A 144,179-nucleotide genomic window follows, 5' to 3' on the forward strand; every position below is an offset into this window, starting at 1 on the left:
TCTATATCTCAAAGTGTAGCTTTAGTGAGATAGAGGCTTATTTTGTTTTAGTTAGTTGTATGTAAGTATGCAAGAATGAAGATGAATAATTTGGTCTCACAAATCATAATGACAACTACAAAAGAGATTACATGAGCAATATTGTGGAAAACCAACTCTAAAATCCTTTATAAGTGCATCACATATTATAATGATAAAAGATGTATCATACATGATAATTTTTTTAGGAATTATAGATATTTTATGAGGCCTAAAATTAGGTTTTACATATATTTTTTTTTGTAAGTTAAAGTCCACAGGTGCTTCTTTATTTATTCAATTTTCTCTTTTTTCATTGAAAAAATTACGCAACAAAAGAGGATTTATTAACTAAGTAATGCTATTTGTGATTTTTTAGAATTTTAAATTTAGGGTTAAAAAATGATTTTTAAATTTGAAGTTGCGGCTGGTTGATAATTAATATTTCCAGCATAATGTTTTAAATTGTAATTTATTAAATGCATTCCCTAAGTTTAATATTTGAAATAAATTGAGAAGTAAAATATACTTTTTAAATTAACGATTGAAAATAACATTTATTGAAAAGTTTTTTTTTCATAAAAACAAATCACATTTTGTTTTTCTATGTTTTGATTACTTCACTTGTTTCTTTACTAAATTGCAATTTTTATGTTATATTTTTTTTTATCACTACTTTTGTACTAAACTGCAAACATAGATGAACCAACACTTAAAACAACGTTACTCACATTAACATATAACATCGGACGGTGTGGTACGGTGGTTGGTTTGATTTGGTTTGGTTAGAGTTGGAACTTGGAAGCTCCGTCTCCTTTCGATGAATTCGAGGAAAACCCTTACTACTTAACACTGAACAACTAACACATTCTCCTCATTTCGTTTATCTTCAATCCAATCCAATCCAAAGCCATTCTCATTCTTTCATTCATTCAGCCATGGCTCACCTTCTCCACACTTCCTTCGTCCCCTCCTCCTCCTCACTCCGCCGCGCCGCCGTTACTCACCGCAAAACGACGTCTCCCCTCGTCGTTCGGGCCAAGATCCGAGAGATTTTCATGCCGGCGCTCAGCTCGACTATGACTGAGGGTAAAATCGTCTCCTGGACCAAATCCGAGGGCGACAAGCTCTCCAAGGGCGACAGCGTCGTTGTCGTTGAGTCTGACAAGGCCGACATGGACGTCGAGACCTTCTACGACGGCTACCTCGCCGCCATCGTCGTCGAGGAAGGTGGCGTCGCTGCCGTCGGATCCCCCATCGCATTCCTCGCTGAGACCGAGGATGAGATTCCTCAAGCCAAGTCCAAAGCATCCTCTTCCTCTTCCGCGCCCGCACCTGCACCTGCACCTGCACCAGCGCCGCCAGTGGAGTCTCAACCGGAGAAGGTTGCGGCACCCGTCGCAGCTGCGGTTCCGACTCCGGTCGTAGTGTCCAGTCATCCTGCTTCGGAGGGAGGGAAGAGGATTGTTGCGTCACCTTATGCGAAGAAGCTCGCCAAGGATTTGAAGGTGATTTTATAGTTTGTTAGACCGTTGTGAATGAGTTAGATAGTTACTTAAATTTCTAGATAAGAAGAAAATAATACACAAAAATGAGTGAAACTTGTTCTGTTAGTTAAAATTAACTTATGCTGCTCAACATTTTCCAGTTAGAGACACTAAGAGAAGGTAGACGAGTTTCTATAAAAATTGAAGTGCATGTGTAGGTTTTAAGATATAAGAGATGTTTGTTTATTTTACTATTTTATTTTCTTATGAGTTGAATTTTAACTGGAGAAAGAAGTTATAAGAGATGTTTAATTGATTTTAACTCAGAGAGAACTTTAATTTATTATACCTTTTTTATGTTTTTCTCTTATAAGTATTTAATAAGAAGTTTGATCTAGTAAGGTCTTAGTTGCATTTTGTCCAGTACATTTGCCTAATGGTAAGAGCTTTACTCATCTATCACATTTACATCTTCTTGCACTTTCTTGTTCTTTCCATTCTCTCTGTTCGGTTGGGCTCTTGACATGTTTTCCAACAGGTGGAGTTGGGGAGGATAGTGGGAACTGGACCGATGGGGAGGATTGTTGCTAAAGATGTTGAGGCATTTGCAGCTTCTGGGGATGTTGCAGCAGCAGCGTCACCAGCACCAGGGAAGAGTGCAGCACCTGCCGGGGTGGAGTTGGGGTCTGTGGTGCCTTTCACTACAATGCAGAGTGCTGTGAGTAGAAACATGGTGGAGAGTTTGGCAGTTCCCACTTTCAGGGTTGGTTACACCATCACCACGGATGCACTTGATGCCTTGTACAAGAAGGTGAGCTTTGAATGTGCAATGAAATTTGGATGTGAAATGCATTAAGTGTTGTTGCATTGAATTGCTCTTCTAGTTGTTTAAATCGCATTGACATATCATTTTGGTTTTCTTTTTATTGTTTGTTATGGTTCTTTTGTGAGTTTGATGTTGCCATACTGTGGAGGGAAGAGGTCATACTATTATTACAGATCTTTTGTGCTTGGTTTTCTGACTGTTTGAATTGTTCTAATTGTTTTCAAACTCTGTTGGTTCTGCATTTTGTTGAAAGCTTGGTGCCTTTAGAGATTAACACTCAACCCATTAAAAGAGGGTGAAAAGGGGGAGTTCACATACTTTGTAATTTATATGTGGTACTAAATATGAATGTTCTTCCCTAAGTCATTAGATATGGTTGTTATTGTGATTATCATTATGATTATGATTATGTTGATGCTAGATGAATATCACATGGGTTCCTGTGACCTTTGTGTTTAATATGTAACGGACACTTTATCCAATTTGCATAGTCAATAGTATCTTTAATTAGACAATCTTCTTAGACCTTGTAATGAATGGTGGTTTAGTAATTGACATAGTCAATTGCAAGGACTGTTCCCAATTTTTTCTTTAGGATCTTTGCATAACACAAAAGGGAGTAAAAACAGCTGTAAAGAAAATTATTACCAAAAGTGGTCAAGTGTAAAAATACTAGCCATGTATTAATTTATGTTCTTTGTGAAGTTGTTACTTGTTACTTGAACATGCTAATGGGGTAGTTGATAGTTTGATATCTTCACATTTCTAAATTATTCATACCTAGTCCCTGGAGTTCTGGATTCATACCCAAATTCATTGATTCTATTTTAAAAAATTTCAGATCAAGTCAAAGGGAGTTACTATGACAGCATTGCTTGCCAAGGCTACTGCGCTTGCACTGGTCAAACACCCTGTTATCAACTCTAGTTGTAGAGATGGTAATAGCTTTACATATAATAGCAGCATCAATGTTGCAGTTGCTGTGGCTACAGATGGTGGTTTGATTACACCAGTGCTTCAGAATGCTGACAAGGTTTTTTTATACTCTAATTTGATCAACTTCTAATCCACTCTCCTCTAATATAAGACGGTTCTTAATTGTGAAAAGGTATATTTAATGTATGTTGTAGATTGATGTCTATTCATTGTCGAGAAAGTGGAAGGAGTTGGTTGATAAGGCCAGGTCCAAACAGCTGCAACCTCATGAATACAACACTGGTACTTACATGTATTTTATTGGTTTTGTTCTGCATCTTAGCAAATTTTCAAATTTATTATTGAATCCTTGAAAATTGTAGGTAGTAGAGTCTAGAAATTTTGATAGTTGACTTCATATTAGTTTAATTAGAATTGAGAAGTCTATCACTACATACATAGGAGATATCTTTGAATGAAAAGAAAAGAACTACATACATAGGAGATATCTTTGAATGAAAAGAAAATAATAGCTCATAGTTTCAAAATATGAATGACAATATTGGTGGCCAAGTTCATGATTAGTGTGTGCACTGGGCAGACGTGTCTAAAGTTAATATCAGTATGAAAATTGGATTGGGATGCTTTGATGGATTATCATCTACATAATCTTGTTATTTGACTGGATTGCAACTGTGAAATCGAAGAATATATGACGCAGACATTATACATCTACATAGGCTATATATTTGAACAGTTGGTTTTAGGCATGGAATGTAATCATATAGGCAAAAAGTATAATTTGTGGAACATTTGCAGTTTATAACTATATACCAAAGAAAAGCTTTATTTTATATGGGCAATTCACTGACAAAGCTGGAGATTGCATATGAATGTTTATCTATTTTCTTTTAGTGTAAGTTGAAGGGAAGTGTGAATTATGATACCAGAAAATCTGTACAGATCAGTTTTCTGATGCTCCATTGTTGTATTCTTCTAGGTTTACAATTGCAATGAGTGCTTGAGATTAAAGAATAAGTTGGGCTTGAAAGACTAAGAACAATGAGTCCTTAAGCATGAGGATTTACAAATATGACTTTTAGAATTATTTTTGGGAACAGAGCAGAGGATTTATGTTCTATTAGCTGGCCACAGCGTGGGCTTTAGTTAGCATAAGACTAAGGATGCGAAAAGTTAAACGAAGAGAGAATGTAAAGTTTAGTGATGCTGTGGTCATCACTATTCAACAGCGAGGTCTGATAAATAACAAGTTGGAGGGAATTAAAAAAAGCTTACAATTTTAAAACAAGTAACATCAACCAAAAGGCCTATCTCACTAAGTTTGGCCAACCATTTTTTATGACATATTAGTTGAGGTCTTGATAGTTTTTAAAATCAAAATTTTAGTGATACAATGTAGTTTCCTCACTGATCAAAATTTTATGACATTGGATCAAATTAAGAACTCTGATTTGGATATTTGCGTATCCTCACTGATTGCTTTTATTATTTTCCACAGGTACTTTCACTCTTTCCAATCTTGGAATGTTTGGTGTTGATCGCTTTGATGCTATTCTGCCACCTGGAACTGTGAGTGTTTTACTTGTGGTCAAATATTGCAATTGCAAGAGATTGACTAAATGTTCCAATTCTGTTAGTGATGGGCAACACGAACATTATAATTCTTTGGATTTTTTTGTGTAGGGAGCAATAATGGCTGTTGGAGCATCACAGCCAACTGTCGTGGCTACCAAGGATGGTCGCATTGGCATGAAGAACCAAATGCAGGTACGAGAGAGAGTCCTGACATTTGCATACATAGGACTATGTCTTAGCTATTGTTAGAAAAACATAAATCCAGTTCCACACTTGTTTCCTATAATTGAAGAAGTGTAAATTTGCAGGTCAATGTCACAGCTGATCACCGAGTCATCTATGGCGCTGATTTGGCTTCGTTCTTGCAAACACTCTCACTGATTATTGAGGACCCCAAAGATCTTACATTTTAGTCTCATTTTCCTAACAAAGTGAAACAGCATTCCTTTTCGGGGTGTGATTCCTCTCATCAGGTTTGTGGGGTTCTTAATTCTCGACAAGCAGAAATTGAAGGAGTCAATTACTATTCACTCGGGATTTTGCCAAGAGTTTTGAATAGAAAAGTTGAGCTGTGGTTTCTTATAACATATTTTTAGTCGAAAATGTCATTTACAATTTTTCCTTAGTGCTGCCTTTTACTTTTTTTTTTTTTTTGTTTATTTGGGATGTTCATTAGTCTAATAATGCACATAATTTTATGTAAGCATACAACTTATTTTTCGATTCCAAATCTTGAAAAGTGAAACTCAAATGATTGAGGGTAAAAGTTTGTTTGCATAAAATGTTGCTTCTCAGTTTTTATTCCACCAAGTTTATCCCGTTCACAAGTTCTTGTTTTGTTTTGTTTTTTGATTGGCACAAGTTCTTGTTTTGTGACTAATGAAAAACATTATACTTGTTTTTACTAAAATTAATCGGCTCAAACATCAACCAATGTTTGTTGCATTTGATTTGAATATACTTTTATCGTTTTTGTTCCTTTTTCTTATCATTTTAGCTCTTATAATATAACTTTTTTCTATTTTAATTTATTTCATTACCCTTTTACTATTAAACGAGGACGTGACACAAGAAATACCATGCCATTTGGATACGTAACATCACATGTGTCATAAAAATGAAATACCATGTCATTTAAATATATGACATTACAATACATCACACACCATAGGATCATATATCACAGCATTACTTAAACCAGTGTTATCCCGTTCAAGGATCGACCATCGTTTTAAAAAGGTTTTTAAAAACATTAGAGTGATATCAATGCCTTATGTAGTTTGACTTATGTCTCATTAGTATTGTATCTTTCTAGTAAAACTTTATCCTTATAAACCTAATACATTGTTTCATGATTTCATAAAATAAAGAATTACAATTTCTTAACAACGGAGAATCACAATTTTTAAGAGTAAAATTGTTTTAACAATAAATAATAAAAAAATTAAATAATACGATAAAAAGGTAAAGAATTTCAAATTTTTCATTAGAATCATTTTAAATTTCTAAAGAATTTAAAAGTTTTGTTTTAAATTATGAAAAGAAAAATTGACTGCAATATGATTTGATGTCCAGCTTCATTTTACAACTACAGTCTCTATCCTTTTACGATTTTTTCTTTTTTCACTCTACCTTACTTTCTTTTCTAGTGTGCCAATTGACAATTATTGACTCCACAGTGAAAGAATAAATAGGTACATTGGTTTAGCCTTTCATAGCAAATGAATAATCTCATACTTAATATGTAGTGAACAATAGATGTAGCTTTGTGCAGCAGTTGAACTAAAACCCTCCCATAAAACAATAATCTGCTCCAAACCCACCCTACAAGCCTAACCAAACCCACACTCACATCATTCCCATCTCTCTAACATCTGAAAAATTCTCACTTTAACTACCCAAGCCATGGATACAGAACCCTAATTCAGCTTCTCCAACATGTGTGACACTTGTGTTCATACCATGGATTCACCAAAGACCTCTTCTGACCAAGTCCTCAGAGAAGGAACCAAAGAAGATGAAAAAGAATACTTTGAAGCAAAGTTGGAAAATGGAAAGAACATGAGAAGAATAGATGATGATGATGAAGAGGTTCCAATGGACTTGCTGTGGGAGGTTTTCAATGAAGAGTTATCTTCAGCAACAAAGTTTGCTACTTCTTCAAAGGAAATGGTTGAATTCAAATGTGCCAAGACAAGCACTGCTCTTGTTCAAACCAGGAACAGGTATGGTATGTTGGTGATGGTTAAGGTCTTCAAGAAGTTCTTTTCCATCAACAGTTCTCAAATAAAGTTATTTTGGCAATCAGACTAATAGCTTCTGAGTAATATTTTTCTCTTTTTAATGCATGAGATGCTGTCTCTCACTATGAAATGTGTATAAAAGTATATATAAATCACAGATAATCTTTCTCTGATTTATTCTTATGAGTTTCATTAATAGATTTTAATCAATAAATCAAGGTTTAATTAGTCGGATAGTATTCACTTTTATTTAAATGAGTTAGTTTAATATCCGTTTTTAAAAATGTATCAATTGAGTCATAATTTTTGAAAAGATGTCTCAATTAAGTTATTTTCAGAAAAAAATTATTAATACAGTTAACGGTGTTGATATTTAAAATGACTTACAAAATTAAGTATTGATATTTATATTAAAATTTAGTAGTAAAAGTCATGAATTAAGTTAATGGTTTTAGTAATTTTTGTCTAAAAAGAGATCTGATTAAGACACTTTTTCAAAAGTTGGCACTAGATTGACATATTTTTAAAAGCGGGTACCAAACTGACATATCTGAACGAAAATGGGTATCATCAGACTAATTAAACCATAAATCAATTATATGCTTTGTGTTTTATTCTAGAATCTTTCTCTGATTTCTTCTTATTAGTTTCGTTCAGTATTGTTGGAGTGAACTGTGAAACCAAATTTGTAAGGTTAAACCTCCAAAGTTGGATATATCATCGAGAAATAGCATTCATTGGAGCATTAACAATAAATGCTTAAAAGTAGTTTGCATATAAACAAAATATACTTTCTTATGTGCCTTCCTATAATATAGAAAGAGATGATATTAATCTTGGCATGCACGTCTCTTTTATTTTTAAACAGGCAAATTTTCTTTATTTTTTTAATGGGATGACACTTGAATTTTCTAATTTTTAAATACAAATTCATCTTTATTCTATTTTTAATAATTGATTCTCATTTGTCTTATTTTTTAATAAACAATTACAAACAATATAAAAGAGAAAAAACTCTTTTATAAACAAAAAATTGAATTATATAAATAATTTTTTAATATGATGCATGTCACGTAACTATTGTCAAGACATCGATGCTACTTACAGTAGAAGATATTTGTATCTGAACTGGTGCAAAACACAAACACAAGTTGGATATCACCCGCGTTAATTTCAAATAGATATTTAACTACAATGTGTTATATATAAAAGAATTAAATATGTTTTTGTCATTAACTTATAATAAAAATAAAAATAATTTTTTTTTTAATTTTAAATCAATTTAATCATTTAAATATACGAAAGATCGAATACTCTCTTGCCCCAACCCATCTTCATTATTTTCATAGATCTAAAAGTAGAACATCACAAATTTTTTAACTTGACTTTATATTTCCTTTCGGATTCTTCTATATCGGAAGATATAGTTCCATGTGCATTCCACATTCCATTTGAAAAATATTTTTAAATGTACCAAAATATTTAAAAACTCACTCGTTTATGATCACAAACATTTATCAATAATTGTACGGGTTGTAGTTGGGCTAGTCCATTTCCCTTGCTTTCTTCTCTTCTTATTTTCTGCACCCACTCCTTTTTGGTCACACATGGCAACAGTAAAAGCCACCTAAGGATCACCGCTTATTATCTAAAACCTTAGATTTATGAATCTTATAAATTCAACTCAAATTTGAATTTTCTAAACCCTAAACCCTAAATCTTATATTGTAAAGTAACCAGAAGAGTATAAAGGATTTGAAGGAGTGTCAACTTTGGTTGATGTGGGAGGTTGCAGAGGGCAAACTCTCCACATGATAATCTTCAAGTACTCTACAATTAAGGGTATTAATTTTGACTTGCCCCAAGTTATTGAAAAAGCGCCATCTTACCCAAGTATATATACCATTAGCACAAGGCAATGATGCATGATAGTTTTAATTTTAATTTTTACCATAAGTTGACTTGGACACCATCTAAATTTGCATGAATTAAGGAATACAACATGTTGGAGGAGATATGCATCATTGTGTACCAAAGGGTGATGTCGTGATTCTAAAGGTCAGAAAACACTTTCTATGACACTTAAATTTCATGTTTGAGAATGGTTAATCTCTCCGATAACCCGTAATACAAAAATTTTATAACACGAAACGAGAAAAGGTCTAAGACGACAACGATATAACTAATTTTTTTTCATGCTGGTCGTGTATTAGGGATTCTGTCATCAAGGAGTAACTCATAATATGTTGGTTCAAGTCTTTCAAATAGTAAAGGTCATTCAACTCTCTAGCATGTCCAATCGTCCTCCTCACTTTCTTGTTCTGCAATATACAAGAATTACTATGAAAAATACCATTACAAGAAGGGTCATTTGTGGACAATTTAGAAACATGTAGGACATTTTTCAGGAGTATGGTCAAGTTTACTTGTATATCTCCTTAACCCACTGGATATCATGTTTCCATCCGCTATAGAGATTTTTTTTATTACTAAGACATGAAAAATATGTGAAAAAAATTCAGGAAATTGTGTCATGTGATCAGTGACTCCAGTATGTAAAATCCAATGATTAGTAAAACGGGTATTTGAGACATTAAATCCAACAGAAAATGGTAACTTACCAGAATATGTCAATGAGCACATACGTTGGTTTTTTCATATTACCAAAGAAGGATCTTACTTTTTCTAACTCCTAATGGTTGAGTTATGAAACAGATCCTTTTGATTTTCAAAAACAACAATAATAATACGAGCAACATTTGGGATAATTTTTTCCATTCAAACGATAGGCTAAATGCACATTTTGTAACTCTCCTCTGGCTTGAGGTTTGTTTGAAAAATTTATGCAAAAAAAGGATTAAGGACTAATATTCACTCATTGTCACTGTCATGAGAATCCTTTAATGTGCTTTTTCGTTTGAAACATTCACTCTCTAAAACTTTGATGGTAGAAGAGAACAAATTTGATTATCCAAAGCACCTATGAAACTTATAGAGTTTTTTGTCCATCACATAGTAGTTGCTATAATAAATGGTTGCCAATTAGATGGGATTATAGTATCAAAAAATTTATGCAACAATTATAAATTGATTGACAAATGGACCACAACTATGAAAATTATTTATCATGTGAATATCTCATACTATCTCACATATCACACATTTGAAAAATTTCCAACCTTGTCTCCATTCTTGGTTTCAACCATCACAAAAAATCGATACACATAAGATAAAAATACAACAATAAAAGTTGCAATTGTGTATGATAGGCTGAAACACACAATAAAAATTAGAGGTTGGGCAAGTAACAATGAATGTTGCAATTAGGTTTATACAACCGTTAAGGTTGCTATATTTTACGATTAGGAGCTCTCATACCATCTAAAGAATAAAAGAGAACAAAATGATCTTCACTTACTTTTTCTTATTATAAACATTAAATACATATACATAAATTCTTCTAGACAAATAAATTCTTCTAGACAATTTTGAAATCTTTGTTAGTCAACTTTAGAAATAAAAATAAAATATACAATATTAAAGCTACTAAATGGATAATTATAATAAATAAGAATAATGTCAAAATTCTCTAAAATATTTTAACAGAAGGTAGTGTGACATATGTAAATTTTATTTTTAATTCTAGTTCAAGATGTGCCATGAGATATAAATGGATTGTATAAATTTTGAATATGTGTGTGCCACTTAACACAATCTAAATTTGTAAATTCGAAAATGAGATGAGAATGTATATTTACATATTTGTATATATCATGTTCTCGTCTCTATTCTCATCTACCCCTCATTCTCATCTCCATTTTAAATTATTAAAATATCTTTAATTTTTTCGATAATCTTAAAATGTTGTAGTAACTTTTCTTTGTTCATTAGTATTGTAATTAATTTTTAGGATACACATTCGATAAAGTTTTAATTTCTTTTATATAGTTATTTGGCCATTGTCCAGTTATTATTTAATACTCTTATTTGTTATTTATACAATTGTGTAACCTTTGTCTAAAATATGTATCCTTTTAACAATAATATTTGAAATTAATATTAAAAAATGAAATGAGTGTGTAAATGTTGATATGGGTATATCATTTTCTCAATATGATTGGGATAAATTTTTACTTTTTAAAGATGAAATGAGATAGTTTAACTTACTTCGTCCGTTGTCATTTTACATATTAATATATTACAAAAAAAAGTCTCAACAAAAATAAGATAAAAAGATGAAAAATAAAGTTATTTTGTATTTTATTTAATTTTATATATATATATATATATATATATATATATATAAAACCCTTAGTGCTAATATAATTATTACCGATATATTATTATTTATTTAAATATAGGAAAGATATGAATATCATTCTGTAAGAAGATAGAGACAACTTTCCCTAATAAATAAATAAATAGAATATTTAATAATAATATGTGAATTGAAATGTATCAACCATAACATCACTTGAACTTATGTTAAATAATAATCACAACTTCCTCTGATCTTAAAATATATAGTGTATGTTTTTATAAAATTAGACTTAAATTCTCCTTTGATTTAAAAAAAAAAAATCACATTACTTATATTTTTAATAAATCATGTTAGTTTTTCTCATATTTTTAATAAATTGACACTTACCTTCTTTATTTCATTTAAAAATATATTCAATAACATTTAAATTAAAAAACTAAATTTTTCATAATTTTTAAAATTAAGTTTAATGAATACGATATATTTAAATAAATCAAAGGCGAGTATTAATTATAAGTAAAGTGGATGTTATTTATTAAAACTATAAAAAAATATATATTTAAAAATTATGTGAAACACAAGTATCTTTTTATTAAAAATGTAAAAGAAACTGTGAGTATATTTTAAAATTAAATGGGATGTGAGTTTCATTTACCTCAGGAATCGCAATTTTCTCTAAAAGCAAATAATAATAAAAATTAATATTATTAGTGTTAATTAAAAATAATAATAAATTGATATTTATTTATTTTACTTTAAGTTAACATTTCCACTCTATTTTCTTTGAATTTGTTTTCAAATTAAGAACTTCTATTTTCATAATTTTTTTAATTTCTTTTCTTTTCACAAAGCGTTCTCTAAATTATTGGAGATGAAAAAATCATTATCTAAATTAGTTTGCATAAATTTTCAAAGGTTCTCGTTCACTTAGGGTTTCTGTTGATTTTGATGTTGATGTTGATATTTGTTGCATGAAAGTGAGGCATGACATGTGTCCATTTTTTTTTTTATGATATTCGGAAGGCATTTTAGAGGGGTTTTTCTTTCAGCACTTAATTTAAATTTTCTAAACTATAAAATATTTTGTCACTGGATATGCAGAAGGTAGATGTGTATTCATAGTTTACCATAAGAACTATAATAAATGCGATAATATTTACTTTCACAATTTTTATTATGATTTATTTCTCTTAAATTTTTAAAAGAAAAAATCGAGAGATTTAATTCCATAAAAGGTTCAATCGTTCAGTAATAATATAAACTGGATTTTGATAATATCAAATCGGATCAATGTCGTCAATTATAAAATCTGAGCTATCAAATCACATATAACGTAAAAACATCTTTTATTCATACTAAATAAAACAAAAAAAACATTTATTGTATGAAATTCCAAAATTCCTGGTTTCACATCATATTACATTACTTTTATTCCATCAAAGGGTAAAATATATTTTTTATTTTCAATACAAATAATGATATAGATGTTAGTATTCAAAAGAAAGATTATTTAACTATTCTAAAATAAAAAGAATATTCAGTTATTTATATTATGAAATAAATGAATATATTAATTTTTATTTATTATAAGATAAAATTTATTTAATTAAAAGATGACACAAGTTAATAAATAGTCTATTGTATAGTAAATAATATAAAATTAATTTATTTCCATAATAGCTATAATTCCGTCTAAGTTTTAGTTATTTTAGCTAACTTACTGTGCCGTTTCTATTCGAAAATGTTGATAACGTATTAAGTTATTACACGTTTATGCTTTTTCTATAAAAAAAACATATAATAGCTATATTCCTTTATAATATACGTATAAAAGTCTTCTACACTTAAACTAAGAAAAAAATATTTAACTTTTATTCATTTTTAATGTCATTTTAAGTGAGTTACGTGTGATATCACTGTTACTTTTTCTTATTTCAATACAAACTTAGGTGTCATTATCTTTTATAAATTATATTTTTTAATATTAATTAAATTATTAAGACGTTATTAATATTTCTCATGACAACTTCTACTTGACATAATGAAATGATATAACTAAAGTTGAACATAATTATAGTTGTTATACAAGAACATAGAATATTATGTTGTTGTAATTGTTTTACTGAAATTGAAAATTGCATGAGAAACTTATTTGATTCCAACTTGATAATCCAATCATCAAATTGAAATAATCCTTCAAATTATTTTAATCCCAAAATTCTCTTACGACATGTGAGAATACTTAATATCCCTTTTTTATTCTTTTATAATTATTAGTACAACAATTCACTCTTAGACTAATGTTAAATTAATATTTTTTTTATCATTATAACTATAACTTTTATTGTATTTTTATAATTATTTATAATTTATTTTAATATTTATTAGTACTGATACAAATAAAGTTATTTTATATGCACATATATCATTTTGATTTACATTGATTTGCTTTATTTTTGTATATTTTTCTTTTATTTTAACATAATAATTAATATCAACAACCAAACAGAAATAGAATGTAAAAAAATTGTCTTTCACGTTTTCCATAACGAATACCAAACGAAAAACAACAAAAAGATATAAGATGCAGATTAATTAGAACCAGAAGAAAGTGAAAAATCCAAAAATAATAAAAGGAAAAATGATAACCCACAATAAGCCAAAGATAATACAAGGAAGCTATGTGCACACGTGACGTTTAGTTTCAAAAAATAGTGCTAAAAATGAGAAATGATTCATGTAAATGTAATCCAAAAGAATTGACGAACATTTAGTATACAGATAGAATAAACAAAATACATTTATAGTACATATGATCTGATATGGAAACATGAAAAGAGAAATAGAAAGAGGGAAATAAATATATAATAAATACATATAAAATAAATGTGTATGTATATTATTGTTTACTAAAAATATCTTTAGAATCACAAAGCAAAAACATTATTTCTGTGCACAATCCTCATCTTTGCTCAAAAACAGAACAAAAACATACTAAAATGGAAGCATAAGCATTTGTACATTATCTCTTAGCATTGCACAGTTCCTGGAGTTTTTTAGAACAAACACATAAACTTTAACCCAACCCATATATTCTTTTACTCCTAGTATTGTCTTGATGAAAATAACATGTTGAAAAGTTTTATATCGGCACAAGGAAGTGAGTGTTAGTGATTATATAATGGGTTCTAAGTTTATCACGTTTCTTTGCTCCAAGTCAGAGACACTTTAAACTAATATTTGACTTTTTTATTCTCTTTAATAGAGTGTTGTGAGGTGTAAATTGGGATCAAATGGTTAATAGTGATTTTTGTGTGTCGTACAAATTTGCACATAGTAATTAATATTTTTGTTATTGGAGAATCATCCTTGGTTGCTGGAGTTGCATTGTCTTGAAAAGTTTCACATCGTCTAAATGACCAAAGAAGAGTGTTAATGACTATATAATGAACTGTAAGTCTATGATATTCTTTGTTCCTAGTCAAAGACACTTTTAAGCTAGTATTTGACTTTTCTTATTCTCTATTAACAGGATGATTTTTAAAGATAAAAAAGATATTTGTGGAGTAACCAGAATGCATACTTGGCTATAAAAACCACATGGTGTGGGAATGGGAATATGCAGAGAAGAAAACAAGTGGAACACATTTAGCAGTGAGAAGAGATAAGCAAATATGGGTTCCTATGGAGGTGATGTAGTTGTCACAACCACTCCCAGAGAAGGAGATGATGAAGCTTTCGTTTCTGCTTTTTTACTTTGCACTAGTCAGGTATTTCCTTCAGTGCTCAATGCTGCTATTGAGCTTAAATTGTTTGAAATCATAGCCAAGGCAACACCACCAAATGCAGCCATGTCAGCCTCAGAAATTGCTTCTAAGTTACCAACGTTACCAACACAACACGTAGATAGGCTCCAACGCATGCTGCGTTTGCTTGCCAACTATTCTCTGCTCACTTGTTCCACTCACATCAATGAAGATGGTAGCACTGACACAACTTATGGAATCTCATGTGTTGGAAAATACTTTGTCAATGATGAAACAAGGGGTAGTTTTGGTCCCTTCACAACACTTTGCCAACATCCTACAGTGTTAGAACTTTGGTAAGTAGTTTTGTTTGCTCCATACAATAATCTAAAAGGTAATGTTTTGGTAGAAATCTCATAAAGTTAAAAAGTGTGCTGATATGTTGTGATGTGACTTTAGGCCAAATTTTAAGGATGTAATAGTTGATTCCGAGGACGACCTATGCAAGAAGGTTCATGGAATGTCTTTCTACCAATGCACTGAAAGAGATCCACAACTGAATTACATTTTCAACAAATCAATGGCTAATATTTGCAACTTAGAAATGAATAAGATTCTTGAAGAGTATAAAGGATTTGAAGGAGTGTCAACTCTGGTTGATGTGGGAGGTTGTACAGGGCAAACTCTGCACATGATAATCTCCAAGTACTCTACAATTAAGGGTATTAATTTTGACTTGTCTCATGTTGTTGAAAAAGCGCCACCTTACCCAGGTATATATATGCCATTAGCAAAAGTAAATGATGCATGATAGTTTTAATTTTAATTTTTACCAAAAGTTGACTTGGACACTGTCTAAAATTGCATGAATTAAGGGATACAGCATGTTGGAGGAGATATGCACCATTATGTACCAAAGGGTGATGCCATGATTCTAAAGGTCAGAAAACACTTTCTATGACACTTAAATTTCATGTTTGAGAATGTTTGATCTCTCCAACGATGATTGAATTCGATTTTTATTTCTTTTGACTCCGTGTAGGCTGTGTTGCACAATTGGTCAGATGAAGACTGCTTAAGCATTTTGAAGAACTGTCACAATGCACTGCCACATAATGGAAAGGTTGTTGTGATAGAATTTATAGCACCAGAAGAAGCATCAGAGTCTAATGTATCAAAGCTTGTATCCACACTCGACAACGCCATGTATATCACAAGTGGTGGGAAGGAAAGAAGTGAAAAGGAGTACGAGAAATTGTGCAAGCTTTCTGGATTCTCAAGATTTCAAGTTGTCTGTCGTGCTTTTTCTGTCTTAGGAACCATGGAATTTCACAAATAAATTAAATTTCCATCAATGACAAGCTAGCCAGTTCAGAAACTCCCTTCTGTGAAGCTAATAGAGCTACCAATAAGATTATCCATCATTTCAGCTTTACTTTCTTAAAAAATATGGTTGAGTTTCAGCTGTTTGGCAACTTTTCTTCACGAGGATATTTATGTTTTTTTGTTGTTGTTTAAGACAGCACCACTTATTTCTTGGTTGTATAACTTATTTCAAATAAATGATCAGAGTAATACTTTGGTAACCTATCTTATTTCAAATAAATTATTACAGTAATACTTTTTGTAACAATCCTTTTATATGTAGTGTGATCTAGTACACACATTTTATTGAGTTAAATATATTTTTATTTTATTAATTTTCATTAAAAAATTAAATTAATCTTTCATTAAATTTTTGACTTAATTTAATTTTTTAATTTAAAAATATGTGAATTTAGTTAATTTAATTAAATTTATTTAATATTTTATGATAATATTTAAATTTTTATCCTTTTAACACATTTGAATAGTTAGTATTATGGGAAACACTGACAACTGTTATATAAATGGATAAATGTTATATTATTTATCAGCACAAATTTGTGAAATCTTGAGTTGATTTGATGAAACAGTTTTCAACTGAGTCATCCATATTAAGAAAAAAATAATAGAAAAATCAAAGTTCAATTTTATTTATTTTTTATATATAAAAAATAGTGTTAATTGAAACAAAACTATGGTTCAAAGTGTACATCTCTGGAAAGTACAAAATTTAAGCAGAAGAAATAGTCATTTTCGTAAAAGAACCTAGTAACCAAAAACATACAGAGATAGAGAGGTGTTTGAATTTTGGAGCAGTAGAGAAAGTGTTACACATTTAGTTTAACAACTCATCCGTGCTTAGTATAATGAAATGTTTAAATAATAATAATAATAAAACAATAAGAATGACGAGTGAGATTTCTAAGGTAAGTGTTAATGGCCTACCAAAAATTTCTACATACAAACAATCCCAATTTAGAAAAAGAAAAATGAGGTAGTGGAAGTGATGGAGAGGGAGTGAGTCATTTGATGCTTTGCGTGTTGTCTCCCAGGGCATAAATGAATCATGTCACAAATGGACAGATACAAGAAATATATAAAACATAACCACAAAATTATGTTGTGACACAGCAGCTGCACCGTAGTAGATCATACTTTGAAAACACCACTTCACCTTCATGGCAATCACCTGTGCTGGAGCACAAATCACTGAATCTTCATATAACACATTCTGCAGCAGATGATCAACTTCAACAGATACAGACAAGACTGGCCAAGTACATCTTGTCATATCATAAAAATGTTGATAAAAACTGGTATTTTTTAATGATGTATCCTCTTCTCATCCAATCTATGACGGAACAACTTGGCTATGTGTCTCCTTTCACAGTCCTGGTCATAGAAGAAGAAAAAACCATTAATGCTACTTTCATCACGACCACAATGTACTGTTACAGCACAAATAAACTATCAACATGTAGCTGAGCTTATATTGCCTCACCTTAAACATATTCAGATGGAATGGTTTATCTGGATTCATCCTTCTCAGCTTCTGATATGTATATGCAAAACTCAGCTGATCACGAGGAGTGAACCGATCAATTTCATTGAACCAAAGACAAGAAAACAAATTCGACATTGGGGTGTGCGCTCTAATAATAAAAGAACCTTCAGGTACATCTGTCAAGATTATGTAAATCACATCAGTTCATTTAATCAACAACTTCGGAGAATTGACAGAAAATAAATGGTTAACAGAACATACTGCTTGGTAGAAGCTTGTTTGGATCCGATGCATCAAATCTTTGCAGTCCGTCTGCCCGGTAAAATGAAAACTGCTGATCTATAACTGTGTGATTATACTTGTTCAATTTCTTGTTTTGTGCTACTTCTTCCCATACACAATGCCGATCATAATGATTGGATATTGCAAATTCATAACCCTTGCGCCACAAAAAGTACTCCAAGATAAGTAAAGGATCAAGCTGAAGCCGTAATTTGCTATCCAGCCAAATTGAATACCTGAAATGAAAATTGAAAGAAAAGAAGAACCATCAAGTTAATGAACATCTAAGAAAAGAAAATTATACGTAAAACAAACAGTAACTAAATTAACTAACAAAGAAAATTAATAAGAAACCTTTCCAAAGATTTCAGATATATATATACAGAACACCACATACAAAATAAATTTGTATTTGTATCAATCCCCATTGCAATAAGGACTTAACTATTCCAATAACCAAAATTCTAAAACTAGGAAATGCACAAAGATTCATTTTCCAAGTTGGTTTAGGCTAGAAAGGTTGGGGAATTGAAGAATCACTAAAATTTAAGCCATTAGTTATATAACATACCAAGGTAGTCTAGAATTTTCGCAGAAACACTTCCAACTTATAAAACACTGGAACACACAATAGTATCCACAAGTATAATGACAGTATGTTCAAGCCAATAAATCAGTCATTAAAACTTATATAATAATCCTCACAAATCTCTTTCAATATTCAACCCCATCAGAGATTCATCAAGCACTAACCTTTGTGCCGTTATAAGGCTCTTTATTGGTAGTAAAAACCGGACACTGACATCTACCCTATGGTCACACTCTTTAGCTTCTCCTTTACAATACTCTTTCCAACACAAGGATATGGTGTACATAATAAAAGAATCAAATGTTAGAATCAGCTAACTAAAATTTTACCATTTTATACAACACATCTTTCTTGTTGTTTAACGCCCCGTAGCAGTCACCATATTTTAAAACATCATCCAAATCATTACTGTTAATTTCAAAAGAACCCCTATTCCTTCTTATATCAGTCTCACCTTGCAAAAGGAAAAAGTCGATGAGGCAATAACTTAGGTATTTTGCCCACTCTTCTCATATCATCATATGGTAGATTCTTCACCACCACCAACTTCCAAAAGCCAATGAAACCCATTCTATCAGGCACATGCCCTTCTGAAGAGAGCGTCCGAACTGTAATTTCGTCCGTAAACATAACAAAGCAGACATTCTTCCTTGACAATCGAGTGACCTGAAACCACAATGATTTGGATCAATACAATAAAACATACTAGGTGGCAATTACATCAAAAAGTTTATATAGAGACTTTTGGGAAATCTTATAATCAAAATGCACAACAGATTTATATAAAAATAGTAATAGATTATAGATGCCACACAAAGAATAGAGCACTGACAATTTACTTGAATGAAACTTCAAAGAGAGTAACATTTTACTAGAATAAGTGATTCTTAACCTCCGAATGCATCTCAAACCAATAAACTGAACTAAAAGATAAAGTAGACCAATTACCGTTTTGGTGGCTGGGGTCCTCAAATGATCAGAATTTCCAAATATGCATGAGATCACAGCAATGTGGCACCTACTGATGTAACTTTCGTCATCTTCTGTCAAGTCAAACCCAGTACTCTGAGACCCTTCAGGACCTTTAACAAAACCACAGTTTATTTTCTGATCACGGGCCAAAAATGAACTTTCTCTCTCTTCTAAGCTTTGATGACCAGCAAATCTGGGAACCCATTGTTCTTCTCCCAGGGGCTTCTCTTCCATCTCTGTGTACTGTAAGTTAAATCTTGCAAATTTTCGACTTTCTAGGGGTTCTACAAGCTGTGAAGTTGAGTTTAACAATTTCATCTCACAGGATCCTGTTTAATAGGTAACATGTCAACAAGATATTCTTTCTTATCTTTTTATACTTGTGATAAAAGTGGTGACAGAGAAAATATCATGAATAGAACCACTTTGAGGAATGTTTGAAAGTCCAAAGAGGGCTTAAAACAATTAAAAACAAGACCAATTAGATATATCTATATAAAGTTAAAAATATTTATAAATTATATTAATTAGCCTGTAAACAGGTCTTGAATCAATTTTAAGAACGTCATTTGGTAAATCTTTCTCAGACATAGATACATGAGAAAAAACGGTGACAGCAGGAAGCAAAGAGAAAAAAAACAACTAATCACACATAAACCATGTTTATACAGATTTGAAATTTCTATGGAATCAATTTCAACCAGAAATTTATCAAACAAAGAAAAACATCAAATCTTTTAAATATTATATAGTATTTTAACAAATTAGAAACCAACTTGAATAGATCAATTTATCTGTTTTTGAATAAAATACACATTCAAACTTATATTTTAAACATGATTTCCTCTTGACTTTTGTACCTACAAGATCATCTCCTGGTTGGTGGACCATAAATCAAAGCCATCCAGTGCTCATCTTAAAATAACATTAGTAAGTATTCATATATTTTGTCCTTAAACGGTTAAAAATATAAAAAAAACAGAAACTTGCTGCTTTTCTACAGCTGTGTTTGTTTGATCTTTTATGAGAAAAAAAAAAAGAACTTTCTTTTACAGAAAAACACTTACCATGTTTTCTTGAAGATGTTCATTTCAACTTCTTTTGGAAAAGCAGAAGCCAAAAATAAGCAGAAAACAGCATATTTTGACGAGTTACTATTACCTTATTGCAATAAGCTTGTCCCCCAAAGCTGTTTTCAAAAACATGGATGGACACTACACCTTTTTTTTAATATGACCAAACATAGGTAACTTCTACTTTTACAACAATCACTAACTAACTATGAAGCTCTGCCATGGCATGTTCATGTGTCCATCATGTATCAGACACCAACACGTTTATGGCACTTGCACAACACATATCATACACTCTGCTAAAGTGTTGGGTTTAGAAAACGTTTTCAGACCTGGGACACAGGTTCAACGTAACTAAGGCACAGCTCCAACACAACATCAACAAAGGCAGACACGATTTTTTTTATAAGTTAGAAAGTCAGGAACTTATCGGTTAAGTTTCTGCTGTAGTTATAAAAATAAAGAGGGTATCCAATATAATTAGGAATGGTTTTATTTATTCTCGTATCATATATTGTGGAACTTTTTGAAGGTGTTAATTTGTCTTTAGATGAACCTTGCCAAGAGTGTCTTTTTCAATGATGACAAACAAGAAGAAGGTGAAATTTCTTAAATGAATTAAATCCTGTTTTCACTTTTTAGACTTTAGATAAATGGACTAAATTCATTTTTATATTAGGTAACAATATATTCAAATTGGTATATTGACTAACTTTTTATAGATAATTTTGACTATGTAGAAGAAACAAAAGTAAGAAACAACCTACGTAGCAAGATATTGACACGGGCATCCGACATGAACACTGCAACATGCATAATCTCCAAAATGTAACACACGGTGACACGGATTGTGTGTGTGTGTGTGTGTTGAACATCATTATAAATTATTAAAATTGACAATCAAGATTTATATATTCAAAATCATCCATAAACAAAGTTAGTCAAATATAACAATCTAAACATATTGTCACCTTGTACAAACATGACTATAATCAGTCTATCTAAAATCCAAAAAAGTGAAAAGAGGATCCAATTAATTTAAGACATTTCATCCCCTTCTTGATTATCATCATTGAAAAAAACACTTTAACCGAGATTCATCTAAAGACAAAGTACGTCAAAAAATTCGACATTATAGGAAGATATGATAGGAGAATAAATAAAAGCATTCCTAATAATACACATATAATCTAAATATTCTTGATTATACAGGACGCGCTTCTTATTTCAATAATCATAACAGAAACTTGCAGAATAAGGTTCTAATTTTTAAAAAATCACCGTGTTTGTCCTTGTTAAACTAGTGTTGGAGCCAGGTTAGAACTATGTCAGAAACCCAAAAAAAACATTTTTTAAATTGGATAGTTCACCAATACATGTCGAGTGAGTGTCGTATTCATATAGGACACATGGACACACCATTAAAGAGACGAGCTTCATAGGGAAGAGCATATTCAACACGTAAAGGAGGATATCTCAAATTATATTCCCAACACATCCAGACAATACCCCCTCACTTAACTCATAAGAAGCCCGAAAGTTTAGACAATTCCCCATTTTAAGATTAACTTTCTTTAAGGGTGAGAATTTTATCCTTTATTTAGAAAAACCTGCAACAGAACAAAACTACAACATTTGCCAGCAAATCTATCTTCATGAGCAACAGTAGTATTGGTACCAAATAAATGGTGATTCTGAATACAGATGCAAATAACTTTCAAAAGGAGTTCCATACAACAGATATACTTTGGGAGATCTACTAAAGAAACAATCAGAAAGAATGAACTTCACCTGAAAATTTACGGCGCCTGACTTTCCTCTTTGTTTCAGGGTGTGATTTTCTAGTTGATTGTCCATTAAAAGTACTTGCATGTTTAGAATTTGTTTTTCTCTCATGAGGATTCTTTTTATTCAAGGAAGAGGCCTCTTCAAAATCCTCAGAAGTAACATCATCATTGTTTTCCTCAGCAAAAGAATCATTAGATTCTTTCTGTTTCTGAACTTCATTGTCCAACACATTGGCATTAGAATGTTCCCCTCTCACATTTTTGCTATCGCTAGAGTTTTCCGATTGAGCATCATTAAAATCAAAAAAATCATCATATTCATCATCAATGTCATCCGACGCACTTCTCTTTTCAAGGTTAGTCTCATGCAACAGTTTCCCATCAACTTCGGTGGAGTGTCTCAGATTCTTCAAAGAAGCCTCATATTCTTCTTCATATCTTTTCAGCTCCTGACGTCCTGCTTCATTATACAAGCCATCGCCTCTCCGCTTTAAGCCATCGTGAGAAGACTTGGTATCGTGGTCCTTCTTTACAGCATCATCATCTTCAGCAATTTCATCTCCAGGATCCTTACTTGTCTGCTCCATCATATCCTCATCGTAATCACCATCTCTTCTCCTATCATCCTTATCCCAATATCTTGAATCTCGACCATGTCCTCCAGAGCCATGCCCAAAGTCAAGGACTTTCTTCTTCTGTATCCGAGGTACATTTGTAAGAAAATCAGAATCACTCTTTAAATCAACACCGTCATCGCCATTGTTACTTATTTCTGCAACACAGATTGACAATCTTTAAGAGCCAGAAACAAACTAAACTAAAAAAAAAATAACAAGAACAAAATGAACTCTGATGCTGAAGCAACAGCAAACATTTGATTATAACAGATGAAAACAAGAACTCAATCTACTACTTCTCTAAATAACCTAGCCCCAATCAACCAACTGAACGGCCCAAACCAAACATCAACCAAGAAAAACTACAGATTCAAAAACCCTCTCCCATTCAAAAACCAAACAAGAAATCGCACTCAAGTTCATGCAAAACCCACAGTGTTCACTCACATGGGTGCTCGAGAACACCAAAAATCAACAAAGGCATTATGATCAAAGAAAGAAAGAAAGAAAGAAAGAAAAGATTCATAAAAAACAAAACCTCACCGTCTCTAGAAATGTAAGAGAAGACGAGCACAGTGACGACAAGTACGAGGAAGAGGAAAACAAGGATTGCCGCCACCGACAGTTGCGTGCCCCTGTCGGATCGCGCCGATCGCCGGGACCGCGGCTGCTTGTGAGCGGTGCCACTGCGAATCCCGACGGCGACGTGATCACCGGCGCCGTTGGTGTGGTGCAGATCGTGGGCCCCCACTCTCACCCCAAGCCTCTCCATTCCCGATTGCCTCTGCTGAGCCATACCATAACAATGATGCACACACACCGTTTCTGTGTCTCTCTCTACCCAGCACCACTTACCCACGTGCTCCTTTTCCTCTAAGATTCAAACTTCCACACTTTGGTGTGATGAGATGCTGTAGATTTCAGGTGGGTACGAGGTTAAGAGGAGTGTGAAGCAAGCGATGAAAGACGAAGCTTGATTTTCTTGGTGCTTTGGAAAAACAAAAAATGGGTAACCCAGTTTTCAATTTTTTATTAATCTAAAAAATGGATATGTATGAGAGGAAGCAGAGGTTGAGTAAATAAGAGAGAGAAACGTTACCGGCGACGTTGTGCCGCCGGAGTCTTGGGCGGAAATGGGTTTATTTTTTCCCCCTGAAATTAGAGGCCAATAAAGCATATAATCTTTTAATGATTGGGATTCAAAGATTGGGCTAAACTTTCTGTTTTCTTCTTTTCCTTTTCCATATGACAGAAAAATATCAAATGAGAAAATGAAAGTGATTGGATCACTCTACTGTTAATTATTAATTGTTTGTTGGGTTCCATTAAACATACTAGTATTGTTTTGATCCAGTTTTGGAAGATCTGACACGGTGCAGCATGGTTAGATCCAGTTTTAGAAGATCCCACATGTTTCAAAAAAGAAGTATCATTCACTCACAAACTAAAATATTACTCAAATACAAAATTATGTTCTATTTTACAATACTTGTTTTTAATATTTCATTAATTATCATTTATATATAAATAATATGGTAAGAAACTTATATTTTTAATATGCGATTATAAACTTAAAATTTTAATTCAATACAAGTGATGAAAATGATGAGAATAAATGAAGAAAGTGAGAGGAAACATTACCCAATACGCGTAGCCAGAGGAGTAACTTTAACCTAATGGACGCGCGCAATGCCATTTATTGTCATTCATAAAATATTCTGTTGGTCAAGTTTAAAGTACAAAATTTAGAGGAAGTTCATTCAAACTTTATCAAAATGTATAATTTGTAGTATAAATTATTAACTCACTTATTATAAAATATTTAAACTTTTTAATTATTTGGACTTTTACTCCTGGTAATAAAGATAAAACATTAAGTCTAGTTAATCTATTTTAGTTAAAAGCTTTATACTGCCAAAGACGAGTTAAGGACTTGATAAATAAAAGGTTTCGATGAAAGAGTTAGAATTTATAAATGACACTTTTAGCAAAATAAACTTTTATTTTTCAACCAGTGAGAATATTTATTAACATTTTTTAAAAAGTTAAGTGACCTTTATTTACATTTTATTTTTTAATTTAATTAAAAATTGTGTTTTTTAAGTTATTTTCCATTTTCAAATATATGTACAAGAAAGACTGAATACAATTTCTCTCTCTTTATTGTGTACAAAATAAATTGTTAAAAAAGTATTCTGTCTAAGACTGAATAGATAAAAGAATTACATTCTTACGGTATGTTTGAAATTTCGGTCAAACATTTAAATCAATTTTTAGTTTCTATTAAACATTATGATAATATAATCGATGCAATTCTTTTTATTTCGATTGACTTCAACTAAACTCAATTTTTTTATAGAATTCAAACACATTATTGGAGGTTACACAAAATAGGATGAAAATATACTCTCTCTTTTTCCTATGAAAAAACCGACATATATGAAGTCTAGTAAATTTACGTACGCTGAAAATTCTTAGTAGAATTAAATAATTCAACGTAACCTCAAATTATGACAGAAGTCAATATAAATTGAGTGGGTAAGAATGTAGATCTCTATGAATAATAATAGTAATAATACTGTGGAAACAATTGGTAATTTAGAATTTGAACTTAAAACTTCTTATTATATAAAAATAATTTCGTATTTGTCTTTTATTTTTGAATTATTTATTTCTTTTAAAGTTTTTTTGTTTATAGAAAAAAACATTGCATTCAGTACAAAAGGTTAGGTTATGTTATTACTATTTCTCAATAACTAACTATTATATGTTTTAAAGACTGGCATGAAAATATGTCAAAACAAAATATTATTTTTCAGTGAAGAATTATATATTATCATTGATGCGAGATATTTAATCTTAAAATTATATTTTCAAAAAGGTTTAATTGCTTGCAATTTTCTCAACCACCAAAATGTAGAACCTATGACTCCACAAAAACACTGTTTTTCAGTGAAGGTGTTGGGTAAGCCAATTAGCGTTGAAGCATAAGGGCGTTGATGGAGAGTCTCAAGTTTGCATCTTTGGCGCTGTCTCCTTATCGACGCTCTGGTACATTTAATTTTTCAATCCTTCTCTTCCTCTTTTCTGCTATTCATTCATTTCTCGTCCCTTTCGTTTAAAATGGGCAATTCTGGTTTTATTATCACATTCAAAATCTCAACTCAACACGAGAAATATGAGGAATTTGCTTTTTGAGTGTCCTTGATTTTTGTGACTCTTTTGGAGGGTGGACTTTGCTTTACCTTAATGGTGTAGGTGGGAAAGTTGTTTTTGATTTTCTGGGTACCTTTATTTTTTTTTCACCTTCTTCTCTGTCCCGTGTTATAATTTACTACTGTTTACTGTAATCAGATGTTCATGTGTTATATTGCAAGTGCAGGGATGTTAGGGAACCGGTTGAATTCCCCTTTACTTACTATTGATTCTGCAGCGCAGTTTTGTTATTGCAAGGTAAATGTTTTCTTAACATTTTTCTAGTTTTATGAACATGTTTGCCAGGAAATGGTTTGTCCGGAATGATTTGTAAAACAGAATTCATGTTTATATTTACTTCATCGGCCTTTTCAAAGAAGTGCCGAAATCCGTATTATAGAAAGTTAAGAATCGGTGCTAGTCAGTAAAAAAGTGAGCCACAGTTAGAAGGTTTTAAGGAATTCTCTTGGTTTTCAGCACTTAGCTATGAAAATGCAAATAGTGAAGATGTAGGAACGTTTAGAAGACATCTTGTTTGAATTGATATTAGGACAAAAGTTAGATGGAGTTCCGTAAGCCCTTTTGGTGTTTTTTTCGATAAAAATTGGAGCTTCATATTGATAATCTGCGTGATTAATTAATTTTTAAAACAAAGGTTAATATAAAATACCGAGAAGAGACTCCACTTCTGATTTGGGAAGTTTTGTCGGATTGGTTATTGTGTTTGCTTGCTCTGTGAAAATTGAAGAGAAGTCTGTTGATGGAAAATTGCTTACAGTCAGCTAATCAAGAATATAAAGTTTGCCATCTCTTGGACAGGACCGTGTTAGGATTTTCAATGTTCATAATCCAAGAAAGTGGCCGAGTGATGGGTTTCACAATGTTTTTGAACAGTTATTTCTTCAAAGAATGGGTACTAGTTTATGCTATTAACTGAAGAGTGAATGCTCTTTTGTCCTAAAAGTGACATTTTGTCTGTATGCATTCATCTAATCATCATGTGAATTGTAGTATTGAAAAGTATTACCATACTAACCTGTTTAGTTTCTCATAAGCCTTCTAGGATAGAAGTGCATTAGAATGCTTTCATGGTTTTGTACTTTTGTTGGTGGAATTGGAGTTAAAGAAGGTATAGTTTTACAGTATGTATTTGTCAGGTTTTACAGAGGGGTTTCACTGGGGAGAACAACACCAATGAGATCTGAGCCTAACCACATAAGATACTGACACCACTCTCAACCCAAAACCTTAAGGCAATGGGTTTATGGGTCTTTATTTTTATATAGTGCTTTACTTTCTCATTTCTGGTCAATGTAGGACTTAGACTCACACTTGTATTCCTAACAGTATTAACTGTCTCCAACTGCGAGAACTGTGAGAACTGCAAAACCTTTTATTTTTGGTTTGAAGGTTGACTTTGATACTAAAATTACTTTAGTAAAGAAACATGGAATAGAATGGAGTAGAGAATATAAAAAGAACAGTTTTACAATTTGATTATTGTAACAGGTGGGGATTTCATTACGGTTGACTTGATTCTAAATGCTTGGATTATCTAGCATATTTTACATCTTTTACTTCCTATTCAGCACGGAACTTTATTTTATAATTTTGCACAATCAGTAATATATGAAGATCCAGAACTGAAAATTAGACTTTGATATCCTGGTAGAGAATACTACTTGTTTACAACTAAACCAGTTAAAAGTATTGTTGTAGAGCTCAAGAAAAGTATTTTTTTATGCCTTATGCACACCATCATTCCTAAAAAGGTATTTGGATCTGCAATGGACAGAGTTGAAATGCAACATTTAACAGAAATATGTCATATACAAGGCTAATAATGGTCGCCAAGTCTAAAAATTGCATATAATCTTGCAGGCTGATCTTGGTGCTGCATCATCAAGTATTCCACTGCCAAATATCAGATTTTCTTGTAGATATTCACCAAGTGTAGCAACAGCAACATGGACCTCAAATCCTTCTACCAAACATTGGATATTGTGCTCAACTGCACAGATAGAAAGTATAATCACAAGTAATGAAGATCAAAGCACGTGGGAAGCATGTAAACAAGCTCTTTCTGCATTTAACTTCAGTGATGAAGAAAAGGACAAGATACTTGGGAAAGCATTTGGTCTTGTTCATTCCCCTTATTGGGGAGAAGAACGTACGATGGAAATTCCCAAATTTGAGACAGTAAATGGAATACTTGACTATCTAAGGAGTTTAAATCTTTCTGATGATGATCTGTCTAAGTTGCTTAAAAAGTTTCCAGAAATTCTTGGATGTAATTTAGAGGAAGAGTTGAAAGGCAATGTAAAGATCCTGGAGGAGCAGTGGAGTATTAACGGAAATTCTCTTAAGAAACTTCTCCTTAGAAATCCAAAAGTGTTGGGTTATAATGTTGATTGCAAGGGAGACTGTATAGCACAATGCACTAGATGCTGGGCTCGATTCTAGATGATTGGGTGAGATGTATCTTTTTGTTGACTGGTGCATAATTTTTGGTTCATTCATTCACCTTCTCCAACATAAATGGAAGACATTTGTACTTGTATATGAAGAAATGTTCTCACTTTCTAGGATACCAATAACTAGTTCATTCTCAAGTTGAAGAGGTCTGTTTAGCAATTATGATTTAGACACTATTCTGAATTGTTGATTGATGTAATAGTGTCCAGACCAATAAGGTTGTTTGTAAATCATGTTCTTGTGTTGAAAGATGTTCAATATTGTTGATGAGCTATAAATAATATTTGATACCAAGTTGACAATAAAAAGCAAATTTTCTCTCCTTTTAGATTCATAGTCAGAGATATGATAAAGTGGTATAAAATAAAATTATCATAGGTTTTATTGTTTGGATCGCTTGCAAGAAGAAGGAATAACATGAAGTGATGTAAGGGATTCCATTCTATTTAATGGTTATCTTCTTCTTTCTTTCCAATTTGGGGGTGTTAGATGGATCTGCTTTTATTCTATCATTATAATATCTAAATATTGAATTTTTTATCATTGAATTTAATTCAACATTAAATATTGAAAGATAGCATAAAGGGGATGGTTTACACCTTTGTTTTTGTCAGCAGGTATTGGTGTTCAGTTTGTGCAAGAGTTTATTTGAAACATTATGGATAAAATGTATTACAAACTATAAAATCATGAGAAAAAGTATAAAGTTGTAATTTTTAACTAATTTTAGACTTACTATAAATAAGAAGTGAATCTCACAAAAAATTGTAAGTTTAAACTTATTTTAGGCAATTATTAGAAGTGTATAATAAAAATAGTATTAACATTTTCTCTTACGAATATCAGACCTAAGAGGCAAAATCTCTAGTTTGTCAACTTAATAGATAGTTTTTGAGTTTACCGACTTAGCACAACACAATCAAGTCATTTATCTTGTTCTCTTTAACAAAGTCAACAATGAAGAAAAGAAAAAGAAAAAAAAGATTTTCTTCTTCATTTTGATGTGGGTTGTAAGTGGGTCCAGATCTATAACCACCTACAGTAAATAGGTTAATTATATAAGTTTGTGTCAAACAAAGCTTAAAGGAGTAACCACTCTTGACTTTTAATACATCATCACACCTAATTGCAATGGTTTCATCTTTCAAGCTTAAAAAATGGTTCACACAAATTGAAACCTTGCATGCAGATTTCCTGGATCATATCTTCAGCTGGTTTTTCGCAATCAAAACAGATCAATATTTTAAGGGTTAAATGAGTTTTTTACGTCTATAATCATTGCCCATTACTGGACTTTTGAAGTTGAGCAAACCAATTTCCAAATATAGTGATTTTCTTAATCGTGTCTGAAAAAGAAAAACGACCATGTTTCATTACTCATTATATGTAAGTTGGTGGTGGTTCTTTCTTAGACAAAGAAAACAAGGAATTTGGTTGATTTTGTGGAGAGATATTAATATTTGTTAACCATCTTTAATCGACAATTGTTACTAGAAGAAGATTGATGAATTAATTTCTGAAAAAAGAATGAACCGAAGCGCATTGAAAGAGACACTGTTAGATAAAGGGTTGCAAGATTACAATATTACATCAATCTGGTATTTACAGAAAACTAATATTATTGTATATTAACAATATTTTTACGATAAAGATTAATCCAATATGGAAAAAATGGTTCAAAGTGCATGCATAGGAATGGGTGTTTAATTTGTTGGGGTGACATAATTATCTTGTTTCAGCTGCAACCTCTTCTCTCAAAAATCACCCTTTCTTTTCACCCTTTCTTTTCCCATATAAATATTGAGAGTAACCCTCAAAGCTTCAGACCCAGAACTATGGCCCTCACCAGAAACACAGTGGTCATGACTATTTTGTGCTTCATCCTTATACAAGAGGTAAAGTGGTTCATTCATGATGTGTTATTCACTGTAATATTAGTTTCTTACTCCTTACTCTATGTTCCTATTTATACAAGCCTCTGAAGCCTCGTCTAGACAACAAACTCCAATCAAATTCATATGGTTGGAAAAGACAATAATTTAATGTTGTTTTATAGCCTGTTTAGGAAGAACTTTTGAACCTCTTTAGTATAGTAATTAGTAAGTTAAACTCAGATAGCTAAGATTCTGAATAATATGAAACAAATTATTTTGCTATTTTTTTCTTTCTTGATTATGGGAAAATTTTCAGTTATGGATCTACAGTGAAAATAAGCACATGGTCGCCAACAAGATAGGTAAGAATTGAGAATAATATTTTACATATTCTGTAGTGTTTGTAGTTTAATTAGTTACTGGTGCTATAATTATTTGGTTAAATGGTGTAGACTGTCATGGAGAATGCATTAACAGGTGCAGGAGGGCTGACAGGTACAGAATGTGCATGAGGGCGTGCAATACTTGCTGTGAGAGGTGCAATTGCGTGACATCAGTCACTTATGGGAACACACACTTCTGTCCTTGCTATGCTACAATCACCGCACAGGAAACCTCAAGTGTCCTTAAACATTTATTTGATGTATCCCAAATGTTATGTTTGGAGAAGTGAATTTAAGAATAATTTATTTATTTAGAAATTTTGAATTTTTTAAGTAAAATAATTTTTTTGAATGAAAAAAAAATTAAAAAAATTTTAAGAATTTTAAGAAATTGAAATTTCATAGTGGAATTCTTCATCTTGTGAGGATAAAAAAAAATGGGGCTAACTAGTCCAAAATTTAGTCGGGACTAACTCTCCGAATTCAGCTGAATTTCAATCAGAACCGACTTGGTTGAATATGGCTAAATTTTTGTCGGAGTCGACTTTGCAAAATTCAACCAAAATTCAACTAAGGTTGGCTCGATTGTGACTGGCCCAGTTGAATTCGGTCAAATCTCATCGACTCGAATTCGAATTCGCTCGGAACTAACTTAGCTGAATTTTGACTAGGATCGACTCTACTGAATTCAACCCAAATTTGGTCTGTCGACTTGACCAAATTTGGACATGGCTGGGTCAGCCAAAATTTGACCAAGTTGAAGGTCGAGCTGAATGTCTAACCAGGTTGGTCTGAGCCGAAGGTCGAACTAAGTCAATTTGAGCCAAATGTTGAATCGAGTCGGCTCTATCTAAATGTTGAGCCTAGTCAATCCCGATCGAATGTTTATCTAAATCGATCCAAATTGAAAATAAGTCGAGTCGAACCGAATTAAATGTTGAGATAAGTTAACTCATCTTTAACCGTGGAGTTGAATTTATCTTAAATTAGAAATTAAATTACTTTATCTAAACAAGAAAATTAAAATTCAATATATTTTAATTATTCAATTTAAACAAACAATTTAAAAAATAAAGATAATTTAATTGTAAGTAAATAACATGTATTTCAATTTTATTGAAATCTCTTATTCAACACTAGTTATTCAAACATAAGGTAAGTCTTCATTCAAAAGGTTTACATAGTTGAAATGTTATGAATGGCTAAATTTAGAGCAATAATTTGACAATTGCTATACACTAAATAAAAGTTGTTCAAAAGCTGATCAATACCAATTTTGACTCTTAAATTAGACGTAAATAAAACTCTCTTTCGGATAATAAGATTTTTTTTTTTATGGTTCAAACTATTATAGGAATTTTAATTGTATTTATTGGGTTGAGACATTTTTGTCTAATAATGGTTTCACGAGTCTACAAATTTTAAATACAAGTGAGGAATCAAAATGTATGTAAAAACTGATGAACGTGTAAAATGTGTGTAATAAAGTTAGCAATTAATAAACAATACATGAGCCCTTAAATGAATTTGTATTAGTTATTTTATAGGCATCTTAACATGATAGTTAGGATTCTTTATTCTATCTTCACACGGTGATCTTACTTAAATGGATAATTACTATTAAGAGGCAATTATATAATTATGGCATCCATGTAGCATTCTTTATTATATAATTACTTAAATGAACTACATCATCTATGTAACAACTCAATTATAACATCATAATTAGTATTAAGAAGCAATTATATAATTATATAAAAAAACAAAAGTATAATATAAAATTCATAATATAATATACAATTCTTCAAATATAAAGATACCAAACTATATTTTAAAATAAAAAATTAAGAAAAGATAAATATACACATTTTGATATCTGCCGATACTAAACTATTCATATACATAGACTTTTCTTGATCAGCCTTTTAAGCTAATTCTCTCCAACATCTTCATTATTCTCCGTAAATTACATGGTCGTGAGAAACTAATGCATTACATCAGCAGATTTTTAATACAAGATAAGTTGCATTGCATATTACACATAACAAATATCCTTAAAATTTTATGATAAATTAAGTATATAATAAATTTAAAAACTTTAAGATGAGTATATGTTAATGAGATGACAAGAACGGAAAGATACCATAAGGAATCTATACAGATTGGTAGAGTACGGGTAGCAGTTTCCTTGTACCCTACTCGCGAAACAAATATCCGTCTCATATATGTGCATGTATCCGTTGTGCGGGTATCTGCATATTTTTTTAATGTCCAAAGATATTTATGGGTATATGTAAGTATTTATAAAAAAAATTTAAATATTTAACAAGATATCTTAATCATAAATTCAAATAAAATGCAATACATAATATTCATAAGTCTCAAACAAAGTTCAAATAACTTATTTAAATAATATTAAATGACAGTTTACATAGAAATATAGATTTTGTAAAACCAATTGATAAAAAATAACTCATTCAAAATAAGTGCGTTAATATTTTAATTATGTTTTTATATTTTAGTTTTAATTTAGAGCAGAGTATAATGAGTACAAGTATTCACAAATACGGATACTATAATACTCATACCCTTTCATTAACATACAAATATATAAAAATACCCATATCCATTACTTGTGTATATCCATTTAAAATATTTATTTATTACCTGTTACAAGTTTTATATTTGATGTAATCCCAGTTCACGTATAATGTTATAATTTTATATTTTATCTATAATTTTGTAATTTATTTTATCGTTTTATAATAACTCAATTTTTGAATATTCTCGCATTTAGAATTGGGTTGCAACTTAATTAAGTCAAATTTTATTAAGAAAAAAAAATAGTTATTTCTGTGTCAATCAGAAAATTTAGTGCAAAGCGGTAAAACACAAGAGTGATGACTTGATTCCTTGTTTCTTTCCAAATCTTTACCTTCAGAGTTTTGAATCATTCATATACAGAATTTTGGTGCGTGAATTGCAAAAATGGGTGACAGGAGAAAGAAGCAGCGTCGTCTGCAGGACTCGTCGACCTCCTCATCCTCTTCGTCGTCATCGGACTCCGATCGCTCTTCGCGGCGGCGGCGACGGCGTCGCGAGAAGGAGCGGCGCAGAAGGAGCGGGGAGAAGGAGGAGCGAAGGAGAAAGAGGAGAGACAGAGAGAGGAGAAAGAGGAAGAGGCTCCGTGATTCCGATGACTCCTCCAACTCTTCGGAGGATGAAGACGAACAACCTAGGGTTCTGCCTGAAACTATGGTAGCTGAAATGATGAGAGAGTTCCCCAACGTCGGCAACGATTTGAAGCAGGTTTCACTTTAATTTCTCTTCCCATACTTTGCCAATTTCATTGGTAGTGTTTTTTTTTTTTTTTTTTCTGAACACTAAGTTAGTGTTTTAACTTTATATCATATTTCATATTTCACAATACAGGCTTGATTCTTATTGTCTTGTTGCTGTTGTGGTTGTGTTTAGCTTTTGCAAATGATTGATAATGGACAAGCTGTTGACATAAAGGGTATATCAGAACGATCTTTGGCGAAGCATTTGAAGAAGCTGTTTCTTTCGTTAAACCTTAAGGAGAATGGAGATAGGGTTTTCTTGCTACCTTCTAAAGGTCGCCCTACTTTGGATGTTCTCGGCCCTCTCATTAACTCGTACACAAATCCCATAAATGAGCACGCTGAAGCTTCTGCGCCGGTGCCTGAATCCAGTTCAGTTCCAGTGGATGTTGGAAATGAAAAGATGGTGGATGACCATGTGCTCGCATCACCAGATGATCATTCTGTTGGTCCTAGGAAAAGGTGACAACTCTTTTTGTCATTTTGCTGACTTTATTTATTTATTTGAAGTTATTGCTTACTTTACTGTGCAGGATGATTGGCCCTGCAATGCCATCAGCTGAATTACTGGCTGCCGCTGCCAAATTAACAGAGGCGCAGACTGAGCTCAGGTGCCAACCCATTTAAGTTGCTTTTGATTCTGTTTCCTGGCTCAATTGAGTCAATTCACATCTGATGATGGATGGATTTTTATGTTAATGTCTTTAGAGAGGCCGAATTGGATGATGATAGTGAACTATTTATTGGACCTCCACCACCAGCTATGGTTACTGAAGCAGAATCAGCTAATGAAGCAGAACGTTTTGAAGAGGTACTTAATCCCAGTAGTCATTAATCAGGATTTTTTTTTTCTTCAAATATTAAAATTAAATACTTAGATCTAATCATTGATGTATGATATATTGGTATTTTACCTATAGGATTGGATTTTATTTAGGGAACATGAGAAATAACTTCTTCAATTTGGCGGCATATGCATTATACGGTCCCTCTGGTTATTATGTATTGTAGATTCCTTCAGCTAAACTGAACAATCTGTCGTCTGAATCTGACTAGTCATTTACGTTTGCTGTATTTGAACTTCTTGATTAATCTTTAACTGTCTGCTTTTGCTATGTGGGTTAAAGATAGTTTGGTTTCCTCTGATCAATGGAGTCTCTAGGGAAGCTCCAGTTGTTTATCTCTCAGTTTTTTTGGGGGTGGTATGGTGGTACTTTGGCTCTTTGGACGTAGGAATCTTTATATTTTTCCATTTAGTACTGGTTTGTAGATTTCTATATATTTTTTAAAGAGTTTCTATCAGGGGAGAAACTCTTTAATTCTCAGATTACTTGTTACTTTATTTATGAATGAGATTTTGGATGAAAGTTTGTAGTAATTGAATGTTGAGGTACAAGTTCTTGTATGTTTATTTCTCAGGTGACCAGAATAATGGAAGTTGAGGCTGATAGCCCATATGATGTTCTAGGAGTCAATCATAATATGTCCGATGCAAATGTAAAGAAAAGGTATGTTCTCTTATGTGGTTTTTTAATTGAACAAAGCAATAACAGTTTCTGCTTAATTTTTGTGTTTGAATTAATTATTTAAAAATCAATTCATGCTCTCCCTCCCTAAACGGAATTAGTTAGAAAATGGGTATTGTCGGAATGATTTTTCAGTACCACTTTGCTGCCTTACTGCTCCAAAAATGTCATTAAGTTCTTTTGTAAATGATCCAAATTGTATTATCATGTTAAAAACAAAATGGAATATAACAGTCTATTCTGAACTCAAAACATAAGCTTGAACTCAAGGCATTCTATATCTATACTGGGAACTAAAAGGGCAATGCCTCTAAAATATATGAAGTTCTATATTCTATGCAATAATAAAATAAAAATCCAATCTTTTTCCCATCAACTGACTACATATGATCGAGATTATTTGGTTGTCTAATGTCATCTTGATTAATGCCGTTTAGGTACTGGAAGATATCACTATTGGTTCATCCAGATAAATGCTCTCATCCGCAAGCCCACCAGGCTTTCATTAAGTTAAATAAAGCTTTCAAAGAGTTACAAGATCCAGAAAAGGTAAGCCTGCTAGAAGGATGGTTTATTATCAAAAGTTAAAGGTTCTTTTTATCCTATATGCTTGAAGCTCTTTCTTTTTTAGACATACACTTGATTAATTGTTTTACCTATATGTGGGTTTTCTTTTGCCTTTTTGTTTTATGGGTTGATTGTTTCACTTGAAAGTAAAAAATATTATTTTTTTAATCTTGTACAGAAAATAGAGTACAAAGTCCTTTTTCACAGAAAAGATAGGATGTGACTGGGGGAATAGTTATCTATCTACCATCAACTAAAGACAAACCTTCTTAAGTTGGATAATGGGAACATTATGAGTGGCAGAGTTCTTGGCAATTTGGGTTTATTTTATTTACAATTGATTTTGATTTGAGTTCAGTGCCTTACCTGTGATTTGAGGGAATTTATTTCCTCTTGTTTGGATACAGCAACAGGGGAAGCACTTGTTTATTTTCAACTAAGAAAAATAGTGATAAGCCTTTTTTGCACTTTAAGGACCCCAGATATGTCAAAATCATCCAGGTGTTTAAAAAATTTGTGTGTGAAGCAGAACTGTCAATCAAGGAACTTGAATAGTGAATAATTGAGTGTGACATGTCTGAAGTAATTTGAAAAAGCCAAAGTGATTAGCAATTTCTTGCATTTGACCTACGATATTGCTGACATTTATGTGTTGTGTTAGTAGTGAATAAGCAATCACTGCGGGGGTGATTAGGTATGTTTGGATTATCTTATTCTACGGTAAATAGTATCTTTTTTTGCTGCTTTTTGAGAGAATACATTGAAAAGAGTAATAATATGCCCCCCAAAAGAAGCTAGAACAAACAAACTTGCCCCCAAGTGAGATGAATTAGTGGTCTCACATGAAACTTGGTAATTATATAATTTTCAGCACAGGACTTTTGATTTATTTCTTGTATTTTTAACTTTTCCTTTGGGTTTTCCCGATATAATTTTGTTTATTAAGAAAGCTGTTTGGTCTTGGCATATATTTTTTTTTCTAGAGAGATGTTTTGTTCTCACGTTCAACATATGATAGATTAGATATTTTTTCAATGTATTTGAATTCTTTTTATTAACAAGATGGTGTTGTGTGCTTTTTGTAGCGTAAAGCAATGGATGAGAAAATCAAACTCAAGCAAGAACAAGAGGAATTGAAGGTAATTTGAACTGATTTGTCTCGCTATAATATTAGTGATTGAAGCACTAATATCATCATGTGATTGCAGGCTGAACTTAAAACCATGCGTGAGGCTGCATTGTGGAGAAGATCTCAAGGTGAGTTCCACAATGCAGACAGGATTGTTGTCTAGTTTGTTCAGGTTACTTTTCTGCATGACATACTTAATATAACAAAGTCATATGAACTTAACTTTTCTGAGGTAAAAATTGGAAAGAGGATTCGGAAACTGAAAGGGTTATGTTGTGTTAGAGATAATTGTAGCACCATTCGCCCTAGTAAAACAAGAAAAGGTGATGGGAAGGGACGTGGAAGAAAACATAGAGCAAAATGGAAATGTGTTCACTTTATTAGTTCTTAATGGTGGGAATTTCATTTTCTAACACAACATAAAGCATATTATCATTTTTATCTTAGCCGAGGAAAAACTGTTAATATTTTTGTATTTAAAATGGAGTAGAGGAGAAAATTTGCAGGTTGTTTCAACTTTTAAGTAACACCTCACGTTCTAGTTTTACTGTACATAACCATTAAAATCATTTTAGAAGCCTCCTTTTATTCTTATTTTCTTCTTAATTGCTATGATCTAGCATATTATTGGGAGAAGGTAATGTACTGATATGACAATAAACCAACATAAAGTGTTACTGCCGGTTAATTTAGTGATATTGTGTTGTTGTCTGTTATGTACTGTTGCCGCTTGCTGGTACTGAGTAGTTGTTTTGTAACTGTTTGTTAACAGTTTGTTAGACAACAACTCTCTAATCTTGTGAAAAAACTTTATTCACCTCTTGTTGTTATATTTGTTCTTACAATACATTATATTTATAGACCCACATTTCCTCACCATTGTACTCTCAACGGCTATAAACGACTATAAACGGCTAACTCATTAACTACCTAGACTCCAACGGCTAGTGCATTAATCACTCACAACGGCTAGTTTCTTACAACGGCTAGTTTCTTACAACGGCTAGTTACCTATAGTGGTTAATACATTTAAGTTTATTAAAAACCCAACAAAACTCCCCCTTAAACTTAAATGCTTCTTTTATTCTCCATCTTTGTTCCTTTATTCTTCATCACGGCTTCCAACGTGCAATAACTCTTCCTCACATTGTGCTTGTCCCTTTCATGAGTAGTTAAGTTCTTCGCTTTCTTCACGACTGACTTCCCTTTCACTTTATCTATGGTCGACTTGTACTTCGCTTTCCCTGTGACTAACTTGTTCTCTACTCTCTCAGTTTTTGCATCCATACTGGCAAACTTGTTCTTCTCTTTGGCCGACTTGGTACTCATTGGGTTCGTTGTCTTTGTGACCGACTTGTAGTTAACTGAGTTCTTATCAATAGGCTGACTTCCTTTTGAAAGATTAGACCACACCCACGTATTGTTGTGCTCAATCTCCTCAATCTCCTCATCCATTTCAAGTCGCCACTTCTCATCTTGCACCTCTAGTGCAACTCTCAGATCCTTCTCAACTTGTAACTGTTCTTGCAAACTTGAAACATCTTCTTCAAATTCCAAGCGCCGCTTTTGCAAAGCCTGTTTCCTTCTCTTTATGCTTTCTTGTAGAATTAAATTGTCTCTAACCTCCTTTTCAATACTTTGTTGCAAGTCTCCTTTTGCAATCTCTAACCTTTGGATTAGAAGTTCTTCTTCTTCAAATTCTGAGCTATTCATGCTTTTCACGTGCTCCATGAGCTATCTGAGTAATCTACTTGTCCCACCGAGCTATCTGAGTAATCCACTTGCCCCACCAACTTATCCGAGCTATGTAGGCGTTCCACCAAGTTAATCGAGTTGGCCTCATGCTCCACCATGGTGTCCAGGGTATCTACATGCTCCACCACCCTGTGTGGGCTATCTGCATGTCTCACCAGCCTATGCAACCTACTCGGTTGTGTTGCCGACCTATCCACACTACTCGACTGTCTTGTCGAGTTAACAATGATACTCAACCTTCTTGCTGAACTCTCCATGCTACTTGGTCTTCTTGCGAGTTCACCACTTGCTTATGCTTAGCTCCCGAGCTACGCGCCATCATCAACAATGTTGCTTCTTCTTCAACATCTTTTGTGAGGTTGATCGTCTCTTCATTTCTACTTTCAGATCTACAATCTTTGGCAAAATGTCCAGACTTACCACAACTGAAACACTTGTCCGAGTAGCACTCCTTTGCATAGTGACCATACTTGCCACACTTGAAGCACTCAACATTTGAGTTGCTTGATTGACCTCCTCCATGGACCTCGTCCTCTTCCGTGCCAATTTTGTTGACCGGATTGTTCTTTCTCTTCTTGTCCTCGGCTTCTACCACCATGACCGCTTCTTATACCTTCTCGATATCGTCCTCTACCTTGAGTGTTCTGAGCTTTCTCATCTTTAATTGACATCTTTGTTTGGAGTAATTGATCAAGTGGCTCCCACTTCTTCTTCTTTCGTTGTTCGTGTGCTTCAAGAGATCCTGCAAGCTCTTCAACCGTGAGCTTTGATAGGTCCTTGGACTCCTCAATTGCGCACACCACATTCTCGAAGTCGTTTGTCAATGACTCAAGATCTTCTCCACAACTCAGCTAGCGGGTAACGTCTCTCCATTTCTAGCAAGTTGATTCGCCACAGTTTCAACTCGAGTAATGTACTCGGCTCCTCCTTCGGTCTCTTTCATCCTCATGCTCTCTAATTCGCCTCTAAGTGTTTGAAGTCGCACCTGCTTCACTTGATCATCTCCCTTATACGCCTTCTCCAAAATATCCCACGCTTCTTTTGAAGATTTGGCACTTGCAATCTTCTCAAAACCAGACTCGTCCACAGCTTGGTACAGGATGTACAAAGCTGCCTTGTCCTTCACACGTGCGTCTTTCAGCACTTTCAACTGGGCATTTGACCAACCTGTAGTGTTGGATGGTTCATCGAAACCATCTTCAACCACCTCCCAATTTTCTTGGGATCCAAGAAGGGCCTTCATTTTGAGACTCCAATTGTCATAGTTGACAGTCTTTGTCAACTTGGGCAGAGAAATACTATTTGTAAGACTGGCCATCTCACTCTCTTTTTTTTTTCTCAAACACTTAGCTCTCTTTTTTTAAGCACTCAAGCTCTCTGCCTCTCTCTCTTTTTCACTCAAACACTCAAGCTAACTGGCTCTTGATACCACTTTGTTAATAGTTTGTTAGACAACAACTCTCTAATCTTGTGAAAAAACTTTATTCACCTCTTGTTGTTATATTTGTTCTTACAATACATTATATTTATAGACCCACATTTCCTCACCATTGTACTCTCAACGGCTATAAACGACTATAAACGGCTAACTCATTAACTACCTAGATTCCAATGGCTAGTGCATTAACCACTCACAACGGCTATTTTCTTACAACGGCTAGTTACCTATAGTGGTTAATACATTTAAGTTTATTAAAAACCCAACACTGTTTAGGTTGGAAAATTGGTCACTACTAATCCTCTTGGTTTCATTTTGAGCACAGTCACGCCCCCAACCCAGCCATACATTCATATTTAAGCTTAACTTGTCTTTCGTCAAAGCAAAGGGCATGTAGTTGGTACTATTTTTACCTGTGAACTGTTATCTTATTTTTAGGAATTCTTTGCAGGTATTTCCATGGAGGGTGATGAAGAACTTCTAGCACAGACAGAGGTTAAAGTGGAGCCAAAAAGGGATGAGTGGATGACAACACTGCCTCCGGAAAGAAAAGTAAGTCCTGTCAATCATTTGATATTGGACACCTGTGTTTGAGAAAATGTAATCCATATCTATGATATAAAGTAGAGTAACATTGAAATGTGGTTTAATTATGATTGTGATACAATGATATAATATTGAGTCACTTTAGCTCTCTATATGAATGATGTATGATATATTTTGGTTGGGTTTGTAATTTGTAGATACCAGTTAGAAATTATAAACTTGCTTGGGTTATGATATATTTGGGTATGGTGTTTATATTTGGCTTTCTTAATTGATTGAGGTTATTGGTAGTAGCACACGTCTAAAGCCTTGAAATGAATTTCTAAGAATTTAATGGAACTAGAATGCCCTTTTCTTTGGGTTATGTAATGCCTAAAGAATTAGATCTTATGCTTAGGATCTCATTTTGTTTGAGTAAAACCTCAGTCTGGGCCCACATTTTTGGGCCTACATTTGAAGTAATTCTGGAAACCACCAATCCAGTCTGTTGTTAAAAAAATTTGAAATTATGAAACCGTTCGTGAATGCTGTTTCTGATTTCTGATTAACTTTCCCTTGCTCGACAATGAAATCAATGAACTCTGACTTCTTGTATCCTATGTAGGTCTCTAGTTGAGACCTTAACCCAGTCCCTAGTTCCTTGTTCAATTTCTACGTGCTTTTTACTCACTTAATGGTGGGACCCATTATCTGTCTATCTCGTTTCCATCTCTTCTTTATTTCTCTATAACTAGACATATTTAGCTTTCACTTTATTTCTTACATAATTCCAATAATTTGGTGTTTTCATTTAACTTATTTATCTTTTCTCTGCCGGAAAGGTCATTAGTAATGGATATATCCATGATTATCTTATTAGAAACAAAGGCTGAGTTCCGGAGGGGGTGAGCTGAACTTTAAAAGATTTTTGAAAATGTATGAAGTGTTTACTTTAGTCAATGATCTTTAAACTTTTGATCTTGTAAAGGAACCTAGAAATATTTTTTTTTCACCACTATAGAGTTCTCCTTAGGTGTTTGAAAATATTCTGGAACTTCTTCAATTTGATTCAATGAAAATAGCTTGAGATAACTCTTATAGCCGATAGAATTGATCTATTACAATGTTCCTCACACCCGAAAAGAACATTTAATGGATTAATTCGAGTTTTAATCCATTAAAATTAGTAAAGAAAGTGTCTTTTAAGTTATTTTAATCTATTAAAACGAGTTTTAATTCGATTAAATGGAGAGCATATCAAAACTCAAGTGGATTTTAGCGAAATTAATGGATTAAGACACAATTTTAGTCGATTAAAAAGTTTTGTTTTTCGGGGTAATCTTTGCATAACTTTTATTATATGATTCCTCTAAGTAATCTTTGCATGATCATAGGCAATCAGACCAGCAAACATCAAAATTACAACATTAAAAACAAGATTAAAGGCCAACTTGTAGCTTTTGAATCAACAATAGAATTTCTTAAACTCTGATGTGGGGCATTATCAATCTGGATGAAGTGTCCTTCTGTTTCAACCCACACTGTAACTTATTATCTTTATTGGTTTTATGAGAATGGTATAATTCTTTTATCATTGAAACCTGTTTTGGTATTCTCTTCGTTAAATTTGATTCTAATTTTCTAAAATATGCTTGAGCTTTAGAGCAATTTATTTAATCAAGAACTCGGTTATTTTGCTAAACGTACTTATTTAAATATCTGTTTCAGCCAGGTGGTGTGACTATGCAATCTACCAAGTTTAGCAGGGGCCCAAAGGAAGGTAGAGGTGATACTAGTGCTTGGACAGACACCCCTTTGGATAGGGCCCAGAAAGCAAAGATGAAGTATGTATCTTCCCTTCTATTCCAGAATTCGTTGGTTGGTTAATTTCTTTTTCCTGCAACCTGCATAGTCCACTCCGTGAAATCGAGAGCCTTATGACCAAAATGATTTATTTATATGGCAGTTATTTGGAGGCATACAATGAAGCTACTGCACTAGCTTCAAATGATGAGGAAAAGAAAAGGGCCAGTGAGGATGCAGACTTGGTGGACAAATACAATAAAGCAAAACGGTCAAAAACATTGGTGCAGAAACATCAAGAAGAGGTGGCTAACAAATCCAAGAAAAAGTCCAAGCAAGTGAAGCAACAGCCAGGGAAGCAAGAGTGGGTGGGTCAACATCCATGGAAGCCATGGGACCGTGAAAAGGATCTGACAGCTGGAAGGAAAAGTGTAAATTTTGATTCAGAAAGCATGACTAAGGATTTATCTTCAAGGTTTTCTTCTGGAAACTTTCAGAGGAACTTCCTTTGATTTGACCGAGTTCGCGTTCTGTTTGCTGATCTCTTTTACCTGGACAATAACTGTTCAATGAGCTTCTTTGAGATTTTGTTTTTTTCTTTTTCCTGATGGTTAGTTTTCCTGTCATTTTGCACTAATATTATTGTGTTTTTCTTTTCTTGACCAACTCTATCATAGGCTAACTTATTCTTTTTTCTACAAATGCATGCAGTAGCCGCTTGGTGCTGAATACAGTCATGTGCTCTGCTACGGAGAATTCTAATTATGCAATTGCATCACTGGCGAATATTATCTGAAGGAGTTTGTATAATAAATGGCCCTATGCGTATTTTTCTAACCCTGTATATTTAATTAATCTGTCAAGCATGCTTATCAGAAGCATCGCTGTTTGTGGCACATGTAGTTATAGCTTGAGAAATAGTGGAGATAGTGGTACGCCATCCGCGGTAAAAGTTTAAGAATTGTTTTATATATGTAAGTTACATTTTTACCTGATGTGAGATGTGAGAGTTAAGACTCACATTGAATCCTAAAAATCTCTCTTTACTTAGTTTTTGAGTGTTGATTCCTGGTAATCCTTCATTAAATTTATTAGGTCCCTTTTCTTATATTTTAGTCATCTTATTACCAATCTCTCCCTAAATTAGTTTATGGGTCTTTTTATTTATATATTAGTTATTTTACTTAATTTTTTCTTGACGTGGGGCTGCAAACTCAGGTTCTTCTTATCCATTTTTACTGGATTTGGGAGTTCAGATTCACATTAAATCCTAAAAAATTTTCCTTGCTAGGTTTCTAAGTTACTTATATATTTGTCATCTTATTCACTTTTACTCTTAATCTATAATCCCTCAACCTTGAACCCCTTAACCCTAAACACTTCTCCTTATATATTAGTCATATTATTATATATTAGTCATATTACTCATTTTTACTAGTTCAAATTAAGATCGAATACTAACAATCTCCCCATCAATATGTTTATGGATTTCTTTATTTATATATTAGTTATACTATCATACTTACATATGTGGGACTTTAGACACATTGAATCCTATTAATCTCACTCTACTTATATACTCATCTTACTCATATTTACCTTAGACTCAAACCCTAACTTCTTCTACTTGTACATATTCATCGAACTTATTTTTACCCTAAACTCAAACATTAACTCTCTTTTTCATCTTACTCATTTTTATCATAAACCATGAACCCTAAATCATAAAATCCTAAACTAGTAATCTTACTTGTTTTAACCCTAACCATCACCCTTAATACATAACACTAACCATTACCCTAACCCCTGTTTCCTTCATTTTTTGATGAAATAAATGAAAAAGTAGGGAGTCCTAAATAAAATTTTGTTTATTAATTTGATTCCCTACAAATATACAAAAAATAAATTGATTTTTTTTTATATTTATATATAATGGGATTGACAGGGATTAATGTGACTTGAATTTGCAACTTATGCTTTGAGAGGGTGGTGCAATGATCAATTGAACTATAATCCCATAATAAAGAGTGTATTGTATAAATATTTGTATAGTCCGTTTCTATCGATCCTAACCTTAAATCTAATATTTGTCATTACATTTGACAAACTAAAACCATAATTTTTGAAAGAATGAGAATCAGAATCAGTTTTCAGCAGATATTATTTTCAATTTTATGTAATATTACATGGATAAAAAATATATTTAACTCATATAAAAATGTTCATGAACTAACTATTTGTAAACTCTTAATACTAAACTTGTATAACTTAAAAGCTAGATTCATTTATGAAGAAAATGAGTTTTATGTTTTATTCGATTTTATAAAATTAAATTGTAATTAGAGGTTTAGATTTATTTATATTTAATAGATTTAACTTATTTTTAATGGATGTGACATGTCGGCATCATTTTTAAGGTTTCAATGAATTGAATTTATATACTGAAAGCAATGAGGATTGAAATCAAAAGTGTTTGACACAATTTTGTGTGTATAAGAAGGGAGGGTTTCATAAAAAACAAAAAGTTAGCTATCTCAGTGTGACGTCCCAAAAATGGTGAAAGGTATAGAAAAGAAAAAGTTGGAAGTAAGTCTAAAAATTGATGCGATCATGATTAAGATTACCTAACCTGGGATGATGGTACCGATTCAGATTTTCCTTCTATAATCCACTTTTCTTCTTCTCTCACCAAACCAAACCTTGTTTTGCTACATAATTCCAATCACAGAGGCTACAACTCACTCAATCCAACTTTATTTGTTAACCATTTGTCAAAAACAAGTTCCACTTCAAGCCATTTAAAACACAATATTTTCTTTTTCCAAAATGGATTTAAAATACTCACCATCCATACTTCAAGGTCAATTGATGACTTCAAAATTTTAAAAATTTAAAATTCTCAATTAATTGATATTATCTTGCGAACTAAAAAGCATAATTGATATTAAAATTTATTTTTGTTGTCAATTAAATTTGTGTATATAAGAATTAAAACAAAAAGAAAGAGAATTCTCTTTTCTCTAATTTTTAATTATAAAGTGAGCTAGCTGATCATAACGGTCAACTTCACGGGTTGAATTCATATTACCGTCTTTAATTTGAATAACACTAAATTTTGGTCATTCCTATATAAATTGAGAAAAGTGTTATTTAATTTTGGAAATAAGTTGTCTATTATTACTTACTAGTTATTCATCTAATAGTTATTCATCTATTATAACAATTAGGGGGAAAAAAAAACAAGATAATTTTCAAATTCGTTTAAGAAAAGCCATTGATAAATATAAATTTTTAAGATTCTTTTAGTTTATTTTTCGTTACATATAATTCAAAAGGCTTGATATATGTGGAAGTAAAACTCAAAATTGGTTCACAACTGAGATCAAATTAAAATAAAATGTTATATATACAGTATGTAATTGTCAGTATAGTATCATTTTGTCCAAAAAGTACAACACATAAAAGTATAAACCAGTTATTGAAATGTTAGTTTTTGTTATTAATGTAATGGTGCCATTTAAGGTCGGAAAACAATTACTAGGATAAATGTAATAATGACTTAATGTTGATTATTACTAAACCTATTATATTGTATTTTAGTTCTCTCTAAGAATTAAATGTGAGAGTTCTTGCAACAAAGTTTTAACTTTGGCAAAAAATATATGTAAATGTTTATTCCTGGTCTTTGTTTTTTTGTTTTTTTTTTCTTTCTAGAATTGAAAGAACAATTTAGGTTTATTTGGATAAAAACTTAAAAACACTTCTAATAGAGATAAGAAAAAAAATAACAAAATAAGTTTTTCAATTATAAGTTAAATTTAACTTATTCATAAGTTAATTTATAGAAATATTTCCTATTATCTTTCTAAAACCTAATTTTTTTAATTTTTATATAAATTAATTTTAGTTTATAAAAGTTTTATCCGAAACGACCTATCTTTGATTAATGTAAAGGGCAAGTGTTTTGTCATTTGTTTGTTACCAATTGAAAGTAATATATATATATATATATATATATATATATATATATATATATATATATATATATATATATATATATATATATATATATATATATATTGGTTATAGTCATGGTTATTGAGAGATTGTGGTTATGACATTAGTCTTACACATATAAGACCTTAGACGCCACTTTAATCCCAAAACCTTAAGGCAATGTTGTTATGGGCACTACAAGAAAAATCATTATTACCGACGGTCAAAATCCGTCGGTAATGGCCAAAATCCGTCGCTAAATCAACATTACCGACGGATCATCGACGGTCAAAAATTCGTCAGTAAAATGCTTGTCTGTAAAATTTTAACGACGGAAATCATGTTCCGTCGGTAATTACCGACGGAAAAATCCGTCGATAAAATCCGTCGGTAATTACCGACGGAAAATATCCGTCGGTAATTACCGACGGAAAATATCCGTCGGTAATTACCGACCTAAATATCCGTCGGTAATTACCAAAAATCCGTCGGTAAATTAATTACACTATTCATCTTCTTCCTCCTCCCTCTTTCAATTTTTTTTACGTTTTTTTTTCGTGGTCGCCGTCAATGTCGCCGCCGTCGTCGCCGTCGTCATCGCCGTCGCCACTGCCACCATCGTCGCCGCTATCGTCGCCGCCGTCGTTGTCATCTTCTTCCTCTTTCTTCTTCTTCTTCTCCTTCTTCTCCTTCATCTTCTCCTTCTTCCTCTTCTTCTTCTCCTTCTTCCTCTCTTCTTCTTCTTCTTCTCCTTCTTTTCTTCTCCTTCTTCTTCTCTTTCTCCTTCTTCTCTTCTTCTTCTTCTTCTCTTCTTCTTCTTCTTCTCTTCTTCTTCTTCTTCTCCTTCTTTTTCTTCTTTTCTTTTTCTCCTCGTCTTCTTATAAGGTGAGATTTGGGCGGGAAAATTCCCGCTTCTTTTACCGACGGATAAATCCGTCGGTAATTCAAATTTGGGCGGGAAATTTTCCGCTTCTTTTACCGACGGAAAAATCCGTCGGTAAATTTGTCGATAAAAAAAATTTGAATTATCGACGGATTTTACCGACAGATTTTTCTGTCGATAAATGAAATTTTTTTTACCGACGGATTTTTCCGTCGATAATTAAAATTTGAGAATCCGTCGATAAAATTCGTCGGTAATTCAAATTTACCGACAGAAGTATATCCGTCGGTAAAATTCCGTCGGTAATTTCAATTTTTTTTGTAGTGGTCTTTATTCTTATATAGTGTTTAATTTTGTTGTTTTTATCCAATGTAAGACTTTTTAACTCACACTTGGACTATTCCCAAATATATATATATATATATATATATATATAATATTCAGGTGGAGTTTGGTGACCATACCGCAATCCAAAATGGAAATAAAAAATATTTCTCGAGTTATTTATCAAATACTTTTTTTTATGTATACAACATGTATCTTACTCTAAACAATCTTCTTTACTCTAACTGAGTATTGTAATCAACAAAATTCCTTTCAAATATTTCAATAAAGTACATTCTTAAATTCGAATTCAGAATTGGTTAAACTAAAGCAATCTTGATAAACTAAGTCATGTTTACAAATAATAGCTTTGTTGGAATAAAATAGTTTTATGCAAAATAATCAACAAAGAAGCTTCTTAAGTATTTTTGATAGGTGTATGAATTCCTTAACCAAGTGGGTCTAAGGGATAATTTCTTATAATACAATTTTAGATCAGAAATAAATTATATCAAGAAAAGATCACATTCACATACATTGTTTATTCAACATTTTAACATGACCAAACCTAATTTTGAGCAATGATTAATGTATAACAATATTAATAAAAAAAATACACTAAAAGACAAAAGGAATAATGAGCAGAACTAATGATGAATTGATGTATTGACACAATCTTAGGAGAAATTTATAAAGGGGGACAAGTTGGGTTGCGACACAAGGCATGTCATTATCAAACTTGGTTTAAGCTTGAAATTTGGTCTCTAGAAGGTTTGCTGTTAAAGAGAAACACGTAGTGTAACCAAGAAAATAAAACGAAAGAGAGAGAGAAGATAATCCATATATAATGAGAAGAGTTGAAAATGTATGCTTTATGAATACATTTAATGTGTGTGTGGGACTGAGCAGCCCAACCTCCTCTGCAGTCCCACAAACCGCCCCAAATGCTTCTCTCAACTTGCTTCATTTGCACTATTTCTTTCTTTGATGAAGCAACCCCACCACACACCCCTTATCAGAATCATCACAACGATTTCACCTTCCAAAATACTTTCTTTTCTGCGCCTGCTTTCCTAACAATCTATTCTCAGTTTCATTGAAAGAGACCTCAAATAGTTCTCCACAAAGGTTTCCTTCCCTTAATCATTCTCTTTCTTCACTTTTAAAACTATTGCCTACGTAGGATCTTAAGTGGGATTTATCACCGTTTATACGAGGTATTGTTTGTTTTAGAACGTATTTATTCTTAAAATACGAGAAAACAGTATTTAAATTATGTTTGACATCGGACATCGCAGTAACACCAAGTAAACATCATTGCAAACATGATATTTTTACCAAAAATAAGCAATGAATATATAAAGTCAAATTGAGTTGAAGGAATAGGTTATTGCTAGTTCCTATTTAGACCACTCTGGTGACATATCACTGGTCACTGGTGCCGTCTGCTCACCATAGAAACAACTTAGTTACCGGCCATGATAATGACAAATTGATCATCAATTTCACTAACTACAGATTTTGACTTAAACCTCATTTTTAGTTTACTGCTTCAAGTTGACTAAATATGAACATAGATGGAGTTTTAATGATTATTTCACCCTTTTGACCTGAGGTTAGAATTTTGTGGTTACTGAGATAAAAAGTTCTCTTTTAATCTGGTGTGGCTTTAATTACACCTAGCTGGATTACTACTACACAAAATGAAACTGAAGCTCTTTGAACTTAGTGTGAACAGTACGTTAGCCACAATATATGACTGAATTTATTGCAGGAATCCTTGTGTCTATGAAAAAGTGGAAGAGAGAAATAAGAAAAAGGGAAAACGTAAGATATTTTCTGTTGTTACACTACATATAATGAATAAAATCAGGGAACAGGATACATACATACATGTCACAATGATTATCCCTTCTTCCTTATGTTGCATGCTAAAATAATAATGGGCCTTTTCTCTCTCAACCAATGAACTGTGTATCTTGTTCACACGCAAGTCTCATATGGTGCTTGCACTGAAAACTATAGATTCCGGATTTTTGTTTTACTTTTCCCTTCTCCTCAACTCCAAATTATGGCTATACTCATTGAACCAAAATATATCAAGTGGTGGACCTGGTGGACACACATCTTGGCCATTTTCTTCATAATTGCTTTTGCAAAATACCCTTCTGAGATTGAGATGACAACAACAAATCATCATAATCCACAAGAGACAACATAAACTATAATTTCTAAAACATACATATGAATATATGATCATATGGCATGGAATTATGTTACTTTTTTCTGACAAAGCCTGGCCTAAAATGCTTCATATGAAATTCAGAATTTTAACTCCACAGGCACAACTTGATCTTTACCATATGGACTTGAAATTTATAAACATATATATAGTACATAAGAAAGGTAGAAAAAACATAATAGTACTGCACATGCAGTGTCTGCATCATGGTATTTGAGCAAGGTTTGTCTAAGAAGCTTCATATGGAAGAAGAAATGTTTACATATAGACCAATGGTTGCCCCACCTGAATGGTACTCGAAGCAATTGGTATAGCTTGTGAAGGGCTAGGGTCAGTTTCAGACAGTTTAAGTTAATGAAAAACAAGAACAGTATCTAGCATAAGATCCGCAGATGTTAAGCTCCACCACACGCGCCCATAATAATAATGACATTTGTTTTGCTCCTCTTCATTATTAATTCTCCAACATAATTACTCTTTTCCTTCACTTCCTGCTACCTTAATTGATATTCAATATCCTTGCCTATCTGAAATAATTAAAGACAAAAATACAATTTCAAACCCATTTAGCATTTAATTCTTAATCAAAGATGCACCCCCTATCTTAAAAAAAGATTGATGGTTCAGCCAATAAGAATCGGAAAATATATCTTGGCCAATAATTACAGCATTAAAATATCATTGAAAACGTAAAGTCGGTAGATCATATCTGTTTGTGATGATTTTTTCAGATTGGATTCATGATTTTCTCTGATCTATGAGAATTGAAACGGGACCCACGGTTTTTCCTTCTTCTTTGTTCCGGGGGGGTGAAACTAAAATTGAAGACAAAGTAAAGAAGGTGGTGTTGGTAGTTAAACATTTTTCATGTTACAGTTAAAAACTAGAATATAGAAGATTGATAGGGTGACAGAAGTTAGATTCAGGTTTTGTTTCTTACGTTGAAAATGGAGCACCGACTATCTAAGAAGATGTGGATAGGTTAATCTTAAAAGAGAAAGACGATCAGATTTGAAGATACTGATTTGACAATTATGGAAGTGGTAAAAGTTTTTGTGGCCATAACTTTGATAATTTAGTCCATGTACAATTCACACATATCTTTAACTTTATTTCTATTGCAGATTAACATGATGTTTACGTCATGTTTAGCGAATGAATGCCTTGTTGTCTGGTGACAGATCATGAAAATAAAAATAACAGAAAATAGACTTAGTCAAAACATTCTCATTTTGTATCCTAAGTCGTTGGAGCATTTTCCGACCTCTGCATGATCTATGTCACCGTGTTTTAGGTTCTTGACTTTATCACTGCCACAAGTAGTGGTTAATGTTATGTATTCAAGTTAGTGCTATCTCTAGGTTCTTATTATCACCTAGGTCTGTCTATGCAAAGTTACGGTTGAAATTTTGTCATATATGAAAAGAAGGTGTGACCCAGAATTTTGACTCATATGCAACGTAACATGTAAGTTCCTCAAAATTTTGAACCCACCTACTTTCTTAAACACGTAAGTAAAAAAGCATGAACATAGGTAATAAAACAACTCTAGAGAAACTTGACAGTAATTATTAATTAAAGAGAAAGGAATAACCTTTTTACGTTGGAAAAAAAAGGTCACGATATTTTGAGTTTGAGTTGATTACGTAGGATTTCAGTCTCTCTTATTTATATATATATATATATATATATATATATATATATATATATATATATATATATATATAGTTTTAAAGCTCAATAAATTTGGTTTGCCACAAATTCTTTTACGGAAAATCCTTAAATTTTCTGTTTTCAACCTAAAATCTTCTCAAATTGTTTTAAGTTTTCATCCAAATAATTCAAACTAACCAAACAAGTTCACATAAAATATCAATTTTTTTTTTCATTCAACCTCTAGCTTTGCATCCCATAAAATTTCAAAAATTCACCTTTAAACAGTTAAAATGGGTTCATGTATTAAATTTATCATAAACTCTATTTGGATAGAAGTTATTATGCATCATATATCAACAAGTTAACTAAAATATAATTAAACTATAAATAAGAGAAAATACATTATATATTAATTGTGTAAAATAATTTTATATATATTGTCATATCTAGAAATTTTATTATTTCATGAGATTTAATCTTCGTAAATTTGTTATAAAATTTTATAAGAAAAGAATTTTCTTTATTATTTTTTTAAGAATTTTAATAAATAGATAATGAATAATTATTTCTGACAAAAATTATAAAATTTAAAAGTATTTTCTATAATTTTATGTGAAAAATATTTTGTTCATAATATTTTAGAAAAGAATTAGTAATAAATTCTTGAAAATTATTATTCGTAACACAATTTATAGGTATTTTTTAAGGAAAAATAGTAGTCTACCATGAGTTATCATGAAAAATTAATTCCTTTTTGATATCTTCCAAATAATTATATTAAAATTGACACCTTAAAAAAAATGATATTTCTTATTATCAACATAAACATATTAATTTTGACATTGATACGTTGTTTTTTGATAAATCAACATGTGGTTAATTCAATAGTTATTGTACGGACCAAATGAATATATTTATTCAATATTAGAATAAAAACATTAATAACAAAGTATACCAAACATTAAATTTTATATCAACATAAACTTTTTATACCAAAGCATCACTATCAAATTCTACAGATAATATAAAAAAATTGTATGATTTTGCAATGGGAACAAAACTTTCCTCCATCCCCAGTCTATCTTATTGAACCTTCTTCCATTCTTGTTTCTTCTTTATCATGGATCATTGGTTGTTGAAGGTGGGGTCCGAAATAGGAACTTTTGAACCCCTAAGTGGGTCCTCTAAAAGTTCACGTGTGGGCCAAAACAATCATACGAATTCTGCATTTTTTTTTATTGATTTCCCTCTGCTTCGTCTTCTCAAAATATTACCTGAAAGATGAAACAAAATAAGCCAATTTGATTCTAGAAACCAATTTGCAGAGTAGTGTTCCTATTCCAGGCTTTAAAGCTTTTAGTGCAGTTGTTTGCAAGCTAATAAACGAATTCACAAAATTTCAGGGCTCATACACAAGCAATCTGTTCCACACCACTACATAAAATATACAACAGATATATTTAGAAGCAAAGAATACTTTCCATATTTGTTTATAACTTCTACTTCCCCTATCTGTGATAGAGAGCTAGTGTCTTTCTGTTCAAGTGGTGCATATATAATATACACTTCAGAAAACTACATTCAAACAAAAACTATAACCTAAGCTTGTTTCATTATATATGTAAACCTAAAATGAAACTTATTATAAGCTTGTTTTCTTTGGCTGTTTTTGTGATTGTGTTTCTTAGTTCTCTTTTTTCTCCCTAAGGTTATTATTAAGCTAGGAAACAATAACCTGTTTTTAATCTGTTTTGTGTTAGAAGTCGTTAGGACAGACTCTAACTTTGTTCTGATATCATATTAAAAGTGAGTTTAAAGCCTAACTCAACCTCACAAAACCGGCTTGTAAGGTGAGGATTGCACCCACTTATATATTATGAATTGGTCTTATCTCTAGTCGACGTGAACTTCTAACACTTTGCTTTATTTTTATGAATGTTTGTCACAGTAAATCAATAAACATCGTAATTGTAATTTTACTATTCTTTCACTTTATGCTTCAGCTTGTGAACTTCTTTTTCCTTCGAATACCTAGATGTTAAATGATGGGGAAAACAATAACAAACAATATACCAGAGAATGCAGCGGATATAATTTCCCCTAACTTGCAAGAATCTATGAGGAGCAATAATCAAAGAGCAGCAATAATAAACCACCAAAAGCACAAATAAAGGCACCAAGATTTTTAACGTGGAAAACCCCTCAAATCAAGGGTAAAAACCACGAGTCGTCCAGACCAAAGAAATAGCTTCACTATGATCAACAAGAGTACAAAAGAGTCTTAATCAATAGCACAAATTAGTGCCAACACCCAACCAAATAACAAAGCAACAAAGCTTTCAAATAGAGAAGAACAAGAGAGGAAAACCTCTACAAATCACTGCTGCAGTGCGAAATTAATATCTCCCAACTCAGACCTCGTATCAAAGATCCGACCGGTCAGAATGAAGAGCAATGAGTTCCGAACCTGCTGTAAAAATTTCAGCCCGATCCAACGGTGAACGAATCCGCAGCGCCGAATTTACTGCGACAGCTCTATGAAAAACGTGAACAGAATTTTCCCTCTACCTCTCCCTCTATGTGTTAGGGCTTTCAGTGTATTCTGACTCTATTGTTCTGCCTCTCTCTTTATTTTATAGCCTCCTCTCCACTAGGTTTAAGTGAGACATGGGCTTCTCAAATTTTGGGCCTTTTCTCCACATAGGAAGGGAGCCCAATACCCAACAAATCTCCCCCTCACAACTATGTGGAGATAACCGCCAAACCGGCGATCTCACAACAAACTTCAAACTTTCCTCTTGGCAATGCTTTAGTCATCATATCAGCACCATTATCATCTGTATGAACCTTTTTCAACTCCAACAACTTAGCATCCAAAGCATCACGTATCCAATGATACCTCACATCAATATGTTTGGATCTAGAATGAAAAGTTGGATTCTTACCAAGATGGATAGCACTTTGGCTATCAACAAACAATGAATAGTTATCTTGCCTAAAACCAAGCTCCTGCAAGAATTTCTTCAACCATAACACCTCCTTGCATGCTTCAGTAATAGCAATGAACTCTGCTTCTGTAGTAGACAACGCTACACACCTTTGTAGTCTTGATTGCCAAGCCACAGCTCCCCCTGCAAACTTTATCAAATAGCCCGAAGTGGACTTTCTGGAATCAATATCCCCAGCCAAATCTGAGTCTGAGTAACCCATCAAAGTAGGTTTATCACCTCCAAAACAAAGCTTCATATCAACTGTACCATGAAGATACCTCAAAATCCATTTCACAGCATTCCAATGCTCTCTACCTGGGTTTGACAAAAATCGACTAACTGTACCAACAGCATGTGCAATATCTGGTCTTGTACACACCATCGCATACATCAAACTGCCCACCGCAGATGCATAAGGAACTCTACTCATATTGGTCTTCTCAACTTCATTTGAAGGACTCTGTTTAACACTCAGTTTAAAATGAGTAGCAAGAGGAGTACTCACAGCTTTAGCATTTTCCATCTGGAATCTCTGCAACACCTTCCTAATGTATTGCTCTTGTGATAGATAAATCTTCTTTTCTCTCCTATCACGTGAGATATGTATGCCAAGAATCCTTTTAGCAGCTCCCAAGTCTTTCATGGCAAAAGACTCGCCAAGTGTCTTCTTTAACCTGTCAATTTTGGAAATATCTTTTCCAACAATAAGCATGTCATCAACATATAATAACAGGATAATAAAGTCATCATTAGAAAAACTTTTAACAAAGACACAATGATCAGAAGTAGTCTTCATGTAACCCTGCTCACACATAAAAGACTCAAACTTCTTATACCACTGCCTTGGAGCCTGCTTCAAACCGTATAGACTCTTCCTTAGTCTACACACATATTCTTCCTTGCCTTTAACAAGAAAACCATCAGGTTGCTTCATGTATATCTCTTCCTCCAAATTACCATGAAGGAAAGCTGTCTTCACATCCATCTGCTCAACCTCCAAATCAAGAGTAGCAGCTAAACTTAGCACAGTTCTGATGGATGACATTTTCACCACAGGTGAGAAAATCTCATTGAAATCAACACCCTTTTTCTGTCTGAAACCTTTCACCACTAATCTGGCCTTGTACCTTGGAAGTGTAGAATTTGAATCTTGTTTCACCCTGAAAATCCACCTAGTTTCCAATGCCCTTTTGCCCTTAGGCAATTTCACCAAGTCGTAAGTGTGATTATCATGCAAAGATTTCATCTCATCTTGCATTGCATCCAGCCACTGTTTCTTCTCTTCACTATCCAAAGCCTCTTCAAAACACTCAGGTTCTCCACCGTCAGTCAAGGTTATGTACTCATCACAGGAATACCTTGTAGAAGGTTGTTTTTGTCTATTAGACCTCCTGAGTTGGACTTGAGGTGATTCAGGTATATCACCAAGATCGTCATCATCATCATGTTCCTCTTGAGCATCATCAATTGGAACCTCTACTCCACTTCCAAACTGTCGATCATCAACATCACCATGTTGCTCATTGTCTTGAGCTTCCGTTTCAACATTCTCCAAATTGTGAGTGGGCAACCTCATCGGATTACCATCAGTGAGATTACTGTCTTTCTCGGGTGTGGTCTTCTTCACCTTATCAATGTCTTCAATGGTCTGATCTTCCATGAATTGTACATCACGGCTTCTAACAAGCTTCTTCTCAACAGGATCATAAAACCTGTAGCCAAATTCATCCTCACCATAGCCAATAAAGATACATTGCCTTGTCTTTTTATCTAACTTGGATCTTTCATCCTTAGGAACATGAACAAATGCCCTGCAACCAAAGACACGCAAATGATCATATCTAACATTCTTACCAAACCAAATTTTGTCTGGCACCTCAATATTCAAAGCAACTGCGGGACTGAGATTAATAACATGCACAGCTGCAAGCAATGCCTCTCCCCAAAAGTGCTTAGGCAACTTTGCTTCTGAAAGCATACATGTAACCCTTTCAACCAAGGTCCTGTTCATCCTCTCCGCTAGACCATTCAACTGAGGAGTTTTAGGAGGAGTCTTCTCGTGTCTAATACCATGCTGCCTGCAATAAACATCAAAAGGTCCACGGTACTCACCACCATTATCACTACGGATGCATTTCAGCTTCTTGCCTGATTGCCTCTCAACCATAGCATGAAATTCCTTGAACTTTTCAAGTACTTGACCTTTCCGCTGAAGAGCATAGACCCATAGCTTCCTGGAACAATCATCAATAAAAGTAACAAAGTAAACTGCACCACTAAATGACTTTACCTTTAATGGGCCACAAACGTCAGAATGCACCAATTCAAGTAATTCTGACTTCCTTGAGGGTGGATGCTTCTTAAAAGATACTCTGGTTTGTTTACCAGCCATGCAATGAGAACATTTCTCCAATTCTGCATTTCTCAATCCCATAAGCACATCCTTTTTAGCTAAGCAGTTAAGCCCTTTCTCACTTATATGACCAAGCCTCCGGTGCCACAAAGATGCCTCCATATACATAGCATTCACACTGTCTTTAGCAACCAAAGCTTTAGTCCAATACAATTTAGATTGTTTCTCCCCTCTGGCCATAACCAAGTTACCTTTAGTGAGCTTCCATTTACTAGAACCAAAGTGATTGTCATAACCACAATCATCAAGCAACTGCACAGAGATTAAATTAAAACGGACATCCGGAGCATGTTTGACTCCTTTAAGCAACAACTGCACTCCCATGTTGGTTTGCAGGCAAACATCACCAACACCAATCACTTTAGACTCACCATCATTACCCATCTTCAACACTCCAAAATCACCAGAAGTGTAAGATGTGAAGAACTCCTTCCTAGGTGTAACATGCAGTGTAGCACCACTATCAATAATCCACATGCTCTCATCAGATACAAGATTAACGGACTCAAAGTCACGAAGAAGAACAAGATCACCATCTGTAGCAGTAGTGACACGATCATCATCATCATGATCATTCTCTCTCTGTTTGCCCTTCTTGTCTTTGTTCTCCTTTTTCCACTTAAAACAGTATTTCTGAATGTGTCCAGTTTTATGACAAAAATGGCACTCTAAATTCTTGTATCTTGACTTGGACTTGCTCCTACTCTTCTCTCTACCACCTTTATGTTCCTTTTTCTGACTTCTCCCCCTAGCTTCTGTAACAAGCATCTCAGACTGAGATGAAGAACCATGTGCCTTCCTTCTCATCTCTTCATTAAGAGCACCGCTCTTTGCCATCTGAAAAGAAACAACACCATTCGAGGCAGAGTTTGTAATTGAAACCCGAAATACCTCCCAAGACTCTGGTAGAGTATTAAGCAACCATAATCCCATAACTTCGTCATCAAACTTTATGCTCATTCCTGACAATTGATCTAGGAGCCCTTGAAACTCATTTAAGTGATCAGAAATAGAAGAATTCTCCATGTACCTCAAATTCATCAAGCAATTTAACAAATACAATTTATTATTGCCCGACTTAGAAGCATACAAAGACTCAATCTTCTCCCACAAAGCTCTGGCATGTGTCTCATTAGCAATATGATTATAAACATTATCTTCAACATATTGCCGAATAAAACCACATACCTGTTGGTGCTCAAAGTCCCATTCTTCTTCAGACATAGAATCTGGCTTCTGTGTAGCAAAGACCGGAAGATGCAATTTCTTGACAAATAATAAATCTTTCATCTTGCCCTTCCACAAATGATAATTTGTACCATTCAAAGTAATCATCTTTGCATTTGCCTCCATCATTCAAGCAAGTAAATATAGCCCAACCAAGAGCTCTGATGCCACTCTGATGGGGAAAACAATAACAAACAATATACCAGAGAATGCAGCGGATATAATTTCCCCTAACTTGCAAGAATCTATGAGGAGCAATAATCAAAGAGCAGCAATAATAAACCACCAAAAGCACAAATAAAGGCACCAAGATTTTTAACGTGGAAAACCCCTCAAATCAAGGGTAAAAACCACGAGTCGTCCAGACCAAAGAAATAGCTTCACTATGATCAACAAGAGTACAAAAGAGTCTTAATCAATAGCACAAATTAGTGCCAACACCCAACCAAATAACAAAGCAACAAAGCTTTCAAATAGAGAAGAACAAGAGAGGAAAACCTCTACAAATCACTGCTGCAGTGCGAAATTAATATCTCCCAACTCAGACCTCGTATCAAAGATCCGACCGGTCAGAATGAAGAGCAATGAGTTCCGAACCTGCTGTAAAAATTTCAGCCCGATCCAACGGTGAACGAATCCGCAGCGCCGAATTTACTGCGACAGCTCTATGAAAAACGTGAACAGAATTTTCCCTCTACCTCTCCCTCTATGTGTTAGGGCTTTCAGTGTATTCTGACTCTATTGTTCTGCCTCTCTCTTTATTTTATAGCCTCCTCTCCCCTCTCCACTAGGTTTAAGTGAGACATGGGCTTCTCAAATTTTGGGCCTTTTCTCCACATAGGAAGGGAGCCCAATACCCAACATTAAATAATGTATATGATCAAGCCACGGGTCTATTATAGCCCTAATATAAAGCAAGGGTGACAAATTAATTACATTAGAGTTTAGACACAATAATTTGGTCTAATACATACAACATTCTTCCTAAGTCTAGGTCAAAATAAAATAATATTATATCACAGAACTATAATTGAAGCGCCATTGAAAAATGATCATATTTCGGTGGCTTCTTTAATTTAAAATCGTGTTGGCATTAACACATGCACAGTGCAAAATATTATTTTCCTGGAAAACTAAAATTTATTCCTTTCAGTCATAAATTAAAATCTTATTTTGCAATTAAGGTTTGCGAGCAGCTTTGATTTTCCGCCAAGTTGATTAAGATCACAGTTATGCTACACTGCTAAGAGAGCTTAATCATCAACCCGCATTAATAAACACAAGCAAAGCCAAGTTCTGCTTTTGTTAGTCACTAATGATTGTTATTTCATTGAGGTTATTACTCATAATTAACCTATTACTACAATTTATAATAACCTTTCATGCGTTTAATAAAATAGTGGAACACCTAACCACATAACCATATAAAATACATTAAAAGAAGATTTACACAAATGTATATAGTATAGTGAATAGATTTGGTATAGGTTTAGTTAGGTTCCACTAGATCGACAACTGAGGAATTGTCATTCAACAAACACCACTACGTACCAAAACAAAAGAAAAATCCTTAAACAAGCAATTACAAGGTTTAAATTCAACCAAGATGAAACACTAGTACTCCACCATTGTGACAGAAATCCAAGGGCACATAGAATTGCTAGACACAAACAGAAAACTATGGTCCACTTATCTCAGTGTCAATTTAAAAGGAGAATGTAAATAAACAAATGAATGTTTCAGAAGAGTAGTAGTAATATATAATAAAAAGTGAACAGTGAGCACATATTTTAAAAAATTAAGAAGCATATGTAAGCAAGTGTTGGGACAAAATGACGTCAACATCAGCATTAAACCATTAATTATTTAATTTACAGGTGACAAGTTGCTGGTTAAATATTGCTGTTCTGCCAACAGAGTCCCTAGAAGGTTGTATTCAGTAGGTGTAAAGGGTACCCTCTCAGGTATAATAATATGGTTATAGCAAGCTTTCTATACAAGCTTTCGGCTTTTGCTCACTACTCTTTCATATAATAAATGCTATTTCTGTACTAGATTTGCAGCATATTTATTTATTTATTTATTAAATTAAAGCTTCTGAATAAGACAATATAAACCCTTGCAAAGTACAATGGTAGGTTGGTAATCCCAACTTATCTAGGCTTTATGTGTTTGTATAAAACAAATAATAAACTTAATCCTTTGAGTATTTATATATACAGACACAATACAAATCCCAAAATTGCCTTTTCAATCCGCGTATAATATATACATCCATTACCTTTTTATAATATATATACAAAAGAGTGCATTGTTCTCAAAGAAACCTGTTATCAGTTACTCTTACTTTTGCAAGGGATAATATATAAAACTCTATTCTTTCTCAATAATCAAGTCATTTAGCTGGAACTTCAATGTTTAAGAGCAAATCCATTAGAAGAAATTCAAAAACTTTTATATCATGTTTATTCCTATCCTAGGTTGGTTGACACTCAGCTTTATGAAACTGGTTTTGTGTACAACCAAAATAAGAGACAAAGGGTGATGCAAGTTCATTACAAATATGTCTGATAGGCCTTTTAATTTCAAACTCTATTGTTACTGATATAATTAAGACTGTTAGAGTGTTATAAAATAATGGTATTATATATATATGATTTTTACAGGCTGCTAGTAGTTGTTAAACATGGTTGTAATTAACAAATATACATGTTTTTTAGGGATTGGACATGCTCTTTTAACGACCCAATGGTCTGATATACTCAATTGCAGAACAGAAGATGCAAAAACAAAACGACAACCGTGCTAAACAACATCGGATAAACTTTGGTGGAGGGCTTATGGTTTGCATATGAAAACACTAAAGCCAGAAGACACAAATGATTAACATATTGATATGGACAGCTTAGGAGTCTGACATAGCTTCCAGATGTCAAAAAAGCAATGGTGCCAAATGTAGAGGGACGGCGCACCAAACAGACAATTGTGAAACCTCAATTGTGAAGAATGGAAGAGGAGAATGTGACATGCATGTACTCACTATTCGTGTCTGTTGCTAATTAGTCTCTGATCTAGTGCATTAGCCAAGTATAATACAAGTTTATGAAAGCTATGAATGATCCATTACATATAATATTAAGAATTTGGTTAAAATTAAGCTAGCACTGTACAGTAGCTAGCATTGTTGTTTAAAGTGGTGGAAGTGAAAAGGCTTAGGGTACAATATAGCGGTGGAAGGGGGGTGGCGTGAAAACTCGGTGTCACGCCGTCCAAACAAAGACCTTTCCATCTATCTGCCACCCCACGCGCAATCAATAACCTCATCTACAATATGTTTCTATATGTGTATATATTTATATATATTATTCTTCTGCTTCTTTTCTCTACAACATTCTCTCATCCCTTTCGATACATGCTCTTGCAAATACATATATATAACTCTCCTACCTCTCTTTAGACAAACATTCACATTCACCTTTACTTCAACACACATCTCTCTTCCTCTCTCTCTCTCTCGAGATCCTTTCTCTTAATCTTATCTCAGTGCCTGCAGCTACCAAACTCAAGACGAAGATGACGTTAACCCAAATTCCTGTGAGTATTCTATATATTCAGTGTCCATAAATGACGATTGTTTCTTTTTTCTATTCTCAACAGCGTTTCAAGACAAGTCTGAAACCTCCTTGAGTCCATTTGGTAATGATCTTTTGGAGGGTTTTTCTCAAGGAGCCAGCTTTTTCAAATTTATTTTGCAAGAGGGGAACTACACTACAGCTTTCTGATGTTTATTATATTATACCCATGTCCATATACGAGCCTGAAGATGTTATTAAATGGATCTATATCGCTTGCTTTTCTATCACATTTGTTAGTTTTCTGAAAGAAAGAAAACACGAATGACACACTAATCCAAGAATGATATCTTTTTTGTTTTTGTCAACCGAGAGCGTGTGAATATCATGATCTTTACGGTAGAAAAAGAGAGTGGTATGATTAATTTGAAAATTTTCAAACTATCAATGAAACAGTCTCCCCATTATAGGAAGAGATGAATAATATTAAATCCACTAGTGTTATAATTAGTTAGGGCTAGCTGGTTTGTGAAGGTTTAAGAAAACCATGTACATGGGTAGTGATTGTGTCCATGGAAAATTCGGAAAAATAGGTTAAACTGATGAGTGGAACTTTATCTGTAGCATGTGTGCCTGGTGGTCGTGAATTGTGATCACGACATTTTCAATAGGGCAGGTCTTTCTCCACCACCAGCAGGCGTTGGGAGTGCACTGCACTCAAAGAAATGTGACATGCTTGTGACAGCAAAGTCAAGCTTTTCGGCCAACTTTTGTGTTCAATATACTTTTGCCAACTCCATGTCATGCAAATAAAGGCACATAAAAAGAGCTTCTTAGGATTAATCATAGGCCTATTTTGTTAGTTAATTCCTTTATTATGGTGGGTTCCACACATGGTCTGCCAATTTTGTCATTGCACATGCTGCACAATTGTTGGGTCCAATACCAAAGTTATACATCATCATCATCATCATTACCTCAAAATATCTCATCCCTAGAGGTTTTTAGAGCTATAAGGTTCTAAACTATAATGACTTCGATCAAGTGCAACACGAAGCCAATGGCCACTGATTTTTTTTTTTTCCTTATCTTCCAATGCTGCCCTTTACCCTGATCAGGAATTTGCAAAAACAATTTGAGCGTCTTATTTTTCGTTTCATAATCATTTGTTTTTCTCTTGATGCATAATAATATTCAGGCTAAAACGGAAACATAATAAATGGTGAAATTGATCTTTCACAATGACTCCTTTTCCTTTGCTTGTTTCAGGAGAGATCATCGGTTGATATGGAATCATGCGTGCCTCCCGGATTCAGATTTCATCCAACAGAAGAGGAACTTGTGGGGTACTATCTCAAGAGGAAGATAAACTCCCTAAAAATCGATCTAGATGTTATTGTTGAGATTGATCTCTACAAAATGGAACCATGGGACATTCAAGGTATAGTAATTAGCCAGTTATAATTCAACTTTAGAAAATTTGATAAACTTCATCTGTTTGAAATTATATAAGATAAGGTTATATGACATTATGATCGTACTTGTTTGAAATTATGCAGATAGGTGCAAGCTAGGATATGAGCAACAGAATGAGTGGTACTTTTTCAGCCATAAAGATAAGAAGTATCCTACAGGAACAAGAACTAACAGGGCCACTGCTGCTGGATTCTGGAAAGCAACTGGAAGGGACAAGGCTGTTATGACCAAAAATAGAATCATAGGAATGAGGAAAACCTTGGTCTTCTACAAGGGACGTGCCCCTAATGGAAGGAAAACAGACTGGATTATGCATGAATATAGGCATCAAACCTCTGAACATGGTCCTCCACAGGCAAGTTCTTCTCACTTTTGAATCATATTAATTACCACTGTCATCAAAATATATATGCAACTATAACAATGCAGATTATATTAATTCAATGGTGGCTTCCAATAATCTGTTACGTACTATAATAATGTTGAGAAGAAAACGAAAACACTTGTATATGAATTAAGTCAAGGAGAAGGCAAACATGTCATTTTGAGCAAATAGGGTTGCCAAGACTATCTTCACCACTCCAAACAGTACTTTTCCTGTTTCATACTTTTCATTTTCAAACATACACACTCTTTTTCAAATTGCCCCATCACAGGCCACTTTCTAAAACATTTTTTTTTGTTGGAATTGTTTGAAATTATTCTCATTAATAATGCTATGGTTTTCACTCCTTATATTAAAGAGGATGATATTTTAATTTATTTTCTTTATGCATTTTTAATTCACTACTCTAATCACTACTTAAAAAAAATTAAAATAAATAATTAAAGGATGATACTGAAATAATAAATTAAAAATAAGTTAAAATATCATTATCTTACATTAAATAATAAGATTAGTAAATATAATTCAATCATATAAGTATCAGACAAGTTACTGACTATTTTCTTTTTCTTTTTTGAAAAAAAAAACTGTAAACTCGCTCTCTTTATATATATATATATATATATATATATATATATATATATGAAATTTTTTCATCTTTTCATGTGATAAACTTTTAATTGTCGATAAAGTTACTTTATTTTTTTACTAAAATTATATAAATACATCAATTTTGTATTTTCAGGGGATTTCAGTAAATAAACTTGTTAATGAGTATTAAAGGATCCTAGTTAAATAATAATATTTAATATATTATATTAAATGCTTTATATAATTATTTTAAGCGAGACATTCTGTATTTTGAATAAATTAATACTTTTATTTGTAGTGTGTAAAATGCTTTTATTTTAAATATAATTAATAAACTTCTACTTTTGGTTAATATTTTTTAATTGCACGAGTTAAACCTTTGCCTTAAATTGTAGTGATAAAAGCATGTTTATTAACGCTTTTAAGACCGTAAAGTTTTTATACTATTGTAATAGAATTTTAATCAAACAACGACGTGTTACTGTTTTTTATACCATATTGGTCTTATTAAAAGATATTTAACGTTGAAAAAAAATGCATATGGCATGACTTATAATTTTATGTATAAAAAATTATTAGATTGTATCATCTTATGATTTTACTTTCAACAACACAAAGGAATGATATTTTGAACTTATCAAATAAAAAAAAAACATTCACTTTAACAATTCAAAATGATAATCTTTAATTATATGTATTTTAGATTTTACCTTAAAATCTAAATATACTGTTATAATATTAAAAGAGCTGTCAGGTAAATTTTTATTAAGAGGTTTCAAAGTATTACTTTTCCATTACAAAACATGTATGTACTATATATATGTCAATTAGCTTGTATTATACATAGAGCAGTTCTTTAATTAATTTGACACTAACTGGTAATTAATCACTGCAAGATATATACTTTATGGTTCACTTCCATTCCTATGACACAAAGTAACAAAAAGATAGCTTTTCTGAAGCACTTCTTTATTTGTAAACCTCAATGCTTTAACATCTTATAAAACGTAATTTATTTATTTACTTCTCTATTGACATTTGTTGTGAAAATGGAGCATAAGAAAATTATGTAAATAAAATGTCTTTTAACTTAATTTTGTTTATTGAACCTCTCTCTTTTCTTTTACTTTTGATCACATTTTAATAATATATACTTTTGGAGAAAAAAAAAAGGGGGGAAACTATTTTCTCACACTCCAAATTCTATACTACACTCTCTCTCTTTTTTGGCTTTCTTTCCATCCCCATGTAGGTTAGTGTAAAATTTCGGATACTAAAATGATGGGTTATAGTTATGAATGTATATAAATATTATACATAAAACCAATTTCAAACATGTACTGAAAAGATATATCCACTTTCTCCAAAGGTACTTTGCCTTTCATAAAAAAGAGTCAAACGCAAATTACGACACGCTTGTCCTTTATATTATGTTAATAAAAAAAATAAAATAATGGTGATGATATATAGTAACAGAGAAGAAAAAATGTAGTATATCTGATCAGAATGATGAGAAAAGGTGAAGGTGACAGTTTATAATTCCTATTGCAGGAAGAAGGATGGGTTGTGTGCCGAGCATTTCGAAAGCCTAGTCCAAGTCACAGGCAAGGTTATGAGCCATGGTGCAGCAGTAGTAGTAGTAGTAGCCATCAACAACACTTTTTCAGAGATCAAAGCTTCGCAAGACCCTTATCAATTGCTGATATTTTGAATGAAACAAATGTGCCTCATCATCATCATCACCCTGCAGAAGCTCCAAGCTTTACTCTTCCTTTCAACTCAGATAATCAGCAACACTTTCTTCTGCCAAACCAAACTGTCATGGACAAACAACTCATTGAGCTTCCTCAGCTAGATAGTCCCACTGCAAGTTTTGCAATGAAGGACTGTAACCAACAACAGCACCACAATGGCCTCACAAATGAGGAATATTGTAGTGATGAAAGGAGCAATAGCAGTGCGCAAGGTATCGATTGGAAGAGTTTGGACAACTTGTTCGGGTCACAACTGAGTGACACACCTTATTTTTCACATCCAAACTTGCCCTTGATGATGCCACATAATAACCATGATCAACCTAGTCATATCCTAGGATGTTTCCCTGATTCATAGTTAACCTGTGTGTCACCGTAATGATCCATAGTCAATTAATGAATAAAGTCTGAGTAAGACGATGGATAAATATTCATTATATCGTAGTTGTCCATTGCCTTACCATAAGCTAATTTAGAAGTTGCTGGAGATTGAACCTAAAGGCTTTTTAGGTGATGATGGTATTATATATATTTTTTCGTGATAAAGGAGATTCGCTTGAAGAGTGAATCTCTCCTTTGTTTAGAGTTCAGAAGATCACAACCTTTTCTTCTTCTTTTTTTTTTTCGTTTTGGGTCCCCAGTTTAACTTTTTATTGTCCTTATTACTTGGTTATGTCACTATAAATGTACATTCTCAATTGCATGCATAGTGTGCTTTTTCTTTGCTTTAACTATTGCCCTCATCAGTGATTTGTGAGGGCGTTGTGTGCTATTCATCAATATATATATGACTATAAATATATATACACATTAATTAGACGAGGGAGTTTCCAGTTTATCAAGTATCTTCATTCTTTATACTCTTTTCCTCGATTAATTAGAAGGCATAAAATGACAGATGAGGTCACCACTACATTATATTACTTCAAGTATAGTTGTTGTGATTGTGAAATTTTTAAGACTAATTACACAAGACCGAAAAAAAAAAAAACTATCTTATAATTACACAATACTTAATTCTTCTATCTTATGAGTTTCTACCGGTTAGAAACTGGTTTATTTTAACTATATCATATCATCAAATAACATGAGATAATGATGAAGTGATTTGAAATTTAAAATGTAATGACCGTCTTCTGAAAAAAATTACAATTTTTTCATTACTCTTTTCTTAATAAAAAATTTCGAACATTAACATAAATTTACAATAACTTATATATTTATTGACAGATTGTTTATAAAAGTAAATTTGTCGGTAAATTTATATATCTTCATGAATAATGTATCAGACCGTCAATTTCGTTGATAATTTATGATTTTTATTATCGACGGAAGATAAAATAACTGATTAATTTTTTGCTAATTCTGATAAGATTTTTTTTATATTAAGAAATGATGAATGAGAAAAAGAGAAGAAGAAAATAATAGGGAGGAGAAGAGGAAAAAGAAGAGAAAGAGGAAGAAAAATAGAAATAGAAAGATGATGACGAAGAAGAGGAAGAGTCAGAATCAGCAACAATAGACAATGCAGTGCAGCGACAACGATGAAGGGAGATGAGAACATGGAAGAGATAAAAAAGAAAGAAGAAAAAAAGAATAATAAAAAATAAAAGAGGAGGAACAATAGAAATATTAAATCGCGACATTTATTAAAAGGATTTTTAGATGGTCAATTTGTTGATAATTTTGTCGGTAATTACTATTAATATTTACCATTGAGTCATTAGATATTACGAACAAATTTCGGGATCCACTAATAAAATTTATCTACAATCATTTTATCAAAAGATTTGTTGTCGTCGATCATTTTTCCTTAAACCTAAATTACTGTCAATTTTCTATTATCTACGTATTGTGTTACTTTTAGTGGTACTTTTCTTATATATGATTTTATTATATAGTGTTACTTTTAGAATGAGAGACTAAAAATGGCGATGTTATGGCAAGTTTGTATTCAAGATATCATATTAACATTCTCCTCTCTTGGTTTTATAATAGATATTATTTTTTTAACACAAAAGTTTAATAATAAAATTATTCGTATAATTTGAAAAGGTATTTTGTAATAAGTTTAATTAAGTTTAAGTGTCTTATAAAATTGAGTATTTTTAATTAAGTTTCTATTAAAAAAAGTGTCTATTATGTATTTAAAAAATTTATATTTTTCAATTGATTTTCACCATTTAATTCTTTTGCTTACTCGTGACATGACTATTGTTTTACCTAGTCATTTTGTTTAGTATTAATAAATGTAAAGTTTTCTGATTAATATAAGGTTAATATAAGATGTTATTACACTTAATGTAATAATGAGATTTTTTTACGTTCTTCTATGATTTCATGTCATCACTTATAACAATTATCACTACCATTGATTATCACTACCATTCCATTAATACAGGTAGAGATGGCAACATGGCGGGGCGGGAATGAGTTTTGCTATTCCATACTTATCTCCGCAAAAAAAAAAATCATCCCCATACCCAAACTTAACGGGTATTAAATTTTTGTCTCATCTTCATCCCCATCGGGTGACGGGTATAATCTCGTACCCATACCCGTGTTCTAATTACTTCAATATTAATTTTTATAAAAGAAAAAAATTACAACAAAGAAACATTTAATATTATCAAATATTCAATATTAGGAAGATGATTGTTTCTTCCATATAAAATACTTTAAAATAAATTATAATTGTTTACATTTTAGATTAGAATACCAAATAAAATTTCATGAGAACCAATTAAATTTGCAAACTACAAACATTAATGAAACTTAGTTGATAAAATTAAAAAATATTTAAAAAATATAAAAGAAAAACTAATATTCAAATTAAAATATTTATATAATTAAGGGTACGATAAAATGAAAAATATATCAAATATATAATTAAAAATATATAATTAAGTGTATGATAAAATGAAAAATACATTTGTGCGATTTCTATCTAATTATTTTAGTTTTATAATTTAGTTTATGCACGAAATAATTTTATATAATAATTTAAAGAAGAGCATATCTAATCTAAATTATATATATATATATATATATATATTTATATATATATATATATATATAATAAATAGTAATATTTTTATGTTGAAATAAGAATTATAGTATGAATATAAATATTTTTATTTTGGTAAAACGCAGGCTTGAGTTTCGTTGAAATGAGATACCTAGCTAGCTATAAACTTTAATTATCTATAGTGTTGATATCGAGGACCGAACGACTAAAAATAAAATAAATTTATTGCTAGTAGAAAAATGAATACCTAACATAAATATTTATTATTTTATTATTCATTAATGTGAGAGGTATGGTCTCAATATTTAATACAATATAATAACGTGAAAGAAAAAATAATCAAAGAAACAAAATAAAGATATAGATTAAGGCGTCAAAAATTTCATCAATTTGTTTGACACTTAATTTTCAGCTTTCTTAATTGGCTTTTAAGAAATAGAGACTCTATTTATTTATTTATTTATTTATTTATTTATTTATTTATTTATTTATTTATTTATTGCGTCGGTGATGTTATTTCCAATCCTCTGCTACTTAAAGTTTGTTTATCATATTTAATTCTTGATAGTAGTATATATGTCAGGTTTGTATCACAAAAAAATTACTGAAGTTTGATGACAGGGGAATCAACTTAAATGTTTGCTAGTTTCAAGACCAATACTAAAATACAGAAAAGCAATAATAAGATGGCACAAGTAAAAATGTGTTTATTTAATGAATAAATACATATAAAATCACTTGTTGGTTTGATATGAATGTGAAATGAGATTGGATCTCGAACTAGAATAAGATTTTGAGAGGATAAATGATTCGAGGAAAAAATGATACTCATACATTTTTATTCTAGAATATACATCAATTATAATATGAAGCAAACAACTTTGAAATAGGTAGGACATTGGAATAAAAACAAATGGAAATGAAACACTAACTAAGGAAATTGATGGTAAAGATGATGACTCTTACACAAGATGCATATAAGAAATTGTACGATAAAAGTAGGGGGAAAAACCACAATTTTTATAGCATTATGGACAGTAAAAATACTGTCGTCAACTCAATGTTTAGCAGGGAGGATTATGCTAAATAAAATACTACTAAAGAATAATTAAAACGCAAAGGTTGTAGGTTGGAAAATGAACTTTGTGTTATGTGTGGGAAGAGTAAGGAAACAACCAGCCGTATGTTTTTTGGATGTGAGATTGTGACTAAAGTACATGTGATTTTTGGGTAGGAGTTACTAATGTACATCATAATCAGGTAATAATAAATTTTAATCACCTTCGCTTAATGAAACTAAATAAAAAAGAAAACAACATTTTGAAGGGGATGTGGATAACTATCATATGGAGTATATGGAACCAAAGAAATAACATTTTGTTTCGAAAAGCAAAGATAGACCAAGAAGAATCATATGTATGACTCATATGAGGATATGGTCTTGGATAAAAAACAAATATAAAACATCATCTTTCTCATACTCTTAATGGTAGTTATGTCATCCTCTGATTAGTATTTATGTCTTCTGTGTTGCATTAAAACATTATTATAAGATGTCTACACAAGTTACTTTGCACAAACTATAAGTAGGCACTTGAATAATAGGACAACAAACTGGAAGGTTACATAAAGGACATAATTAACCAGGACTAACAGATCTCAAACGATTTAATCTACATGATTGTTTTTGCAGGAAAATGAATAGAGAGGGAAATTTGTAAAAAGGGGTCTTTTTCAAGGTTTATTTGTAAAATGGGGTCTGTTTCAAAAAAATTTGCAAAAATGGGTCGTGTCGTCCGGCGGGAGGACGACATTAAGGTGAAGTCGTCCTCCCAAAGGCCGGTTTCCTTTTTTTTTTTTTTTTTTTTTAATGAAGTCGTCCGGCCTCCGGCCGATTTCTAAGATGAAGTCGTCCGGCAGGAGGCCGGTTTCAGTTGTTGTTTTTTTTTTTTTTTTTCGTTGCAGTTTTATTTTATGATTTATAAATTTTTAATTTTCAGTTTTTTCAATCATTTACATTTCTTAAATTTTTGTATAGTATATTTAATTTGTTGGTATTCTTTTATTAATAATAAATTAATTTAAAAAAATACATCATATAATAAAAATAACATAATAAAAAATCGCAACCAATACATAATAAAAATTACATAATGAAAATAATATAATAAAAGTTACATGAAAATTGGATAAAGTGATAAATTACTGACGGTAGGGACAGTTGCCCCTATGATGTCCTTCATTTCTACAATATGAACATTTGCTTCGTCTGTTTGGATTTGGTTCATCCATCTCATTATGGATTCTATTAGTTGGTGGTCTTCCCCTTACCCTACGACGCATGTTTGGGTCTGGAATGAAATTTGGTCCAGTGTATATGGACCAATATTCTTTATTCCTAACCGGATGAAACTGTATTTCATATGCTTTGTTGATGTTGTAGAGGCTATAAACTGGGTGAATGTATGTGGTTAGGTCTATATGTGCGAAAGAGCAAACAGCTATTACGTGATGACAAGGCAGTCGAACAGGATCTTCATCATCAATGCCATTCTATCCTCCGCCAATGCCTTCCCAATCACCACAAATTCCTCAAAATGTCCAAAGTCATCAAGATGAAGATGACGATGAAGAACCACAACAACAACCAGTAACACGTCCCAACAGACCTAGAAGAAGACCAACATGTGGAACCGGAGGACATAGATGACTGTTTCATTATTTTTAAGTTACTAAATTATTGTATTTTAATTTTTAATCATTTAAAAAATATATTAAAGTTTATTTCTATTTTTATTTCAATTTATTACCATTTACTGTTTTTAAAAAAAAAAACTAAAATGAAGTCGTCATCCGCAAAGACGACTTCACTAACGCAAAAGCAAAAACCGGCCTTCAGCCGGACGACTTCCATTTTTTTAAAAAAAAAAAAAAAAAGGTGAAACCGGCCTTTGGGAGGACGACTTCACTTTTAAAGTCGTCCTTCCCCTTACGAAACGACCAAGTTTTGCAAATAAATTTTCAAAGGACCCTTTTCTACAAAATTTTGGTCAAAGGGACCCCTTTTTACAAATTTCCCGAATAGAGAATAAGGACTTACCTAGGACAAAAATTTGGTCAAAATCTCTAAGAACTAAAACCAATCAAATACATAATGGTTGAGAAGAACATCAGAAGAAGGAGGACATGTTCGGTTACATGGAATTAATGAAACATTGTTGGATATAAGTGTTGCATAGATAGCACAAGACAATGAACAATGAAGTAAGCATATTATGTAAGAAAATAGTTTATGTAATTAATCTAATATGAAGAATTATGAACATCAAGATTAGAATATATATGAAAATAGTTTTTGAATTACAAATATAAAATATTATACATGATTTTGTATATGAATTGGAACATCCCAAATTATATATATATATATATATATATATATATATATATATATATATATATATATATATATATATATATATATAATTAAAAAATGTTAATGTGTGCACCGAATTCTTTATAAATTTTATTTTAAGTTGTTTCTCCGTAAACTAGATAATTAAAGTAAAGTTGTTGTTGAGTTGGATATATTGAATTCTGTAATAACATTTTAATATGATTTGTTTATGATTATGTATATAATTCGATAATTCTAGGTTCAGAAGTAATTCACTCCATTTAGAATTCTACCAAAAAAGGTTATAAATAAAATATATATTATGTATGTTGTGAAATTGTCAAGTGGGAAGTTTGTTTTATTGATTTATATATATTGTATTGGACAAAAAATTTGTGTGATATAAGATTTACATTTAGAAATTTAGAGTAGGATTGATATTTTTTTATGAATTGGATTAAGTTTAGAGAGGACCGAACTATAGCAAAAGTGTAAATTTAAATTATGTACTAAAATTGTTGGTTGTGTTGGTTGATATGTTTGTTTGTTGTTTTAAAATTTTGGAAAATCCAAATTATACTTCTAAAGGTGCTTGATTTTCATTATGAAAAAATTGATTGTATATGTGTTTAAATTAGGCGGTAAAACATGATTTTTTTTTAAAGTAATGATATAATTATGTGAAATAAGAATGACATAATATGAAGGTTTTAATGATATGATATGAACATCATTAAAATATAATGCGTAATTTGATTGAGATTTTGTTCATACATACATGACATGAATGAGATTAAGATTGAAATAAAACAAATTAAAATATTGAACTTTATAAGCACGTGTTAAAAAAAGTTAAGAATTGTAAGAAAATTGTGAATTTTGTGTCATAAACAATCAATTTATGTGAAGTATGAGATAATTATAGAAATACAAAAGATTAGAGCCCATATAATGGTGATCTAGGAAAAAGTAGACGGTGAAAATTGGATTTTTTTTTTTACAGAGAAAATGTGTAAAATTGCAATTTAAAAGAAATTATTGGTCATAGAATAAATCGTAAGAAGTAGACTTCAACTCTAAATATATAAAAAATGTTAGGAGTCATTCAGTTTGTAGAAACAAAATAGAGGGAATATATTTTTGGATCCAAAATTGTCTTATTTGATAAAAAGTTCTTAAATTTCGGATATTTTGAAAGTCATTTTTGAATATAACTTTTATGATGGTGAAAAAAGAAAAAATGGAGGTGCAGGAAGAAGAACGAAAATCGGGAAGGTACAGGAAAAAACTGTGCAAAGTGTTGGGTATACTTAGATAAGCCTTCTCCCTGCACCTCCAACAGTTCTTCTGTATCCCCAAAAAAGATCCTTATACCCTTATTTATCATCCGCGTGAGAGTGGGTGAAATTCGTTGGGACGTAGTAAATTTCATTTACTGCGTCACCAACCTCCTGCACCCCCAAAACTTCACTCTTAATATTTTTCTCGTGTTTCGTTGTTCTCCATCCCAGTACTTTTGCTCTCATTCTCTTCTCCGTGGTCCCTTAGAGTTTTCTGTCCTTCATTCATTCCGTGATCCCTCTTCATTCATTCATTCATTGTGGTGGTGGTCACTCTGGTTTGTATCACTTTTTTTTTTTAAGGAATGATGTTTATTTTGTCTATATCTTTACTTTGCATTTGCATTGTGTTATTATTGAAGGTTGTGTCATTGGTTCTTTGAAAGAAGTTGGTTGTGCGTTATCTTTTCCCATCCAAGTTAGGCTTCTTACCATCTTACCAGCTTGTTAGGAGGTAAAATTTTTTCTGTTTGCTTGTGTTTTCGGTTTCATAAACTACAAAACCCGTTTGACGAAAAAAAGCAAATTTTTTTTTTAGGAAACGGATTATAGAATCCGTTTCATAAAAAAATTTGCAAATTTTTTTACGAAACGGATTACAAAATCCGTTTCACAGTGTATGAAACGGATTCTATCATCCGTTTCGTAAAAGAATTTGCAAATTTTTTTATGAAACGGATTACAAAATCCGTTTCACAAATTTTAATTTTTTTTTTCAGAAACGGAATTTGTAATCCGTTTCAGAAAAGCTTGAAACGGATTCCAAAATCCGTTTCTTAAATTTTTAAGTTTTTTTATTAAACGGATTTCAAGATCCGTTTCCTACCGATGCATGACGCCCATGAAGTGGCAAACATGAACCACATTCACGATCTGCCTCATCACCGTCGCCGCCTCACGCTTTGAGTAGTTTCCTTTGGCAATGATGCGGTCAAAGAGTTCGCCTCCACTGCACAACTCCATGACTAGGTGCACGTGGTTTCTGTCCTGTAAGCCCCTCTGAACTCCACGATGTTGGGTTGCCGCGACAGATGCTGCAGGATCATAACCTCTCTTCTCACGTCCTCAATCTCCTGCGCACTCACCAGCTTCGTCTTCGCAATGGACTTGCATGCGTACTCTCTCTGCGTCATCTTCTCCACGCACAGATAAGTCACACCCCATTGTCCGCTTCCTAGCTCTTTCTTCATCTCGTACATTTGCTCTATCTTTACGTACGGTTTTCCTAGAATAGCCCCCGATTGCGGCGTGCTCCTTTTCTTCTCAACAACACCATCTGATTTCCTTTTTCCACTATCTTCTTTCGAGCTATGCTCTGGAGAGGACTCCCATGACTCCTCGATTTCAATTTGACGGGCCTTGCTTGCTGCAGCAGAACAACGCCCTAAACAATCCCAACCCCATTTTTTTTTTTATTTTCTGGTATCAAACCTTCTTTTTGATCTTGATCTTTCTGGGTACGTGGTGATAGTTCTGCTTTGCTTTGCTTTTTATATCAGACCAATTAACTATTCGTTTCAATGGGGTTGATTACAATTGCCAATTTTTTTGGTGCTTTACTGTGTTGAAGGGTGTGGTTACAAATGATCGTGTGTTTGCCCATATCAAAACTTTCCAAACTTATTAAGTGTCCGAAGATACGTGCCTTGTTGTATTCAACTTTATATCTTTCATCTTTTATTTAATCCAATTTATTCGTTTTCCATATTATAATAATTTGGAATATGAAATTATGATGCTTAACGCGTGGAATAATGTGTAAAAGCCATATGGGACGTTTGGACCATGCAGAAAAAGAGAAAATCCATTAACTCACCATTCTAACTCCAACCATCATCTTCATAATATTCCTGCCAACTCCATCCCATGGCAGGTTCAAAGGATGTGAAGCACACTATATGGATATGGAATTTACGGCTGCTGCTGCACGAGTAAAGCAAATAGAAGAAAGAAGAAAGAAGAGAGAATGAGCTAGGTCAAATGGTTTTAAAATATTGGGGTGCATTGCAGGAGCAGGAGCAAGAGAGAAGTAGTGGTTTCGAAATATTGGAGGTGTAGGAGGTGGTCTGCTGGATCAAGTATAAAAAGAGAAAATTTACCGCTTAATATTTACATTTTACTGTTGTGACAAAACTGGAATTAAAAAACGTTTTGGGGTATAGGAGAAGCTATTGGAGGTGGAGGGAGAAACCCCCAATATTTGGGGGCTTCTCCTTGCACCCCGAAACCTTCTCCTATATCCTTAATAATTACCTTTTTGACCCTCTGTTCTTTTCACCCCCAAATCAACTCCACCGTCTCCTTCTCCTCCCGCTTCTCCTTCTCCATCCTCTCCTCTCCCTCCTGCCCCTCCGGCGAAGGCCTCGCCTTCCTCATCGCCTCCTCCACCCACTTCCCCGCCCTCTCCATAGGCCTCCCCCAACCATCTCCCAGCTCAACCTCCTTCGCCACACTACCTTCGACCCCTCCCTCAGCGACATCAACAACAACCACGTTTTTAATTTTAATTTTTTTTTAGAAACGGATTTCGGAATCCGTTTCATATTTTTTTGAAACGGATTTCGATATCCGTTTCACAAATTTTAATTATTTTTTTTGTGAAACAGATTTCAAAATCCGTTTCAGAAAAGTATGAAACGGATTCCGAAATCCGTTTCACAAATTTTTTTTTTATGAAACGGATTTTGGAATCCGTTTCATACATTTCTGAAACGGAATCCGTTTCACAAAATTTTAATTTTTTTTTTGTGAAACGGATTTCAGAATCCGTTTCATACATTTCTGAAACGGATTCTAAAATTCGTTTCACAAGTTTTAATTTTTTTTTTGTGAAACGGATTTTGAAATCCGTTTCATACTTTTCTGAAACGGATTCCGAAATCCATTTCTTAAAAAAGCATGAAAATTTATGAAACGGATTTCGAAATCCGTTTCATACTTTTGATTAGGGTCAAAAGAGTAATTATTGGGAGTACATGAAAAGATTTGGAGGTGCAGAAAGAAGCCCCCGATCTTTGATGTGTTTGTTTTATCCGGTCTTTGTTATGGATCAATTTGGTGCTTAGAATATTCTTTTCTACATAACATTTTCTTTTTCATTTTAGACTAAACAAATATATGGATCAATTTGGTAAACCGAATATATATTACAAATATATTTATTTACGAGTCATTTTTATAACATTTTTTAATTTTAAAAAATCATATAATACTCATATTAAAATAATATTTGTATTTGAAAAAGAAATGTTGTAAAATTCAATGTTTAGATAAAAGTTTATAAGAGAATCTTAAAAATGGTCTAGCACCTCGAGATTTATTAAAATTAAAACAATAATTGAAATTTTAGAAAGCTTTTGTATGATTTTTTTTTTAATTTTTAAGAATTGAAATGATGATTGTTCCTTCCACTTATTTTAAGTCTATTTAAGTGGGTCTCTTCATTGCATCTTCTACTCAAGTTGTTCTTCAAATATTTTTTGGATACTTCTTTTTTGGAATCTATTATATTTTTACTAAGTTACACACCTCCCACACGATATATCAACTTAATTTGTTTTATCACTATTTTTTCAAGCTAATTTATATGAAGTAAAATTTATTGATTTGAGTCTACTGTAAATTTAAATCAAAATATTAGATAAAAAATAATTAACAATAGAATGTGTCGCGAGAAACACGTGATTAATATCTAAAGAAATAGTTAAGGTGATTGTATGAACAATAGAATGATTGTTATTGATTTATGATCATACAGTGTATTAGTATTTAAGGTAATATCCATTATTATTTATTACAAAAATTAAATAAACCCCTAACAAAACAACAAATACCATAATTATAAAATTAAGATATATTGATTTAATCCATTAATTTGATTAAAATCTACACTTTTTTTAATCCCTTCTGTTAGTACAATGAAGTATATGGATATATTTTGTGTGAAATAAAATAATAATAATAAATGTAACGATGACATCTTCAACTGCTTAAATGTTTTAATTAAGGTTTTTGTTGACTTTCTGTTTTGCTTTTAAAACATTTAATATTTGAAATCATTAAATTCAATTTTTATCATTGTAAAATGAAATAATTTAAGTTTCAGTTTTTCTCTCCTTATAATATTTTTTCCAATATATATTTTTAAATAGATAAATAAAAATGTATAAAGATATTTAAATATCAATGGACTGAAAGTAAGATATATGCTATGTTACGTAAATAGTCTGACTGAAAATAAAACGACAACACAAGCTTTGTTGTTATTTTATTTTTATCAGCAACCTTTGCCTTTTATTTAGTTAAAAAATTGGAAGAAAAATAGTTGATTTCTAAAAATTAAAAATCTTTTCTCTTTATTCTTTTTAATCTTAATTTAAATTTTCTCCTTTTTTGTTTGTTTTTTTTTTCTCACGAGCCACCCATATATCAACATTTTCAAATTTGTTGAAATGATAAAAACATGGAACAAAAACATTATTAAAAATATAATAAAAATGCCGCAACAGAGAAACCATCCCGGGAAAATTGCAAGAAATAACAGCAACAAGGACAAAATAAAATTACAGTCTTCTTAATTCTTATGTTCTTCAAAGTTGAAATTGAAAAACTCTCTCTCTTTCTCTCTCTCCATCGGATTGCATTGCAGCTAAATTTCGCAGAAGGATCCTCACCCTTTCTCTCTCTGTCTCTCTCTTTCTCGCCCCAAATCTAAGGGTTTTCACCCAAACAGAGAAGACCATTGCATCGACCCTTCAAAATCCCCAATTACCCGAACTCCGGTCGACTCGATTCCCATGAGATTTGGTTAATTGGATCGTAGTATGGCGGCGCCGAGGAATGTGACGGCGACGAGGGATGAAGAGAAGGGTGAGGATGACGATTCACCCTCCGCCAAGAAGCCCAAATTGGAGAGGTTCCCGCTCAACACGTGGGAATTCGCCGCCGCCGTTGCTGTCTTCTTCGTGTTCTCCACGGGCCTCTTCTGCATTTACCTCACCATGCCCCCCGCCGCTTACACCAGCCTCAAACTCCCCCGCACGCTCTCCGATCTTCGTCTCCTCAAGTACCCTAACCATAACAACTATGCTGTTTCTTTTTTTTTATATATTAATCATTATTGTATTAATTTTGTTTATTTATCTATTTATTGTGTTAAAGGGAAGATCTTTCGACGTATGCGAGCAACAATCCGGCGCAGTTTATTCTTGGTTACTGCTCCACCTACATCTTCATGCAGACTTTCATGATCCCTGGGACAATCTTCATGTCCCTTTTAGCTGGGGCGCTTTTTGGAGTTGTACGAGGAATATTATTGGTTGTTTTCAATGCCACTGCCGGTGCATCTTCCTGTTTCTTTTTGTCTAAGTTAATTGGCAGGCCTTTGGTTACTTGGTTGTGGCCTGATAAGTTAAGGTTCTTTCAAGCTGAGGTTTGTTTTTATATCCTTTAGTTTTTTATGTTTATGTCAACATTTTGAATATCGTGGGTATTGTTAATGTGGATTTTTGTTTTCTGGATGGTTCAATCAGATTGCAAAGCGTAGGGATAAGCTGCTGAATTACATGCTTTTTCTGAGGATAACCCCGACATTGCCAAATCTGTTCATCAATTTGGCCTCTCCCATTGTTGATGTTCCGTTTCATGTATTCTTTTTGGCTACTTTGGTTGGTCTTGTTCCGGCAGCATATATTACTGTCAGAGTAAGCTTCTGTGCTGGTGTTGATGTTTTTTCTGCATTATGCTCGCTTTACTGGTTTCTCTGAATTAGATGTTTTTTCCTATTCCAAATTTTTATTTTGTACGTGTGTCTGTTTATTTTTTGTTTGAGCTCCTTTTAGTTAGTGCGTCTCGTGGACATGCCTATAGGCTTTTGCAAGGTTGTCAAGATCCTGATTTTGCAGCTAAGATTGCACTGCTCTACTATTTCTCACGTTTCTCCATGTTTGAGCATATGCAGGATTGCTACCTTAGAATTAGACTAGGATCATTAGGGAAGATCGCAAACCCCTGCGAATTTGAGCCCCAAAACCTAACACGTGATTCTTTTATTTTTGTGAGTTGGATTGAGCCAGCTATAGGAGAGAAAACATAGATTTTTCCTTGTCGCTTGATGTTATTGAAATCTATCTCCTGTCTATTTTGGTTTCATTTGAACTCTTATCTGCGTCTCAATTCTGTTCCGTTTATTTTGGTTGCAACTTCTGTGGTAATTTTTTTATTGGGTCAGCAAGTTCTCTATATTTTGCTAGATGGAGCTGAACCATTTGACTAATTGCTGAGATATCTTTTTAAATATTAATGTGATTTTAAGGTTTTTTTTATGTTAATTTATAATATGTAAATATTCATTTAAACGAATTTTTGTTTTCTATGTATGATTTAGCTGTGAATGTTCTGATAAAAGTGTTCCCCCCTCTCCCCCCTTTTTACTCTACACTGGAATAAGATCTTGATTTTTGACAACTTCGGGCTTTTGCATTTTGGAACTTTTGCATTTGAAAACTCTTCTTCTTAGATAGAAACTAGGGATGGAGTGTCTTCTTGAATGCTTCTTAGAAAAGTTATTTGAAGGATGATCAGCAACTTAAGATCCAGGTGGCTCTGGATTTAAGATACCTTCCGTGGGTATAAGCTTTACAATTGTCAATCTACTGGTTTTGTTTTTAATATGAAGGAACTTTGTGAATTAGATCTGCTTAAATTGGAGTGGGATGTTTTTATTCTTAAGTAAACAGTTCAATAATATATCGAAGTAATTCCTGTTCCAATATGCATATATGCGAATATACACAGATGATTCATTTATATTTTACTTATTAGAACAACTAGAGTAAATCATTATTAAGCTAAGAGATTTATTGCACCGTTTATCTTGAAGGCTATTGAGGATTTGAAAGATTATGCTAGCAACGTTTCGGTTGAAATGGCACATTACTAGTTCCACTGAGAACTGCTATATTTAGAAATGCATCTAAATCCTTTTTTCCCAACTGCTTCGAGTGTATTTTCTGCTGTTCCTTTCGTTTAAGCCTTTTAGCTGGATGGGTTACTTGAAGTGGTAAAAGTAGTTTCCTTGTTGATTGTTTTTGTACATTTTGCATCTCCTTTCATTTGATCTAGGCTAATGCGGACTGTGTGGTCATACGTTAGTATGTTCTTCTCATTTTTACAGTGTCACATTTTGATTTCAATCAACGTGGATGGTTGTTGCATATAATTTCTAATTGCATATAATTTCTAATTTATGGATGAAAATGCTAAATATCGTCTATGATATTCATGCTTTTGATGATCTTCTGCTTTTCTTTTATTGTACTCCTAACCTCTATTGTTGCTTAACCAGGCTGGCCTTGCTCTTGGGGATCTAAAGTCAATTAAGGATCTATATGATTTTAAGACATTATCGGTACTTTTCCTCATTGGTTTTGTTTCCATAGTTCCAACACTTCTGAAGAGAAAGAGAGTATACGAATGAAGTTGTGTGGGCCTAGCTTGTGTTATACATTTTGTCAAAAGATAAGTTACTTTACCAGAGAAGATAGTATCGAAGAAAGATATCAATGAGAAAGGATGTATTGTTATTAACTTAAACAGTAGCATGTGCTCCATTTTATTTTCTGTGGTGGAGCCTAAGTTTTTTATGTTTCCCTTTTTATTTTTTGGTTGCATGGAGAGAGCAAGGGTAAACATAACTGAGTGAGTGGTGTACAATCAACTGAGCTACGGAGGCTTTGTTGGATTATTAAATTACACATACTGACATTGACGTCATCAAGAAGGTTATGGTGTTTGTTTAGCGATACAGTATGCATACTTGCTTGGCACCATAGGATTTGACTTTTATCCAGAAGTGTTGCTTTTTCAATTTGTAGAGAATTTCAACCATTACTCTTCCTGTCATTAGATTCACCTCTGGTATTGTTATCGAGTTTGATGCTCTATCTCCAACAGGAAGTCATCTCAATGTTGCGTATAAACTTAGGATGAAACGGACTGATGTTTGTATAATATCAGCCAGATATTGCAATCTGCGCTTAATGAATTGGTGTTTAGTTCCATTCCATTGCTTTCCTCATTCATAACTTCAATAATAAAATTTATTCTGTGTCAATATCGCTAAAAGCCAATCACTTTTGTAGTTGATGTCATTGCATTAGCTGACGAAGCTTAAGCATAGTAAAGTCAGAGCATTTCTAAAATTACCTGTGAACCAATTGCATTTTATTCCAAGACTTTTCGATTTTCAAAGGAATTATATTGTATTCTTATTAAGAATACTATCAAATGAGTACGAACAGCTTGAACATAAAAAATTGTTCCTTACAATGTCATCATTATATATTATATATTATATTATATTAAAATATAGTAGTAAAAGGCATTGGGATCTTCCTCACCACATAAATTATATATAAAAACCCGATCGTTTTATATTTGAGCCTATTTTTATATGATTGATATTTGAGGTAGGAAATCTATGTTTGTATGTTGCATGCTGGTTGTTTTGGGAGTATAGGAAAATATAGTTACTTGCAAATATCAACATTGAACTTGCTTACTAAAATTTGGTACGAGAAATATTAATTTGTGTAGAGAAAATTTCGCATAAACTCACTAAATCTGGCAAGTTTCTTAATTTGGTAAAATTCTTTTTAGAATTACCAAAATAACAATAGATCTTGAAATATTAATCAGGTTAAGTGTGCTACTAACCCTTCTCTTTTTGCATGGTTCGAGTACACTTCGGGTCAGTCACACACAGAAAATTCATAATACATAAGGAAAAATCCACAGGACATGTGCCAAATAGTTCTACATTGACAAATTTGAATTCATTACTGTTTCCAGAGATCATACGAGAAAGGAGAGGAAGTTCTACATTTTCAAAAGAACAATAGAGAAAGAAGTTTCAAAGTTTTGTATACATAGTTTTCTTTCTTTCTTTTAACCAGCTTAATGAAACAATAAATATTTCCTTCCCGTACTCTCTTATTCTCAGAGAAAAACAAAAGGAACAGAGTTTTCTTTCTTATTAACCATTTCATGTTTGGCGTGTGTGTTTAAGTTTTTTACTTCCTACATATAGGAACGGAATTAATTAAAAGAGGATAAGCCAATTAATTATAATTTTTAAATTAAATTTCTTCCAGCCATTCTTCTATGGAAGGCAGGAAGAAAACTGAATACTATTCCAAGCAAACAAAAGCACATTATGAGCTAAAATTGGAACGTGTGACTTGGAGCTAAAGAAATAGCAATGTATTTGGAAACGGGAGATTACAATAATACAACATTACAATATGCAATTACATTTCTAATTAAAGCAACACTAATAAAGGCGGAATGATTGCATAAAATTGGAGATGAAGAAGCTACAGTATAGGGACAGTTCACCAGATGTTCATGATTCAGAATCCTTCGATTTGATATCGTCCATAGTAACTTTTGGGTAGTTCTCATAGCCCATAATGCTATTTATCCGTATACGTGTATGTGGCTGTCACATGTTGAAAATCAACACAATGTCAAGCATTTCAATCACAGGGACGAAATCATATTTTCAACTAAGCTTTATTTGGTGAGATGTCACAAGAATTTTTAATTTTTATTCAGTTTCGGACAAGTCACTGTATGATTTAAGTACCATAACATTAATGCCATGGTAATGTTGCACCACTCAGTATAATAAGTGGAATTAGTTATAGCCACTTAAAAAGTATGGTGAAGTGATGACTGCCATGGAAGGAGATGTTTAGTTCCCAAATTTATGGTTCCAAAGGCATGAAATGTTATTTTCATGATAACCAAATTTTGTCATTTTACTTCTACATTCCTCAAAAGCTCGGACAGATCATTCCACCAAACTGTCTGAGGGTGGGGTGATAGTTTGCATGAGATGGCTAGGTTTAAACCTCATTATTGCTATTGTACACCAACAATACAATGGAGCAAAAGCAGGGTTAACAAAATATGAAAAAATAGCATCTCATTAAGACCAAGAAACTGCAGGGGTTTGTTATTCTGTTCCCTGGTTGAATTCAATTCTTCGCGAAAAGTAACTAGATAGAAGAGAACAACTGAAAAGTAAAGATGCAAAATGCGTTTTAACAATTTTCATGCATGTATTACAGCTTGTTGTAACTTACAATGGCTTATAACTAGCCAAGAACATAATTTACCCGAAGTCAGTCACACACACAAAGCATATGGACTCATATTTTCAAGCCCCCTAAGGTACGAGAGAATTCACCCATACGAATAAATAATTCCCAACCACTCCCAAGCCATGCAAACCAACATTTCAATTGAAAAATATTTGATAAATAATTTGATTGCACAAGTTAAAGCATAACTGTTGTACCTGTCTGTGTCCAATGTTTCTGCGATAGTGCTTCTTCTTTTTATATTTGAAGACAATGACTTTGGGGTCTAAACCCTGCATTAAAATTAAAATGGTAGGTAGAAGATTTCTTTTAAAAATACTATCTGGAGAAGTTAAACAAAAAGAAAAAGGTGTACCTGCTCTTCTACCGTTGCATATACCACAGCATTTGTAACTATTGGTCTCCCAATGTAGCAAGATGTATCAGTGCCAACCAGTAAAACTTTGTGCAAGGCAATCTGTGGTTCCCAACAACTAAATTAAACTAATAATAAAATAATCTTTTGAAAATTACAGCAGTTATTCATGTAGTATTATCACTTGAGCTGGCATCAACATCACCCCGAACCACTCCTAAAAATAACTTCATTTCCCCAGCTTAGGCCAAGTTTCTTAAACAGACTTTTCTGTCAGAACCTTTAAAACTATAGATCCTAAACCATGGTTCAGATCATTAATAGGTCCTAAATCTACAGTCAGTTAAATTGTCACGAGAATTAATCATACAGGAAAAGAAATGGAGCTTTCTTAATTTTGTATGTATATGAGTACACTAGTCAATGGACTTCATTCTCCAAATATCTATCTTGTACTTTGGAGAGCCAAAACTTTGATATAATAAATGAACAAATAAATTGTCTGTCTGGTGCAGATACATTTTCTTGAGACTACCAATTACATCGATAATAATAACATACTAAGGTCTTTTGCCCTTAAAAAATGACATGCTGTAATTCATGCACTTGCGCATACATAAACACTATTCTGATATTCACTATTCAAGTGATTATTACCCAGCTGCCGTCACGCTCAAATCACAGAAATTTTAAAAGCAATAATGTTTGAGGAGAAAGTGATAGGTAGTAAGCTGGGGATGCATACAATCGAAGACAGAAAAAAAAAGAAAAAAAAAAGCATTGAAAGAGTTTTAAGAATGATCCAAAACTGTGGCTGATGAGTTTAAAGCGTATTCCTATTACTTGAGCTAGAGGGAGACCGACCGAGAAAAATTACAGACAACATCAGCATGATGGATTGAGAAGTCAGGGGTTTGTCTACAGAGATAATTTCAGAATAGAATATTATAATATCATTTCATCCATGTAGCAAACTCCACCTAGTAAGAAAAAGGCTTTATATTGTTCCAAAACAGCCGAAGTTAAGAAGTAAACAAGCTATCATAGTTATGCACCTTATCATTAACATTTGCACCTGCCAACCTCTGAACAACAAGCTTTCGCCCGGGGTGAACAATATATTGGCGTGAACCAACCTAGACAATGCAGCAAAAACAAGTTCAGAATCACACTAAACAGAAGATAATATTAGCAGAAACCCAAAAAAGAATCCTATTTACCCAATCCAGCAAACTTAAGTGGAACAAAAAAAGAGCACTCCAAACAACCAGAATTAACTGTTTTAATCGATGGCCGCCACTTTACAATAGCACCAAAAAATATATAAGCAATAATTAAAAGCATTTAGCAGCCTCAAATCTTGGAATACAAGTGCAATTGGACAGAAAAATTATCTGGGTCAACAATTTTAAACCGAAGCTTGCAACTTTTCCACACTGGGTCATGGAATCCCATACCCAACTTCAGAAAAAGGAAGCTACTCCCAATTCATTAATCAGAACTCACCATTATGACTGCGAAGAGACCGGGCTCCCATGAGGGTGCCTTAGCCGAGACAATCTGGGTCGGTTCTGGCTCGGTCGAACCGGTTTCTGTTTCGGTTTGGGCCACCGAGGATTCTGAGGACTTGGGAAGGGGTGCGAGAGGTGAGCGAGGCGAGAATGTGAGGTTGTAAGAGTGAGATGGAAAACGATTGAGATTGAAAGGTTGAGAAAATAGAGGTTTAGGGTTGTGAGAAATGGTGCAATGGGTTCCGAATGTAGCGCACAGAGTGGAAACGGTGGCAGTGGCCATTTTTGAGAGACCTCTCTCTCTCTGTCTCTTCTTCTCAGGCCTATCTATCCTCTCGTCTTTCCTATCCTTTTCTTTTCTCACTTTTATTTTCACCAAAAATTATTTTTAAATTGGTTTACTTTTATTTTTTTTAAACAATAGAAATTGAAAAAATGAAAATAAGGCACGCCACACTCTGCACCTCTTTCATTCAAACCTTACACAGAAACAAAAAAAAAAATTGCGTAATTTGATATTTTTTAGATTTCAACCTTTTAGAGGTAATATTCCTACCGTATATCAGAAAACTAATTATTCTTATATATTATTTTAACTAAAATTAGAACAGCCAAAATAAGGATGAACTCAAGTCTAAGTAAAATTATTATAGAGAATTTATACAGTTAAAACAAACTTAAGTGAGTTCAAACTAAAATTATACTAACTTTGCTTAATTTGATGTTAGTTATCCACATTTTATTTTATATAGATGTCAGAATGAGTGAATCTAGTGGTTTAAATCAGATCCATTTAATTTACTTTGTAGGTAATATTTTAAATATTGATCATTTATGATTATTCATGGATCGATGAATTAAACCAGTTATAATACCTAATTCAAAATAGTTATTTTTAACATAAAAAGATGCAAAAAACAATACTTTTTTTGTGATGAATTATTATTGTAGAAAAATTAGAAAATGAGATGTTTTAAAAATAGAAAAGTGTTTTAATAATAATAAATTCTTACCAAGAAGTTGTAGATCATATAAATATTTTCAGCTTACAGTTAAGCTCTTTTTATCAAAATTTAATTAAAATATACTAAGTGTGTACATAATTTTTATTGAATTATAAATTATAGTGTTGTAAAATTATCAAATTTACAAAGAACTAATCGTAAGATTATATTTAATTTGTTTAAGTATTTAACATATGAAAATTGGAGTCCACATTCTCTGTTTAATTTTGTAGTGCTGCTGCTTAGCATTAACAATCTAATGTTATCAAATCATTTTAAAAATCAAAATCAATATTCATTAGTATATTTTGAAAACACATTATCAAATAATTTTAAAGGCACAAACATAAAAGCAGCACAAAAAAAATCTAGCAAAAAATTTAAATTTAAAAATTATGCACTAATAAAACATCAAAACAGAAATCACTTTATTATAACTAAATTTCTGTAAGCAATTTAGGTTAGTCCAGTCAGATAAGAATCGGACTCCCGATTTTAAAGGCAACATGATTCTGTAGCTTGAAAAATAATAGCATCATATTTCCCTTCTCTTTGCTCAACACAAACACATAAAGCCAATTTACCTTGTATGTATGTTGTGTATATTTGACTTCACCGAATACAGAGTTTCAATGTAAAATATATAATAGTCATGTGTATGAAAAATTGGCTATATGACTTTTCTTCTATCATATCATGTTTCCTAACGGCACTAAAGATCTCAATAAGCATATTAGGATGAGTCTTTCACTTCTAAACCAGGAAATAATGAAGCTTTATGATTGCTGTTCATGACTTTGCTTCTACAACCACCTGGTTCGCCCCTTCTCATCATTGTTGCAAACTCCCCATAATTAATTCTCCCATCCTGAAAAATGTTATCTGCTTTAGAAAGAAAAGTATCCTAGGTAAATTCATTCAAATATCAGAGAAAGAAAAGCCTTATTTTGGGACAGCTAAAATAAAAGACCTGAGAGACCAAGGTTCAGAAGGAAGCATTAACAGAACGTAGAAGGCAGAAATGAGAATTAAAAAACATAGCAAAAGTTGTAAACATGGAATCCTTATGCAGTCTTTGATCCTAATGCTTGACTTGCAAGAGAAACAAGAAAGTAGAAACATGTTTCACTTTCACTAATTTTAGAGATAACGTGTTCAAGTGATTTCAACAATTTTATTGTTAAACTAAAATGAATTCAACAACGAAGTTCAGTTAAACTAAGCAGAGTGACAAACAACAGTGACATCAGCATGTACTATGGATCAGAGGAACTTACATTGTCTTGATCAATCTCTTTGATCATCTCATCCAGATGCAACTCACCAAGGCCGAAGTCTTTACAAGCCTGTTGAAGCTCATCAATGGTGATGTAACCACTACCATCTTTATCAAAATAGGAAAAAGCAGCAACTAAATTCTCTTCTCTTTCCATCTTATTCAAGTGCATTGTAGCCGCCAGAAATTCACCATAGTCTATTGTTCCATTGTTGTCTATATCAGCCTGCCAAAGTGCACAAGAGAGAGCAGTTAAAGATCACCCAGTTCAACGTATACAAAAGAAGCAAAAAAGATATGAAGCTATTTCACATAACACCTCCGTTTGTGTTACATTCTATTCTATATTAACCATAATCTACCTACCGCTTCCATAAGGGATCTAATTTCAGATTCCATGAGATCACATCCCACACTTTTCAAACCATCTTTGAGTTCCTGAAAAGTGATTGTCCCGCTATTGTCTTCGTCAATCATTTTAAATAACTCTTTTAATCCACCTATTTCCTCCTCTGAAAGTCTTTCTACAATGACCTGAAGAATTTTTTAACGTAAAATATAAGTGCACCACTTATATGAACACAATACTATACAGAAAACTGATAAAGCATACAAATCATTTATGTTTGGACAAGCTTGAGAGAAAATAAGAAGCAAGAAAATGAAATTGACTTCTGCATGCATAAGCTAATTTGGAGAAGCTCTCTCAAATAACTTCTCTACAGTTTTATTTTTCACTTGTGCACAAGCTAATTTTAACCTATAAAGAAAATAATTTAATTCTTTTCTTTTCTAGAAGTCCTTATAAAAGACCCAAAATCAAAATGAATGGAAATGCTTAAACAAAGAGACCATAGAACTGAATTTAATCATCACGCTAGAACAAACAGAAACCTTACCATGGATAGAAATATCCAGCAAAAGCAGAAAACTCTTATATAAGAGAGAAATGGATTCATAGAACACTTTAGTATATATATTTTTTCAAACTAAAAACTAAATGAAATGTCATCCAGATTTAGCTAACCCTCCAAGAAATGGCACATGAAACTTTTATGTCATATAGAAGTGATGGGAAAGAACTCCTCTCACACCTAATGAGGGTCAAAGTACGAGACATACACAAAACAACACCATAAATGAAAAATAGCGAAAAGTATGAGTTTACATGATTAGACACCTCGTGTCTATTTCCACCAAATTGTCTCAAAAGTATTTCATTATATAACAATGCATTAGTTTTCCAGAAAAACTGGAGAAAATCCTGTCCCATCTTAGGGCGGTGACCCTCTCTCTAGATTGAGTGTATCTTTTTTCTTCATATGATCCCTTTATAAAACAAAGCTTCATGACTGCCACCATAAATAAGACTCAATAGACTTTAATTATTTCACCTCTTCATCCATGCCTCATTATCATAATGGGATTCTTCAAGAGTGAAGATGCATTCCTACCCCTACCTCTTGGAATATACCTCCTGACTTTGTACTACCTGTATTAATGTCTGAAATTTTGGATTGATTTTGCAAAATTAAGTTATGAGAGGGTATCTCATTCGACAAATTTTTTAATATAAGCCTCAAGAAAAAATTAATATCATGGTTGAAATCAAACAAAAAGAGGTAAGGCATACAATGAGAATTAAACATACACGTAACGCCATCTTCTTAAGTTTATTCATTGTTGAGAAATGCTTTAGGCGCGTCAAAACAGCAGGATCCAGAGGTTTGTCCGGGGCAACACTATCATCAAGAATCCAAGGGTGACCTGAGTATACAATACTCCATTCTTGTTAGATCTTTTACCAAGCTATGACATTCTAATGAGCCTCCATACACCAGTAGGACATGAAAATTCAGTTAAAACTAATATTCAAGAAACTCACATAAGACTTCATGAGCAGAAATTCTTTTTTTGGGGTCCTTATCCAACATCTGTTTTATCAAATCTTTAGCACTTCCTGATATACTTGGCCACGGATGAGATGTAAAATCAACTTCTGCATGCAAAATCTGTTTGTAAACTCCTGCTTCAGATTCTGAAAAAAATAAAAATCGAATGCAACTTAGGCACAAAGAAGATAACAAGCATATGATCAAATAATATACAAAGAAATTCAGTTGTTAGTCGAAGAGAATTACAGTAAACATTAGGATCATTACTTGCCCAGAAAGGTGGAAGCCCTCTCAGTAAGGTGTATAGAATAACACCAGCACTCCAAACGTCCACTTCTGGTCCAGACTGTTTGTGCAACACCTCTGGGGCCATATAGTAGCAAGTTCCTACTATATCACTAAAGGTTTGTCCTGAGAAGAAACAAGAAAAAGGGCAAAGGTAAGAGTGTGTTCGGTAGTTGCTTGTTTTACCAAAATCATAAACCCATACTAAATACAGGGAGATGGTTAAATGACCAAGGAGAACTCATATAACATCAATAAAAAATAAAATAAAGTGCCATATAATGTGTGTCAGAAATTTGTAAATTAGAATTAGATAGTTAAATAATATTAATTATGAAAAATAATGGTTTTGCACCAAGTGCCAAATTGTGTCCAATGACAATGAAAGAACTAGCAAATAGATAAAGCAAATTACACACATTTAAGACAAAATAAAGAACAAATACAGATAGAAATGAAAGGACTCTCTGCAAATTATTCAGAATTAATCAAGAAAGCAAAATCATCATTAAGTTGCTTACTTTTATTTGTTGCTCTACACTCCCTCGTATAGGAGCACAAAACAATTACAAGATAATCTGAATTATAACAGAAAACTAACTCAAAAGAATGAATGAACAGGAAGGTTGGTTCACCAAACGATATAGTTTTCGATCATCAGACGAAATGTATACAACTATGACATGATATATCCCGTGGAAAGAGTTTTAGTACACCGAAATTTACAAAAATCATTATATTGTGTTAATTAAATGATGGATAGTTTTAAAATTAGATTAGCATATGATGACGGAGAGTTTATGATATATCTTGGACTTTCACTTAGCACTCACCATATTTTTGTACAACTATGAAATTATTGTCTTATTAGATAGATTTTACTGCACGGCATCACGCAAAACTCTAGCTGATATATAGAGATGAATTCTTCTACGTTCCATTACACAAACATTGATGGGAGGCAATTTGATGACTTTGATTGAGAAATTCATACGGAAATGCATGCATTATAAAATTGAATTGAATATAAGCGACGAATGGAACCTGGTTTAAAGAAGACAGAGAAACCAAAATCGATAACCTTGAGGGTGGCATCCCTGGCGAGGGTATCAAACAAGAAATTCTCAGGCTTGAGATCCCTATGAATGACCCCATGAGCGTGGCAGCCTTCCACCACCCCAACAATGGTCTTCATCAACTTGGCAGCCTCTCTCTCGCTGTAATGCCCCTTCTGAGTGATCCTATAGAAAAGCTCACCCCCACGACACAGCTCAATCACAAGGTGCACCGCAAACTTGTCCTCGTAGCTTCCCTGTATCCTTGCCACGTTGGGGTGCTCCGACAAATGGTGCAGGATCTGAATCTCCCTCCACACATCATCGTACTCCTCTTGGCACAAAAGCTTGGCCTTTGGAATGGTTTTGCAGGCGTAAGTCTTCCTTGTGTCCATGTGGGTGCAGACGTAGGTTGTGCCCAAGCGCCCTTTTCCCAGCACCTTCTGCCCCACAATGTAGTCCTCCTTCAGGTCCGGGGTCTCGTGCGGCAACACGCTTTTGCACTTTGATGCGCTCCCATCTTTCGACATTTTCTCAGTTTCCTCCTCCATCTCCATCTCCATCTCCATCAATCTCCAACACTCTCCAACACTCATACGTTACGTACATACCCAACTGAATTCCCACGATCACCATGCCACTTTTTTAGTGTCTTGTAACAACTGTCACGGCCATAAATAATTCCTGTCGTTTGAATCAGGTCCAAAACCAAAATCAATTTTAACTTTACCTCGCTTTATAGGCAGCAAAAACCATTTTCTCACCTACATTCATCATAAATACACTCTCATTAAATAAATATAATCATATACTTTTATAAATATATATATATATATATATATATATATATATATATATATATATATATATATATATATATATATTGGGTTCAAGAAAAGCATATTTATATCTCAACTCTGTTAACAGAGTTAAGTAAATGTTGACATTATGCTTTCTTTATAAATCATTTTACCTAATATTTTAGAAAATAACAACACTTCTTTAAATTAATTTTTTATTTGTGTTAATCATTTTAATTGATATTTTCCTTTTCTCATTCTAACTTTGCTTGAACTTATAAAGCTTATAAAATTAATGTGGGATGAATATTATTCCTTTTCAGAAAATTAAGTAATCTCATCACAACTAATTTTAAGACTGCGTTTCATGGAAGAAATATAAATAGGATGTATAAAATTAGAAAAGGATGAAAGAATGATGTATGAACTAAAAAATAGTTTAAGAGTAATTGTAGTTTTCATAAGAAGTGAATATTATAATATTTTAATAAGAAAAAGTTTAAATTATAAATAGATTTATAATAACTAAATCATCTATATAAAACCATCATCTTTATAATAAACCCTTCATAAAATCACCTTGTTTTCTCTTTACACTATTAAAAATACGTATATTGGTTTTGAATGTTTTTCTTTGAAAATACTTATAAATTATGTTATGAAAAATAATTTCAAAGAAATTGCTATTAATTATTTTGTAAAATATTTTGCTCAATACATTTTTTAAAAAAAAAGTTTTGTAGGAAATACTTGTAAAATTTATAATTTTGTAAAAAATAATTATCCCTGAAGAAATTACCTACCAATTAAAATTCTTAGAAAAAATGACAAGAAAAAATCTTTTTTACGATATTTTATAACAAATTTATAAAAAAAATCCTATCAAATATAAAAAAACCGTGCTAACTTTTTTCTTGTTGTAAATGGTTAAAAATTGCATCCGGACTACCCTTGTTTTGACAGGTTAATAGACTGATCCGCAGATCACAGCTCATTTTGACACTCCTAATAATAAGCTTAAAATTCCTTTTTTTTTTTAATAATCTTTTGGAATAATCTTATGCCTTTTATAATCCTATTTAGTTTCTTTGGTTTGTTTATATATATACCTCCTCCATTTCGGTACATCTCTTAGGATAACTATAATAGAATAATTATATGTTATTCTCTACTATTTTATAATTATCAAATATAAGATGTTTTATTTACTAGTAATACATTATTAAATGGAATGTTATAAATGAAAATTAAAATTTTAAAATATTTTATTGGAGAAGGAATTGTATAAATAAATAAAAATCTTAACAAAAATAATAGATCTTATTGTATTTTAAAAAATGATACTTTGGAATCTTTCAAAATAAAAAGGCACTCACTACTCATTTTCATTTCAATAATATAATAATATATTTTAGTATTTTAAATATATATATATATATATATATATATATATATATATATAACAAAAACATTAATAATTAAGTTGTTAAGAGGTTGGTTTCCCTTTCGAATTACTTTATTTTCATTTAACACTATTAATATTATTTTCACTCTTTTTTTCTTATGCTTGCTTACTCTTCATGTTTTCGTTCTTCCTTCCAAAATATTAATTGTATTGAGAAGCCATACACTTAGTGCGTGTTTGGAGAATCAATTAGAATTGATTTTCTTACGTAAAATCATTAAAGTCAATATGTATTTGATTTTCAAAATAAATTAAAAGATAAAAAAATTATGATGAGAAATAATTAATTCTTATTTCTACGTTAGATAATTGATAATTCTCCAGGACTGAACCAAATACATCCTTACTCCTAAATGCAAATAGACATTTCATTTTTATTATTAAAAAGAACATTAGACATACACTTATTCTTACTCCTGAATGCAAATAGACATTTTATTTTATTATTAAAAAGAACATTGGACATACACTTACTCCTGAAATCATCTTGGGGTGGCTGAAAAAGCTATGACTTATTATTCCCAATCCATCGTTATCCCTGGTGTCACAAATTACCATCCTTACAACCAGCAACACATTTTATTAGATATTTTTCTGTCGCATTACTGTTCTTAAACCATAGTCTTTTAACAATTTTTCTTCATTCTTTTCTCTATCCTTTCTTTCCCTTGGCTCCGCAAATCATAGCATAACATTTCCTTTTTTCTTGGGTGAAAGCAAACCATTCAAACCAATTTACATTATATATAAATATATGGTCAACATATTCAACTTCACCTAATGTTTTAAAGAAATAAAGAGATTAAGCCAATTGCTCCAGAAGGTAAATAAAGTTCAAACATAAAACATATTATAACCACGCGGTAGGAAAATTTTGCTATCACTTTTGTTCTACCATCATTGGTCCTAACTGTACAAAAAAAAAAAAAATCAGGTAGCATATAAAGAGGAAGAGTTTTTCATTCCAAAAGCATCTGCAATATTGGAGTTCAAATTGCCATCCATGGTTCTGCTTCTACCAACATCCGGATCAACCCTTTTCATCATTGCTGCAAACTCTGAATAATCAATTCTGCCATCCTGAAAAAGAAAGATACACAATTAGGACCTAAACCCTCATAAGTTAAGGAAAAAAAAGCCTCAAAGATAATTTCAAACAAACACTGTCAGTCACAGTGAGGACCTGCTATCAGAACGTTATTATCATTTAAAAGTTGATCCAAAAACAGAAACATAGTTGAATACCACTAAAATATTGAGAAGTTGGCAATGTGAGTACTTACGGAAGTACATGACAAGAAAGGATAACTCTACAGGATAATCCTTAGAGCTTAAACAAAAGCAATGTGTGGCGATCATATATAAAATGTTGTTTTGAAATACAAATGGAAATTATATCATCTAGTGGAATAATAATAAAATTACACTGAAGTTATAATTAAAGGAATACATTACTTCTAACTTCATGTAGAGTCAACTAGTTCCATTTCATAGTAACCATTACTCGCATGAGAAAGCAGAGAAAAGAACAAATATAAAGAAAATATAACTAACGGCAACGTTTCTGAAATAGAACTTAGATCACCTTTTCTCTTTACTTTGTTAAGTGCAGCCATGTAAAATTGTACATGAGGTAGGTAAAATTTTACTTCGTTGCAACATCCAAAAGTATTGCACAATTACTTAACATGGAACCCAAATCACAAGTAACAGCCCAACACATGACATGGTGATGGACTTTTATTCCTGTAATGAGTTAATTTTAAGAATCCACGATCATATTTTGTATAAACACAAATTTCATTCTACTTTAACTTTCCAAAAGCATCCCATATCTGTAATGATGATGGCTGGCTTCTAAAAGAATCAAGAAAGCGAATACTTATTTCATTAATTTCACAGGTAGTGAGTTCATGTAATATCATCAATTTTTTTGGTAAAACTAAAAATGGAATCAACAAGTGTTAGAGAAACTAAACACTGGCAACAAACAATCACATCAGCAAGTACTAGCGAAAATATAAACACAATTACAGGAACTTACATTGTCTTGATCAATCTCTCTGATCATCTCATCTAGATGTACATCGCCAAGGCCAAAATCCTTGGTAGCCTGCAGAAGCTCATCAATGGTGATGTAGCCACTACCATCTTTATCAAAATAGGAAAAAGCAGCAACCAAATTCTCCTCTCTTTCCATCTTATTCAAGTGCAGTGTAGCAGCAAGAAATTCACCATAGTCTATACTTCCACTGTTGTCTATATCAGCCTGCCAAAGTTAATAAGAGAAGGCAATGAATGATCACCCAACTCAAAATACACATTAGAAGCAGAATTTTTATGAACTTATTTGAAATAACACTAAAAACACATTCTCTGAAATTAATAATATTAATAATAATAATAATAATAATAATAAAAATAATCTACCTACCGCCTCCATAAGGGATTTGATTTCAGATTCCACGAGATTAGAGCCCATACTTCTCAAACCCTCCTTCAGTTCCTCAAAAGTTATTGTCCCACTGTTGTCTGTGTCAATCACTTTAAATAACTCTTTCAATCCACCTATTTCTTCCTCTGAAAGTCTTTCAGCAATGACCTGAAAACAATATTTAGATGTGTTAGCGCAACCAGACTGTATAAAAAAGGGACAGAGCATATAAAATTTATAAAGTTCATATGAATTGCTATTTTGAAACAAAGAAAATATATAAATGATTTAATAATCATTAACTGGAACAAACAGAAACCTAACAAATGATAAAAATATCCATCAAATGGAGAAAGTTCTACTATGATAGAGATGAATTCATAGAAAATGGCAATTCTGTATATATAACTTTAAATAAATAACTAACTGGCATCACATAGGTATTTAGCTACCCTTATTTTCTTATGTAATATACATTCATCATCATCACAACCCTTATACTACAATCCGATATATTGGCTTATAGAATTTCAGAACAAATTATTATGTGGAAATGATCAAGAAGTCCATACTTATTAAAAAGCAAATGCTACTCTTAAGCCACATACAAGTTATGAAATTATCCCATTCAACAAGTAAACAAAATCTCAAGAAAAATTTAATATCATTGTTGAAATCAAACAGAAAAGGGTAAGGCGTATAATGATAGCCAAACATACCCGTAATGCCATCTTCTTAAGTTTATTCATTGTTGAAAAATGCTTTAGGTGCGTCAAAACAATAGGATCCAGAGGTTTGTCCGGGGCAGCACTATCATTAACAATCCAAGGGTGACCTGAGAATACAAGACTCCATGCTTGTTATATCTTTTACCAAGCTATGACATTCTAAGCTGCCATACACAAATAGCACATGAAAATTCAGTTAAAAGTAGTATTCAAGAAACTCACACAAGACTTCATGAGCAGAAATTCTTTTCATAGGGTCCTTAACCAACATCTGCTTTATCAATTCTTTGGCACTTTCTGAGATACTTGGCCACGGTTCAGAAACAAACTGAAGCTCATCGTTTATAATCCGTCTGAAAATTCCTAGTTCAGTCTCTGAAGGTAATATAAACAGTGAAAGCAATTCAGGCCCAATGAGGATAACAACTAGAAGACTAAATCGTATATAGAGTCAGTCCAAGAAATAAACAGTAAACATTAGAATCGTTACCAGCCCAGAAAGGTGGCACCCCACTGAGTAAGATGTATAGGATAACACCAGCGCTCCATACGTCCACTTCTGGTCCATAGTGCTTGCACAACACCTCAGGGGGCATATAGTGGCAAGTTCCTACTATATCACTAAAGGTTTGTCCTGAGAAGAAACAAGAAAAAGGGCAAAGGTAAGAGTGTGTTCGGTAGTTGCTTGTTTTACATAAATCATACACGCATACTAAGTACAGGGAGATGGTTAAATGACCAAGGAAAACTTATATAACATCGATGAAAATTAAAATAATGTGACATATAATGTGTATCAGAAACTTGTAAATTAGAATTAGATAGTTAAATAATATTAATTATGAAAAATGATGGTTTTGCACCAAGTGCCAAATTGTGTCCAATGACAATGAAAGAACTGCAAATGGGTAAATCAAATTAAACCCATTTAAGACAAAATAAAACACACAAATAGAAATGAAAGGACTCTTTGCAAGTTATTCAGAATTAATGAAGAAAGCAAAATAATCATTAAGTTGCTTACTTTTATTTGTTGCTCAACACTCCCTCATATAGGAGCAGAAAACAGTTACAAGTTAGTCTGAATTATAACAGAAAACTAACTCAAAAGAATGTATGAACAAGACGGTTGGTTCACCAAACGATCTAATTTTCGATCATCAGAATGTATACAACTATGACAGGAGATATATCGTGGAAAGAGTTTGGTACACCAAAATTTACAAAAAAACATTATATTTTGTTAATTAAATGATGGATAGTTTTAATTACATTAGCATAGTGAGTTTATGATATATCTTGTACTTTCACTTAGTGCTCACCATATTTTTCTATAACGATGAAATTATTGTCTTATTAGATAGATTTTGCTGCACGGCATTGCGCAAAACTCTGATAGATAGAGATGAGTTCTTCTACATTCCATTGTTTGTGATTCTAAATTTTACATTAATCCTGTTGTTATTATGTTTACCATAACCATGCATCATTATTTTGTAAATTAGACATAGATAGACATTTGGGGAACATTTCTAAATCCTACTCTGAGAGGTTGGAAATTTTGTGCACTGAAGACTTGTCAAGGGTAATCATGCAGCTAAACCCAAGGGCAAAGCAACAATGTGTTGAAGTTGATTCACGCTAATATGTGTTCACCTGTTGCATTAACACTGCACATACTTACATTGATGGGAGGTAATTTGATGACTCTGATTGAGAAACTCACACGCAAATGCATTCATTATAAAATTGGATTGAATATAAGAGATGAATGGAACCTGGCTTGAAGAAGACAGAGAGACCAAAACCGACGACCTTGAGGGTGACATTCCTGGAGACAGTATCAAACAAGAGATTCTCAGGCTTGAGATCCCTATGAATAACCCCATGAGCGTGGCACCCTTCCACCACCCCAACAATTGTCTTCATCAACTTGGCAGCCTCTCGTTCGGTGTAATGCCCCTTCTTAATGATCCTGTCAAAAAGCTCACCCCCAGCACACAGCTCCATGACAATGTGCACCGAAAACTTGTCCTCGTAGCTTCCCTGCATCCTTGCGACGTTGGGGTAATCCGACAAATGGTGCAGGATCTGAATCTCCCTCCACACATCATCGTAATCTTCTTTGCTCAGCTTCTCCTTTGGGATGGTTTTGCAGGCGTAAGTCTTCCCTGTCTCCTTGTGGGTGCAGACGTAGGTGGTGCCCAAGCGCCCTTCTCCCAGCACCTCATCCACCACACTGTAGTGCTCGTTTAGGTCCGGGGTCTCGTACGGCAACACGTTTTTGCACTTTGATGATGCGTTCAAATCTTCCGACATTTTTCCGGTTTCCTCCTCCCTCTCCGACATTCTCCAACACTAATACCTACATTCCCGCTACATTTTTAGTGTCTTGTAACAACCGTCAAGCCCATAATTGCTCTTGTTTGAATAAGGTCCAAAACCAAACACAATTTTCAGCGTTCATCTGACACGTTGCTTCTCAAATCTAAAATCAATTGCATAATAATATTTTGAACTTTTTTTTTATTCACTTTTAATTGAGCATTGTAACATTTTTAAATTGGGTTAAAATACCTTTTTATTTCAATTTTTGTCAAGTTTTTTTAAATAAGTTCTAATTTTGGTGTTGTGTTCAAATAGGTCCTAATTTTCGTCAATTATGTTCAATTAGGTCATTTTTTGCTAATACCGTTTAAATCATTAACGGCCATGAACAGTGACTGCCACGTGTCATTTTGTGGTTTTTTTGAATTTTTTTATTTTTATTTTTAATTTTTAAATTTTTTTTAAATTTTTTTAATTTTTTTTAAATGTACACGTGTCAACCCAGGAGTGTGCCACGTGTCACTTTGTGGTTTTTTTGAATTTTTTATTTTATTTTTTTGAATTTTTTTTTAAATGTCCACGTGTCAATCTAGTAGTGTGCCACATGTCAAAGTCAATATTCTGTATTCAATTTGGTTCCTATATTTGTTATTTTTGTTCAATTAGGTCCTAATTTTTGTTAAGATTAATCAATTTGGTCCCTATAGAAGATGTGACCAAATTTAATTTTTATATCAGAGTTATAATGATGTGAATTTTAATATATTATATAAAGATATTTAATAAAAAATATGAATTTTAATATAAAAATTAAATTTGGTTTTAATTTGGAGAGGGACCAAATTGGTTAATGTTAACAAAAATTGGGACCTAATTGAAAAAAAATAACAAATATAGGGACCAAATTGAATTAAGAATATTGACTTTGACACATGGCACGCTACTGGGTTGACACGTGGACATTTAAACAAAATTTTAAAATTTTTTTAAAAAAATTCAGAAAAAAATTCAAAAAAACCACGAAGTAACACGTGGCACACTCCTAGGTTGACACGTGTATATTTTTAAAAAAATTAACAAAATTAAAAATAAAAATAAAAAAATAAAAAAAATTCAAAAAAAATTCAAAAAAACCACGAAGTGACACGTGGCAGTCATTGTTCATGGTCGTTAATGATTTAAACGGTGTTAGCAAAAAAGGACCCAATTGAACAAAATTAACGAAAACTGGGACCTATTTGAACACAAAACCAAAATTAGGACTTATTTGAAAAAACTTGACGAAAATTGGGAACAAAAAGGTATTTTAACCTCTAAATTATTATATTAAAAAAATTAAAAATTTATTAAAGTAATGAATAAAAAATAATAAATCAAAATATCATTGTAATTTGAAGGTATAATTAGTCGTATAGTACTCAATTTAGGGGTAGGGTGTCAAATAGGTACCCGGTTTAAAAAAAGTGTCAATTGCATCCCAACTTTTGAAAAAGTGCTTCAATTAGGTTCCTTTCAGACAGAGTTGACTAACGCCCGTTAGTCAACGTGTCACGTGTCAGTATGTGGTTTTTTTTGTTTTTTTAATTTTTTTAATTCTTTTTTTAATTCTTTAATTTTTTTAAAAAAATTTTGAAAAAAAAATAAAAATACCACGTGTCAAGTCCCTATGTGTGACAATATCACGTGTCAGTATCACTATCAGATGTCATTGTGTTGATTTCGATTTAGTCCCCATATATGTCTTTTTGTTTCAATTTAGTACCTATGTATGTGTATCTGATTCAATTTTGTCCCAATTTTTTTTAATAATTAAAATATATTTGTAATCCAGTTTCTATAAGATTAAAAATAATTAAATATAAATATTTTTACAAAATTAAGTACTAATATTTATATTGTTCCTCTCAACCAAATTTATTATTTATATAAATGTTATACTAATATTTTTTATTAAAAATGACTTTTTAACATATTACTTTATTAATTATTTTTTATTAAGTACTCATGTTTTGTTATTTTTTTTTAAATAGAACAATATTGTCTCTTACTAATTTTAAACCAAAATTCTATTGGTTTGAATGTTATACTAATTTTTTTTATTATTAAAAATGACTTTTACTACTAAATTTTAATATAAATATCAAATACTTAATTTTTGTTAAACTTTTATACTTAATTACTTTTAATTTTATAAAAAAATGGATTTTAATTATTAAAAAAAATTGGGACTAAATTGACTCAGATACACATACTTAGGTACTAAATTAAAACAAAAAAAACATATATGGGGACTAAATCGAAATCAACACAATGACATCTATAGCGATACTGACACGTGGCACTGACAATGCCATGTGTCACACTCAGGGACTTGACACGTGGCACGTTGACTAACGACGTTAGTCAACTCTGTCTGAAAGGGACCTAATTGAAGCACTTTTTCAAAAGTTGGGATATAATTGACACTATTTTTAAACCGGGTACCTATTTAATACCCTAGCCCCAAACTTGGTACTATACGACTAATTATACCTAATTTTAACTAAGTTGTTATCCTTGTAACTTTAGCTCAATTTTTTATGAAAAAAAAAATTATTTCTCACTTATATTCATCATTAAATATAATTAAATAAATAAATATTTTTAATAATGTATTTGACACCTTAATTTTACTTATATTAAAAAAAACATATATGAAAATTTGTTAACTTTCCTAAATAAATATAAGAATTAATTAAGTATTAAGTTAGTTGAAAATTTGAGAACTTTTGAAATTTGAAAAACTTTTGTTCCGTATCTAACAAATTTTATAATATATTGAGTACTCAATTTAAAATTTTAAAATTTTATTATATAATTTTATAACTTAACAAATTTTTAGGTTTGTAACTTTTTAATCGTATAACTTTATAATTTTATAGTTTATAGTTTTATTATAACGATCCAAATTTCTTCTAATATATATTCATTAAGTACTCAATAACAATAAGGTCTTTGGCTTTGTGATATTAATAATCGAAGATGAACTGATTCATGTTACAGTTTTTAAAGTTATACCACATCGTGTTTCAAAATATATTCAAAATCAACTCATAAGTACTTCAAAACATATAATAGTAACTTATTAAAATTTTTTTAAAAATGGATTATTCAAGATATTTCTATACTAATCCCTGAGTTTTCCATTTCAACTCCTACGCTACTGTCACCCTAAGTTCCTAACACTGCTCTATATATAACAATATATGATCATTGCATTAGAAAGAAAACAAGAGACACAACTAATGCATAAAAAGATGATGAGCAATAATATACCAATAATAATAACATATCAAACTAATTATAAATAATATCAAAGTATATTTGATACAAAATAAACTTTTTAACCATCTTACCTCATTTCTTCATATATTACTACACAAATACTCACTCAGTGCATATTATCTTTAAAGACCAACATAAAACTCACATAATGCATTTAAAAGAATAAGCTTCGTATGAAGACAGTAATAACTTATAATAAAGATTATCAAAACAAATCTTTGCTAGAAATCAATCCTTAACTTAGTCCCTTTTTTTTCATTTATACAACTTCATTACTTAATTCCAATAACTCATTCAACAATACATATCATTACATGAATCAGCCAAAAAAATGCAATTAGTTCACATTCATCAATTCAAATACCAGGTACATGGCTCAGTACAATGGCTTAAACAAACATCATACCAAAGCAAATCAACAACAAAATAAATATAGACCGTGCTTTGGAAAGACGAGTGTATTGAATGGACTCATGAGACTATGCACCTGTTATACTTACCACCATCCCATTCTTTTTTACAACTTGTTATCAAATATCAAATGGAACTCACGCATCTCATCCAGTCATGACAGGGTTAACCTCATTAGCTCCCTGAGTATGATCATCTTTCATATCATATTGTCTGTCAAGTGAAGTCTCCTTCGACTCTAACCACCTAGTTATTTTTCCTCTATGTGAGTTAGATATTAGTAGAGTTAGGATAATCTCATATAATAAATCTCATTCAATACACTTTAACTGATCCTAGATTAGTAATCCCCCTTGGAAATAACTAATTTAAACTACTAAATCACAACAAAAATTTTCAAACAAATATACATCAATGGACACAACTCAATTCAATCATCATTTCAAATTGAGATATGAAAGCATTATTATAGATTTCTCCAATATAAAATCTTTAAATTCTAGAAATTTCTTGAAAAACCCTTGTTTGTAATCAATTACACTCGACATGTAATTGATTACCAAAGAAGATAACATATGTATCCATGTTCCTAATTAACTCATCAATCAAACAAAATTTCAAAATCACATATTCTAACTATGTAACCCAAATTAAACAATGGCAAAATTAAATTCATAAATTTCTCAACAATAGATACATCAATAAACTTCATATTCCTTAATAATTCAAATCCTCATATCTTTATATTCTTATTTTTATATGCTTCTACTCTCTTTAAGCATTACCATTCATACAATAATACAGTCATAAGTATAATCATTTCATTACATCAGAGACACTCAAACAACCAAACCCAAAGAAATCACTTAATCATGCAATCACAAAAATTACATTCAATTAATAAAGTTTCTACGCATCTAACTCTTCCATCAATATTTACATAACAATTTCATAATGTAATAACGTTGGTAAATTCAACCCCACTTGGGAACTTCACAGTACAAACCCAAAAATATTTTCCTTTCACAAATTCTTAACTTTCTCTAGTCCAAGAAAAATATCACCACTACAAATATTATGCATTAAACTTGTACTTCTCTTAGGAAGTTCTCATTTTTTTTCCAACAACATTCAATCAAAACAATCATACCATCAATTAATATTTTTCCAAAAATAAAAGATTAGATTATAAAAGAATGAGAATAGCTTCCCTTACTTGATAAAGTTTATATAACTTTGCTTTCCTCACCTAAACAACATCACATGTGAAACATAACTACCTACAAAATCAAAGGTCCGATAAACGATGAAGACAAATTTTTCAAGATCACAAACAGATAGGGATTCATTAAAAGAGGTGACATGAAATTGAATATATACTTGCATGTAAAGAAAACAAATTGCTCTTGGAGAAGGGGCAGAATTTTCAAAGTCACCATTAAGATAAATTGATTGAGGGTTTTAATAGGATTGTTCACGTAGATTACTAGTGTTGATTCTTCAAAAAGGATGGAAGCTGATTCAAAATTTTGGAAGAGAAAGGAAAGCTTCTTGATCAAGCGAGGGAACTTTCATTCAAGAGAAAATGACACTGCTTTTCCTATTATGAGACATCTCAAGAACATTGGAATTTCTATTACGTAAATTATTGGATCGGACTGAAACTTTGACAGTTGGTCCTAGACATATGATTTTTTACTATGATCATTGAGATATTTGATTTGAGGTATTTGGGTAAAGTAATCTTTTTCGCTATTTTGATTTTCTTAATAAAAATATTATTTTTTATACTAATGCAATAGAAAATAAATGATGAATTATTAACATTTAAATTGAAATAAATAATAGGTGATTGATGTTCTAAGATGAGTTTGGATTGAGGTAAATGATATATGTATGACATGTGATAATTTAAGATTACATAAGGACGTCAATGATGTTTAAATGTTGAATGAGATAATAATATGTGGTTATGAAATGATGAATGTGGATTGGTTTTCAAAGGGAAAGATCATCCACTTTTGTGTTAGGTGTATTGAGTTAGGACTTCGAAGGAGATTATCCAAACTTTACTAGATATTTTAACTCATATAGAGGAAGGTATTTTGTTGTTATGTGTTGAAATGATGTTATATGATTGGATGAAATTGTTGTATGAGATTGTTTATTTTACATTAATTGATTTTCTATTTAAAATTATAAGTTGTTTCTGTTTTAAATATAATAGTTTACGCTTGTTTGTAATTGTATTTCTTTTACTATAATCGTATGTACACGGAGCATCGGATACTACAAGTGAGGAAACCAGTAGCAATGTTGCTTTGGAGTGTAATAGTGTGAACAACCAACTATGTAGAGCCTTTTGTATTACGTGTTGTTCCTCTTTTCTTTTTTTACTGAACTTTATATTTTGAAAAACTTCGAATGTATATATATATATATATTGAGGAATATTGCAGCTTTATGTGTAGTATCAAATTATGAAATGCTTTAAATCAGTAAATGACCTCTATTAATTTGGGTGTTACAAAAGCAAACCATTCAAATCAATTTACATGATATATAAATATATGGTCAACATATTCAACTTCACCAAATGTTCTAAAGAAATAAAGAGATTAAGCCATTGCTCCAGAAGGTAAACAAAGTTCCAATACAAAACATATTATAAGCACGCGGTTGGAAAATTTGACTATCATTTTTGTTCTACCATCATTGGTCCTAACTGTACAAAAAAAATCAGGTAGCATATCAAGAGGAAGAGTCTTTCACTCCAAAAGCATCTGCAAGATTGAAGTTCAAATTGCCTTTCATGGTTCTGCTTCTGCCAACATCCGGATCACCCCTTTTCATCATTGCTGCAAACTCTGAATAATCAATTCTTCCATCCTGAAAAACAACGATACACAATTAGGACCTAAAGAAAAAATGCCTCAAAGATAATTTCAAACAAACACTATATATCACAGAAAGAAAAGCCTTATTAAGTATTTAAAGTTGTCCACAAAGGACCTGTTATCAGAAAGTTATTTCATTAATTTTAGAGATAATCATGTATTGGGAAAACTAAAAATGGAATCAACAAGTGTTAGAGAAAATGCAAACACAATTACAGGAACTTACATTGTCTTGATCAATCTCTCTGATCATCTCATCTAGATGTACATCGCCAAGGCCAAAATCCTTGGTAGCCTGCTGAAGCTCATCAAAGGTGATGTAACCACTACCATCTTTATCAAAATAGGAAAAAGCAGCAACCAAATTCTCCTCTCTCTCCATCTTATTCAAGTGCAGTGTAGCAGCAAGAAATTCACCATAGTCTATACTTCCACTGTTGTCTATATCAGCCTGCCAAATTAGAGAATGTAATGAATGATCACCCAACTCATAATTCATAATAATAGTAATAATACAAATAATCTACCTACCGCCTCCATAAGGGATTTGATTTCAGATTCCATGAGATTAGAGCCCACACTTCTCAAACCCTCCTTCAGTTCTTCAAAAGTTATTGTCCCACTGTTGTCTGTGTCAATCATTTTAAATAACTCTTTCAATCCACCTATTTCTTCCTCTGAAAGTCTTTCAGCAATGACCTGAAAACAATACTTAGATGTGTCAGCGCAACCAGACTGTGTAAAAAAGGGACAGAGCATATAAAATTTATAAAGTTCATATGAATTGCTATTTTGAATCAAAGAAAGTATATAAATGATTTAATCATCATTAACCGGAACAAACAGAAATCTAACAAATGATAAAATAGCCATCAAATGGAAACTGGCACTTCTGTATTTAGCTACCCTTATTTTCTTGTGTAATATACATTCATCATCATCATCATCATCATCATCACAGCCCTTATATATATGACTTACAAGTTATGAACTTATCCCATTAAACAAGTAAACAAAAATCTGAGGAAGAAATTTAATATCATTGTTGAAATGAAACAGAAAAGGGTAAGGCGTGTAATGATAGGCAAACATACCCTTAATGCCATCTTCTTAAGTTTATTCATTGCTGAGAAATGCTTTAGGCGCGTCAAAACAGCAGAGTCCAGAGGTCTGTCAGGTGCAATATCATCAACAATCCAAGGGTTACCTGGTTATACAAGACTCCATAGTAGTTAAATCTGCTACAAAGCTTTGATAATATAATGATCTGGCATACACCAGCAGCACATGAAAATCCAGTGACGACTAGTACTCAAGGAACTCACATAAAACTTCGTGAGCAGAAACTCTTTTCTTAGGGTCCCTGTCTAACATCTGTTTTACCAATTCTTTTGCACTTTCTGAGATATTTGGCCACGGCTCAGAAACAAAATCAAGCTCTCCGTTTATAATCTGTCTGAAAATTCCTGCTTCACTCTCTGAAGGTAATATAAAAAGTGAAAGCAACTCAGGCACAACGAGGATAACAGTCCAAGAAATAAACAGTAAACATTAGAATCGTTACCAGCCCAGAAAGGTGGCACCCCACTGAGTAAAATGTATAGGATAACACCAGCGCTCCATACGTCCACTTCTGGTCCATAGTGCTTGCACAACACTTCAGGGGCAACATAGTACGGACTTCCCACTACATCATGAAAGGCTTGTCCTGAGGACAAACAACAAAAGTGAATACATATTGGTTTCTTTTCGGTACTGACTGAACATATAAAGGGAAAAAAATTTGTCCAACATCATGAAAAAAAGAATAAAATCGCATCAGATGCAGAATATAGGTATTCAATTCAATCGATTGGTCCAAACTATACATGTTTCTATCCAAAAGGGAATCATGGAATCGAAGCTACATTTTCCTACCACATAAAAAGTCTCGATGAAATCATGACCACAATTTACAACGTTTGATTGTAGACCGTACCATACATCATGAACATTGGCAAAATCAGCAGACATGTATATGCAATACAAATAGACTAAACTTATATGCAGGTGCTTTTGTTTGAAAAATGGAACAGAGAAGAGATGAAAAGAACCTGGCTTGTGGAAGACAGAGAGGCCAAAATCCGTGGCCTTCATAAGGGCATCTTCACCAGGGGTATCAAACAAGAAATTCTCAGGCTTGAGATCCCTATGCATAACCCCAAGCGAATGGCACGCCTCCACCACCCCAACAATGGTCTTTATCAACTTTGCAGCCTCTCTCTCGCTGTAATGCCCCTTCTGAATGATCCTGTCAAAAAGCTCACCCCCTGCACACAGCTCCATCACAAGGTGCACGAACACAGAATCCTCGTACGTCCCCTGTATCTGAACAACGTTGGGATGCTCCGACAAATGGTGCATGATCTGAATCTCCCTCCACACGTCTTCATAATCCTCCTGACACAGAAGCTTCCTCTTCGGGATCGATTTGCATGCGTAGAGCTTCCCCGACGTCTTGTGCGTGCACAGGTAAGTGGTCCCAAATTGCCCTTGTCCCAGCTTCTTCCCCAGAACGTAGTGGTCCCTTAGTCTCGGTGTTTGATACGGTAACACGCTGCGTTTCGCTGAAAAACCATGCTTCTGCATTTTGTTTGTTCTCTCTTTTTCTCTCCCTCTCAACTCCTAAATGTTTCTGTGGGGGAGGTTTGAATGAATGTGATATGTTATTATTGATCAGAGTTGAATGGCCTTTGCCACCCTTTATTTAACTTTTTTTCTCAGTGCTATGCATGTAACAATTGTCAAGGCTATAATTATTTTTGTTTAGATGGAGGATATGAAATCATAGTCATGATTCCGAAAGGAACATAGTTAAGAATAAGATTATGATGATGTTATTTCGGTTGTGCTTAAGTTAATGTGTCGTGTGTTTGTTGTGAAAATAGAATTTTTCAATATCAGCCATCCATCACGTACTTGCGTGTGGCTGCCATAAATTGCAACACTGATCCCTGATCTCAAAATAATGGTCAGCCATTGTCACAACTCAATTCACACCTACAATATTATGGGAGATATATGCCATTTTAAAATCTATAAATTAATTAATTTGTTGCTAATTTTTCTCTTCATTGCTACCTCTCTTACTTCTATTTTCTCTAGTGTTTATTCTATCTTTACATTTAATGTTTATTAAGATAGAGAATATTATGATAAGAATGTCATCGATACAAAAGTTAATCAATGTTAATTTTGAACTTTTTAAAATGATAAATTAATAAGTATAAAAAGCTAATTTGAAAAGACAGATTTAAAAGTAGAAATTAATTAATTCAACATTAAAGTTTTAAACATTTTTGTTCCCAAAAAGACTATTTATACAATAGGTTAATTTCGATGTTAGCTTTTTTATATTATTAACCAAAATTACTTTTTTTAAAAGCAATTAAAAAAAGTGAAGAGTTTAATTTTATGTATTAATAATATTGAGGAAATTTATTGTGCCAAGTGATATAAAAGACATTAAAATGTATTAAGGAGACGTTTGATTCGTGATAACTTTTTCAAATTCACAAATCATGATATTGAGAATCACGGTTCTGGTAAATTATGATTTTTGAAAATATTTTTGAAGTAATGATTACGAAAATTAATAAAATTAAGTAGAAAGAAATACTTTTTAATCTCAGTTACGGGGAGGTGGTTATAATAATCCCTTGAAGAAGAGATTATTGAAAATACAAATGTGAATCTAATTTCACATAGTATAAAAATATAATATTTAATACCGTATCATTCATGTATATTATATCTATTTATTAAGGTTTTAAATTTAAAGTGATGTAAATCTCTTTTATTTTTGAGCTAAGATCATATTAATATTATATTTAATTCAATCTCACAAAACTGACTTGTAAGGTGAGATTTGCATTTCACTTATATAATATAAAATAGTCATATCTTTAGTCAATGTGAAACATGTCTCATATTTTTTGTCCATTCCTCATCAACTTCCTTATTTAAGTATTTTTTTTGTTACTTCTTCTTGTATGAATTCACAAACATAGTATTCTCTTGTTCAAATCATTATCTCCTCAATTGAAACACCTAGCCCACCTATTCTCATTATACATTTCTAACTCCAATTGTTGCTTTTTTCTTACTTACATTTTAATACATTCTAGGAACTTTAGAGAGAGGTGATTCTTCTGCCCACAATATTTAAAAACTTTACTAATAATCATCCTCAATATATTATTGAAGGTAAATTATGAGAAAAAAAAAGTAAATGCATTAAAACTTTACTAATTTTTGAAAGTTTAAGAAATTTTAATTATGTTTTATTAAAAAATATTCAATTTAAAATATATTTATTTTGGTGTAAATTATTGTGTGTTTATTCTGTCGTCAACTATTTATTATCCTTGTCTTTCTATTTCTAACTCGTACCGATTGGTGTTTTTATTTAATATTTTCAATGAATTGACTAATAAGTTGGAGGAAAGTATACAAAGAAACAAGAAGTTATCAGTTGAAAACCAACTAAAAGATAATAACGATAAGCATTTGGATAAAAAATATATATTTTGAGTACTTAATATATTAAATTCTTTTATCAAAATATTCAGTTGAAAAGACCTTAATTAATTATAAATTACTTAACTTAAATAGATACTTGATTAAAAAAATAGAAAAAGAAAATAAAATAATGAATACGAAGTAATTATATAAATTATTACGATAGTATTATCATGGATGTTATAATCAACTTTGTATTTAAATTCTCAATTATCATCTTTTAATTTAAATTATATTTAAAATGATTAAAACATATAGAATATACAATTATAATAAATATTGATATATTTCATTCTTATTACAAAAAAAATAATATTTTTTTAAATAGTTCAATTGATTTTAGTTTAATTTTATTAATGGTTAAAATAATTGAGCATGCATCTTATATATAGAAATTGTCTCGTAATATGAATTAACCTTGAAGTGATTACCCTTTTGGATAAAGGTGCATTATGCATGTCTTCTCATAACAAAGGTTGATGAAAATAACTAACTTTACTAAATGAGTAGCGCATTAGTCAACGGTTATTGTACGGAATGAGTTCATCTTCTCTGCGGACCCAACGATAAATTCAAATACAAAAAAAATAATAATAATAACAATTTTACAACACACCGCAAAACAATTTGCAATATTAAAATTCAAAACTTTCAAAAGTAACTATTAATCAATTATTTAGCTAAGTTCATCCTATTTATTATAAATATTTCATTATAGAAAAAGAAACCTCTATAACATATATAATTTATGTTACACGTTTTTATAAACTAAATTGCCTAGAGGAAGTAAGTTTATCCAAATTCTTATTATTTTCTGCAAGTTCCTATTTTAAATTTTTGTATTAACTTACAGTTTTTATTACTCAATTTGTAATATACAATGTTATCTTCTTTTAGCAACACAAATAGTTTTTCTTTTTCCCCTAAAAAATGACATGCATATATTTTTCTTTTCTCTTAAAAGCACGGGGAGAGAGAGAATCTTAGAAATGAGCTGCAGAAACAGATCAGATCATGGGTCATCCCTGCATTAAAAAAACCTGCATCATTTACTCCTACTTTTAACCATATTTCACGTCAATTTTTTGCGAGAACTAAGTTCTTATAAAAAGTCGCAAGTCGGAGATTTACCAGAAGTTTCAACAACAAAGATAATAGAGTTTAACCTAAAAAGGATTTAATTAAGTTTTCATAAAAAAAGTTATATAAGGATGATAGGTGTTTCGAAGAAACTTACCAGAAGATTGATATTATAGAGTTCAGCTAAAAAAGAAATTTACATCTCCAAGTCAAAATTTTAAAATAATAAATTTATAAATCTTGTCTTATAAAATATTCAAGTTTCACCACACTTAAATTCCGAATAAATAAAATAAAAGTAATTTTCAGAAATTCAGTTTACGAAGAAAATTTTCAGTTCGATAGAAATGAAAAAGTGATGATCATGTGTACTGGAATACTAATCCACCAATTTTTGGGTTCCGACTTGGCATCTAACTCACTATTGTAATTCTTCTAGCCAGATTAACAGCAACTTATAAGATGTGTATTTTGACTCTTAAAAATCAAATTTTCCATTTTCAGATTTCAAGGTGCATGTTATGATGGATCGTTTAAGTTCAGTGGTGCATCACATCACATGTTATATGGAATTGCTTATCGAGTGACAATCATTTCAAACATAATAACTTAAAAAAAAATGGTATGTCCCAATTGAGCGATTGATTAATACAGGTAAATATATATAACAAAGACTGTAATAAGGCAGTGATATGATTGTTACACCATGAAATGATCTAAATCTAGATGCAGGAGAGAGAGAGAGAGAACACGAAATCTGAAACCAATATTTGTGTAGCTACAAACCAGAAGGGAAAACAAAAATCTGAATTATAATTAGTCTTTACAAACAAATATGAATCAGTCGTGAGAGGGTGTCAATACCTCAACCATAACCTGCATGACCCTCACTCTGGTTTGTAAGGACAATATGTAATTAGCAGTTTGTGCGAAGAGTCGATCCAACCCCAAAGAATGAGAGTTAGGTATAAGGGTCTTCAACGTTCTCACGCGTCTCCGAATCCCATTTGATCCTCTTCTCTTCATCAAAACCCTCCTTCGCCTCCTACCACCCTTCTTTGCTTCTGCAACTTTGCTCCTCAAAAACCCGTACGATGAATTTCTGTTTGCTTCACTTCCCCGAAGCAGATCCTTCAAAGAGAGGGAAACAAGAGAAGGGTGTGAAGAAATTCCCATGGTTGTAACACAAGTGTTGTATGGAATACCACACCAAGAGAACATAATTTATACATATGATGATGATGAGGTTGAGGTTGTTTGAATTAAGGATTAGAAGGTGGGGGCCACAGTAGAATTTGGAAGGAGGGTTCCAAGGGAATGGGAGAGAGACAGGTGTACCTAAGTGTGTGTTGCTTGTTGCTTTGGGCATGTTCTCCAACCCAATGCACATGCATCCACATGATTCTTCTTCACAACACCCAACTCTCTCTCTCTCTCTCTAAACCACCACCTTTCATCACACACAGTAAGACCACCCTGGATTATTCCCCTCCCACTTTCCACACTTTCCAAATTCAATGCACTCACCATTTCAATCGCCTCCTTCCAGCTCAATCAACGTGGACAAACTCATGCCTTCATTATATTCACTACCTGCTGCTTCAAAGGAAACCATGTTACTACTCACTACAACATTAAACTATTACACCACTATTATTTGTCACTGCTTCTCTCTACAAAAACTCGACCATTTGGATCACTATGTTGGGATAACATAGATAGCCTCTCAGTCTCAGATTCATGAATCCTGTTAGTTTTTCATTCAATTAATCACTCTTCAAACCTTCTCGTATACGTGTCCTTATCCCTCATCGTTCCATACACAATTCATGTTATCACGCAACAAAAAACGATACATTGTACTTAGTACTTGCACTTATACGATGTTAGATCAGATCCGACAAACATTCCTCCTTTCCCTTTAATTTTGAATCTTCTCGGAGCCATGATCAAGGTGCAGATCATATGCCTCCCCTTTAAAACATGAAGCCTGACGAAACTACAAACTAATCAAGGACTCAAATAACATCCACATACATGCATGAGAATCCGAGTAACAAGTCTCTTCCATGTGGATCATAAAAGCTAAAGCTGCATGCGTCATATATGTAGAAATTTAGAAAACATATTCATGTATTCGTACCAGAGTAAGATTATGAATCTATAATTTCCCACATCTCTATATTCATTTATGTTCAAAATTAAGAGATATTAAATCTTCATAGCTAGATTATGTGATCCTCAATTTAAATCTTAATGAGATTGTAGGAATCAAATTTCCCACCTTTTATGAATATTAAGTTTTTACCCTAGGTTATCTCGTATTTATCTCTAAAGAAAAAATTCATTATCATTTCTATATCAAAATCTAATGACTATTAAGTTTTTATCTCATCCTCGTCCCCGCCAAGAGTATAGATATATACATAATCGTATTCATACCAACTTTCATACTATATTTTGGTATCAATTAATTAATTTTTATAAAATAAAAAATTATTATAGAAGAAACATAATATTATTAAATATTCAATATTAAAAGAAGTGTTGTTTCTTCAATATCAAATATTTATAAATAATTATATTATAATTATATACATTTCAAGTTAGAGTAAATAAAATTTTATGTGAACCAAAACATTTTATTAAATTTGTAAACATTAATGAAACCTAATTGATGAAATTTAATAATATTTAAAAAAAATAGAAAAAAAAATAAATATTCAAATTAAAAATTATTTTAAATATTTATTTACTTCAATTTTTTAAATTCTAATGAAATCTCTTTTCTTATATACTAATAAAAATTATATTATATCACTTCATCAAATCATAAAAAAAATATTAAACTAATAATAATAAAATTTTAATATAGATTTTTCATCTTTGGAATTTCAATATATGTTGGATGATGATAAAAAAAGATTGATAGCAATTACATTAAATTATTATATTATATTGAATAAAATTATTTATAAAATTATATTGATAAAATTACACATATGATAATGAGTTAAAAAATAAAAATATTTACATAAAAAATATATAATTAATATTCTAAACCTTATAAAAATAAACAATAAATAAAAATACTAAAAAAATTATGAAATATGTGTCTTAGAAAAATTGAGAGATCATTGAATGAAATTGCACAAACGAAAACAAATGTATAATTAAGGGTGTGATGAGATGAAAAATACTTCCGAGATCTAAGAAAAATTTTCAAACATCAACTTAGTCGATGATTGATATAACAAAAATGGTTTTAGCGAAATAAAAAAATTCTTCAAATGAAACAAAAATTAATAATGAAGAAGATAAATTTGTTATATTGCCTAATAAATGAAAGTTTTATAATATTGAATACTTAAACTAATAGTGTTAAACATTCTCATATGAACATAAAATATACAATAAATAAAAATATCAAAAAATAGTAAAAAATTCAAATCTGAGACATAAAAAATGTTTATTGGTATACATCATTTAAACATAATTACAATAAAAGTTTGGATAATACAATAAATACATTGGAGATAATAATGAACTTTATGACAAACAAAATAATAAGAAAAAAAATAAAAATAGAGAATATATATATATATATATATATATATATATATATATATATATATATATAAATTGATATAAGGTTACTTAAAACACAATTAGTATTTTAATAATTCAAATGCAACATGTATTAGTATTATGGCGGATTTGAGACAGGGCGGATTTGAGACAGGGACGAGACATATATGTACATCTACATCTCCATACTCAATTGAAAAAATCCATATACTTATACCTAATTAATGCAAGGATTTTCATCAAAATAATGATGGACTCAAACAATATCCATGGTGGACGAATTTATTTGTCATCTTAATTCCCAATCAAGTCTCTCTTTGATGACATTCTTTCATTTGGGTATTAGTTTTTTTTTATGAATAACATAGATATTTATTGCTCATAAATATAGATTTTTTTTATCCATTAGCAATAAACTTTGCATTATGGTTTATTTGCTACTGTGGCACGCATTCAATGTATATAGCAAAGCAGATGAGATCCCCTGCAATAAAATAGAGAGCAAATGAAGTTGTGTTTTTCTTAGCAGATATCTTAATCCATGCTTAGCTGGATAATCAATAAGCTCGCAAATGATATACCAGACCATTCGGAACAAGTCAGGTCAATAATAATACACATACATGTATAGGGATTTTTCTGGCTTTTGTCATGATAAAATTGTGAAACAATTTTTTACAATAAAAAATTGTCAAATAGAAAGATGTGCTATAAATTATATTTGTATGATTGTTATTATATCTGTAATTTAAACTTTTTCTCATATATATATATATATATATATATATATATATATATATATATATATATATATATATATATATATATATATATATATATATATATAAACAAATTACATAATTTTATAATTAAAAACTACCATGTAAATTTATCATATTATTTTAATAAGTATGGACATATTTTTTTGGAAACAACAATAACCTATAAAACCACATCCACATTACATTTATGCTTTGTTCACTTGAATGGATAACAATTATCAGTGGATTTGCGAAGAAAAAAAAATTATGTTCTTTTAACATGATTTAAAGGAAAAAGCATAGACGGTTTTGAAAGATGAATATCAAATTTTATCCCTTCAATTATGCATAGACTTGAATAGATCTATAATACTTTTACTTTTATAACCTTTTTTCGTTACATATATTATATATATTATTATTAGTTATATATTATTATTTTATTATATATAATAATATATATTTATATGTATAATATAATAATTATATATGATTATATATAATAATAATATTAATAATTAATAATATATATATATATATATAATTAAAATGTCATTAAAATTTAATACTTTTAACTTATTTAAAAGTTATTTAATTTTATTTTTATCATAAGGTTAATTAGGTAATTTTAAATTTTATTTATTATATTTTTTTTAATCTATCACATCATTCAAATCACTCACTAACTTTCATACAATTTATTTTCAAATCCATTTACTTTATCCTCTAAATTCACTAAAATAACACACATATTCATCCACTCAAATCCACACAAATTCATCTTCACACTCTCCATCAAACCCATCCTACCAAAGAGACACACCCTTAGGGTGTGTTCTTATGTGAGTGATGATTTGAAGGAGATAGAAAGGATTGATTTGGGTTGATTAGAAGGTAATATTTATGTAGTTCTTTTTTATGAATTTGGGGGTGATAGTAGAATAGATTTGAGAGTAATTTTTGTGAAAGTTTGTGAAGGATTTGACTGATGTGCACAAAAAAAAATTAAATTTAATTGATGAAAATATAGAATGATCTAATTGTCCTTGATGTTAAAAAGTATAATAAAATGATATTTAGATAAGTTATAATTAATTTTTCATATATTATTATCATAAATAAAAATATTATAAATATTTATTAATTGAAAAAAAAATTAAAATTATATAAATATTACTATTATCATTATAATTATACAAATAATAATTATTTTTTTATATTATTTATATTATATATAATAAAAAAATAAAATTATTAATTATTTATTTTTCATTATTAAATTTATTTTTATTTAAGTAATATTATTTTTATTTGAAAAAAGTTAAGATAGTAGCACCACATCACATCTTTGTATGCATAGGCAGCTTTGGATCAAATATTAAAAAAAGTGAGAATAAATTTGTAATATTACTCTCCATATACAGTAAATCAGTGTCAAACTTCTTATTATGTGAAGATGAATATATGCTCTCTTACGCACAGTCTATACTCACAAATTAGAGCAAATCTGTTTATGCGAACAATGTATTCACTCGCTCTCTCCCTCTCGCCAACAGTAACTTGACCGAAACGAACACTACCTTAGGCTTTGTTCACCTAGGGTGTGTTTCTTTGGTAGGATGAATTTGAGGAGAGTGTGAAGATAGATTTGTGTGTATTTGAGTGAATGAATATGTGTATTTTTTTTAGTGGATTTAGAGGATAAACTAGATGGATTTAGAAATAAATTGTATGAAAGTTAGTGAGTGATTTGAATGATGTGATAGATTAAAAAAATAAATATAATAAATAAAATTTAAAATTACCTAATTAACCTTATGATAAAAATAAAATTAAATAACTTTTAAATAAGTTAAAAATATTAAATTTTAATGACATTTTAATTATTATTTATATATATTATTAATAATTGTTATTATATATAATTATTATATTAAACATATTCTTATTTTTTTACATTATTAATAATTATAATTATATATACATATAAATATATATTATTATATATAATAAAACAATAATATATAACTAATGATAATAATATATATAATATATGTAACGAAAAAAGGTTATAAAAGTAAAAGTAGTATAGATCTATTCAAATCTATGCATATTTGAAGGGATGAAATGTGATATTCATCATCCAAATCTGTCTCTGCTTTTCCCTTTAAATCATGTTAAAATAACATAAAATTTGTTTTCGATCCGTCTTCGCAAATCCATTGATAGTTGTTATCCATTCAAGTGAACAGAGCGTTAGGTAGATGGGTTTGAGGGAGAGGGAGATTATGAGTTTGAGTGAATTTGAGAGTGAAAGATGTGTTATTTTTTTAAGGGGATTTAGAGGTGATTATAAGTGAATTTATAAGTAAAGTTTATGAGAGTTAGTGAGTGATTTGATTGATATGATAAATATAAAAATGTTTTAATATATTTAAAAAAGGATTACCATTTTGCCCTTTAAATAATAAGTCGTATAAATTTGTATTTGTATGAGTTTTAATCAATTTTTAAATTTTTTATTTAATGCTACACTTTAAATAAATAATTTACAAAAATTAATAAAATAAATTACTTATTTTCATAGTATTGAAATAAATTTTACCAAGCAATTGTGAACAACATAGGTGCTGCTATATTGGTATATGCAACACGTGAATAATAAAATGTGACAAGGGTAAATGGGTCATTTGGTGTGACCATCCTTCAAATTTTACCTCCAGGAGCGAGATGAAAAAATTCATCTATCATTCAAATCACTGCAAAGACTCGCACACATATCATCGAAAACGAACAGGTTCAATCCCTGCTGATCCATTTGTTCAATTACGCTGGAACATAAAATACTCTAATGCGAACATGGCCTTAGTGTAATACTCTATTTGTTGAAGGTACTCAAAATAATATATTAAACAAATTATGAATATTTTTTAAGAATAATAATTAAATAAATGAATGAATGTAAAATAAAAATACTACAAATAAACAAATAATTTTAAAAATATAAAATAAACAAAAATAACAAAACTAAGTATTAATTATTGGTTTGATTTAAGTAATTGAGTTCACGAATTTTTTTTGTTAACAAATTGATCACTTTCTCTCTTTCTTTTAAAACATTGTATTTTGAAATATGTCAAAATCAATTTAACTATCTTTTTATTATTATGACTTTGATATATTAAAAATACTTTTAATATGTTTTAAGATGTTAAAAAATCAATTTAGTTTGTATCTAAAGGGAGAATATAGGTTGATGTATCATGTACACAAACTATACAAAATTTAATGTTCCACAACGATGTGAAACATGTTCCACTATTGATAATATTGGTAACGTCGTAGTCTCCAAGACCATTTTCACCTTGTCAATATATATTTGGCCCAGAATCCACTAATACACTCTTAGATCGACTATAAACAATACAATTTTTACGCATGATTATCATCTAAACATATAATTAGCAACATTAAGCATAAAAAAAATCAGGAGTAAGGAGATATTACCTGAGTCTTCTTTAATCATTTGTATAAGTAAAGATAAAATTCAAATAATAAAAATAAATAAACTAAGATAAAAGGTTATTTATATTTCTTAACAAGATGACTGAGACTTCTATATCTAAACACTAACTTAACGTTAAAGTATATTTGTAAGTAGATAAAACAATTTTTTTTTTTATAATTTTAGGTAACATCTTTTAAGTGATTCTTAATTTTTTATTTTATCATTTCTCTATATTTTAAAATTACTCAAAAGATATCACTTCTTTTTGTAAAAGAAAGTTTTCAAAATATTATTATTCTTAAATATTCAGAGTGGGATGAAAAACAAAAATAACAATGTCAAATTAGTGACTTTATTACATCCACCCGATTTTGAAAAAATATTGAAAACAATCTAAGTTTCATGTAAACCTATTTGCATTGAAATTAAACATGTATGTAGACTCGATCGATATGAAATGTTATATATATTTATCTTTTTCATTTATGACAAATGACTTTGAAATTAATTGGGAAATGATTAGTCACAAAGCATACACAATTATAAGATGATTATGATTGGTGAAAACATTTAAGATGAACAATTTGAAAATGAAGTTTAGTTTTAAAAGTAATCTAAAATAATACATAATTAAAATGAATTAAAGAGTTAATTAGAAATCAGTTCAAAATTTGATTTAAAACTAGTTTTTGTTTTATAAAATATACAAAAGTATTTTTAAAATAAATGTTCATCTTAAAAATAAAACCTTGAAGTCCATTCAATTTCGATACATATGGTCGATAAAGATGGTCTCACTAAATTAAAATCGAATAAAAAAAGAAAAAGAGAAATTCCGGGAAAAATACATTGAGATTGGAAGATTCTCCCCTTCGAACTCTCTTTTCTTCTCTGTTCGTTTGCGTCTTCTCCCTCAGATCTAAAATCCAGAAAACCACACCTTCTCTTTTTTCTATCTTCCTTCGAAGGGAACTGCGACGATGTCGAGTGATAGCGACGAGGATGAGCTCCTCCAGATGGCGCTGAAGGAGCAATCGCAGCGAGATGTCAACTACGGCAAAACCTCCAATTCACGCAAGCCCGTCGCTAACTACGTCCAACAGCCGAAGAAAAACGCGCCTCCGTCCAAACAGTCCAACTCCAAAGGCGGAGTCGCCGACGATGACGACGATTCCGAAGTCGAGATGCTCAGCATCTCCAGCGGTGACGAGGATAACGTGAGAGATCCGGTTGCCGCCTCAAAGACCCGAGGCGCCGCCGCCGGGAGACCGGCGCGCGATGACGATCGCGTCTGGGACGGCGAGGAGCCTAGTCGCTGGAAGCATGTTGACGAGGCTGAGGTAATGCGATCATCGCTTTTGTCAGTGCTTTACATTTTCGACTCACCGAATCAATCTTATTTTATTCTATAAATTACCTAATTAATTAATTAGTGGTCTTATTACTCTCAAACCTAATCCCATTATTTCGATAGGATCTATTGCTATAATCAATAAATATTCGCATACTTCTTCATAATGCAAGAGGAAAATCTTAGGAATCTGAGTTGGCAGTAGATAAGGTTGATATGGAAACATATCATAGAATTAAAAGAAAGGAAGAGTAGCTGTAGGAAATTCGGGAATAGATTGATTAATAATATGCAGATACGCATAGCTCATCGTCATACATTTAGATAACAGGAGAAGTTACTGAACTATATATGCACTAACTAACTAAATGTTTGAAACAGGACTAACTAATCGGAGAAAACTAGTATAAGCAACAGCTGTAGCAGATAACCCAACTTGTTGGTAATATAAATGCTACTGTATCTTTACTCTTGGGCCCTTTCAGTTACGTAAAAGTTGGTTCAGTAAAACTTGTTCAAAGGTTCTTAGACTGTCTAACATAGTACATTCTTAATAACATGCCTAGTCTTCTACAATGTTTACCGAGATTGAAGCATCTTATGCAGGTGCTTGTGTCTAGGTGTGGGTGACATTGTTCACGTGTCCTGTGTGCACTTGTGCAGAGTTAGTTAGGTTGGCTTTGCCTATAATTAAGGGGACCTTGTATGGTCATTGTACGAGTAACTTTATGCTTATCCGTCAGTTAGTTAAAGTTCACTGAGAGAGGGATAGTTCACTGAGAGGGAAATTTCAAGTTGTAAAATCTGTTTTCATAAATGCTTTCAATTGGACCACGCTTCAGTGTGTGATCTTCTATCCTTTGCCTCTTTTTCTTCATCTTCTGTTCACAGTTAATTCTGTTATTGGATATTGTTTCTGTGGTAGACGATCTTGCAGTAGACTTGTGCATTCAAATTCAGAACAAGTTCAAGTAACTACACTGTGATAATTTTGAAACAGTTCGTGAAGTATTTGCAACTTTTGTTTTTGCAAATTGCATGTTCCAACCTGACGTACTGTGTACATGAAACAGTAAATAATGTCTATATCAATTCCTTCTTTTAACAGCTTATTTAATGTCTATCATGTTTCATTGCATTTTGGTTTGGCTGCCATTCAAATAACATGTAATTGACAATTGCTACTGCTAATAATCTGTTGTGGAGAATCTACAGGTGGTCATAATAATGAATATCCTAATAACATCATAGATCTTATTATTGATGTCCATGCTAGCTAGGATGAGATTATGCTTGCTTTAAATGAAATGAGTTATTGGAGGGTATGTGCCTGTTGAAAGGGATTAGATTTATAGGTATCTTATGTTTTATGGGATATACTTGGTCTGTCATTTCTGTTTTTTGTTTCCTTCGTGTTTTGTTATTTATAGATATTATTCACAATCATATATGGATTTTTTTGGAATATGCTATTCATCACAAACTTGGAAGTTTGAAATTTAGATGCTTTGTTCATGGTCTATGAAATTAAAGAAATTCTGTTTTATATGAAAAGTACTTATGAAATTCTGTTTAATTTAATGTAGTTGGGCTTCTTTGACAGCTTGCTCGTAGGGTTCGTGAAATGAGGGAAACAAGAACAGCACCTGTGGCTCAAAAGTTTGTGCCTCCAACTTTTGAAAATAAAGCTTCTGCAGTGGGTAGAAAGGGTCTTACCTACTTACAGTCATTCCCTCGTGGCATGGAATGTGTTGATCCACTGGGGTTGGGGTAAAGTTCATTTTGATGCTTTTCTTACATTGATTTTTCTCTTTTCCTTCCCTATTGTTGTGTTATTTCCGTGCTTCTTCAGTTCCATGTCCTGGAGACTTATTTGTGTTGACATTTGGCAGTATCATAGACAACAGAACACTAAGGCTGATCACTGAGTCTTCACATAGCTCTGCTAATGTTGACAAGGATATTCTGGAAGGCAACCTACGTGGTAACTATTTTTATATGTTAGGTGTTATGTAGCATATTTACTTTAGAATATCTGCCCTTAGAGTGTTCTTATTTTTCCTTATATAATATACTTTTTTTTTTTCCCACAAATCATGTCTTGTTACAATATTTGATAATGAGAAAAGAAATACCCTGGAAGCACTCTTACTATCACCCAGGACAGATGTGGTCTTGTTTTGTAGTTATCATTGATGCCAATTCATTGCAGTTCATTATTTGTCTTTTTTCAATCGAGTAAAGGTTTTGTTTTAGGAAACAGTAACACAGACGGTAATTTGGTACTGAATTAGAATATGGAAGAATTTTTTGGTAAATGGTTTGGCCTGTGAATTGTAAAATAATGTAATGACCTGAATAGGACTTTTAATTGTTAGAAATCAGAGTTGAAAAGACGAAGAGAAATTGAAGACATCTTAGTCTTCACATTTCACCTAGGGTGGCATCATGGCTTGGAGTGGAATCATAAATTTTAGCATGATGCTCTAACGTTTCCTCTTTCTTTAGAAACTCATTATATGATTTAAATAGGCGTATAGGACTCATCAAATTTTGGTGTTAAGTAATCATCAACTCGGGACCCAAGGAAATTAATTTGCCATCAATAAATGGACACAAGAGCACAATAACTGGGTTAAATTATGGAAAAGTCCTCTATAGATCAGTGTTATTAAAAAATGGCCGTGGGGGATTTCAGCGGTGGTCTTTTGGACAGCCACCACATGGCAGTGGTGAATAGTGTTTCGCATGGTGGCTCATGGTGACCGTGTTGGGTGTTGCAGAGTGGTGGTTCAGAGCTGCCATGGTGGAAATCCTGAACAGTGTACTTGAGAAAGATACAGAGGAATAAAATGAATTTAAGAGTTTGTCACCCTCAGGATTTTATATTTGTAATAACTTTGAATACCTCAGATGCAATGTATGAGAGGGATTTCATATTTTAGACTGTACTTGTGTTTATGTGCTTCTTCTTTAAGTGTTCAAAAAGTTGATAGCATTTTTGTTGCCATTATACAGAAAAACTGCTGTATTTTTCGGAGAACTTTGATGCAAAGTTGTTTTTAGCACGGATACACCTTAATACCAGTGCTGCTGATCTGGAGGCTGGTGCACTTGCTTTGAAAACTGATTTCAAAAGTCGTACTGAGCAGAGAAAGCAGTTGGTTAAGGATAACTTTGATTGCTTTGTCTCTTGCAAAACAACAATTGATGGTATGAATTTATTTGTGCACCACAGTATTCAATTACATCTAGTTTAAACTTACAAAAGTGATATTTTACTCTTGACTGACTGACACACCTATGATGCTCAAACTCTTACTCATTCTTTGTCAAGATTATTTTATTTTTAATGTGAAACGTTTTTTCTTTTTTTTTGTAGATATTGAGTCAAAGTTAAGACGTATTGAGGATGATCCTGAAGGTTCCGGGACTTCCCATTTGTATAATATTATTCAGGGAGTCAGTTTGCAGGCTAACCGTGCTTTGAAGCCTTTATTTGAGAGACAGGTGGCTGAAGGCTTTATTCTAGATTTTTTTTTTTGTGGCTGCTATTCTGGATTTGAAATAAGTTATTCATGACTTCAATGAATTTTGTAGGCTCAAGCAGAAAAAATTAGGACTGTCCAAGGTATGCTACAGAGGTTTCGAACGCTTTTCAACCTGCCAAGTACTATCTGTAGCAGCATTAGTAAGGGTGAATATGATTTGGCAGTCAGGGAGTACAAGAAGGCCAAATCAATTGCTCTACCCTCTCATGTACAAAACGTTTATATTGATGTGGATTTTTCTATTCTGCCCCTTGTTTGATTCGTAAACGAAGTTTAATTTTAATGTTTCTTGAAGTTCGGGTATACATGCTCATACATTTTTTATTTCAAGTTTCAACCATCTATTGTAGCAAAATAAGAATTGCATCCATTTTAGCATTTATTTGTTTAGGGGTATATCATGTTTGTGAATATTTTCTGGTTCTTCCAAGCATCTTTTACTTACTGGGTTTTACTAATCTTTTGGCCTCAAATCAGATTCAGGTAGGTATACTAAAACGTGTTCTTGAAGAAGTTGAGAAAGTGATGAATGATTTCAAGACTATGCTTTTCCAATCTATGGAAGATCCACAAATAGATCTAACAAGTGTAAGTTTTTATTTCTTGAATTTACCTGCTAATGTTTAAATGAATTTATTTGCGAAGAAGCATTGGACTATACACGAGGTTGCATTTCAGTATGCAGTACCTTTGATTTTGCTGACCTGTGACATTATTTCTGGTGCATCTTGCTTAGCGGAAACTGATTCATAACACTGCATGAGTTAGTTATGCTTTGGGCCAATTTTGAATGAAGTTATTTTTTTTTTGGTTAAGAAGAAAAGCATAAATAAGAGCTGATGTTTACTTTCACAATGCGGATATTCACCAATTTCTCTCCTTCAGTTTGTTTTATCATGTTATTTTAATGTTTATTGAAGCACATCTTCTTGGACATGCCACTGGTAGTGGGCTTGTAGCAAAGTCTTTGGGTAGTTTGTAGGAGATGCTCATGCTAGCTTCAAACAGTTGTGCTGGTATTTTTAAGAAATTGCATTTCATTTGGACATGACGTGGGTGTGATTTATTGGATTGAATTTTGAAGAAAATACTTCAGTGTGTGCAACATAATTTAATCAAATCAAACATATTGCTTATGTGATAGAATGCTGAGGCTATTTATTCTTTGAGTTTCTGTTTGTTGTTACTGCTCTGCCTTTCAAACCATGAAGCTTGGATATCTCTCCTGTTTGAAGTGACAGTGTTGGATACAATTCTGACATTGGCACCTCTCGTGTTTGAAGTGTCGGTGCTGGGCAGGTTTCTGACGTTAACACCTCTCTAAAATGTATTAGGCACTTCTAATTAGGCATCCAATTAAAAATTGTAGGTTCACATACATGAGCCAACACCTCTGTATAAACACTGTTATTGAAGAAAAAAAGCAGGGTTTTAACTTTTTGAAAAAAATATAACAGAATATAAAAATATTGTCTCTCACTTCCTTATCATAGAAAAATTGTAAAAGAGAAGTTGAATATGCTTTCTTGAAACATAATGTCTTCTTGTTTTGGGATCTTTTTGTAAAGAGACTAACCCTTTGTTTGGATGCATACATTTTGGTGGGGGCTGGGAGTTAAAAAGAATTTTTTTTTTTTTTCATTTTAACCATTAAGCAAACAATGATACAAGAGACTGGGAGGGAAAGGGGGAAGGTAGCACCCAAAGAAAAATTCATTTCTCTAGTGGCGTGAAATTGAGTAATACGTGGAAGGAAATGTGTGATGGGCCTTATCTTTTGTCCTTCTGTGAAATTAAAAATAAATTCATTTTATTGATATGTTTTTTTAAAATGTATTAAGAAAAAATAGTATAAAAATTTTCATTTTTGAAGTTAAACTATTTTTTAATTAGTGTAAAAGGTTTACAATATACCTATTTCTTTCCACTTTCTTTGTCGATCATCCAACTTACTAGGAAACTTTCACACTTTCATTCTATTTCTGTCTGTGTAAGCAATATATTTTTCTATTCTATTTTCCTTGTATTTACATTCTTTAAATTTCTTTCTCTTGTTTTTCTCACATTCCACTCATCTAAGAAAGCCTTAAGTACTCACATTATTATATTAGTCTCTTAATGTTCTTTTGTGAGGCTCACCGTTATAGATTAAAGGTTAATATACAAGAGAAGGACATCGTTATTGATTTTTGGATAAGGTTGTACAGGAATATACAAATATTGGATGTTACATTAGATCTCTTGTCATGTTGCATATATTTCATTTTATTGAGTTTTTGGACATTGGTCTCCTCCAACGTCTCAGTTGGACCTAATACTTCGTAATATCAAAGTGGATTCCATGTCTTATTATGTAAAGAGTTTTGTGATAGCCGTGCTGCATTCTGTTTTCTTACAACTAGTCTGTAGAGTTTTATGCTTTTTAGGATACCTTATCTTCTGCCCCATTGTATTTTTCATCATTATTTACTTCGTTTAAGTTTTCATATCTATAAAAGGAAAAAACAACTCACTGAATTTACTGTAGAACTACAGAAAACTCATCAAAATAAATCCCATAGGTCACAAATAGTGATAATGAAAAGGACTTTAGGGTGGCGTCATTTAAAAGATAGGCAGTTTTCTAAAACGGAATTTGATCTTTGTCATGATCATGATTGTGTACGTCATGTACTTGTTGAAGAATATTTAAGCTATTACATCTTAATTCTTATAATTTTATTGTTTGGACGGAGTGTAGTAAAAAAACTTACCTTACCTAGAGCATCATGGCCTGGTAATTAAGTTAGAGATGGATTGCAGTTATCTTTATTCTCTGTTTGTTTTGATGATTATTTTATAACACTTGGATTTTTCGTGTAGCTTGAGAATACTGTGAGGTTACTGTTGGATTTGGAGCCGGAGTCAGATCCAGTATGGCATTATTTGAATATACAGGTTAAAAATTCATATCCATGCTAGAATGAAATATATGCCATTTAATTTCCTTATTTACTTCTCAAGTTTTTTTGATCGTATGCTAAACAATATTGAGTAGTAAGGATTGAATGTCAATTGATAGAATGTTGCTGTTGTTGACCTGTTTTTATAACATGATAATTTGTACCTGTTATAATTTTAGAAAGAAGGAACTGATTGTATATGATCAATAAAATTTAGATTATGTGTTATTATGAATGCTTTTATTTATTGCCGTACATATCTTTGTAATGTGAGGATATCAAATCTCTTCTATTGTATTGATTTCTTTTTTAAAATTGTTTTGACCCAGTAGACCTATTGTCTTTGGAGGATTTTTTTTTTTGCGATCCTTTCTCCTAGGTTCGGATTCATTGTTCCAAAACAGCACAAGATTGGGATTGTGCTGCGTTGATCTATCCAATCGTTTATGCAAGCCACCCATCCTCATGTGGTGGTCCAATCTTCTTTTTTCTATCTTTAGGTTATGCAGAAAGAGAAAAAAAAATGTTTTTCATTTATTAGTATAAGGGAAATACTCAAATTTTTGGGTATTTTGACGTTGACTGGGCGGGGTCACCGAGCAATAGAGGCTCCACTTCAGCAGGGCATTGTGTTCTTGTTAGAGGCAATTTAATATCTTGGTGAAGTAAGAGATAAAATGTTATGGCAGTATAAAGTGCAAAAGCATAATATAGGGCAATGACATTATCCACTTGCAAGCTCATATGGCTGAAATGAAATAACTACTCAAAGAACTCAAATTTGATGAAGGTTCCCAAATACACCTTATTTGTGACAACCATGCAACATTACATATTTCCTCTAATCCTTGTCTTTCATGAGAAGACCAAACATATTGAAGTGAATTGTCATTTCGTAAGAGAAAAACTAGAGTCTAGGGACATCCCCTGCAATATTTGTCAACTCTAGTGAATAGTTGGCTCACATATCCACCAAGTCTCTAAGAGGATCAAGAATTGGTTATATTTGCAGCAAGTTGGACACATACAACTTATATGCCCCAACTTGAGAGGGAGTGTTATAATTTTAGAATTAAGGATTTGATCCTATATAATTAAGAATATCTAGATTACACACACACACACACACACACACACATATATATATATATATATATATATTATGAAGAACATTTTTATTTATAATCTCCTCTTTTATTGCATTGGTTCCTTTCTTTTCAATATAAACAAAGTACTTGTGCTCTCTTTGAAACACATGATTTATGCTTAATATTTCTCTCTTTCCTAGAGTTCAACAGAACTAACTGCCCCACCTAAGTATTTCACATTTACTTTTTCACCCTTTGGGCTTTAGTTGTCTCTGAACTTGTCACTCTCACTTTCATTGTTGTGGCCAAACTGTTGAGTCTTTAGGGTTTTTTCCTTCACAGAATCAGAGAATTCGCGGTCTGCTTGAGAAGTGCACTTTAGATCACGAGACTAGAATGGAAAATTTGCATAATGATTTGCGTGACAGGGCTCTTTCTGATGCCAGATGGATGCAGATTGAAGATGTGAATGATTCTGTAAGTTTATTGTCATTAAGCTAGGATAAATTTTTGGTGTGATTTTTTTTTAATATTGTTTTTGTTAACTATTGTCAGTCAGATATCAACTACTCCCCTATTGGTGAAGAGGTTGATGGTTTAAGAGGAAGGTATATCCGTAGATTAACTGCAGTTATAGTCCATCATATTCCAGCATTCTGGAAGGTTGCTCTCTCTGTTTTCAGTGGAAAATTTGCTAAGGTATTGTTATTTGGGGAAGACGTGTGCTTGAATTATTTATAAAATTTTATTTTCATTTTTTTGAGTATTTAATTTCTCTTCGTTGATAATATAGAGTCTTGGCTACTTCTGGAAGTGCAGTAATGATACTTTTTTTTTTTTTTGTATTTTACCATTCAATATATTTTGTTTATTTTCTTAAACTTATCACCCATAATTACATCTGCCATATATTTAGGGGGCCCTTTTTTCTTTTTCCAGTCTTCCCAAGTTTCCACTGATACAAATACCAACAGTTCTACAAATAAAATTGAAGAAAAGGCTGGAGAAGTGAAATACTCAAGTCATTCTCTTGATGAAGTTTCTGCAATGATATGCAGCACAATATCACTGTATGGAGTCAAGGTAATTATTGTGTTCACAAGACCGACCCTTTCTTCTATGAAAATTTATATTTTCTGACTTTGCAGTTTCTTTATGGTAAAATGGAGAATATATCTTATATTTTTCTCTATGCAGTGTTGCAAATTATCTTAATAGCTTGTTCTTTTTACTTTTTTTATTTAGTTTGATCTCTGATTTAACATAGTAGAGAAGGGAGAACAAGAATATTGCAGGAAGAGGGAAGTGAATTCATAGTTGTACTTTTCTTAAAATTCTCCTCAATATAACAGTGGATTTTTTCTGTTCTTAGCTATGTTTCAATACAAATACTATTTTGTTCATGTTCAAATTGTGGTGCCTTTCTGATTTTTCTGTTCTTTTGTCTGGCTATCTATGTCCACAAAGAGTGCATTTTTTTTTTTACAATTAAACCTCTTAGTAGAGGCAATAAGTGCTTTTGTCTTATGGTCTGGATAATGTTTTTTACCCTTTTCTTGTGCTATTACGCTATAACAAAGTTTTATGTTGGTGCTATCGGTCTTTATAGTGATGAATGAACTCTTATCATATAGTCTACTGAATTTAACTTAGATGACTTGTTTATTCAGTCATATATACATTTATTATTCTCTTCATGAATATCTGACTTGTATTTTCCCCCTCTTCTTTTTCTCTGTAGTCCTATTCTTAATATTTGAAAGCCTATTTTTTTATTATATAAACTTAAAAGCACTGCATGTTAAAACTTACTCTAGTAATTTAGAGAAGTATGTATACTGCAACATGATTGATTTGACAAACAGAATGTAGTTCATGGTTTTCTCTTTTTCCTATTTGTTTTGCATGTATACTGATACCCAGCCTGCTATTGCTGTAGGTTACCAACATTTTTCACGATCTGGAGGAATCAAATGTCCTCCGGTCCTACATGAGTGAGGCAATAGAAGATATATCTAAAGCATGTGTAGCTTTGGAATTGAAGGAAGCCTCACCTCCTATTGCCGGTATCAGTTCTTCAAATCTAGAAGTTTTCATTTATTAAGGTTCTGATCTGAGTGCATGTGTCTCTCCCTTTGTTGCAGTCTGTGCCATCCGAACATTGCAATCAGAGATTATAAGGATCTACGTACTAAGGCTCTGCTCTTGGATGCGGGCATCAGTTGATGAGGTTTCAAAGGATGTGACATGGGTTATTGTTTCAATTCTTGAAAGGAATAAATCCCCATACGCAATCTCATTCTTGCCTTTAATGTTCCGTTCAGTTGTAGCCTCTGCAATGGATCAAATCAATTCGTAAGTTTTAATATATTCATATAGGATCTGATGCCTTAAAGTGAAGTGAGCGAGTAGAATGCAATATAAACCAACTAATTGGTAATAGAGTATAATACTATTCTAATAATGAAGCGGGTGATTAGTTTCATTTTTCCTTCTTTTGCATATGGGATGCTAATACATGGTATAATATCATCTCCTTCTGAGTATGTTCTAAGGTGGCTGTCCAATTGGCATTTATCTCAATTGGCGGATTTAACTACATGAACCAGTGCCCACTGAACCATAGCAGACACAATTTTTTAGTAAAACCACTTAGAGCTTGGTCTTTTTCTATAATGTTTTATTGGGTTGCTCTCTAATAATTTTAAAAACAATTTTTTAATTTGCTCATAGTAGTCAATATTTTCTTTATCTCGGCTGATTTTTGTTTGGTAATCATAGTAGTCAATATTTTCTTTTTAAATTTTCTTCCAGGTTGATTGGATCCTAATCTTTGTTATGGTGCATGAGATATTCATTTCCTTATTTCATTTTTATAAAGATTTATTTCATGCAATTAGTTTGCGTTATTTATATTACTAGGGCATCTGAATATCATATCTTTTACCTGTAACTTTCCACCCCTACCCTTCATCTCCTTTTAATCTAACAGTTAAATGAGTTACTTATTGGAATTCGATCAGCAATAGGAAAGAGAAAGTCATTAATCTGAAACCGTGTGTTTTTAAGACAACATGAATTCTTTATTCATGTTAAGAAAAAAATATTAAATACAATAAATAGAGGAGATTTGATATCCTCTAATAATAAATGAAGATGTTCCTAATAATACATTATAACGTAAATGTTCTTAATTATATACTATCTGTTCCTTATTTCTATAACTATAACAGAACCATTAGATTAAAAGAAGATGAAGGGTGAGGAGTAATTTGATCGCTCATTTCATATGTATATGCATGTGTGTGTGTGAGAGAGAGAGAGAGACAGCAAGAGATTTAACTTCCCTCCAAAACTCCGAAATTGTAGCCGTGCCACTTGTGTACACCGGAGAGCACAGTTACAGAGGCATCTTACAACTAGTTAAGAACTCAAGAAATCTCAGTTAGCTTTACTAAGTGGGACCTAATGTGATTAAGGGGATGGATGAAACCTATATATGGATTCTGCACTACTGTAGCTGACTTGTAATGGGTCCCACCTTTTTCCAGGGGGTGATGTGGATAATACCATTGTCACATGTGAAGGGACAATGGTGCTTGTTGTACCTCCATCATGTTAGAAATCTCTTGAAACCCATAAGTGCTGTGGCCGATATGCCTTTCTGACCCATGAAGCTTATGTTATAGAAAAAGTTGCTAGTAGCTATAATAAGCCCAGGATATGTTGGCTTCAGTGTTTACTTTGCTAAAGATTCTATTCTACATAGTCAGCTCAGCTGTGTTCAACCCATGTCCTGGTTGACTCAAATAGATTGCCTGCAACCCCTCAAGTGCAAGCTGGTCCATAGCCCTCTAGTTTTTATCCTAAAAGGCATAAACTATTGTTATGCTCTGTCGGACTGTTAGCAGTACCTCAAGTGTTGTGCCTAAAAGATGTAGGCACTGGTTCTACTTGGTCGGGTGGCTGGACGATTCACATCTATTTGCATTCCATAGCCCGCTACGTGGGGTTGGAATTATGGTTGTACATAATGGGAACATAACTATGTGAAAATTTTTGCCAAATGATCCAAGAAAGAAATAGTTTTAAACCCAAGTTGTTATAATCCAAGAACTATTTAAATTATATGTTGTTAACATCAGAAGCTCGTGTTTAATTTGTACGAGCTCAATTTCTTGATTGTTGTAGGTTCATAGTTGAATTTTTCTTTATAGTTTATCTCTCAACTTTATTTTTCTAGTCCACTGTCTTTGGAGTGAAGTTTAAAGTTTCCGAATATCTCTTTCATCAACAAGAAAAAAAAATGTAAAGATCCTAATTTGGATAGAAGACCCTGACCCCGACTTTGCAGTTATTATTTCTTTCTGAAAATTATGGCTAATATTTCTCTATGCTGATCACTTCAGGATGCTTGAGTCCATAAAGAATGAGGCAACAAAGTCAGAGGACATATTTATGCAACTTCAAGAAATTCAAGAATCTGTCAGAATTGCGTGTCTAAACTGCTTCCTGGATTTTGCTGGTATGTTGGATTTAGTTAATCTTATACCCAATAGCGTACCTTTCCAGGTAAATAAAATTAAAGAAAACAGAAGTAAGATAGTGAAAGACATAATGGTGTTGTAGCACATAAAGGTTGAATTTTGTGTCAGCTTCTGTTTAATTGTCAGGTAGTTTAGAGGATATCCATATAAAGGAAATTAAACAAAACGAAAGTAAGATGGTGTTGTAGCACACAAAGTTTCTGTTGAGTCAACCTCTGTTTAATTGTCAGGTAGTTTGGAGCGTATAAGTTTCGAAGTTGGCAAGCATAGATCGGACGAAGAGGGCTCCCAGTTACCAAATGGATATATTCATGAATCAAAAAATGCACCGTCTGATTATCATGGAGGTGTTACTGATCCCCATCAAAAGTTATTGATTGTTCTAAGCAACATCGGATATTGCAAAGATGAACTTTCATATGAGTTGTATAACAAATATAAACACATCTGGCTGCATTCCAGGTAGTCCTTGTTGTTCCTTTATTATATAAAACAATCTGGTAAAATATTGTGAAATTCATCAGGAAGGCATGCTATTAAAGCTAAATGAGGTTTGCTGACTTTGTTAGGCTGCAACTTGCACGCTAACCATGCTAGAAAATTATCATTTGGTTTGTTCTGACTTCACATCAGAAATTTCTTATGTTTTTTGAATCAGTCAGTCTTTCCTTTTGATGTCTTCCCTCCCAGTAATTTGTTTGTCATCTTTCATTCAATATGATATTATGTATATATCTCAATTTTTTTCTTTAAGATTGATTCAATTTGGCTGGCAATAAATTTCAACTAATCAAGTTATTCTCTTGTAACCATCTTGTATATCTAAGTTTTTCTGTCACTGACTAGTCACTCTGTTGTATATAATTTCTATAAAGATATTTTATCCTGTCTTCGTTAGCATTCTGATTCCTGATTTGATTTTAATTCAGCGGGAAGGATGAAGGAAACAGTGATGTAAAAGATCTTGTGAATAGTTTCTCGGCGCTTGAAGGGAAGGTCCTTGAACAATATACTTTTGCAAAGGTAAAATGAGAAATATATCGTTCATGTTCTTCAAGAAAATAATTAGGTTTGAAATAGATGAGTATAGAGGCTGTAATGAGAGTTATAAGGGCATTTAATTAGTAATTTCTTATTAGGTTTGTGAATTATTGATGATTTTTCTGTAAGGGTTATCTGAATCATCTGAAATAATTGACAGTTTTCATGAGTGGTTCATGGAGAAATAATCAGTTAGAAGAATAGACTATTAATATAATATAATCACATATTATACGGACTCTAAATTATAAGGTTTTGTGCATTGACCGGTATTAATCAGCTGCCTGTCTTTGCTCCAACTCTACCAACCTGTATCTGTGCAGTCTAAGTTTCTGCCATTGACTTTGAGTAATGAAATAAAACAAATGAAGAAATTACTATCTGTTCCTGCCTAAATTATGCAACAGATGGTCAATGATTAGTTTCCAACAATAAAATCTTGATGTATATGTTATGTTGTGTTCGATGTGCTAGAATATTGAATATTAAAAGTACTGTAAAACATTTAAATTAGATGAATAGTTGTCCACATTAAAATAGTCTGGGTATTCTGAAGCAGGAAGAACAAGGGTAGTAAGTTGTAGCACTATGCTTACTCATGTTGGAAATTTTTTCTCTGTATATGCCTGCTTTCACTATTCACTACCATGACGAGTTTCTGTGTTCTCATTAGGCAAACTTGATCAGATCTGCTGCCATGAATTATCTGCTGAATTCTGGCATTCATTGGGGAGCAGCGCCTGCAGTTAAAGTGAGGAGCTAATGGCAATAGTTTGTGTTGTAAATATGACTGTTCCCATTATTTGTTTGTTTTTCTCTGAAATGAGTCTTGGTTTTTCTTTTGGAAAATGATGTTTTGACGTGATGTTCAATTTTATGTTGGTCTCTTCCAGGGTGTCCGTGATGCAGCAGTAGAGTTGCTTCATACATTGGTAGCTGTCCACGCAGAGGTAATGTAATGATTGCATGTAATTTGGGATTATGTATCCTACTCTTGCCTTTTAAAAAAGGTGACGATTAATTTTACTTGAAGGAAATAAAAGGGAAAAAAAAAAGCATTCTTATAAGATACCTTCCATAGGATCACAACAAAATCTGCAAAAAGTTTCTCTCCCTATCTTTGCTAAATAGGCTGCTTTAAATAATACAAGTATGCTTAACAACAAAGGCTATTGACAGATGCTGATAGATACATGATATGATTTGATAGGGAAATATCAATATTTCCCATTATTAGATATTGATTTTATTCCTTATTATTGTATGTCTTTTTCATTATAAATAATACTCGTGTGCACCCAACACACGGGATTTGTTATATTAGTTATCTGTTTGTCTCTTCTCAACATGGAATCAAAACAGTAGCAGCATCTTCCATGACCAGTTTTGTCACTAATATTTTCGATAGACACCGAAAGTACTGAAATATAGAATCAGATAACACTGCTACAAAACCCTTTTCAGTTATTGCTGGACAGTCTACGTCAGTACTACAAGTCTTGAAGGACTTGTTAAGAAGGGTCTTTCATATAACAAATGGATTTTGAAGGAATATTTCTGTTCAGAAGTTAAGTTTATGGTCACTTGACTTGCATATTCTTTTCATTGACCTTGTGAATGTTGTTGTATTTTGCTAAACTTTTGGTGTTAGTTCAGTTTAGAGGCCATTTGTCTATACTGCATTGGAGTGAATAATTAACGTGAAGATGATGCATAGATGATTTTAGTCAATGCAATCCTTGCATTAGAGACCTAGTTCTTAAACTTTGCTTTGTGTATTTACAGTTTAAACAGTTGCTTCATTATATTTTCTTGAAGGTAGTCTGCTGAGATGCAGTGTTTTTTGTCGTAGGTTTTTGCTGGTGCTAAGCCTCTCTTAGATAAAACACTTGGCATTCTCGTGGAAGGCTTGATTGACACATTCATCAGCATTTTTCGTGAAAATGAAGCTACTGATCTCAGTGCACTTGATACAAATGGATTTTGTCAGCTCATGCTTGAGGTAAGTTATGGTAGTACTTTGGCGTATTAAACCATCAATGATAGTGGACATGGCATATTAAGCTCTCGCTGAAGCTTGTGGCGTTCCTTGATTTAGGAACGGGGCATACTTACCTTAGATTTTGGTGTATTTGGTAAAGAAAAATAAAGATGTATAATAGTACCCTGGGATTTGTAATATATTTTTATATAATATGATAAAACACAAAAAGCTTCATGCTTCATGTTCTTTACCTGCACAGTATAAATTTAGGCCTTACATGATTAGATTGTTTGATTAATCGACTTGTATCTCTGCAGCTTGAGTACTTCGAGACTATATTAAACCCATATTTTACATCGGATGCTAGAGATTCCTTGAAGGCTTTACAAGGATTACTTTTGGAAAAAGCCACAGAGAGTGTGACTGATGCTGTCGAGAATGCAGGACATAGTCGTCGGCCAACTCGCGGCAGTGAAGATGCAGTTGATGATAAGCAACAAGGAATAAGTGTATCTCCAGATGAGCTCATTGTAAGCAATTAGTTTGTTGCCCTTTTTACTTGTGGCATGTCTAAATCTGAGCTGGGGGTGGCTGAATAAATTGGTGATTATTTTGGTTTCATAGTTTGGACTGGATGTAACGTTAGTATAGACTTGTTTAGTTATATGAAAATGAGGTTTATTTTGTTGTGGGATGTCTATGTCTGTGAAGCAGTTCTAATACGTTGTGTACTGAATTTTGTTGCTATACTTACTATCTAAAGCTGTATTTCTGTATTTCAGTCTCTTGCGCAGCAGTACAGCTCCGAGTTCCTTCAATTAGAGCTTGAGAGAACACGCATTAACACAGCATGTTTTGCAGAATCTATTCCTTTGGACACTGTGCCAGAACCAGCCAAATCTGCCTACTCTCCCTTCAGGAACTCGATGGATTCTCCTAGCAAAGCCTACAGAGGTGCCCAAAAAACTGGATCCACTAATTTCCCTCGGCATAGACATTGATGGGTATAGAGTAGCATCTTTTTTCTTTGTTTGCCTATTATGTATTTATTGTAGTATATTTTTGGTTTAGTAGTTAATGAAAATTTGTATTCTTTTCACTGTTACCTCTCTGTAAAGGTGGATGGCAATTACCACATATAATGAGTTTTGGAACATATGTCGGCATTCCCGTATGCCAACCGTGAGTGCAGTGAGTTTTGTTATTTGAGTTGAATGAGTTATTTGGATGTGAAGTGTAAGATAAATTAGTGTAGTAGCTTATCAATCATCTCGGCAGAGCTTTGTGTTAAACAAACAAAAAGAATGGAGGCCGTTTATTTGATCAATCAAATTTAAAGTAACGATTCTCGTGAAATCTTGATTTATAGTGGTTCACATTTTCAACTCACAATTCTCCCTACCAGTACATAAGCTGTACTACATAATTTTTCGTGTAAAATTATAATTAATGTGCATTTTGGAATGCTATTTGCTTATGAATCGTGATTGTAACTCTTGGATTATCATTTGATTCTTCACGAAGTTTTTATTATCAGTGTTATTTATTGTATATCGGTGGTTATGATATTCATATTCTCTATGACAGCATTATATTATTTTGATGTTGGGGATTGGTAGAAGGGACATAATGAAGTGGAATGAATAAAAAAAAAATTAATGATTGAAGTTCCGATGTTTAATTATTTTCCTCCGTTAGGATGCTCAAAATCTACAATTCTTTATTTGGAAAGAGTAGCAATGTATATTTTTACTGCTTATTAACTTTTTGAGATGTGCTAAATTATATAAACTATATTGACCGATCCATTTAAAATTACAAAACTTTCTAAATTTTACTCGATTATAATTTTAGAATTCTAGCTAAATTTTACTTAATAGTTACTTTTAACAACACAGTATTATTGCTTTATAAGATAACGGGTTAAAAGTGTCTTCTTTGTCAGCACTTCTACCTTTACGTCAGATGGACTGATCTAATTGGAGAAATATTAGTTGAGTGGCTATAGAAACTTTAAATTTCTGTTAAGCGCTCAAATTAACGGAATAAAAGAAAACATGATGGGAAGATGAAAGAGCACTAATATGATGAAATTTCGGCAACAAGATTTCATTCACACATTCTTGTATGTATTATTCACCTCATTAGATGTAAATTTTGGTTGAGAAACTAGAATAAACAAAAGATAACAAGAATTATTTTCAAAACGAATATAATTCAGCAAAAAGAAAAGAAAACAATTAAACAGGGTTTTAAGATTTTGGAGCAATCTCGTACGAGGAAGTTGAGATAAAGGAGTAATGGTTGTTAAAATTTTGATACATACTGATGCAAGAAGGTGTTGGTGCGCTTTACGTGTTTTTGCTTTTGGCACATAAACGTTCATGAACGAGACGTGAATCGAAGATCCCAAATTCAAGGTTACCAACCATTCTTTCCCACCAAAAACAGCTTATCCCATTAGACACTTCGTCTGCACAAACAATGTCTTCTTTCTGTCGACAAAGCTCTCATCAATTATAAAATCCACTTTAAAAAAGTTCTTATCATTAATATTCCACACACACATATACATATAAATAAAGATAGAGAAAAAAAGTTCAAAACACAAAAAAACGAAAAGAATTTGGGATGTCACCTAAAACGATTCACAGGAGGTGTAATACTCATTAAAAGCACAACACACCTTAATTAGGTCAACACAAAGGTTGTTTCCTTATTTTTTTTAAAAAAGAAAAGGATATACAAAAGCCTATAAAAGGCAATGATTTCAGGGATCTCATTTTATCATAATAATGTAAAACCCATGGTCTATGATTCGGTTGTTCTGTAAAGAAAAAACACGATTTGTTGTTTAAACTTTAACAAAATAAAAATAGTAAAGAGTTTATTTTAAGCAGCATAATTATGGGAATTTGTTTTCAATATATTTTTAACTAAAAACAACTTTTCTTTTTATAAAAAAAAAATCGTAATTTATCTAGTCATCGGTATTTGGTTGCTAGTTAGTTCTTTCCAAAGTTTAGAATGTCATTATTGTTTTATTAAAGAAACAAATTGTGTCATTTCCTATATCCTATAGCATGGATTAAATAATGAGAGAATTTAAATTCCACCAAAGCTACCTTAATCTATTATAACTACAGTCATATCTAATGATAATTATAAAAACAATGCTCAATTAAATCAGCTAAATCTTTTCATAAAAGATTCAAGTTAAAATATTCTTCATCCAAGACTATATATAATGTCATGATATTGTCAACTTTTATCTAAACCTATACTCGTATATCTCATATTTTGGTATTTTGTTGTTGTGTTGGTACAACTGATACTCCTTAACTGTTTTCCATCAAATTTAGAAACAAATAATTACACTTAGCGTCACATTTATTAAAAGAATGACAACTTTCATAACAAAAGATAAGAAATTTAAAATAGAGCTTGTTTAAGTTCTGCCTATATCCAAATATTATGAAAAATGAAAAAAAAAAAGAGAGAATTATGCTGGTCAGATTTTTAAAAAATACAATATATTATGTAATGACACAATAAACAATAAAAAAGTTCCCATATATTATAAATTGAGAAAGATAAAGGATAACAACAGTAGAATACGCCTTCTAACACATTTTTATTAATTAAATTTACTAAAACTATTAATTGAAAGAAAAACGTAAATGGGAGAGTCTTCAAAACTTTATGAATTTCAATTAAATTCCCGTTTATGTTTGTATTAGATTTAAAATTTTTCACAATTAACTCTAATTTTTTTCGTTGAGAGCCAAACTAAGAAGAAGTTGGTTCCAGTTTTTCAAATTTTTGAATGTAATTTTAGAGGTTTAGAACATTCAGTCAAAATAATATATATATATATATATATATATATATATATATATATATATATATATATATATATATATATATATATATATATATATATATATATATATATATATATATATATCATTTTCTCTTGAACTCAAATGCATTGGGTGGTTAGTGGATGTTAAACGGATTATGCGGAAGCTTTTTTTAGTTTTACAGAATTTCAAATTGACACTTTAGTCTGTACAAGAATTAACACACATTGACATATATTTCAAACACTAGCTATTGTTATTCAAATTGAACATAACAACTTAAACTCAAGTGAAAATTCAACAACAAAGAGTTATCTTTCAACTCATAATATCAATATACAATTTCTAACTCTATATGCCGACACTAACTCCAAATTAAAACTAAAGAATTTTACTATTGGCATTGTCATCCAACTTTTAATTTTCCAAAGTTTAAGTATTAGGTTCACAAATTGATTCGTTCCTAGTTTACTAACCAAAAGTGATATCCATATACAAATTAAATACTCAACCTATTGTTAATAGCAACTAATCTTCAACTTATGCCAACATTACAAATCCAATTGAAACAAAACTAAGTAAATTAACTTCTCTTACCTCTTACCTTAAATTGACTTTGTGGTTCTCGAAAGATAAAGAATTAGGCCTTCAAAAACTTTAGTAAATGCAAAACTAACACAAATTTAAAAAATTTTAAGGTTAAAGTTCTCAATTACACAACTAAGAAAAAAATGTATGAAAATCCAAGGGATTATAGAATAAAAAGGAACTTATTTTGCTTCAAAATTTAATCAAGTAAATGTGTTCTTTATCTCACTTATGACCTGTTCTCAATTACATTCAATTTGTCTTTATTCTCTTCTTATTGCAGTTTCTTCCATTTGATCTCCTTTCTTTCTTTTTTTCTTTCTTTCTTTCTTTCCCATTTGGCTATTCAGACGATCGGGCTACTCGATAAGACTTCGATACTTAAGTCAGTTCATGTCCGTTCGGGTGAATGCAATTAATGTTGTGATAAATGCGAAGTAACAGTTCTTACCAACTTACCTTGAGTTCCTATTTTTAGTGTTTGACATGGGCCCGCAATTAGGATTTTTTTAATCACGACCTAATTGTTTTTTTAAACTTGATTATTGACCTGTTTTACTTTAATTTTGCAGTTATTTGATTCTAATGCATCCGCCTGACCGATGGATCTGTGCATGCTGTCGAAGGCCACATATTTATGTTATGCGACAAAGTTCCATTGTCACGGGCGGACCATGGCTACTTGGGTTGTGAGTTTCCTAAAAGGTACTCCGGAGAAATTGCCACATCAACAATCCACGGGATTATCCGCCAGTAGCGGGCGGTCTTCGACCGTTTATCCTTGGATCGCCTGATTGAGGGTCTGGTTGGAGATATTAATAGGTCATACAAACAAAAAAGATTAGAGAAAATGGAAAAATAAAAATAACAGGAAAGAAGAAAGAGAAAAAGTTATAATAAAAAAATGTTGGTCCAACAGGTTTTACAAAGATAGTAAAAAAATCATGTATTGTGAATACGGCTTATATAGCCTTATAGGCACTCTTTATCAGCGTAAAAAGAAATAGAATGCATGGATCTTCAAATCCTTCGTAATTGTGACACTTATTTCTCTGTTTGATTATTAAATATTTTGTTTTAAATGCAATCACGTATGAGAGAGTGTGTGATGGAGCTTAAAATAAAAAATAAGATTGTTGGACACAATTTTCATAGAACTTGAAATTGAGTGAAAGTGTTTTAGAAAGGTATGGTGTGGATGGACGGCAAGTAAGAATAATGACAAAATTTATGCAGCAAATGAAATGGAGAAAACATGAGACACACTATATTCAATGTTTAACGAGGAATTGTGGCGTTGCATTTTAGTTGTGTTGTAAACACGTTATATTTGTAAGTACAAGTAACAGTAATAACAATATTCGGTAAAAAGATGATGCCGACACAATACTGTTACAATGAAACCATATCTTTTCTATTATTTAGTGAATAAGAAAAGCACCACTTAAACCTTTACACTATACCTACCTTGGGAACACAACAGTGACAATAACATTGCTTACACTAACATAACTTTGAAAAAATTGCCTTTTATCACTTTCTTTATTTTTGTTTAATATAGCTTTTTTTATCATGAAAGCTTTATCAATTCAATGAAATAAGTGGCATCACTTAAATTTTAACTTTCGATAACCTTGCTTAAGGAGCACAGATTATTATCACAAATATTGATAAGTAATACGTTGAATAATTGTCACTATTTAAATTGTTTTTTTAATTTTAAAAGTATAAGTAAAACTATAATTTAACAGTAGTTATAGTTTTAATGTAATGGCAATTTAAGCATTGCGGTAAGAAACCTATGTTTCTATTTTAAAATTTTCAAATATTATGTTATATATTATTATAAACTTTCACATCTTAACTATACTCACAACCTAAACCTAAAGTCCATAGATCATTTGTCACATAAAAATATTTTTCAAATTTTTAATTTCATTGGAATACTACTCATATCAACTGATCTCATTGATAATAAATTACAAATTTTAATTATTACCCTAATTAGTTATATTTATTATTTTTAAGATATAATAATAAATTATAATTGCTTATAAAGAGTTTAAAATTTTTATAATTTTATTCTATTAAAAATAAGCTTTTAGTAAAATATAATTTTAGCACTTTTCTCATTTATTAAAAACTACAAATGTGTAAAAATAATATAACATTTTTTACTTTTATAATATTGACATGCCATTTAATTTTATATTTTAGTAAAATTATGATCGATTTATTTTTATTTAAATTATAAACTGACATTTATAGTATTGATTATTTTCATCACGAAAGAAACTATCAGATAATGTAAGTTTAAAAAATTAAACATTTACTATCACATTTTTAGTCCTTTGAACAAAATATCATGTGTAGACTAGATAATTTGACCAAATTTATACTAATATAATTTGTGTTAAAAGTTGTACTAGGGATTGTGCTGTGATTTTCTTCTAACAAAGTATTCTTTCTCATTATTTGATTTAATTTTCATAGTGGCCTTTTTCTTCAGCTTTATCACCAACCACCCCAAAAAAAAATCTCATATTGGCCCACTAAATAACTTAAGATCTCTCTCTCTCTCTCTCTCTCTCTCTCTCTCTCTCTCTCTCTCTCTCTCTCTCTCTCTCTCTCTCTCTCTCTCTCTCTCTCTCTCTCTCTCTCTCTCTCTCTCTTCTCTCTCTCTCTCCTCTCTCTCTCTCTCTCTCTCTCTCTCTCTCTCTCTCTCTCTCTCTCTCTCTCTCTCTCTCTCTCTCTCTCTCTCTCTTCTCTCTCTCTCTCTCTCTCTCTCTCTCTCTCTCTCTCTCTCTCTCTCTCTCTCTCTCTCTCTCTCTCTCTCTCTCTCTCTCTCTCTCTCTCTCTCTCTCTCTCTCTCTCTCTCTCTCTCTCTCTCCTCTCTCTCTCTCTCTCTCTCTCTCTCTCTCTCTCTCTCTCTCTCTCTCTCCTCTCTCTCTTCTCTCTCTCTCTCTCTCTCTCTCTCTCTCTCTCTCTCTCTCTCTCTCTCTCTCTCTCTCTCTCTCTCTCTCTCTCTCTCTCTCTCTCTCTCTCTCTTCTCTCTCTCTTCTCTCTCTCTCTCTCTCTCTCTCTCTCTCTCTCTCTCTCTCTCTCTCTCTCTCTCTCTCTCTCTCTCTCTCTCTCTCTCTCTCTCTCTCTCTCTCTCTCTCTCTCTCTCTCTCTCTCTCTCTCTCTCTCTCTCTCTCTCTCTCTCTCTCTCTCTCTCTCTCTCTCTC

General features: G+C 32.0%; 12 protein-coding genes and 2 pseudogenes across 13 annotated transcripts; 8 read left to right on the forward strand and 6 right to left on the reverse strand.

Annotated features, from left to right (window-relative positions):
• Positions 1-742: 742 nt before the first annotated feature.
• LOC114192400 (dihydrolipoyllysine-residue acetyltransferase component 5 of pyruvate dehydrogenase complex, chloroplastic) lies at positions 743-5,624 on the forward strand. Its single transcript, XM_028082112.1, has 7 exons — positions 743-1,526; positions 2,044-2,316; positions 3,173-3,364; positions 3,462-3,549; positions 4,766-4,836; positions 4,951-5,034; positions 5,151-5,624. The coding sequence occupies exons 1-7, from the start codon at positions 957-959 to the stop codon at positions 5,253-5,255; spliced, it is 1,383 nt and encodes a 460-aa protein (XP_027937913.1). The 5' UTR covers positions 743-956; the 3' UTR covers positions 5,256-5,624.
• Positions 5,625-6,438: 814 nt separating this feature from the next.
• Positions 6,439-7,263, forward strand: LOC114192647 (annotated as a pseudogene).
• A 7,689-nt stretch (positions 7,264-14,952) lies between these two features.
• LOC114190779 (isoliquiritigenin 2'-O-methyltransferase-like) lies at positions 14,953-16,682 on the forward strand. The gene is made up of 4 exons (XM_028079813.1): positions 14,953-15,448; positions 15,552-15,865; positions 15,968-16,032; positions 16,135-16,682. Exons 1-4 carry the CDS (start codon positions 15,021-15,023, stop codon positions 16,429-16,431), a joined length of 1,104 nt encoding a protein of 367 aa, XP_027935614.1. The 5' UTR covers positions 14,953-15,020; the 3' UTR covers positions 16,432-16,682.
• Positions 16,683-17,296: 614 nt separating this feature from the next.
• On the reverse strand, positions 17,297-24,558 carry LOC114191559. Its single transcript, XM_028080798.1, has 7 exons — positions 23,825-24,558; positions 22,669-23,436; positions 19,781-20,133; positions 19,287-19,498; positions 18,223-18,479; positions 17,959-18,137; positions 17,297-17,849 (listed from the first exon to the last, which is right to left on the reverse strand). The coding sequence occupies exons 1-7, from the start codon at positions 24,075-24,077 to the stop codon at positions 17,781-17,783; spliced, it is 2,091 nt and encodes a 696-aa protein (XP_027936599.1). The 5' UTR covers positions 24,078-24,558; the 3' UTR covers positions 17,297-17,780.
• Positions 24,559-26,158: 1,600 nt separating this feature from the next.
• Positions 26,159-29,259, forward strand: LOC114189823. The gene is made up of 3 exons (XM_028078523.1): positions 26,159-26,332; positions 26,664-26,734; positions 28,358-29,259. The coding sequence occupies exons 1-3, from the start codon at positions 26,281-26,283 to the stop codon at positions 28,937-28,939; spliced, it is 705 nt and encodes a 234-aa protein (XP_027934324.1). The 5' UTR covers positions 26,159-26,280; the 3' UTR covers positions 28,940-29,259.
• A 4,820-nt stretch (positions 29,260-34,079) lies between these two features.
• LOC114192119 (nucleolar and coiled-body phosphoprotein 1) lies at positions 34,080-44,402 on the forward strand. Its single transcript, XM_028081724.1, has 12 exons — positions 34,080-34,517; positions 34,683-35,011; positions 35,083-35,160; positions 35,258-35,360; positions 35,969-36,057; positions 36,513-36,624; positions 37,728-37,781; positions 37,851-37,899; positions 41,416-41,516; positions 43,218-43,333; positions 43,456-43,902; positions 44,004-44,402. Exons 1-11 carry the CDS (start codon positions 34,197-34,199, stop codon positions 43,802-43,804), a joined length of 1,701 nt encoding a protein of 566 aa, XP_027937525.1. The 5' UTR covers positions 34,080-34,196; the 3' UTR covers positions 43,805-43,902; positions 44,004-44,402.
• Positions 44,403-62,471: 18,069 nt separating this feature from the next.
• LOC114189997 (NAC domain-containing protein 30) lies at positions 62,472-67,532 on the forward strand. The gene is made up of 4 exons (XM_028078733.1): positions 62,472-62,617; positions 63,865-64,036; positions 64,155-64,426; positions 66,599-67,532. The coding sequence occupies exons 1-4, from the start codon at positions 62,597-62,599 to the stop codon at positions 67,157-67,159; spliced, it is 1,026 nt and encodes a 341-aa protein (XP_027934534.1). The 5' UTR covers positions 62,472-62,596; the 3' UTR covers positions 67,160-67,532.
• Positions 67,533-75,300: 7,768 nt separating this feature from the next.
• Positions 75,301-76,975, reverse strand: LOC114191401 (annotated as a pseudogene).
• A 2,164-nt stretch (positions 76,976-79,139) lies between these two features.
• Positions 79,140-82,626, forward strand: LOC114190131 (uncharacterized membrane protein At4g09580-like). The gene is made up of 4 exons (XM_028078912.1): positions 79,140-79,631; positions 79,727-79,997; positions 80,098-80,268; positions 81,912-82,626. The coding sequence occupies exons 1-4, from the start codon at positions 79,390-79,392 to the stop codon at positions 82,041-82,043; spliced, it is 816 nt and encodes a 271-aa protein (XP_027934713.1). The 5' UTR covers positions 79,140-79,389; the 3' UTR covers positions 82,044-82,626.
• Positions 82,627-83,685: 1,059 nt separating this feature from the next.
• LOC114190132 (50S ribosomal protein L21, chloroplastic) lies at positions 83,686-86,957 on the reverse strand. The gene is made up of 5 exons (XM_028078913.1): positions 86,594-86,957; positions 86,143-86,223; positions 85,088-85,189; positions 84,930-85,004; positions 83,686-84,065 (listed from the first exon to the last, which is right to left on the reverse strand). The coding sequence occupies exons 1-5, from the start codon at positions 86,879-86,881 to the stop codon at positions 83,970-83,972; spliced, it is 642 nt and encodes a 213-aa protein (XP_027934714.1). The 5' UTR covers positions 86,882-86,957; the 3' UTR covers positions 83,686-83,969.
• Positions 86,958-88,081: 1,124 nt separating this feature from the next.
• On the reverse strand, positions 88,082-92,808 carry LOC114190129 (calcium-dependent protein kinase 11-like). Its single transcript, XM_028078911.1, has 7 exons — positions 92,103-92,808; positions 91,041-91,184; positions 90,764-90,916; positions 90,530-90,645; positions 89,245-89,412; positions 88,880-89,104; positions 88,082-88,470 (listed from the first exon to the last, which is right to left on the reverse strand). Exons 1-7 carry the CDS (start codon positions 92,707-92,709, stop codon positions 88,336-88,338), a joined length of 1,548 nt encoding a protein of 515 aa, XP_027934712.1. The 5' UTR covers positions 92,710-92,808; the 3' UTR covers positions 88,082-88,335.
• A 2,296-nt stretch (positions 92,809-95,104) lies between these two features.
• LOC114190005 (calcium-dependent protein kinase 11-like) lies at positions 95,105-99,968 on the reverse strand. The gene is made up of 7 exons (XM_028078742.1): positions 99,319-99,968; positions 98,031-98,174; positions 97,763-97,915; positions 97,532-97,647; positions 96,813-96,980; positions 96,423-96,647; positions 95,105-95,458 (listed from the first exon to the last, which is right to left on the reverse strand). Exons 1-7 carry the CDS (start codon positions 99,887-99,889, stop codon positions 95,309-95,311), a joined length of 1,527 nt encoding a protein of 508 aa, XP_027934543.1. The 5' UTR covers positions 99,890-99,968; the 3' UTR covers positions 95,105-95,308.
• A 6,175-nt stretch (positions 99,969-106,143) lies between these two features.
• LOC114190006 (calcium-dependent protein kinase 4-like) lies at positions 106,144-109,203 on the reverse strand. The gene is made up of 7 exons (XM_028078743.1): positions 108,594-109,203; positions 108,065-108,208; positions 107,826-107,978; positions 107,595-107,707; positions 107,032-107,199; positions 106,727-106,951; positions 106,144-106,492 (listed from the first exon to the last, which is right to left on the reverse strand). The coding sequence occupies exons 1-7, from the start codon at positions 109,126-109,128 to the stop codon at positions 106,355-106,357; spliced, it is 1,476 nt and encodes a 491-aa protein (XP_027934544.1). The 5' UTR covers positions 109,129-109,203; the 3' UTR covers positions 106,144-106,354.
• Positions 109,204-120,806: 11,603 nt separating this feature from the next.
• Positions 120,807-137,857, forward strand: LOC114190248 (exocyst complex component SEC5A-like). 2 transcript variants are annotated; one of them, XM_028079057.1, is made up of 21 exons: positions 120,810-121,337; positions 122,952-123,118; positions 123,241-123,332; positions 124,367-124,561; positions 124,731-124,858; positions 124,949-125,107; positions 125,377-125,487; positions 127,762-127,836; positions 129,272-129,406; positions 129,485-129,628; positions 129,869-130,012; positions 130,869-130,995; positions 131,074-131,284; positions 133,339-133,454; positions 133,707-133,938; positions 134,406-134,499; positions 135,191-135,268; positions 135,411-135,467; positions 136,370-136,519; positions 136,819-137,031; positions 137,284-137,857. In XM_028079057.1, the coding sequence occupies exons 1-21, from the start codon at positions 120,978-120,980 to the stop codon at positions 137,500-137,502; spliced, it is 3,207 nt and encodes a 1,068-aa protein (XP_027934858.1). In that variant the 5' UTR covers positions 120,810-120,977; the 3' UTR covers positions 137,503-137,857. The 2 variants fall into 2 exon arrangements, with proteins under 2 accessions (XP_027934859.1, XP_027934858.1); XM_028079058.1 differs by lacking the exons at positions 136,370-136,519; positions 136,819-137,031; positions 137,284-137,857 and adding an exon at positions 135,982-136,350 and having other exon boundaries at positions 120,807-121,337.
• Positions 137,858-144,179: the final 6,322 nt, after the last annotated feature.

The sequence above is a fragment of the Vigna unguiculata genome, chromosome 7 (genome assembly GCF_004118075.2).
Source record: "Vigna unguiculata cultivar IT97K-499-35 chromosome 7, ASM411807v1, whole genome shotgun sequence".
In the NCBI taxonomy this organism is placed as follows: Eukaryota; Viridiplantae; Streptophyta; class Magnoliopsida; order Fabales; family Fabaceae; genus Vigna; species Vigna unguiculata.

Bases quoted from the DNA above. Each gene is read 5' to 3' on its own strand.
- LOC114192400 (XM_028082112.1), top strand. From the start codon at position 957: ATGGCTCACCTTCTCCACACTTCCTTCGTCCCCTCCTCCTCCTCACTC. The intron at 3,550-4,765 runs GTACTTACATGT...TATTTTCCACAG, and splicing joins ACCTCATGAATACAACACTG to GTACTTTCACTCTTTCCAAT. The intron at 4,837-4,950 runs GTGAGTGTTTTA...TTTTTTGTGTAG, and splicing joins CTATTCTGCCACCTGGAACT to GGAGCAATAATGGCTGTTGG.
- LOC114191559 (XM_028080798.1), bottom strand. From the start codon at position 24,077: ATGGCTCAGCAGAGGCAATCGGGAATGGAGAGGCTTGGGGTGAGAGTG. The intron at 20,134-22,668 runs GTGAAGTTCATT...CCTATTAAACAG, and splicing joins CAGGCGCCGTAAATTTTCAG to GATCCTGTGAGATGAAATTG. The intron at 17,850-17,958 runs GTGAGGCAATAT...TTCTATGACCAG, and splicing joins TCCATCTGAATATGTTTAAG to GACTGTGAAAGGAGACACAT.
- LOC114190129 (XM_028078911.1), bottom strand. From the start codon at position 92,709: ATGAGTGTTGGAGAGTGTTGGAGATTGATGGAGATGGAGATGGAGATG. The intron at 90,646-90,763 runs GTGAGTTTCTTG...TTGTATACTCAG, and splicing joins TTCTGCTCATGAAGTCTTAT to GTCACCCTTGGATTCTTGAT. The intron at 89,105-89,244 runs GTAGGTAGATTA...GCACTTTGGCAG, and splicing joins TTAGATCCCTTATGGAAGCG to GCTGATATAGACAACAATGG.
- LOC114190005 (XM_028078742.1), bottom strand. From the start codon at position 99,889: ATGTCGGAGAGGGAGGAGGAAACCGGAAAAATGTCGGAAGATTTGAAC. The intron at 98,175-99,318 runs GTTCCATTCATC...GTTTCTTCTCAG, and splicing joins CTCTGTCTTCTTCAAGCCAG to GACAAACCTTTAGTGATATA. The intron at 97,648-97,762 runs GTGAGTTTCTTG...TTGTATTCTCAG, and splicing joins TTCTGCTCATGAAGTCTTGT to GTCACCCTTGGATTGTTAAT.
- LOC114189823 (XM_028078523.1), top strand. From the start codon at position 26,281: ATGGAGAGTCTCAAGTTTGCATCTTTGGCGCTGTCTCCTTATCGACGC. The intron at 26,333-26,663 runs GTACATTTAATT...TTGCAAGTGCAG, and splicing joins GTCTCCTTATCGACGCTCTG to GGATGTTAGGGAACCGGTTG. The intron at 26,735-28,357 runs GTAAATGTTTTC...ATAATCTTGCAG, and splicing joins CGCAGTTTTGTTATTGCAAG to GCTGATCTTGGTGCTGCATC.
- LOC114190248 (XM_028079057.1), top strand. From the start codon at position 120,978: ATGTCGAGTGATAGCGACGAGGATGAGCTCCTCCAGATGGCGCTGAAG. The intron at 121,338-122,951 runs GTAATGCGATCA...CTTCTTTGACAG, and splicing joins AGCATGTTGACGAGGCTGAG to CTTGCTCGTAGGGTTCGTGA. The intron at 134,500-135,190 runs GTAAAATGAGAA...TGTTCTCATTAG, and splicing joins AACAATATACTTTTGCAAAG to GCAAACTTGATCAGATCTGC.
- LOC114189997 (XM_028078733.1), top strand. From the start codon at position 62,597: ATGACGTTAACCCAAATTCCT. The intron at 64,037-64,154 runs GTATAGTAATTA...GAAATTATGCAG, and splicing joins GGAACCATGGGACATTCAAG to ATAGGTGCAAGCTAGGATAT. The intron at 64,427-66,598 runs GCAAGTTCTTCT...TTCCTATTGCAG, and splicing joins CTGAACATGGTCCTCCACAG to GAAGAAGGATGGGTTGTGTG.
- LOC114192119 (XM_028081724.1), top strand. From the start codon at position 34,197: ATGGGTGACAGGAGAAAGAAGCAGCGTCGTCTGCAGGACTCGTCGACC. The intron at 35,161-35,257 runs GTGCCAACCCAT...TAATGTCTTTAG, and splicing joins GAGGCGCAGACTGAGCTCAG to AGAGGCCGAATTGGATGATG. The intron at 36,058-36,512 runs GTATGTTCTCTT...AATGCCGTTTAG, and splicing joins GATGCAAATGTAAAGAAAAG to GTACTGGAAGATATCACTAT.
- LOC114190006 (XM_028078743.1), bottom strand. From the start codon at position 109,128: ATGCAGAAGCATGGTTTTTCAGCGAAACGCAGCGTGTTACCGTATCAA. The intron at 107,708-107,825 runs GTGAGTTCCTTG...TTGTATAACCAG, and splicing joins TTCTGCTCACGAAGTTTTAT to GTAACCCTTGGATTGTTGAT. The intron at 107,200-107,594 runs GTATGTTTGCCT...TATTGTTTTCAG, and splicing joins TTAAGAAGATGGCATTAAGG to GTCATTGCTGAAAGACTTTC.
- LOC114190131 (XM_028078912.1), top strand. From the start codon at position 79,390: ATGGCGGCGCCGAGGAATGTGACGGCGACGAGGGATGAAGAGAAGGGT. The intron at 79,632-79,726 runs GTACCCTAACCA...ATTGTGTTAAAG, and splicing joins TCCGATCTTCGTCTCCTCAA to GGAAGATCTTTCGACGTATG. The intron at 80,269-81,911 runs GTAAGCTTCTGT...TTGCTTAACCAG, and splicing joins CAGCATATATTACTGTCAGA to GCTGGCCTTGCTCTTGGGGA.
- LOC114190779 (XM_028079813.1), top strand. From the start codon at position 15,021: ATGGGTTCCTATGGAGGTGATGTAGTTGTCACAACCACTCCCAGAGAA. The intron at 15,449-15,551 runs GTAAGTAGTTTT...ATGTGACTTTAG, and splicing joins CCTACAGTGTTAGAACTTTG to GCCAAATTTTAAGGATGTAA. The intron at 16,033-16,134 runs GTCAGAAAACAC...GACTCCGTGTAG, and splicing joins GTGATGCCATGATTCTAAAG to GCTGTGTTGCACAATTGGTC.
- LOC114190132 (XM_028078913.1), bottom strand. From the start codon at position 86,881: ATGGCCACTGCCACCGTTTCCACTCTGTGCGCTACATTCGGAACCCAT. The intron at 86,224-86,593 runs GTGAGTTCTGAT...TGCATTGTCTAG, and splicing joins GTCTCTTCGCAGTCATAATG to GTTGGTTCACGCCAATATAT. The intron at 85,190-86,142 runs GTGCATAACTAT...TGGGAACCACAG, and splicing joins GTGCAAATGTTAATGATAAG to ATTGCCTTGCACAAAGTTTT.